We start from the raw sequence: 119,262 nt of genomic DNA, 5'->3' as shown, positions 1-119,262 counted from the left end.
AACGAGAAATCGATGATCGCTTTATAAGACCTGGACCTATTTTTATCGTTGCTCGTTCGCAAAACGTTCGTAAATCGTTTGCATTGAATAAGACATTGTTCGGTCGTTCGCAATAGATACGAACGCAATAGCGAATAAATAGCGAAGAAAAACGATCGCAATTACGATCATAAGTAACGATTATCGTTCCATGGAAATGAGTGAACGTTTTCAGGTCTTTCGCAATAGTGGTCGTTTGAGATCGTTATGGTACTTTTACACGGGACGATTGATCATTCGTTTTTGCACGATAACGGTCAAATTCGAACGATAATCATACGTGTAAACGCAGCGAACGATCAAACGACAAGCAAAAAATCGTTCATTTTGATCTTTCAACAAGTTCACAAATCATCGTTAATCGTTCGCAAAAAATTCGCTGATTGTTCAGTGTAAACATTCTTTCAACGATTTCCCCTATGTGTGAGATAGGCTTAAACGATCGCAAAACTATCGCATAGCGAATTTTCCGTACAATGTATCGTTCCGTCTAAACGCTGATCGTTATAAAAAAAACATCGTTCATTCAAAATCGTTAATCGTGCGATCGGGGGAATTATCACACCGTGTAAAAGTACCATTAATCGTTAACAATTATGCAAACGATAATCGTCCGGTGGAATAGGGCCCTTACTCCCTGCTTGTACTTGGGAGGTCTGAACACTTCAGACCTTCAACCCATCAAAACTTTTGACATGTCTCTGTGACATACAAGAGCAAAAGAGTCCAACAGCATCTAAAGTTCACCAAACACCAAAAGGTTTATTGCATGTCCAGGTACAGAAAGCGACATTTCGACCTGTAAAGGTCTTTATTAAGCATACAAACCTTTACAGGTCGAAAAGTTGCTTTCTGTACCTGGACCTGCAATAAACTTTTGGGTGTTTGCTGAACTTTAGATGCCGTTGGACTTTTTTGCTCTTGTATGTCGTAATGCTGACACTTGGGATTGTCAGCTGTGCATCCACCTTTCTGTACCACCAATGGGCGATCCCCTCTATTTCACTCTACACTGTATTCATTCTGTCGAGCAGCAACAGATTAGTATAAATTAAATAGTGTAAACGGTGTGCGAAAAAGGGCGGATCATAGGAATGGAAAGATAAAATTAAAAATAAGTGTCACGTTTTATGTAACCTTATCCTGCTGTTACATAGCTGTAGAAACAATATATGAATTAGCAGCTATAGTGTCTATATTCTAGCATAGGTGTTAGGACATGATCTCATTATTACTACTCTTCTTTAAATGAGTTTTTTTTACAGACCAGACTGTCAGGGTTAAGGGGTCTTTTGGCCCCTAACATTCTTGTCTGACATGTGGATAAAAGAGTTGACCCCCCTTTCTGCAGGCTGCTCCACCTCACCACCAAGGTCAGTGTCAGCAAATCCCACCCTAAATATAGCTCAGCTTCTAGTAGCAGGTTTTTATGAGTAGCTCATTCAGTCTGGGGTCTACCGAGCACTCAGGTACATGGGGGTCTGAGGGAGGATAGTATGTTGGGCTTATAAAATGGACTATGAGGACTAATCTGATAATGTTGTTTGTTCAGGAGCTGATGTGTATTAGATGGATAGATGATTGTACATAGGTAAGATATTATATAGTGTTGTATATGTTTTGGAGAAGAAGTGGTGGCCACAGAGAAGGTATTTCCTACCTAATGCATGCTCCATACATGTCAATGTTAATCTCTGAATATAGCAATACATTTGTCAGTAACTAAATTGCATGTAGCCAACTGCAGGGTGAATCCTATCAAGATGTGCTTTAGTGTCAGCAAGAAGTGTGGGCTCTTACAGAATGATTAGAGCAATGTACTTCCGCATGTCTGTACAGCGTGGGCAGTGAGATACTTGTCTGTAAGATCACTAAGCCCATATTCATGTGTGGACTACAGCCAACATGAAAAAGACATCTGATTTATGTGTCCTTAACAGATACAAACCTGTCAGCTGCACAGATTCCAAGCTTCTTCCCATGCTCACAGGGCTGGAAGTTTTTTTTTTTTCTTAGAAAAATAAATGAATATCTGTGACTGTATGGGGGAGATTCTTATTTTAGAGGGGATGGGTCTCCTAGATTTTTTTTTTTACTGATTAGAGCCAGATATTGGTTTACTGCCAGCTTGACCTCTATTCAAATCAATAGGAGCCAAAGTTTCAGTGCATCTGCACCGCTGCTACACAGGCAACAGGGCCAACTGCTTTCGACTCCTTACTGTAATGGGGGCGAAAAACAGCTGATCGGCAGGGAATCCAGGCGTCCACACCCAATGATCAACCATTGATAGACGAATGGTAGAAATGAGCGCAACTCGAGCATGTGAGTCTTATCGTTTGAATACCAGTGGCTGAACAACAGTGAATGATAGGACTCGAGCATGCTCAATTTGTGCTTATCTCTAATAGGCAATAAATAGTTTATCCTGGACTACCTCTTTAATGATTGGGCAAAGTGTTTTTATATTGTTCTGCCCAATCATAGAGAGAACTGTGTGGCTGTACAGTTATAAGTGTGTGAAATTTCTAAAATTTGAGGTAGGAGATATATGGAGGTGCAGAATTGTGAAGCAGTAGGAGGTGACATGGGGATCTCTGCTGCCATCAATATTTGTGTCAGGAACTGGAGGGCTGCCCTGGTCCCCACTCTGATCAGGTGGTTCTGCTGACACACTGCTACCGATATAGAGTCCTCTAGTGGCGTAGCTACCATAGAGGCAGGGTGGGCAGTTTCTATGGGGCCCGTGCAGGAGGGGGGCCCGGGGGGGAGAAGGTAAGAGAACGTGTGTCCTTCTGCTTAACCCCTTATGTACTGCAGTGTGTAAGTGACCCAGTGTTTACTTACATGCTGCAACACAAAAAGGGTTAACAAGCAGAAGACAAAGAGATCTCCTCTGATAACCTCTGACCTCTGTTCTCCAGCTGTGCCATCAATTAGAAAAATGTACAGGGCTCCGAGGTTAGGGGTTATCAGGGCACGAGCAGTAAAGCAGATATATCCTTGTCTTCTGAACATTGGGTCACTTACACACTGCAGTACATGAGGGGTTAAGCCTTAACCCAGGGGCGTAACTACCACTATAGCAGCCATAGCGGCTGCTATGGGGCCCGCCGCATCAGGGGGCCCCATGGCCTTCTCCTGCAATACACTGGGCCCCCTGAGCCGTCATCATTTGCAGCACCGGGTGGCCCTGCTGGTCTCCTGGGTTTTGCAAATGTCCCTTTAACTGCAAGCACTCCTGACCAGAGCTAGCAGTTATGTAGTTATGACTTCACTTGACCGTTTAGTGGTCAGTCAGGGGGGGGGGCAATCAAAAGTTTGCTATGGGGCCCAGCCATTTCTAGTTACGCCCCTGCCTTAACCATAAGGGCTCCTACAGTGGACTGTAATAGCAAGCAGCCATTGGCTCTCTGCTCTGCCAGTCACTCTTGTGGCAGCAGCCAGAATTCTGCCTCTGGCCACAAGAGATTTTATTTTTTTGACCACATCACAGAGCATATACGGTATATATATATGAGCAGTGCTTTGTGTTGTGCGTAGGGGAGGGGGGCCCCTTAAAATGTTATTCTATGGGGCCATGTGAAACCTAGCTATGCCAATGGAGCCCTCCAATGGACTGTATATGTGCTGTACTCCCGAAGGTGTTATATCGGAGGGACGGCTGGTCACTTGCTAGGTGTGGTAGTGTGACGCCACTCCTGTGGTGGATGGCTGAGATACAGCTGAATCTTATTATGTTGTCGCGTGACGCCAGTGCCTGGTGGGCCCACAGTTGTGATGGCACGCCTGCTTTTAGTGGGTACCCTTTTCCCCTGTGGTCAGTGAATGTTGGAGGATACAATAGAGTACTTGTAGAAGAAGAACACCTGTGTCTGTGTATTGACCTTTACTTTAGTCTTTACACCACCTTATGCCCACTAGTGTTGGCCGAACTGTACTTATGGGTGGCACAGGCCCCAGACCTTGTTACCTTGGTTCAGCAGAATGCTGAGGGTTCCCTGCTGACACACGCGCTGCGAGATGGAGTTTATAGGCTTACTGCAAATTTCCTCTACCCGGATCAGTTCTTAGCTCTTTGGTTCTATAGTGGATACTGTCCTGCACTGTGACTTCTCCTTGTCCATAGCGTGGGTTGAGGTTATCTTTTGGCTAGTCCTCTCCTGAGAGGTTTAACACTGCATAATGCTTTGTGTGGATACTTGTAAGAAGATTGGTAACAGTGTGCTGTCTTGCGTCCTACCCATGCGGGTACTGGCTAAGACTGACTTTTGGGGACCTGGCAGAGGGCCAGGCCCCAAACAAGACCGCTGGGGAGAGCTATCTAGCTTGCGTCCTTTCTCTCCATCGTCACGAACGAAAAGCTCTTGCTCCTCCCCCACCCATGGGACTAACTTCCTCTACAGGGTGTAAGGTGCGCTGTGATTGGGTGAACAGAGTGCAATAGAAGAACAGAGAGGAGAGGTTTTAGGAAAGAAGACAGCAGAAATCCTACTTGTCTACAGACTCTGCAGCTGTGCAGCTTCCATACACTAATACATAAAGTACAGACTTTTGCGAAGGGTGTAGGCAATAGTAACACCCCCTAGTGGGACACCACATATATTCCTATGCATTAGTATATACAGCACACTAAGGGAGGCTGTCTGTCAGTAGCTCTCTGTCCCCAGCAGCCTGTGCAGGATGACTTTAGCAGAGAAAGCAATGATAGTAATCACCAGTCGCTCTGCAGAGGTTGCTGTGCACATAGCAGTGAATATTGTAATGCATAAGAATATACAGTATGCTCTATATTAGGAGCACTGTTTTGGCAGAAGCGCTTGATCAGTGTGGGGGAGTGGGGACCAGGGCTTGAGCAGCCCTGCAGTTCCCAACATGAATGCCTCTGGCAGTTGAGAGCCCTGTGTAATCTCTTATTGTTGCCACCCAGTAGTAAATAAGTAATAACTTTATTAATGCAACGTTTAAAAGAATTTCTTTGGAGTATCCCTTTAAGTAACCACTAGACATAATGTATGAAAGATCAGCCCTTCCACTGCTTTCCACTAGGGGTCTTAAAGCAGTTGTTCAAATTATTTAGAAATTATTTTTACCTTCACCTCAGGATCGGTCATTAATAACCAGCTGTTTTTGTTGCTAGCAAAGCAACGTTGCCAGCAAAACACATTGAACAGAGCCAGAAAGCACACAGCTCTCTACACAGTGAACTGTCAGGTTCTTGCTCTGTCCTCTGTGTTGTTGGCATTGTGTCTCTAGGAAGCAGTTGATCAGCAGGGCCATCTTTACCGATTTTTATTTTTCTTAGGAAAATAAAGTGGTGGTGAACACTAATCAGTACGTGATTACTGTAAGTTGTACTGCCCACTCTCTTGGGGAATACAGTTCATACCATGTTAGTAGACAAAACATTGACATAGGAGTTGTGTTGTATTTTTTATTATTACTAGTAGCCAGGCTGTTGCTAGACAATTCTTGGTCTTTTCTTGACATAAGGAAATGCTGACACCAGGTAACCAGTGGGATTGGTGTCACCAGGAAATGGCATTAACAGCATACATTAGGTTTCCAGCAAATAAGTACTGTTGTGGGGATTTTTTACTATTTTTTTTTTTACTTTTTTAGTCCAGCCTGGTCACTTAAAAAATGGAAAGAATAATCCCAGAAAACCTGGACTCCTAATATTACCTGCACATACAACCTCAACATGACCATGTACTAACACCATATCAATTCTACATTGGACTCCAGTCTAAGTATAAAAAAAAAATTAAGAGAAATGGGAGGCACACAGTTAAATAAATGGGTCTGAATATGTCCATGGAAAAATTATGTTTTTTTCTTTTTAATAAATTTGCTAAAAGTTCTAAGTTCTAAAAGTACTGGAAAGAAGAAAAGATAGCGCTTGGTGGACGTAGTGTACTACTGCAGAACTAAGTGTACAATAGATCAATGAATTAGTATTGCTCACCTTCGGGGGTCGTGCTACGAGCCCGACACCGCCAGATGCTTCAATTGAGTTTTGGTCGCCCGCTGCCAATCAGAGGATCCGAAGAAGTCGGTTGAGGAATCGGTAAATAGTGTCACTTATCCGAGGCAGGATGCGTGAAATACTCTGGCGCCTGGCGCTGAGCGGCTCTTTCATGAGTCTCTCAATGAAGGATTGGAGTTGGAGTCTTGGATTCTCAATCTACTTTAGTTGGAGAATCCAAGAATACGACTTCCATCCTTCATCGAGAGACTCATGAAAGAGCCGCTCAGCGCCAGGCGCCAGAGTATTTCACGCCATCCTGCCTCGGATAAGTGACACTATTTACCGAAGTTCTTATAGTAAAAATAGTGTTACTCATCTACCTAGATCCTACACAGCTGCTGCTTCTGGTCCCCACTTATCAGCACTGCATCCTGGTTCCAGGAACACTACCACAGAGGGACACTGCTGCAGCCAGTGATTGGCTGAGAGGGTCAATTCCTCCCAGCCAATCTCAGCTCAAGCAGTTAGGGGGAGATCACTTCTTTTTCATTTTCTACTCCACGGTCAGCCGTATATTTAAAGGGAAACTAACAGCAGCTGGGAGGAACTAACCTGTTTCTATAGGGATGCTGAGAAAGAAGGTTGATTTTTTTTTCCTTTTATCTGCAGTGCCATTTCCCTAAAATCTTTTCATTAACATGTAAATTATATGTTTTGGCACCATAGGCGTAGGACTACTGGGCACTAATCTGCCCGCCCCTCCTTATGAATATTCATCCAGTGCTCTGCATTTCTGAGCAGCTGGAGTTATGTCACTGAAGAGCGCTGCTTCAATATTCATTAAGAATTAGGGAGTGGGTGGGAAGTAGTACCGCCCCCAGTGCACCACACGCCCAAAATAATGTGTTAATAAAATAAAAGTAAAACAGCACTGCAGACGTAAGTAATAAAATTGCCTTTTCTCTCAGCCTCTCCAGCCCTATGAAACATAACAGCAGGTCTTTCAACCTGCTGACATGTTTCCATTTAAAAAAAAAAGTATCCCCAGATAACCCCTTTAAAGGAATTATCCTGCTTAGAAATATAGGGCCGCTTTCTTCCAGAAACAGCACAACTCTTCTCCTCAGTTTGTGTGTGTATTTTGCTTCTCACTTGTATTAAAGTTATGCATTTGGGCTGTAGAAATAGTTAGTACAGTTTTATGCTAAATAATAAAACATTGGGTAAAACTACTTCTGAAAAGGACCTGGAGGTATTGGTGGACGGTAAACTCAACTTGAGTGATCAGTGCCAGGCAGCGGCTGCCAAGGCTAATAAAATAATGAGATGCATCAAAAGAGGTATAGATGCTGAAGATGAGAACATAGTTTTGCCTCTTTATAAATCACTAGTCAGACCACATATGGAATACTGTGTACAGTTTTGGGCACCGGTATATAAGAAGGACACAGCTGAACTGGAGCGGGTGCAGAGGAGGACAACAACGGTCATTAAGGGAATGAGTTGGTTACAGTACCAGGACAGGTTATCAAGCTTGGGGTTATTTACGCTGGAAAAAAGACGTCTTAGGGGCGATCTGATCACAATGTACAAATATATGAATGGACAGTACAGAGATCTTTGTAGTGGTCTTTTTACTCCTAGGTCTGTTACCATGACAAGGTTGCATCCTCTACGTCTAGAGGAAAGAAGATTTCACCACCAGCACAGACAGGGATTCTTTACTGTAAGAGCAGTAAGACCATGGAACTATCTGCCACATGATGTTGTCATGGCTAATTCATTAAATAAGTTCAAGGGAGGCCTGGATGCTTTTGTTGAAAAATATAATATTGCAAGTTATGGGCATTAGATTTCCGGTGATACGTTGATCCAGGGATTATTCTGGTTGCCATTGGAGTCTGGAAGGAATTTTCTCCCTGTGATGGAGCAATTGTCTTCTGTCATAGGGGTTTTTGCCTTCTCCTGGATTAACACAGTAGGGTTTCCCTAGGTTAAACCTAATGGACTCTTGTCTTCTTTCAACCTTATTAACTATGTTACTATGTATGAAGTCAGTGAGAAACAGCTGTAATACCACATACAACCCGTAGACAGGTGCAGCACTGTTTTGCAAGAAGATAACTGTACTGTTTTTTTAATCTTGGATAGCCCCTTTAGGCTCTGTTCACGCATGCATTCATTGTGTTACTGCATCACGTAATTGCAGTGATTAATCATTTTACTGCAGGCAAACCATCCTTCTTTACGTTACTGCAATGAAACGCCAACATGTGTGAACATACCCTTTTTGTTATGGCCAATATGTGTAATAAATAGACATATATATATAGAACAGTGAAAAATTCCAATGGAGTACTCATTTAAGAGTCTCCATTGATTGTCCCATACAAAATTTGAATATGCAAAAAGGGGTCCGTGGAGCCTCAGTTACGAGTCTCAAAACACGGGAATAGCCAGATATCCCTCTCTCCAGAGAAGGAAGCCCATGGCCAAGGGGTGCCTCCTAGTGGGGAGAGCACCAAACCACCCTGATACGTAGTCCCTCAGGTCCTCACTCTGTTACGAGCTTTGGGACCTAAATAGGGAAACACCAGGGTGGCCCCTGCAAGTCAAAGTCTAACTCTGTGGCGAGTATAACGACATAAGACAAGGGTTACCAAGGCTAGGCATCCATCCACAGACTGCAGTTTCGGGGTATTTGCCCCTCATCAGTGTGGAGCAGGATTCTGGCTACTGGGGCAATGAGAAATAGACCAACAAAACACAGCTCCACACTGACGAGGGGCAAATACCCTGAAACTGCAGTCTGTGGATGGATGCCTAGCCTTGGTAACCCTTGTCTTATGTCGTTATACTCGCCACAGAGTTAGACTTTGACTAGCAGGGGCCACCCTGGTGTTTCCCTATTTAGGTCCCAAAGCTCGTAACAGAGTGAGGACCTGAGGGACTACGTATCAGGGTGGTTTGGTGCTCTCCCCACTAGGAGGCACCCCTTGACAATGGGCTTCCTTCTCTGGAGAGAGGGATATCTGGCTATTCCCGTGTTTTGAGACTCGTAACTGAGGCTCCATGGACCCCTTTTTGCATATTCAAATTTTTTATGGGACAATCAATGGAGACTCTTAAATGAGTACTCCATTGGAATTTTTCACTGTTCTCCCTGAGTTCCGTGATTGTTGTGTTTTGTTGGTGTATTTGTCATTGCCCCAGTAGCCAGAATCCTGCTTCACACTGACGAGGGGCAAATACCCCGAAACTGCAGTCTGTGGATGGATGCCTAGCCTTGGTAACCCTTGTCTTATGTCGTTATACTCACCACAGAGTTAGACTTTGACTTACAGGGGCCACCCTGGTGTTTCCCTATTTAGGTCCCAAAGCTCGTAACAGAGCGAGGACCTGAGGGACTACGTATCAGGGTGGTTTGGTGCTCTCCCCACTAGGAGGCACCCCTTGGCAATGGGCTTCCTTCTCTGGAGAGAGGAATATCTGGCTATTCCCGTGTTTTGAGACTCGTAACTGAGGCTCCACGGACTCCTTTTTGCATATATTATATATATACACACACACATATTCTTTCCTGTTTGCTCATGAACATTTATTATAGCTATAAAAAGAATTTAATATTGTGTCCTAGAATGGAGCCGCACTTTATTTGCACTTTCTAGCAGGATTATTAATAGTTTTTATTATATCATTTGCTGATTTTTCACACCATTAACATAATGAATGTATTAACATACAACATTACAAGTATTAGTTTACCACCTATTATTAGACGTCTTGTATGGCTTAGAGGCTGGAAGGCTGAATCATTCCAGTTATGACTTATTGTCAGAGTCTTAAGTATGGAGGGTGCTGACCTTGTCACTCAGTGATTTTAAGTGATTCTTTTGTAATACCAAGAAGCCCAGACATTCATTGGACTGCCAACTGCATATAACCATAATTCAGGGAAACAAGCACAATGACAGCTGCTTTCACAGAACCCAAGTCTGATACCTCTTTAGCTTTGGCTGACAATTCATAACAAAAATAGAATTTGAATCAAATGCATAGCTACAGGATATGTCATGTGTATAATGAAAGTGTGGTAGGTAAATCTACAATAACTGAATTTAAACATGCCTGGGATAAGCATATATCTTTCCTAAAGGGACTTTTACACTGGCCGATTATGAGCCTGGAGCATTGATAGAAACACTACTGCGGCCAAAAATTGTGACAGTGATCAGCCAAGGACTGGGCAAACCCCAGCAAGCCTGATCCTTGGTTAATCGTGTCTTTAAAAAACCTACAAAACCTTCTACATCAAGCAGCACATCTCCCCGTATAAACAGGGCTATGTGTGGCTGATAATAAAGGGAAACTGACAGCACAGATATGTTTACAATTGTGCTGTTAGTTTTTAGATCACAAGCAGTATACACTTACCATCAGCGCTGCTTGTGATCTGGATGCTCTCCTGCCCTAATCTGCAAGGCTGTCTCACAAACACAATAGAGAGAGTCATCGCTCCATTTAATAGAAACGCCAGCAGCAGACCACCACTCTCTTCAATTGGCCACCTGGACGTTCTAAGGATTGTCCCGGCAGTCCCTCCCACAGCTCCCCATGCAGTGACCACAAGCAGGGAGCGAGAAGAAAGCGAGAGCTGACCTGAAAGGTCCCACTCGTTTCCTCTACAATATGGTGCCATGTAATACAGCCTTAAACGCCTATCATTCAAAGAAAAAAAAAACTTAACGCTCCAGTGATAATATATTATGAAAGTAAGGCACTTTAGTAGAAGCATACAATAGTGATTTCCTTATCTCAATTTATTCAAACAAAAGCCAACAACAGTGGCGGGTATACTCCCAAAAAAATGTCAATGTGTCAAGTCTCTGAGGTTCTGGGGTACAGAGTTACGAGAGTACACAGCAACTTAGCTGATCCCATAGGTTTTCTAAAGGATTCAGGTCTGGAGAAAAAGGAAGAAAAAGAAAGAGACTGATTGATAGAGGAGATCACCTGTAAATCATTGGCTTTACAGAGTAGCTGTCAGCACTCCTGACCTGTCTGTTATACTAAATTCTTAAGTTTCCAATGAAAAGGAAAGTCTGGAACATCTTTATTTAGAACTCACTGTTGTGACGCTCATTTCTTATTCTTCTTGGGCATGTTTTATATTTCATTCTTCTACTTTTCTCATCATCCAATATGTCCAATAGCCGCAAACAATTCTAAACTTAAAGCTAATACTATTTAACTACATAGTGAATGTCTTTCAGACAATGAAGAGCTAGTGAACACAAATAAACCCTATAAATGTCGGCTAAGGGAACAGTACTGCTGTGGATGATGTCAGGGGTCACACAGCTGAGGACAGAGTGCTTAGTTACATTTGCTAGTAAAGACTGAAATTACACTCCAAAGACCTGCTCAATGCTTCTTTGGTCACTTGACCTGACAGTGAACAGGATCTTTAGCGATCAGCAGAATGAGGCGTGCCGAGGGTATAACTAGTAACACACATGCATGACTAGTGACAGAACTAAGCAACTGTTTAGGAGCTTTAATACTGCACATGGAACAGGAAACTTAACTAGCAATTTATAAGATTGGTTTTCACTTAAAGAAGTCCAGCCCAAAGCTAAATTAAAGTATGTTATTGCAACATAAAAGTTATACAAATTCTAAATAGACACTTATTACGGGAAATGCACATATACAACTGATGCCTTGGATTATGAGCATTATTTGGTCCGGGAATGTGCTTGTAATCCAAATCAAATTTTCCCATAAGAAATAATTGAAATGCAGAAAATATGTATCACACCCCAAAAACATTCAGAAACAGATGAATCTGTCATATTATAAGCTACTGTACAACATGGCAATCAGCATGTGGAGTATAATGTATAGTAAGTGCATAAACCTGAAAAAACAGCAGCAGCTGGTAGATACAGAATGGGACTGTAGATCCCCATAATGCTGTAGTGTAGTACAACAGGCTAAAATAGAGAAGCAGGGCTGCTGTCAGAAGTCTGTGCGGTCACAAGACAGCATTGGGGAAGAGGGGGGTGTTCAGTATGGACCAACCAGGAAGTGAGAATAACAGAGCTGTGCAGGAGGACAATGACAGAAACTATTCTATACAGCAGTGTGAATGGCTGAGTGTAAGTACAGGCACATTATAGCAGCAGTTTGTATAGCTGAGTGTGACTGCGGGCACATTATAGCAACAGTTTGTATAACTGAGTGTAAGTGTAGGCACGTTATAGCAGCAGTGGGTATAGCTGAGTGTGAGTGCAGGCACATTATAGCAGAAATAGATAAATGGATAAAAAATAAAAGGGCTGACAGAGATTGCAGGGAGCAGGGCATATCTGGGCACATACATGCAGCACTCTGACTGGTAGAGAGGGGGTTACAGCTATAATGAGATTACCTCCACAGTCCTGTCTCCTGATGTAAGCCCCAGCCCTAAGTGGATCTGCTATGATTTGGAAGGTGATGGAGACTTCCTGGTTCTAAGTACAGGGCTGTAGACCCTGCTATGCAGGCCATGCCCCTCCCCCACTTGCCCACCCAGTACAGGGAGCTCTTAAACCAAAGAAATGCTCTTAAACAAAGTTACAATTTTGAAAAACTGTGAGCTCTTCTTGCAAAATGCTCTCAATCCAAGTTACTCTTAAACCAAAGTACCACTGTATTTCTTTTTCCCTCCACTTACTTCTGCATTAAGTCTTTAATTCCTTGATAAAATGTGATGTCATGACAGTCGGCGACTGCTGGGGTGTGTGTGATCACAGCAGCCTGCCTAACATTCTGATTTTTGGGGGCCTGTCCCACCTGCACTGTGCAGTCAGCTGAATTTCCCTCCGGTGTTAGTCGGTTTCCTGCGTGTGCGCTCTGCCTCCTCTCCTCCTCCCGCCTGGACCAGAGTGTAGGGTGAGCCACAGCGCCCTCCTGCGGTAATCAGGCTGCTTGGTGGTGTGGGGCTACTCCGGCCGATTCTGTCCTATTTCATCTCCTCACGCCAAAGCTGTCATCCTGTTTGCACCGACACAGCAGCTGCCGCACAGCAGCTGTAACTCCAAGAGGTGCAGGCTGTGTGGGTGCAAACAGGATTATAGCTCCAGCGTAAGGAGATGTTGGGAGACAGTCACTCTAGACCCCAGACTCAGCGAATCAATGTAATTTAAAATGCTTTAAAATAGATCCGTGAAAAAAATGGACACAGATGCAAAACAGAAAGTCCAGAAAAAACACTGAATGTGTGAATGCAGCCTTAGTGGAGGGAGAGGCACTTTATGTGCATTTCCCGTAATAAGTGTCTATTAGAATTAGAATAACTTTTACCCTGCAATAACATACTTAACAAGGACCTGTCACCCCACGTGCCGGGGTGACAGGCTCCCGACCCCCTGTTAGATCCCCTTATACTGACCTCATCTCGCTGAGTCCTGCACCCAGAGCCGGTCCTGGGATGGAGATATCCTGGTCAGAAGCTGGCGCGCGCTGTGGAAATAGGTCCGGCGTCCATCGAGAATGAATGGAGCCGGACTCCATTCATTCTCTATGAACGCCGGACATGTCTCCACAGCGCGCGTGCCGGCTTCTGACCAGGATATCTCCGTCCCAAGACCGGCTCGGGAGCGGGATGAGGTCAGTATAAGGGGATCTAACGGGGGGTGACAGGTCTCCTTTAAATATAGCTTTAGGCCGGACTTGGTGGCACCACTACTTTTAGACCCTGACCATCAATAATTAGTGAGCTGGGGAGAGTAAGGGCCCTGTTGATTATCACGGAGCAATAATCTGCTAAACCAGGCTGATTTGGCAGATTATCGTTCTGTGTAATAAAGACAACGATCATCGGCTGATCGTGTCTTTTTGTCTGGACCTAAAATCATCAGCCACTGACCATGCATCGCCACGTGTAATAGCGATGCGTGGCTGACTGTTCATGAATGTGTAAAGAAAATAATAAACTGTACATTTAGTAAACTGTGTACACCGGCTTACTTTGGTAGGCAGATCTGTGCGGACTGGTACTCTTTAACGATGGACATGCCAAAATTATCACATGGCTTTTTTCAGGCCAAAAACATTGCAGTCAGATATTAGCTGGGAGTCAAAGGCATGGTTGGTATGGCGTTTTTTCAGGGCAGTTTGGTGTTTTTGCAGTTTTGTGAATGAGAACCTGCATTCTGTGTTTTTCCCTGATAGACTTCTATAGGGGTGCAAAAACGCAAAAAGTCTATATGCATATATTTACAAAATCTTCAATAGAAAACCTGGAATCACATGACAAAAAAAAAAAATCACATGAATGAAAAAAGCCAGAGATAAAAATGCCTATACTAACTTACATTAAAATGAGAAAACACCAGAATAATAAATACCAAAAAACAGGAGGAACCCCTGGAAGTTTTTTAGGGTGTTTTTTTCAACCCTAAAAAGCACAGTGCAAAATTTGAGAAGCCTAAAGGGGTTTTTTAGGCAGCTGAAAAGGCCATACCTGTTTTGCTCTCTGCCACTGCACTTTCTCCCTCTGGCTATTTCTCAAGGTATTCTGTATTGCGGGCAATGTTAAATAGCTGCTCAGTGTCGGGGAACATCAGGCAGCTATGGGACATTGCATGTGGGTGAAGTACTCGCAACATGAACCTGCTGCTTCTCTTCTCGGAAGACAGCCAGAGGGAGGAATTGAAATGCCAGAGAGTAGAACAAGTAGGACCCTTTCTATTCTCCAGAAAGCCCCTTTAAGAGCCCATTGTACACTGAACAACTCCACTATATGGAAATTGTAAGTTGCCATTACCCAACCTCCAGAAATAGGACATCTGCAATAAGACTATGTTCTCCCCCAAAACATACATAGGTAGGTTCATTAAGAATTTAGATTGTAACCCCACAGGGACCAATTTTGGTATAAATACAGGAATTATTATCTTTAATTCTGTGCCCTTTTATCCGTATAGAAACAGAAAATGCCAGTTACCCAAGCGAGAATGCCTGCTAGCGATGCTAACCGGAAGAAGACAAATGCATATGCATCAGTGGCTGTGGATCCAGATACGGGATACAGCACTCCTGGGGCTTTTGAGCTAGAGAGACTATTTTGTCATGGAGCAGCCAGATATTCCCACGTTGATGAAGTTTTCCCCAACTTGTATATTGGAGATGAGTGAGTATAGTCATAATGTGTTTATAACTTGTATGTAATCGTAGGAAGAAAGGTGGACTCCATCCCAAATGTGACAAACTTCTGCCATGATGACTCAGATAAAGTTTATGTGTACATAGAGAGTTAGAAGAATTTGGCAATAAATGAGTGATATATTATATATATTATAAATATTATATATATATATATATATATATATATATATATATAATATTATATTAGATCTTGTGGACTGATCACAGTAAAATAACTGGAAGCAGAATAGTTTATAGGGAAATTTCTCATTGATTTCTCTTTTTTTTTTCCTTAAAGAAAAACTGCTCTAGACCGGTATGGTCTGGAGAAAAGTGGCATCACTCATATTCTCAATGCAGCACATGGGCGCTGGAATGTGGACACAGGAGCAGAGTATTATCGTGATATGGACATAGAATATTATGGGGTGGAGGCAGCAGATCTACCCAGTTTTAACCTTGGTCAGTTTTTCTACCCTGCAGCTGAATTCATCCACATGGCAATGAACAAGTCAAACAGTAAGTATAAATGTGTGTAAACATATAAAAATAAAATTGTGCCAAATATGTAAATCTGGGCTTTAAATTAGATTTTTTTATTATTATTATTTGCATATCTGTAGCAGGAAATCCTTAACAGGAAATGCAGCATTTTTACTGCATTTGGCCATACTGTACTCCACTAGTACATAGTAATAAACCTGAACGTATCACACAAATGCTATTCATCTATTGGAAGCAGTTAACTTCTCTGCTTACAGCGAGGACAAGAGGATAACGTTTGCCCTGGGGCATGATCATATAATCCCCCATAATCATGCCTGTAGACCCAGGTTTACACACCCCTGTAAAGATGAACGCGATGTTGGTTGTCTAAAAGGAGTTATAGTGATCTCCATTTGCCGTTCCCAATCTTGACACAAAAAATGCCTGTTTAGTCAGATACAGGCCACAGAGGTATTCGCTTATGTCAAAATGTTACCAGGAAGTAGTGTCCTGTGGGGACCCCAGCACTATTGGAATGGTGGATCAGTGAAGGAAGTACTGTTTGTACAGAATTTCTTATTAATTCCAACCGTAGGCTCCAGCTCATGGAGAATACCGGCCGCGGCTGCAGCAGTAGCTTTACAAAGAGGAAAAAGATTTTTTATTTAACTTCGCGAGGCAGGGAGAAGGGCGGCAACTAGTCATCTGGGCGGGGAGTCGTCCAGGACTAGTCGCGTTCTCTGCCTGTCAGCACGCAGGGCGGAGATGATTGACAAGCAGAAAAACCAGTCAGTGGCCTCTCTGCCTTTCAATCATGCCAGCAGAGTAGGTTCCTTTTATACAGTAGCTGTTGTTGTACAGGGAGTGAACATAGCCCATGGCTGTATGCTGGGGCCCGGGGTTTCGTGATGGTAACAGCAGTGGGCTAGGTGGTGTTTTGGATAGGCACTTGTCACGGTGGCCAGGAGTGGTTATACCCAACTCCAGAAACACTGGCCCTGGGTTTTGTAAAGGGTAGCACAAGTGTGGGTATGGGTGCGGCGTGAAAGAATGAGCACAGCACTTAAAAAGGAGATAACTTTACTTGAGAACTTCAGTGCAATTCAGGTGTATCTTTACTTTGTACAGGTACAGGTGTTGGTAGTGCTTGAGGCAGTTGCTTATAGTAGTAGTAAGAAGTAGAAGAAGTGTTGCTTGACTTAGGATAGGTTCAGGGACTGTCTTGGGCAGTGTCAGACTGGGTTGGACTGGGGTACCTTGGGCCCACCAGGGAATTTAATCCTAGGGGCCCACCCTACATATACCAGATATAACCAGCGCCAAACCTTTCACATTACTATAGTGACTTTGCACAGAGCTGTGTATGTCACCAGTGATGCTAGCTCACTGCTAGTAACTTGTCACTCACTTACATAGCGTGCCACATAAGTATCTTGAAAGGAGAAGTCCTATTAAACTGATAAATCTCAGTAATGCGTGATTCCTAATCATGATCAGGAATGAGATAATTTAATAGCTCGGGAGATTAGGCAAGTGGCGATACCAAATATGTTCATTTATCTTTATTCATAAAATAGAAAAGGGGGGGGGGGGTTTGATTTAAACTTTCATTAGGGGAGGACTTTTTAAAAAAAAAAACAAAAAAAAAAAAAACTTTTTTCCCCTCCTTTCCCATTTGAAGTCTCCCTGGGGGGACAAAAAGCAAGAAGTATTGCAGTAGGAGTCTATGAGAGTCTATGTAGAACAGATGGTATAAAGTGGCGTCCATTATAACTATATGGGAAGGTATCTGTCAGGGACCGAAAAGAGTAAAAACGAGACCTTAATATGGTGCATTTTTTAACTGTCTAGTCTAAGTTTCCAATGTCAAGCTAATTGACTTTTATTTAATTTAAAGAGGTACTCTGGCAAAAACTTTTTTTTCTTCTCAAACCAACTGGTGTCTGAAAGTTATATAGATTTGTAAATTACTTCTATTTAAAAGTTTTCCAGTACTTATTAGCTGCTGTATGTTCTGCATGAAGTGCTTTATTCTTTCCAGGCTGACACGGTGCACAGTCTCTGCTCCCACCTCTGTTTATGGCTATGTGCACACTGAGGAAAAGGCGAGGAATTCAGCTTGAAATTCAGCTTAAAATTCCTCCTGTAAAATATGTACAGAGCAAAGTCCCATTGTGTTCAATGGGTTTTCTGCTCTGTTGTTCACACTGCAGAATTTCCAAGCAGAATTTTCTGCTGTAGATCTGCTAGAGGAATCCTATAGAAGTTAATGGGGGGCTTAAATTCTGCTTGAATTCTGCCTGAAAACTTTCTGCTTCAATTCCTTGAGAATTCCTCAGTGTGCACATACCCTATGACAGGAACTGTCCAGAGCAGCAGCAAATCCCCATAGAAAACCTCTCCTGCTCTGGACAGTTCATGTCATGAACAGAGGTGGCAGCAGAGAGCACTGTGTCAGACTGAAGACACAATCACAGCTCAGCTTTTGTTTCTCAAATTACTCTGGTAAAATAAAAGCTGAACTGTAATTGGTTGCTATGGCCAAGTTAGACTGTCTAAGTTGCACACAGCAACCAATCACAGTTCAGCTTTTATTTTACCAGAGTAATTTGAGAAACAAAATCTGAGCTCTGATCGGTTGCTATGGCAAGTTTGACTGTCTAAGTTGTGCATGACAACCAATCAGAGCTCAGCTGTAATAAAAGACCTTGTTAAGATATGAAAGGTGAGCTGTGATTGGTTGCTATGGGCAAATCAGATTGTGTTTTGTCTCTGACAGGTTGATAAAGCTGCTCCATTGCTGTAAAGTTTATGATGATGACATCAAGCTTTCCCATAATACTTTGCAGTCAGCCCTTCCTCCATACCTCCCAATTTTTTGGACACTTGTGGTTTACAGACATTTCTATACACTACAATTCCCAGCATTTCCGGTCACTCAGTTTAGAATCCACTGGGATACGGTTACATACGGCAGATTTGTTAACATGAAGGAGACAGCTGACAATCTGATGTAATTGTATGTGGAAAGGACTGGCACATAGTATTATAAATAAAGCTGTTGAAATGAATAGAGAAGGAGGGGATCCCTACCTGGAAATCCTCCAGAGTAAAGACAGTATGGGTGGCATGTAAAACTACATTTCCCAGGCTGTCATAGGAAATCAGTGATTACCTGATTAATCAATGAAGAAACTGCATTGACTGTACAAAAGGGGTTGTCAAGCTGTTTAAGAGTACGTTCACACGTACAGTATCAGCAGCAGATTTGATGGTGCAGATTTCATGCTGTGTTTAGTTATTTAGATCAAATCTGCTGCGGATCTGCTGCAGATCCACAGTAGAAAATCCGCTGCGATGCGGTGTGTGAAGCTACCCAAAAAGTAAAATAGTCCACGGTATTAAAGGGGTCCTCCAGAAAAAAAAATTCTTTCAAATAAATTGGTGCTAAAAATTTGTAATTTACTTCTATCAAAAAAATCTCCATTCTTCCAGTATTTATTAGCTGCTGTATGTTCAGCAAGAAGTGGTGTATTCTTTCCAGTCGGACACAGTGATATATGCTGCCACCTCTGTCCATGTCAAAAACTGTCCAAAGTAAGTTTCTGACGTGGACAGAGGTGGCAGCAGAGAGCAATGTGTCAGACTGGAAAGAATAGACCATTTCCTGCAGGACATACAGCAGCTGATAAGTACTGGAATGCTTGATGGTTTTTAGGAGAACTAAAAATCTATATAACTTTCTGACACCAGTTGATTTAAAACAATTTTTTTTAGCTTGATATCCCCTATTCTATGGATTTTAGGGGAAGCACCAGCTGGCCGGTGTTAGACTGGGGTACCTTTGGCCCACCTGGGAATTTGATTCTTGGGGCCCACCCTACTTACACCAGACATAACAAGCACTAAACCTTTCACATTACTATAGCAACTTTGCACAGAGCTGTGTATGTTACCAGTAGAGATGAGCGAACCTCAAGCATGCTCGAGTCCATCCTAACCCAATCGTTTGACATTTGATCAGCGGTGGCTGCTGAAGTTGGATAAAGCTCTAAGGTTGTCTGGAAAACATGGATACAGCCAATGACTATATCCATGATTTCCACATAGCCTTAGGGCTTTATCCAACTTCAGCAGCCACCGCTAATCAAATGCCGAAAGTTCGGGTTCGGATGGACTCAAGCATGCTCGAGGTTCGCTCATCTCTAGTTACCAGCAATGCTAGCTCCTTACTAGTATCTCTTCAGTCACTCTATGCCAGTGCTTCTCAATTCCAGTCCTCACCAACAGGTCATGTTTTGAGGATTTCCTTAGTATTTCACAGGTGATATAATTATACTCAGTGCATCAGGTATTATCACAGGTGTTCTTTGTATGGGAAATCCAGGCCTGAGGACTGGAATTGAGAAACACTGCTCTATGCAAACAGCATGACATTCCACTTCTTGAAAGGGCCATTTCTTGAAAGGGGAAGACCCATGAAACTAACAAATTTCAGGTAGGCAGGGGGGTGCAGGAACATAATTAAAAAAAATATACTTACTAGAGATGAGCGAACCTCGAGCATGCTTGAGTCCATCTGAACCCAATCGTTCAGCATTCAATTAGTGGTGGCTGCTGAAGTTGCGTAAAGCCCTAAGGCTATCTGGAAAACATGGATATAGTCATTGGCTGTATCCATGTTTTCCAGACAACCTTGGAGCTTTATCCAATTTCAGCAGCCACCGCTAATCAAATGCCAAACGAGTGGGTTCGGATGGACTTGAGCATGCTCGAGGTTTGCTCATCTCTAATACTTACCCATCCCTGTGCCCCCGAAGTTCTTCCTTAATGATATCCAGTAGCCACTGACCTCCTACAGCTCCTCCAGCTGCAACATCATATACTTGGCTGATGGATCGCCCATTCAGCCAATCACTGACTGAGGATGGACACCACTGCAGTCATTGACTGGCTGAGCAGGCAATCCATCAGCCAAGTTTGTGACATTGAGCTGGGGCCGTGACATACACAGAACCTGGTCAAAAATGACTTCCAGCAGCTGTAGGAGAGAGAGCGGGGCAGGGGCACGGGGACTGGTGAGTATAGTTTCTTTATTATCTTCCCACACTCCACTGCCTGCCTATCATTTGTTACATGATTTCTGTGAGCTGTAATTCGTGTTTCAAACTATTAGATGCTGTTAGGTGACATGATACTTTAAATATATTTGTCTTTGATTATATAGCATAGAAAATGTTTTTATTCCCTGGTAGAAAGAGTCAGACTGGGAGGACCACCTCCTGCCAGAGGCCCACCAAGGGGTAGGGCCCACTGGGATATTACCCTGGTCCCCTCCTGGGCCAGTCCGAGCCTGGCCTTGGGGACCTTGCCTAATTAGTGCACTACTCTTAAGAAGTGAAGAAGACCACCTTTTGCCAAACAAGTCCAGCAAGTCCCTGGTTTGAACTACTGGGCAAAGCTAACCTCTCAAGGTACCCGGAATATGGAATATAGAATACGTCAGCTTAGGCTCTTTGATCCACTATGGATCAATCTCTGTCTCTGTAGATTGTCCTGATGTTTTAGAAGGATCCCAGGCATAGGCAAGGCTGAACCCAGGTGACAGATATTCCACTTTAAAGGGGTACTCCAGCGAAAAGCTTTTTCCCAGTAATTGAAACACATTACAGAGTTATATAACTTTGTAATATGCTGCAATCACCCATCTTTTTCCCCCTCAACCCCCCACCAGGAAGTGAAGTAAACTCATTCTTACCTAATGACTGTTGACCCCAGTCTTCTCTATGGCAGCCATTTTATGACAATATCATCATCAAGAGGGAGGCTGGTCTAAGCCCTGTTAAGCCAGCCTCCCTTTGTCAGATGACTCAGGTTCATCAGCTCTGATTGGCTGAGCAAGCTGTGAGCCGTCTTACAGTTCTACAAAGTCAGTTAGGCATCACAGGAGACAAAGTGCATCATGGGAAAGCCCAAACCAGGAAGCTGTGCCTATGCAGATGATTATGCAAAAGAGCCCATGGAGCCTCAAAGAGTCTCGAAACACAGGACTAGCCAGATATCCCTCCGGAAAGGACCCAGCCAAGGGGAGACTCCTGTAAGAAAACCACTATATTAAGTGGCCCTATAAATCAATGTAATGACAAGGGAAAAACCAAGGCCAGGTAATCATCCACATACAACTGTTTCGGGGTGTTACCCTTCATCAGTGTGGAGCAGCTTTCTGGCTAGGTGGGAGCAATACCTAGTAGAGCCATAAGAGAAACATCGCTGATCTCAGGGAGACGAGCCAAACGACAACACTGCCGGCTGCTAGTGAAAGCGCTCAATGCAGTGAAGTCCTAGGTGCATTGCCCCTGGGAAACATGAATATGCAAAAGAGCCCATGGAGCCTATGCAGATGATATCATTATCACAAAATGGCTTCCACAGAACAGCCTGAGGGTCAACAATCATTAGGTATCAATGAGTTTACTTCACTTCCTGGTGGGAGGTTAAGGGGGAAAAGATAGGAAAGGGGGGGGGCAGATGATTGAAGCATATTACAAAGTTATAACTTCAATTATAACTTCAATTCCATTTCAATTACTAGGAAAAAGCTTTTCTCTTGAGTATCCCTTTAAGGCTTAGCACTGCATAGTTACTTTCTCAAAGTCTTTCAGAATCTGTAGCTGTGATTTCAGACAAGGGCCCAGATGCAAACTGCAGTAGGATCTCTTTCTCTGTGCCTTGCTAACTCCACCATCCACTAAAGAAGACCCTCCCAACAGGAACTAACTCACTTATGTAGGGGTGACCGGGTCTAACCTCCTATTGGTGGGTGAACATACTGAAAAGCGGAGAAGGAAGAAGTGTAATAGGTTGTCAGGGTATGTGGTACCTGCACCAGTGATTGGACAACAGTGAACATAGAACACATAAATTAACCCTTTTACTTCCTTTAGCTGTACACAAAATAGGGGCGTGTGAGACACCAAGTGGTAATAGTGTGGAAAGGCACCAATCATCCCAGAGTGTAACACCTGACAGTTACCTTTAGACAGGCAACATAAAACTTAGTGGAACATCCGTACTGGGACACTACATGTATCCATAATTTCCAAAAAGCCGTATGGCCGTATTCAATTTCTTTAGCCACTGGAAATCAAAAGCAGGGTGTTTGGGTTCAGACTAAGCTGAGCATGTCTGGGTTCACTCGTTAAGCAGTGTATAAAAAAAAGGGGGGGGGGGGGAGTTTCCAGAGTATCCCTTTAATTTTCATTCTACAAGGGCCCAGACACACATCCGCAGTTTGGAGCTCTCTGGATCATAATCAGTCACAATGCCGGGAGCTCATCTGTAGTATACTGTCCATGCATGGACCGTATATCAGGGATGTGTGAATGCCCCCTAACATTCTACAGTATATAAAAAACACTAAAGTTTCTGGTTTCTTTTTCTGCAGGTAAAGTGTTAGTTCACTGTGCTATGGGCCGAAGCCGCTCAGCCTCCCTTGTTCTGGCTTATCTGATGATCTATGAAAAAATGACAGTAGTTGATGCAGTTGCACAAGTTTTGAAGCATCGCTGTATACTCCCCAATCGGGGTTTCCTGAAGCAGTTACGGGAGTTGGACATTGAACTGGCTTTGGAGAGGCGAGCTGCACGGGATTCTGAAAATGGTTTTGACAAGAGTGAATGACACTGCTGAAGCAGATCCGATAATCCAAGATTAGTTGGTGATGGAAATCTCATAGACTTCAAATTCAGTTTAGTTTCTTTGATCTCATGCTGCATCAATCCTCTTCCATTACACAGGCTGTGACCTTTTGTTCAGTCCTCTACAGAAGATGACCTTGTTCTTATTCTCTTATATCAGTCAAGTTTCCTTTGGGATCAGCTAAGGCACTGTATTCACATTATTTATAAAATTGCATGTTTACTATGTACCTGTATTTTTCCAGATATGGCCTATTCGAACATATTAGGGTTCTGCCTGGGAGCCATACATTCAGCATTAAAAAAAGTAGATGGTATTTCATTCTGAGAATACGTGGTCCCTCAAGTTCCAACAATAGTTGCCAGGATGATCATTGTATGTCCAAAATATTGTATCTTGAGACCAAAACTCTATGGGAAACTGTTAATTTGTTGGCATCCCAAAATGAGGAAAATGAAATTTTAAAGGAAAATAAGCAGATAACTAATATGGATAGAGGAAGTCATTACATTTAACAGTCAGAAAGAGCTACTTGAACCTATCAAATACTTTCTATGTAGAGAACTAGAGATTTCGGAGTCCTATACAGATCACACAGTGTCCCAGAAAACTAAAAGGAAGCCTCCCGCACCTGGTGCCCAAAAGGAGCAGCTCATCCTGGCAGAGGTAAAGAGCAGTACAGGACAAGTAGTATTACAGTGTACTGTAGACAGGAGATACTAGGCAGCCAGTCACTGCATGCACTTAATTTTTATTGGAAACCCCCAGTATCACTGGACATTTTTATTAGCAGATCATATAGTTCAGGAGTGTCTAAACTGTGGCTCTCCAGCTGTTGCCACACTAAAATTACCATAATGCCTGGACAGCTAAATCTTAAAAGCTTTGACTGTCCAGGTATGATGGGAATTGTAGTTTGGCAACAGGGGAAGGGTCACGGGTTTGACACCTGTGATTTACATGTGCCTTAGATCCTGTCTGTAGTATAGTATGTTGAGTCTGGTCTCAAGTTACAATGGTCCAGATAGAACCATTGTAACATATTGTAATCTGAGGCCATTGTGTGAGGGACCATTGTAATGGTAAAACCATCTCCCCCATTTCCATAAAAACTTTGTAAAAGGTATTTATTATTTGAAATTAGGGGACCTGGCATGCTTTTTATGGGGGGAGGGGGTGTCAGTACTTGAAGAATTTTACTTAATTTATGTAACTGTTTATTAATTAGAGATGAGCGAACCGGGTTCGGGGCCATCCGAACGTTCGGCATTTGATTAGCTGGGGCTGCTGAACTTGGATAAAGCTCTAAGGTTGTCTGGAAAACATGGATACAGCCAATGACTATATCCATGATTTCCACATAGCCTTAGGGCTTTATCCAAGTTCAGCAGCCACCGCTAATCAAATGCCGAAAGTTCGGGTTCGGATCGACTCGAGCATGCTCCAGGTTCGCTCATCTCTATTTATAATACTTTAAAAGTAGTGTGAAGCTCCTTCTGTTATTGATGTTTACAATATTTATATAGTACTAATAAAAGTGTTCATTATAATTGGCAATTATAAATAATACATGCATAAGGTTATTTGTAGAGACAAATTAATTTGCAATACAATCAAGTAAATTGATTAGTTAGCTCAGCAATCTGCGTATCAGTCTTAATACGCTTACCCATGTTGTAGTAATCTTAAAGGGGTTATCCAGTGCAACAAAAACATGGCCACTTTCTTCCAGAGACAGCACCACTCTGGTCTCCTATTCAGGTGTGGTTTGCAATAAAGGGGTAGTGCGGCGTTTAACATTTATTCACTAAATAACACACATAAAAACTTAGTAATTTGTGTTATGTAAGTGAATAGCCCCTTTCCCCATGTCCCCCCCACCCCGGAAGTGTGGTGCGGTATATTTACTAAATTAATGCAGTAGTAGAAATGAAATCCCGCACTCACCGGATTTATGAAAGCAGGCAGTCCTTTATTGTATCTTCATACAAACAGCGGGGAGGGGATGGAAGGGGTGCTCGGCGTGCCTCTGGCAGCAACGGCCGTTTCAGGCTACTACAGCCTATCTTCTGGCCTAAGAGTATTTTTTTGTTATAAAATAGAAATCTTTTAAGCTAGTATTGTGTTTAATTTTATGTCATTTGTTTTATTTAAGTCATTACATTAAAGTGACTGTACCACCAGGCCCAGGCTGAAGCACTGGAGGCGGGCCGACCCACCCTTAGTGGGAAGAAACTCCAGCCCCTCCATGACGTGACTCCATTAGAATCAATGGAACCCTATCCTAGAAGAGATAGGGTTTCCTCCCACTAAGGGTCAGTCGGTCTGCCTCCAGTGCTTCAGCCTGGGCCTGGTGGTACAGTCACTTTAAGGGTTGCTCACTTTCCCAATTCCCTTGGTTGCTGTTCCAATGCCTAAAGACCCCACTGACTCCAATTACTGTCTGTCTTGACAGTGGGCCACCTCCCCAGAAATTGGAGAGCATCAGGGACCCACTGAGTATTGAAAGGGTAGTGGATAGATCACGGAGTAAGTTTTTTTTTTTGTTTGTTTTTTAATACCAATCCGCCCCTTTATTAATAGTTCTATTGCTGGACAAACCCTTTAAAGGGGAACCCCAGGTAGCCTTGTAAAAAAAAAAAAAATTCTAAGGCTGGGTTTACATATATCAGTTGGCATCAGTTGCGTTTTTTGCTTAAAAACTGACCACAACTGATGTCACAACTGATGCCAAAAATGCATCAGTTGTCATCAGTTTTTCTATCCGTCTTTTCATTAAAAACCATCAGTTGCCATCAGTTTCCATCAGTTGTCATCAGTTGTCACAAGTTGCGCTCATCAGTTGACATTTTTTTCCCCAGTATGTTTTCCTGTCATTTTCAATGGGATTTGCGGGGGAGCGCACAGGGGGGCTATATACTAACTGGGGGAGCTCACAGGGGGGCTATATACTACAAGGGGAGAGCGAACAGGGGGGCTATATGGGAGGGGGAGAGCGCACAGGGGGGCTATATGGGAGGGGGAGAGCGCACATGGGGGGCTATATACTATTGGGGGAGAGCGCACAGCAATGCTGTATACTAATTGGGGGAGAGCACACAGGGAAGCTAAATATTACTGGGGGGGCAACAGGGGGGCTATATACTACTGGAGGAGAAACAGGGGGGGTGATATACTACTGGGGGACCAAGGGGGGACTATAGGGGAGGGGGAGAGCACACAGGGGGAGATATATGTTTATTTTATGCTACTATTTGACTGAACGCCGGATGCCAGAGCCGAACGGCATGCGTCCTGCCCGGCGAGGCATCCGGCGCTCTATTCGATTGTATTGGTGCGGCGCCGCATCACCGGAGCGGCGGTCCGCCAGGACGCTGCAAGATGCGTTCTAACGCACCGACGGTCCGGCGATGCGGCGGCCACTAGTTCACGCCGCACATTTTGAACGATCCCATTGAAAACAATGGGATCAGTTCAAAGATGCGTTTCCCTCCGGCGCTTTTCTCCTGCGCCGGAGGGAAACGCCGCCGCACCGCCGGACATATGTAAACCCGGCCTAACTGGACGGAAGTTCTTACCTATGTTCCTCCTCTTTCCCTGTACTGCCCCCCCAAGAGGCCATTTACTGATGTCAACTACGAATGCAGCAGGACTGCGCAGATGTGGTAATACAGTACATTATATAAAGAAGTCTATACAACTTTCAATGTATTTTTAATAGAAAATAATTTTCCCTATCCAGAGTGCCCCACCCACTAAAGCGAGTTCTTCTGATCTGTGTTGCTGGTTCTACAGGTGCCTGCTTGAAAAATGTCTCACTCCACCCTGCTTTATCTAGCTCCTGCTTCAAGCCAATGTGTTGTCAGTGAATGTATGTCCCATAGTGTCAGATTGTTTTTCAAAATTGCATACAAATAACCCATATACCGTCTTACTTTAAAAGTCTACCTATCATTAAAAAAAATTATTTTAACAGGTTGTGGAGACAAAAAAGTGTTGGTCAGTTGGGGTTTTCAGATCCCCAATAATCTCTAAAAATTGGGAGATGCGCACCGTTATGCACTTCATTCTCCAGCTTGCTGTCTTTTCTGTCTTACTGCACAAGAGGAGTTCCATAGAGACTTAGATCTAGAACTAGTATCATCCACTGAGCGCAAGGTGTTGGGAAGTGAAGCACAGAACTGCATATCTCTATATCTAGAGCTTGGTGGGGAGCCTTAAAGGGGTACTCCCCCCAAGAGCTAAAAAAATGAAATGCTCCCACACCTAGCTGGTCTTACTCAGCAAGTCCACCTGAGTATTTTGAGCTGTCTCCCATCTTTCTAGCTGCTGCCGTTCCGGAGTTACAAGTTTTTCTAAAAGACGATCTATATCCAAGATAGGAAACTACATTTCCCATCATGCAATGCTTATGCCTGATGATGGTGAAGTAGCAGAGCTGATACAATGAAGGAGATTATGACGGTGTAGCAGAGCTGAGATGGCGGTGTCGGTGTAGCAGAGCTGAGTTGGAAGAGACGTAGAAGAGCTGAGTTGGGGGGACGGTGTAGCAGAGCTGAGTTGGGGATGACGGTGTAGCAGAGCTGAGTTGGGGATGAAAATGTAGCAGAGCTGAGTTGGGGATGACGGTGTAGCAGAGCTGAGTTGGCAGTGACGGTGTAGCAGAGCTGAGTTGGCGGTAACTGTGTAGCGGTGCTGAGATGGCAGTGTAGCAAAGCTGAGTTGGAAGTGACGGTGTAGCAGAGCTGAGTTGGGGGGTGACTGTGTAGCAGAGCTGAGTTGGGGGGTGACGGTGTAGCAGAGCTGAGTTGGGGGGTGACGGTGTAGCAGAGCTGAGTTGGGGGTGACGGTGTAGCAGAGCTGAGTTGGCGGTGTAGCAGAGCTGAGTTGGCGGTGACGGTGTAGCGGTGCTGAGATGGCAGTGTAGCAAAGCTGAGTTGGAAGTGACAGGGTAGCAGAGCTGAGTTGGGGTGTGACGGTGTAGCAGAGCCGAGTTGGGGGTGACTGATCGCCGTGCAGGCGATCGCAGGGGGCGGAGCTTGCCGTGGGCGATCGTGGGGGTGGAGCTTGCTGCGGCCCATGGGGGGCGGAGCTTGCCTCCGGTGACTGAGGGATGCCACGGGTGATGGGGGGGGGCGGTTGGTTGTGGGCCAGGGGGCTGTGTGCTGCGGGTGAGTGCTGCCGGGAGGCTCTGGACACAGGGGGTGAGCTCTGGGCTGGGGGTGACCGGGTGGCTGCTGTTAGAGAGGGATGCAGTCACAGCTGCGCTGATCACTGTCTCCTTCTCTAACAGCAGCCACCCCATCAGTGTTCTCAGTCACTTCACTGTGCTGGGACTAAGGACACGTGATGCCGACACGGAGGGTCGGGGCCAGGAGCATGGAGAGTGTCGGTGTGGACTGAGGTCTGATGATTCAATGCAATCCGTGGAGGTAAATGCAGCTGGATAACAGCAAAACTGTGCAGAATCTATAATAACTTTATATTGGAAAGATGGAAAGCTACGGGTGGGCCACGTATTAATGCAAAAATATATTTTTTTTTTTTGGGGGGGGGGGGGGGGAATACCCCTTTAACACTCTTACTCCTGCAAATCAAACCTTTAGAAATTTCTCTGCAAAACACAAAAAAGTTTTTCCTCCAATAACAGGGACACTTTAGAGGGAATAACCTATTGCTTAAAAGGAGAAGTCCGGCGAAACTTTTTATTACAGTACTGTATTGCCCCCCAAAAAGTTATACAAATAACAAATATAAACTTATTACAGGAAATGCACATAACGTGCTTTTTTCCCTGCACTTACTACTGCATCAAGGCTTCACTCTCTGGATAAAATGGTGATGTCACCACCCGACTCCCAGAGCTGTGCGGACTGTGGCTGCTGGAGAGGATGATGGCAGAGGGATGCTCAGTGTCCCTCAATCCCCCTGCAATCATCCTCTCCAGCAGCCACAACCCGCAGAGCTCTGGGAGTCGGGTCGTGACATCACCATTTTATCCAGGAAGTGAAGCCTTGATGCAGTAGTGAGTGCAGGCAAAAAACGCATTTCCTGTAATAAGTGTATATTGGTGATTTGTATAACTTTTGGGGGCCAATAAAATACTTAAATAAAAAATTTTCGCAAACAAGCACTGACTTATGGGAACTCTAAGGGACCTCTTACACAGCCTGATTTACAGCTATCTACAAAGACAAATAAGCGCCGACTATATATCATATACCTTTTTATCACTATAAAATATTCCATTGGCATCTTTTCTTCAAACTCTGCTTTGAGCTGTAACTTTGTTATCCCTTAACACCATGTTCACAAGAGGTATGGTCAGTTGTCAGTTCATACATTTCCAGGAGGAATCGGCCTATCAGAATGGCACAATGCAGAATTCTAAGGGAAGATGATGTATTTCCACAAACATGTTGGCAGATATCCTAAAAAACACACAAGGAGGTTCCAAGCAAGCGGCTCTTTCAGAATGGTATATAAAATACACAAAAATTTTGGTGATTAACTAAAAAAAAAAAAATTTCAAAAGGCACAAGTACACAATAAAAAGGCTCCTCATAATTTATTTCCATTTAAAATGTACAACTTTGTCTGCTCTGCTTTACTAAAAATGAAATTAAACACAATTTTACTTCTTCTGGAGCAGCTTTTGTCAAAAGCAAAAATAGGGGCAATCAGAATAAGACAAAAATATGCAGACACTTTCTTTTTAAGCTGGGGGTGGGTGCAACAAATTATTATATATATAAAACATGCTATTATCGCCTGGGAAGGTTGTCCAGGTTATGGGTTTTGTACATTCCTTTTCCCCCCCCACTTTTAATTAAAAAATAACTCCAATACATTACAAAGATAGAAAACTCTACAGATGGAATGAAACCCTTGTTTTGCAAAAGGGTCTGAAAGGCAATTTCATAAAATAGCAATTATACATAGAGTATCATTGAACCATACGTGCATTCTAAAATTCCTTGGCAAACTATTTTGCGAATAAATGGCATTTCCAATATCCAGTATGATTTGTCCTATTTTGTTGTGGTAGTTTTTTTTCCTAAAATAAACTTTTTTTTTTTTTTTTTTTTTTTTTTTTTTATGTCCCACAGAGACTAGAGTCACAATTATAGTGAATGTGTGAAAATAAACACTCAAGTGCAAGCCCTTTGGCTGGCCAAAAGGAGCTTAAGAATAACACATTTTAAGATTTTGTACAATTCCATAATTAACAAAAATATATTTATTTTTTTCTTCTTTAACCTTCAAACAAGGCTGGCCAAAATCAGAAAACAAAAATCATAACAAATGGCTTTACAGTTTAGCACAGGACATAGAACACTACTTAGAAAATCCCACGCACCAAGGAGAGAAGCAGCATGCTTAGTAAGGCTTACTTCCAGCAAACAAATGGAACAAAATACAAAGAGGACAATTGAGATGGAAAACAGGTCATTTCTCCATTTTGTTTACGGGAACAAAATCCACTGGATTATTATCAGGGCCAAGTGTGGCTGGTTTACACATCACAGGCTTCAATGGCCAAGTCTGCTGCCTAGAATTGCTCTTGCCAAATGTTTATGTATACGGGGAAGTCAGGAGAAAGAGCTGTCAGCCAATATATATTGGAAATGTGTGGCTATCTTAAAATGTTCATGTGTCCTAAATAGAGGGAGCAAGCGGCTGTGAAATCCCTCTGGTGGCGGCTTATCTCTCAAAGAATCAGAAAGTTCAGACGACAAATGTCTAATGTATAGTGGGCCTTGAAATTACCAGTTCATCAATGCATTTGTGTGCACATACAGTTCTGCCAAATAGCCATAAGATACAGAACACTAGACTTGTGAATCTGATTTTCTGAATCATAAAGGAGCTTATGAAGGAGGCTTGTATGCAAGGAATATAATATATATATATATATATATATATATATATATATATATATATATATATATATATATAGATATATGTATGTTATAGACAATTCTCTGGGAATAAGCTGACTGCAGTATCTAAAGATGTGGAGCATGTTACAAGGATTCTCCTTGGTGTCACCAGAGGTCCGTACTGGGCATAACACAGTATCAGCTTTGCCCCAAGTGTTCCTTTAAAGCCAGTGCAGTATCACATGTAATCATTAATATTAAACAGAACTTAACAGCTCCTTGAAGGCCTATACGTTGCCAGAGTACCTAATAGTTGTGTTGCCCAGAGTCCTGATGCGGTGTCAGCATGTTTTAGCAATGTTACACTATGACTACAATCAAATGTCTAGTTAGTAGTCAGAGGTGGAGCTTAAGCAGCATCTAGTCAAACTGCCTGCGTCCTTGTCCTGCCCACTTAGATTTGACCTACACCTTAAGTACCTCAGGGCACTCAGGGTGTCAAGCAAATCTTAAGGGATGGGAGAAGGGGGTGGGCAGTGCGACCCGATGCTGCTGCTGCCTAGACTTATGCCTTTTTTTACCAGGCACTCAGAGCAACAAATAAAGTTGATTTTATTCAAATTGCAACATTGCTGAAAACATAATGTGGGCAGCATATAGACCAGCATGAAACTGACATGTTCCCTTTAGCATGAACACATTAAAGTTCTAAATATTCCAATAATAACAATAACTTGAAACCTAAACTATATTAGAAGCGATAACGTGACACATTGCACAGTGATCAACCCTCCTCCAAAAGCGAGATGACTCACTATACTGCTCTGAAGTACTGTACTTAAAGGTGGAAATGTCACAGAGACACTTTAAACTTTTTGATCAGTCAGGGTCCAAGTATTCAGAGCCACACTGATCATAAGCTATAGCTGGGAGAAGTGTATGGCCGAGTGCATCTCTCCCAGCAATCTGGGGAGCCAGGGAGCGAAGTGCTTAAAGCGTAACTGTCATTTCAGGGTCATTTTTCTGAAAACATTAAATATCAACAGTACAAGCGATTTTAAGAAACTCTGTAATAGGTTTTATAAACTAAAAGAGTTGCCTTCTGGACTGAAAAAGCAATCTCCCAGCCTCCCCCCTCACATCAAATGAAGCAGGATTTCTGTCTCCATTATGTGGCTATGGAGAGGGGAGGGGCTGTTAGGAGTGACTGAGCACGGAGGATTTCTGCAAAGCACAACACCCTGCAATCTTCTCTCAGTAAGTTCATAGATAAGCACTGACCTTTCTGACACCAGAATCCAGCGTTTTAGGTGCCCAGAGAGTCTACAAACAGCTGACCTTCATGTCACCTCTTCCTGCTCCCTCATCTCCCTCAGCCCCTCCCCCCTTCATAGGCTTACAATGGAGAGAGCAGAACCCGTCTTCACTGGCTTCTCTGTAATGAAGACGTGTCTGCCTGATAATGCACAGATAAGAAGTCAGTGGGGGAGGCTGGGAGATTGCTTCTTGAGTACAGAAGGAGGCTTTTTTGGCTGATGAAACCTATTACAGAGTTTCTTAAAATCGCTTATACTACTGATTTCTGCAATAAAAAAAAACATGACAGTTACACTTTAACCGCAAGCTCCTCCTGGCTATAGCTAGAGATCGTGGGGGTCTGAACAGCAGTCTAATTTTATGACATGTCTCTGCACATGTCAAAAGATTTTTTTAGAACAATAAGTACATAGGTACAATAAATTTTACTATGGCAACTAAATTATTCTGCTTGGACAATGTTTCAAAAATAATTAAATATGAATTTAGAAGGTCACTTAGAGAATGGCAATAGCATTGAGGAAGTGCTCTTGGTCATAATTTGGGGAGAAGACACAGTGATGAAAAGTAAACTTTCTTGAACAAATAGTAATTTTTTAATAAAAGTATATATATTACCAACAACAAAATAAACTCCAGATGGATGGTTGTCCCCTTCAGTGAAAGATAAATGTACTTAGGTGTTAGTAGAACAGACGTAAATTAAGGTGAAAAGATATAAATATTATATTAGTACACAAGTAACGTGAGACCAAATTGGAGAAGGATCATGAGAAAATGTGAGCCGATAACAAGAGAGAGTGTCTGTGTCCCTGTGGCCATTTGAAGTCTGCATTCAATTCCATATTGTAGATTCCATTTTGCAGCTGTTGCACTTAGGGAACAGGGTGTAGGGATGCTGGTATCTGCAAGGGCAACTTACCGCCTCATGTATGATCCATTGAGCGACTGTTTGGGCATTGGCGTATTCATATAACCATGATGCCCAGGGCTGGAGTACATCATGTTGCTGTGAGGGCTTGTCTGCATTGACTGCTGCGCATAAGGCTGGTTACCCATCATGCTCATTTGCATTGGGTACTGAGGGCTCTGGTTCATGTAGCCATGGTTGGTGTGGTACCCACTGTTCATCATCGACTGGGACATCCGATAACCACTCATGGCATTTAATGTATTTACTGGGTTCACATTGTAAGCAGGAGCTGGCATCAGGTTGACCCCCATGTTCATTCCACGCTGCATGGTGAGAGACCGGGAGGGAGGCTGCATGGTCACAGTCTGAGGAGGAGGTGCATGACCATACAGCTGTGAGGGATGGGGCCCAGAGGGAGCCCCTGGAGGCAATGCAGATACTTTGGTCCGCATGGACATGTGAGTTTTGCCCCCCATCTGTGTCTGCAACCTCTGACTGTGTGAAAGTCCCATCTGTCCACTGGACATGGTCCGCTGAAGAAGAGGTGGTGGCAAATTCATTGGTGGTGGTGTGAGGTTTGCAGAAGGGGTCATTGTGGATTGAGATTGTGAAGGAACAGAATGAGGTGGCTGTGTGAGCTGCACCATGTTGCTTAGAGGAGAAGTAAGAGAGGCACCATTTGCATAGGATGTTACAGCCTGTGCATGGCTATAAGGCAGGGAGTGATCCATTAAGGTGTTTGTAAGTTGTTGAAGTTTGGCAAGGCTGAACGTAGCAGAGGGTTGAGGATAGTGGCCAGACCCAAAATCACCTTGTCCTATTCTATCATACAGTCCACCAAGTCCACCGCCTCCTGTTTCAGGAATGTCCGGCAAAGCAAAACCAGTGCCTGCCATTCCACAAGGGGCAAGCTGCTGCTGCTGCTGACCACCACTTGGAGGTCTTTCCACTGCACAGGCTTGTGGGGACTTGACATTGCAAGGTGGCTGGGGAGGTGGAGATCCAATCATACTGCAACTATTGTTCATAGCAGACATCTGTTGTGTTATGGCACAACTACTTTTTGTCAAGTTAGCAGATGTCATACCTCCACTAAATGAACAGCTATTTTGAGAGGGTAAGGTGCCAGTTCCAATACTAGAGTCATAACTGCTCGGGTTATCATAGTTTTCTGTAGTACTCTCAATACTACCCAAGTCACTGAACCCACTATCCACAACCTGCTGTGAATGATCAGACACAGATGATACATCCATCATGGGACTAGTTTCAATGTTCTGTAATGAGGGAACAGAAATGGCTGTCTGCTCCGGGCTGATCTGGGCATAGTTACTTTCCAGAGACTGTGCGCTGGGACTGTTTGCAGATCTGACAGACTGACTAGGATGAGAGTTAACAGAGGACACTGGGCTGCTATGGTCAGACTGATGGCAGTCTTCGGTAGCAACAGCCGATGGACTTTGGGCATAACTCTGAAGATTATGACATGCTTCCTGTGTTTCAGAACAGTTTCTATAGGCCTCCTCATGCTCTTCGCTTTCACGGGTTAGAGACTGAACAGCCTGTGCAGTTTCTGAGTCAATGTCTAATCCATCACCAGCATCGCCGGTTAGCTCTGAAACAAATTCTGCTTGATGTGTTTCACTTGGAACAATGGCTTGCTCTTCTGTTTCAATGAGTTGTTCGTTTGGTGACTCTATAGGTTGCTTTACTTCAATTATTTCATCACAGCCATTACTTAAAATATCGGGCTGAGGCGTATTATTTTCTATACCTAGTTCTAAAAAACTCTCCTGCTTGCCTAGAGTCTCCTGAAATGGTTGTTCAGGAACCTCTTTCTCTGAGGTATCAAGATGGCTCTCATCTTCATCATCCGCATCATGATCTTCATTATGGGACTGCTCTTCTTCATCTTCTTCCTCCTCATCTGGCAGTGAAAGCTCTCCAACTTGTTCAGTCACTGAATTTTTCCCATCTCCCAAATCCTTGTCTGATGTCTCTTCTTGCACATCTTTCTCCTCCTGTATTGAGATGATATCTGTCTCCTCCTTAGGCTCCTGCTTCAGCCCATCTACTTTATCCTTTTCAATTTCTTCAAGTTTTACATCATTATCTTCTTTCTTTTCCTCCTCTTCCTCTGTCTTTTCCAGATTGGTGCTACATGGACTTGGAATTGGTAGCTCTACCACAAAAGTCCCAGTTTCTTCATCATGAGTTTGAATTTCTTCAATGGCCTGCACATCATCCTGATGAAGATCCTTTTCCTCATTGTCATCACCCTTCTCCTCTTCAACTTTAGTTTCTTCAGTCTGAGCCTGATAATCTGGCTCCATGGGAGTCTCTGGTGGTGTGTACAAATTCAGTTTAAACCCCGACTTCCTGTCCACACTACGTCTTCTCTTCGAAGGTCCTCTCTTCAACCCTTTAGGCCAGCCCTGCTTTCTTGGAGCTGGTTCCAGAGTGTGTTCTTGGGTATCATGGTTATCAACCTTCTCTGGAGCAACTTCTCCTTCATGATCTGCACAGACAGACACAAACAAAATTAAGTTAGTAAATAAACTACAGCCAATTGTCAATCAGCATAAGTCAGCTACATCAATATACAACTGTCTAATGTCTAACTTCCTGTCTGTGTAAAACCAGACCAGGGAAAAGTCATGGGTGACTCACTGCACCTTCCTCAGATTTACAACTTACAGCATAATGTAAGAAGCCTAGAGGACTTCTTAAATTACTAATTAAATGCACTATACCTTAGAAAACTCTTGCACACTCTTGCAGCGATTTAATGCTACCGAGACCAGAAAACCTGGGATTCAGCTCAGTAATGCTAAATTTGGGACTACCGCAGAGACTGAGGTAGGTTAGAACACAGCAAGTTAGATCCTTTAACTTCTTATGTTATGGCCTTGTGCTAAACTTGTGCTAAAAAATTACCTTGTGCTAAAAAAACAAATTCAGTCTGCACTGAATACCCCATAACGTTAGACAGCTTTGTTAATTTATTGAAAAGTAAAAACTAAAATATTGCATTGACATAAGTATTCAGAGCCTTTACTCAGTACTTAGCCAAAGAACCTTTGGCAGTGATTCCAGCCTCCAGTCTTCTTGGCTATGATGCCACAATGTTTGCAGAGCTAGATTTGGGGATTTACTGCTATTCTCTGTAGACCCTCTCAAGCTCTGTCAGGCTTACAGCTATTTCAACCTTTGCACTGCAGGAGGTACCAGAATAAAGTTGAATATTCCTTTAATTTAGAGTCTGCATTCGTCTATTTAACTTGGTGAAAACATAAGCCAGTGTTTTTGGATCCTTGTTTTTGCCTGGCAAACATTATACAATGAATGGATATCTTGGTTAGACTATATACACAATGGACATACTTGTGTTAGTTTCTTCTCTCTTGCAGGGTAACTCTGCTGTTCTGCTCGCTGCATGTTCTTCTGAAGTGACTCTTCTGACGTCACTTTTTTGGTCCAGGTCGTTTTCCTGTTGCTCAATGTGGTCAGAATCCTCAAATGGCTCGTTTAAGACTTCAGTGGTCTCAGAGATTGTTTCTGTGGTGACGCTGCTGTTTAGTCTCCTGCGTTTTCGTCCACGCCTTCTCCTTAGTGTAAACACCTTCTGTCAAAAGAAAAAAATACATTTTTAATTTTCAATCATACAACCATTTGTGAATGACCGACATGGTCTTACTGTCCTTACGTGCCAAACTTATGTGCTAGTTATAACAAGTAATCAAAGTGTAGTGGCAATTGCACCTTGTTACCTTGCAGCCACGAGATACTAGGTTCACATCCCACCAGGGACAACATTTGCAAGTTTGTATGTTCTCCCTGCGTGGGTTTCCTTTCACACTCCAAACACATGCAGATAGGTGAATTGGGATTAAGATTAGAGCCATAATGGGAACAGGGACTGATTTAAGCAATAATAAGCTACGTAAAGTGCTGTGGAAAACATTGGTGCCATATAAGTTAAGGAATTGTTATTGGTCGGTACAAGAGCATAAGATTTGCAGAAGTAAACTAATCACTGACAGTAGCATACTATAACCAGCAGAGGTCACTCTTTGAGTATTATTCAATATGTAACACTGGGATGAAACTTCCCATGCGATTAGCAGCATAGAAATTTGCAAACATTTAAATGGTCAAAGAAAGTCTTAGTCAATTAATATTTGGCCTTGAGTATAAATTTAACCTCTAAGAGTCCCTTTTCTCTATGAGACTGGATGGTATACTAACAAACAGGGACAAGAGCTTGGCTAAATTATTCTTTCCCCACCTCATTTTAGGAGACATAGGTCCATATAATGCTGCGTTTACACGTAACGATTATCATACGAATTTGCGCGATAACGATCGAATTCGAACGATAATCGTACGTGTAAACGCAGCGAACGATCATACGACGAACGATACATAGCACATTTTGATCTTTCAACAGGTTATCAAATCGTCGTTTGCAAAAAAAAAAAATCGCAAATCGTTCCGTGTAAACAGTCGTTCACCGATTTAACCAATAATATATCGTACCGTCTAACCGCTAGTCGTTATGAAAAAATAATCGTTACTCCGACATCGTTAATCGTACGATCGGGCCAATTATCGTTACGTGTAAACGCACCATTACATGGACCGATTTTCTATGTAAGAGAGCGTTGACTATCATGCAGCAAAGGCTGCATATATATTGTTAGTGATTTCCATGTAATACTTTACCTCTCCAAGCTCCCTAGCGTCCTTCTGTTCTTTCGGCTTCTCTCTGTCTTCCCTGCAGCCACTGCCGGCACGGCACTTCTGAGATGTAACAAGCCACTCAGCCAATCACTGGACACGACAGGGCTGTAACTGAGGAGACTGCTTCAGAAACCTCAGCTGTGGCTGCAGGGAGCTGGGAGAAGCAGGAAGGGCACCAGGGAGCATGGAGAGGTAAGGTATTGCTAAATAATTTTTTTTCGTGCACTTTTAATCAGCCACTGATCGTGTACCTCCTATTATGCTTAGGGATCCGCAGTCAGCGGCCATTGATTTTTAAACCTTCTTAAAGACAGCGATCAGCTGATGATTGGGTCCTCGGCTGATCGTTGTCTTTATTACACAGAGCCCTGTGTAATAGGACCCCCCTACAGCGGTGAGACTGGGTGAGAAATGTTTGACCATTCTCTTCCATCTCAATTTAGCTATGAAGCCGACTGATTAAAACATTTGACAAGTCTCAATGACTTGTATATAAATAAAAGTAGTTTTTTTTTTTATAAGTGACACTTTAAAACACAATGGGGGAGATTTATCAAACATGGTGTAAAGTGAAATTGGCTCAGTTACCCCTAGCAACCAATCAGATTCCACCTTTCATTTTCCAAATAGTCTGTGAGGAATGTAAAGTGGAATCTGATTGGTTGCTAGGGGCAACTAAGCCAGTTTCACTTTACACCATGTTTGATAAATCTCCCCCAATATGCACACATTTCCCAAGTGTGTGAATTGGTTACCTTTCTCTTCATTGGAAGTGTTTGGGGTTTGGTCAGTATTGGAGGGTTGGATTCAAGATACTGTTCTTCAGCTTCCTCCCCACTGCTTTCTTTACTCTTCTCAGCGAGATGTAAATCAGCTGGTGTTAATGAGGTAGCGCTTGTAAGAACTAGACATGTAGCAGACGCAGCAGCATCATCCTTGGTTGGAGACGGTTTGGGGTCTGTTCGAGAGGAGTTTAAGTGCTGATGTTTGCTCTCTTCACAGTCACCCTGTTCTGCAAGTTCCATCTAAGTTATATATATTAAAATGTCACTATTTAGTGGAAGCTAGATCTCTAGTTGTAAGCAAAAGCTTGTAAAACACATACAGGGAAAAAAAGGTACACTACACAGACAAAAGCCATGGTTATTAAATCCACAAGCAGGATCTTTTCAGGATCTTGGAATTTGTACCTATTTATCCACAAATAAAAAAAATTAAATAAAACAATTTGTGAGGTCAGACCCTAATGCTAGATGAGGGGGCCAGGCTTGCAATCCCTAAAGGTTTTCAATGAGGTTGTGGTCAGGACTCTGTGTAGGCCAGTCAAGTTCTTCCACAACACACTAAGCCAACCATTAACGTCCATTGTGGGGAAACTATTTGAGGGGCTTATAAGGGACTACATCCAGGAATATGTAGTGGCAAATAGTATTATAACTGATAACCAGCATGGTTTTACTAAGGACAGAAGCTGTCAAACCAACCTGATATGTTTCTACGAAGAGGTGAGTAGAAGCCTGGATGGGGGCGCGGCTGTAGATATCGTGTACCTGGATTTTGCTAAAGCGTTTGACACAGTTCCTCATGGACGTCTGATAGGTAAGTTAAAGTCTATCGGTTTGGAAAGTTTAATGTGTAACTGGATTGAAAACTGGCTTAATAATCGTACCCAGAGAGTGGTGGTCAATGATTCCTACTCCGAATGGTCCCCGGTAATAAGTGGTGTACCCCAAGGGTCAGTACTGGGCCCTCTTCTGTTTAACTTGTTTATTAATGATATTGAGAATGGAATTAACAGCAATGTTTCTATCTTTGCAGATGACACCAAGCTTTGTAGTACAGTACAGTCTATGGAGGATGTGCAGATGTTACAGGATGACTTAGACACACTGAGTGTTTGGGCGTCCACTTGGCAAATGAGGTTCAATGTGGATAAATGTAAAGTTATGCACCTGGGTACTAATAACCCACATGCATCATATGTCCTGGGGGGAGTTACACTGGGAGAGTCGCTGATGGAGAAGGATCTGGGTGTACTTGTAGATAATAGACTACAGAACAGTACACAATGTCAGTCAGCTGCTTCTAAGGCCAGCAGGATATTGTCATGCATTAAAACAGGCATGGACTCACGGGACAGGGATATAATATTACCGCTTTATAAAGCCTTGGTGCTGCCTCATCTGGAGTATGCTGTCCAGTTTTGGAACCAGATTCATAAAAAGGATGTTCTAGAGCTGGAGAGGGTACAAAGATGGTCAACTAAACTAATAAGGGGAATGGAACATCTTGGTTATGAGGAGAGATTAAAAGAATTACATTTGTTTAGTCTGGAGAAGAGACGTTTAAGGGGAGATATGATTAATTTATTTAAATATATAAATGGCCCCTACAAGAAATATGGGGAAAAGATGTTCCAGGTTAAACCCCCTCAAAGGACAAGAGGGCACTGCCTCTGCCTGGAGAAAAAAAGGTTCAATCTCCGGAGGCGACAAGCCTTCTTTACCATGAGAACTGTGAATCTGTGGAACAGTCTACCACAGGATCTGGTCACAGCAAAAACAGTAGAGGGCTTCAAAACCGGCCTAGACAAGTTCTTAGACCAAAATAATATAAATGCATATGTATAGAACCTATCACCCCTCCCCCTTCCCTGTATCCATCCCCTCTGTGGTTGAACTTGATGGACATGTGTCTTTTTTCAACCGTATTAACTATGTAACTATGTAACTATGCCTTTATGGACCATACCTGATGAAGGGCCAAGCTCTATAGACCGAAACATACTGCATTGTATTGTAATCTTTTAAAGGGGTTATCCAGCGCTACAAAAACATGGCCACTTTCTTCCAGAGACAGCCCGACTGTAAAAAGGTCTAGGAGGGAATATATTTAATAGGAGACATCCTACTGAATGACCACACTGAGCCCTTTACAATACACATTCTTTGATAAATGTTTGTAAAGTCAGACTGCATTGTTGGGTGACGGATTTCCTATACCTAAATGAATTAAGAGGTGTGCCTCAATACTTTTCTCTGCCAGATGCCGTGTCTATCGAGAAACCATGGTAGGTAGACTAACACTAAGCACACCAGAGGATAAGGGCCAAAGAGCCCCCAAGCAACACATGTGGTTCCCTAAAACTATATACTAAAATATAACTTTTACTGTCTCTCTCTGAAAAAATAAATATATATATGAATTTTCCTTTCTATGCTTAAAAACACACACCACTATTGTCCCTATATCATAGGATACCCACAGTGGTCTAGGTAGCTGCAGGCTCCTGACTCACTGATATGACACTAGGAATGATATTAAAACAAAAACCACATAGCCCCTCAACTAGTTTCACCCAACCATGGGTCTCATCAAGAGGAAGGCTTATGACCCGCCACAATAGTGGAGTCTGTTTTTAACATAGGAAAGAAATTTTTTATATAATATATATATTATAATAGATAGTGCAGCACTCAATGATCAAAAAATGTTCTGGTGCAGTGTGCACCCTTGTGACCATAGGTGCTAAAATATATAGATATACAAGAATCACTCAAAAATGTAGTGAAAAAATAAGTGGTTTATTCGCCCAAAATAAACCACTTATTTTTTCACTACATTTTTGAGTGCCACAGTGATTCTTGTATACTATATATATATCTATAATAATGTGTTCAAAAAGGTTCAGCAGAACCAGGATAATGAAGGCTGGGTGCCCGCTATCAATGCCCGATCAAAGGCGATAGCAATATAAAGTCCAAAAATATAGCGGTACTTCCAATACGGTGACTAAGTGTTTATTTAGCTCAAGGAAAAAAAATGCAGCTGCATTTTTTTTCCTTGAGCTAAATAAACACTTAGTCACCGTATTGGAAGTGCCACTATATTTTTGGACTAATTATATTATATATCATAAAAATCAAAGTCTGTCTGTCTGTCTGTCTGTCCTCTATAGACTTCCAAACGCCTGAACCGTTTGACCCCAAATTTGGCACACAGATACATTGGGTGCCCAGGAAGGTTATTGCAAAGTTCCCGTCCCCGCCAGATGTACAGGAGGGGAGGGGGAGGGGAAAGAGAGGCGCCTCATAGAGATGAATGGGAAAATCTCCTCACTGCAAACACAGGTGATATAATTAGCTGCAGCAGACACGGCAGTTGGAGCCTTAGCAACCAATAGGATTACTGCTTTCATTTTCACAGGGAGCAATGGTTGCTAGGGAAGCTGCCTCACAACATCCACAGTAATAACTGGTAGACCCCCTACTCCATCTATACAGTACATGTATATACAGGACCCCCTACTCCATCTATACAGTACATGTATATACAGGACCCCCTACTCCATCTATACAGTACATGTATATACAGGACACCCTACTCCATCTATACAGTACATGTATATACAGGACCCCCTACTCCATCTATACAGGACATGTATATACAGGGCCCCCTACTCCATCTATACAGTACATGTATATACAGGGCCCCCTACTCCATCTATACAGAACATGTATATACAGGACCCCCTACTCCATCTATACAGTACATATATACACAGGGCCCCCTACTCCATCTATACAGTACATATATATACAGAGCCCCCTACTCCATCTATACAGTACATGTATATACAGGACCCCCTACTCCATCCATACAGTACATGTATATACAGGGCACAACAGATATACCAAACTGTGACTGGGTAACATTGCTACACCAGACCTGACCAATACCGCCATACTGTGACTGGATAACACTGCCAGACCTGACCAATACCGCCATACTGTGACTGGATAACACCGCCACACCAGACCTGACCAATACCGCCATACTGTGACTGGATAACACTGCCACACCAGACCTGACCAATACCGCCATACTGTGACTGGATAACACTGCCACACCAGACCTGACCAATACCGCCATACTGTGACTGGATAACACTGCCACACCAGACCTGACCAATACCGACATACTGTGACTGGATAACACTGCCACACCAGACCTGACCAATACCGCCATACTGTGACTGGATAACACTGCCACACCAGACCTGACCAATACCGACATACTGTGACTGGATAACACTGTCATATAAGACCTGACCAATACCGACATACTGTGACTGGATAACACTGCCATACCAGACCTGACCAATACCGGCAAACTGTGACTGGATAACACCATCATATCAGACCTGACCGATACTGCCATACTGTGACTGGATAACACTGCTATACCAGACCTGACCAATACCACCATACCGTGACTGGATAACACCGCCACACCAGACCTGACCAATACCGCCATACTGTGACTGGATAACACCCCCATACCAGACATGACCAATACCGACACTCTGTGACTGAATAACACTGCCATACGGGTAAATACAACCCTGCAGGTATACAGGACACTACAGGTATACAGGACCCCAAAACTATACACTACAAGTGCACGGGACCTCCACAAAACTATATACTACAGGTATACTGGACCCCAAAACTATATACTACAGGTATACAGGACCTCCACCAACTATATACTTCAGGTATACAGGACCTCCACCAACTATATACTACAGGTATACAGGACCGCAAACTATACACTACAGGTATACAGGACCCCAAAACTATACACTACAGGTATACAGGAACTCCACCAACTATATACTACAGGTATATAGGACCCCAAACTATACACTACAGGTATACAGGACCTCAAAACCATACACTACAGGTATACAGGACCTACACCAACTCTATAATACAGGTATACTACTCTATACTACAAGTATACAGGACCCCAAATATACTATAGGTATACAGGAACTCCACCAGCTATATACTACAGGTATATCGGACCCCAAACTATACACTACAGGTATACAGGACCTCCACCAACTCTATACTATAGTTATACAGGACCCTCAAACTATTTACTACAGGTATACAGGACCCCCGAACTATATACTACAGGTATACAAGACCTCCACCAATTATACACTACAGGTATCCAGGACCCTCAAACTATAAACTACAGGTATACAAGACCTCCACCAACTATACATTACAGGTATACAGCACCAACTATATACTACAGGTATACAGGACCCCCGAACTATACAGTACAGGTATACAGGACCTTCACCAACTGTACACTGCAGGTATACAGGACCTCCCTCAACTATACACTATAGGTATACAGCCCCCCCAACTATGCACTACAGATATGCGAGACCCCTAAAAACTATACATTGTGGGTATACAGAACCCCTCCAACTATGCACTACAGGTATACACTAATTCCACTGATTAACTCAGATGAAACAATACCTTTAGCTTGGCCTCCTGGGCACCTTAGAACAAATCTAATTAACACACTGACACTTTATACCCGGGCAGCGCGGGGTACATTTTCTATATATATATATATATATATATATATATATATATATATATATATATATATATATATATATATATATATATATATATATATATATACACACACACACACACATCCAGTGGTACCTTGGTTCTCAAACTGTATTTTAAAGGAAAGTTTGCTTTGGTTCTCAAACTCTTGCTCGGTTCTCAACCAGTCTTGAAGTACTCTGTATTTGAACATTTTTGCGAGCGTGGATGGTGGGTTGTATGTGGTGAGTTTAGCATGGTTGAGGCTTCATATACAGTAATGTATAAGACTGCTGGAGTGCATATACAGTACAGTAGTAGTACAGGCAGTGCACCACCATCTCCCATCCGTTACAGTGCTGGGATTGGGGGGGGACTCTATACAGTACAGGATGAGTGAGGAGTTTGTGACTACTGTACTATAGATGCTGCCTCTGTTGAATGTTTCTTGTGTATAATGTCCTGGACAGTATAATGCTGTTCTGTAATGTCCTGTACAGTATATAGTGCTGCTCTGTAATGTACTGTACAATATGGTCTTTTACTGTAGAGATTAAACTGGGCACTGTACAATGTAATATATGGGTACTGTAGGTAACTAGATTTGCATTTCCAGGGAAATACATAGTGCTTGAAAAGAGCGCCCCTTTACCAGTGACTTCCTTTTAACTTTAATCCTGGGTGCCGTCCCTTTAAGAGCGACATGGGTCCCTTTGCTCTTAAAAGGGAGCCAGGTCGCTCTTAAAAGGGAGCCAGGTCGCTCTTAAAAGGGACCCAGGTCGCTCTTAAAAGGGACCCAGGTCGCTCTAGCAACATGGGTCTCATACCTTTTGGAGTGACTTGGGTCCCTTTAAGAGCAACATGCATCCCGTCCGTTTAAGCGCAACTTGGGTCCCGTCCATTTAAGAGCGACTTGGATCCCTTTTAAGAGCTACATGGGACCCTTTAAGAGCTACATGGGACCCTTTAAGAGCTACATGGGACCCTTTAAGAGCTACATGGGACCCTTTAAGAGCTACATGGGACCCTTTAAGAGCTACATGGGACCCTTTAAGAGCTACATGGGACCCTTTAAGAGCTACATGGGACCCTTTAAGAGCTACATGGGACCCTTTAAGAGCTACATGGGACCCTTTAAGAGCTACATGGGACCCTTTAAGAGCTACATGGGACCCTTTAAGAGCTACATGGGACCCTTTAAGAGCTACATGGGACCCTTTAAGAGCTACATGGGACCCTTTAAGAGCTACATGGGACCCTTTAAGAGCTACATGGGACCCTTTAAGAGCTACATGGGACCCTTTAAGAGCTACATGGGACCCTTTAAGAGCTACATGGGACCCTTTAAGAGCGAATTGGGTCCCGTCCCTTTAAGAGCGACTTGGGTCCCTTTAAGAACGACTTGGGTCCCTTTAAGAATGACTTGGGTCCCTTTAAGAGCGACATTGCTTTCGTCCCTTTAAGAGCGACTTGCGTTCCTTTAAGGGTGACCTGGGTCCCTTTAAGAGCAATCTGGGTACTTATAATGGTAAAGATCATTGCTCGGTTACCATGACAATCTTACTCATGTCAGTGAGACAAAATTGTTAAGGACCTTCCATGTATTACATCTTCTATTGGCCAATAGTGGACATGTGACTGTGGATGTTGTGATACATGCCTGAAGAGTCCTTAGAGTTCTTTTGGCTGCTATATCTCAGCTATTTGCATATGTGCTGTGATTGGCTGTTAGCGGTTAGAGTGTGGCCATTATTTGCAATGGGCCATTATTTTCTACGGGAAATTTGGGGTCTTTAAACGTAAATTTCTTAAAAATGACAAATCTGATCGAAACGAAAAATAGATAGCACACCACACACCGCCGAAGGCTTCGAAACGGAGTTTGAACGGAGTCTGTGCGTAAAGGGGTTCGGGCTGTATTACGCGCAGAATAGCTGGAAGAAGAAGAAACGGAAGAAGAAAAATACGGATTACAATATAGTGCTTTTCAAGCACTATAATTATTGGTGGGTCCTGGAACCAATTATACACATTTACATTACTTCCTACGGGAAGACACTGCTCGGTTCTCAAACTGACTTCTAGAAACAATTAAGTTAGAGAACTGAGGTACTACTGTAAATGTATATTTTTATATATAATACACACACACACACTAATATATATATATATATATATATATATATATATATATATATATATATATATATATATATATATATATATATAAATACATATATATATATATGTCAGAATGATGGAGCGCTGGACTCTCCCGTCATTCTCTATGAGCGTTGGACTCATCTCTCAGTGTGCGCGCCGGGCTGCAGCGGCTGAGATCTCCGGGACCCGGCCATCTTCAGAAGCGGGACCCGGCGCGATGAGGTGAGTATAGGGGGGTTGGGAGCCTGTCACCCCGGCACGGGGGTCGACAGGTTCCCTTTAAGTTCAAGTTCAGAAGAGTAAGCCTCATTAAAAGGCTAGCCAAGTGAAGCTGAAGTACTGAGTCAGACTGTATATGGTTGTCAAGTTGCAAGTTTCCATGTTGAACGGTTTCAAACTAAGAAAAGAAAGAATCTAAAAGGAGGAGGATGCTGCCGTGGCCTCTGCACACAGTAAGTCCCATTTAACATAACATTAATTTTACATGGTTTAAAATGTTGGCGACCAAATATTCTATTTGGCGCCTAAATTTTTCAGGTTAGGAGCCAATGGCTCCCAGGTAAATTTTTTAGTCTGGAGCCCTGAATAAGATGCCCAAGCATGGTATGGAGGTTGCATGTGACTCCTTCGACATATAAAGTCTCCGCAGAGGACGCTCAGGGATGGTCACATATTCCCCCATGCTTGGTCATCTTATGAAAACGAACGCTCCCACGACAGCACAGCCTTTGAGGAAGGACATTGGATATCAGTGCTACGGGGCACACAGGGAGCAGCTATCTGTAAACACCGAACATTTTTACAATTAAGTGGCCAACCCCTTGATAATGGTAATTTAAACAGCTTTGATATTTGAATACAAAAAATGCAAAAAAAAAAAAAAAAAAAAAAAAGTCCTTAGAAAGAACATTTATTTTTCCTACCCACTGGATGAGGGATACATGTCAGATTTTAACGCAGTGGCCATATGTGAAGCCTTTGTGTCTTTGTTATCAATGGGGTGGCGAGTATGCTGCCACTCTATTCATTGTCTACGGAGCTACTGGTGAATGGAGTGGCAGCAAGTGTGTATTCCAAATACTCAAGTTCCTTTTCTTAATACTGGGTAAGCTCCTAGTGGCCTGACCCACAGAATGGGGAATAGGTGTTCCATCACAGAATACTTATTTAATTATTGTAAATAATACAGACATAAATTTTTAATATTCTGTGTTTAAAAGTGTACCTGACCGGAGAGTGCCACGCCTATGAACCGGAGAGACTGGTTTCATTCTCACTTCTCTTTAAAAAGCTTCAGAAAGTTTAAGTTTATGTTACTTGTTTGTATATTGGTTGGTCATACATATTGTGCACTTGGTTTCTCTCTTCTACTCTATCACAATGCCAGCGGACATTCACCATTTATCTATTCTTACTGGCTAAGCTTTTTGCAATGTGACCAATAGGCACGACCAATGCATTTGGAGCTGGCGGACAAAGTTTTGAAGGACACCTCGAGTATATCACGATACACTCTGATCTGTTAACGTTGTTCGGTGTCTGTATTAGCTAAGTGCTCATGTTGCTGACTGTTGACTACTATCAACCATTGTATTTATGAAAAATTTAATAAAAACATTTAAATATAAAAGTGTACCTGACGTTATAATTTTCTAAATCTAAACAGTAGATATGATATAAAGACAGTTTGCAATTTACTTTCATTATTTTTATTTTTTAGTTATCATGGAAAACACAGCATTCTAACTTTTTTTTTTTCAAAGAGTTTAAACACAGGAAGTCTTGTGTTTCCCAGGTCATCTGAGCGCACATTGAGCCGTAATTCTCTGTACAGGTCAGACTTCACGTGTTTAGTCTCTTTTTTTCAACCAGCACGAGACTAAAAAGCTGCCTTCAGGACACTGCTCTCAGGCAGACTCTATGCACAGATCACTGATAGTACTGATCAATGCTATGCAATGGCATAGCATTGACCAGTATATGCAATCTGAGCATTGCATATATAAGTCCTCTAAAGAGACTTCTAAAATATGTATTAAAAAAGTTTTAAAACATACTTAAAAAAAACCTTATAAAATAAAGCCCAAATATACGTTTAAAGGGAACCTGTCACCCCCCGTGTCGGGGTGACAGGCTCCCGACCCCCCGCTGGAGCACCCTATACTTACATGATCCCGCTTCTGGAGGTGATCGGGTGAGATATGAGCGCCCGAAGCCCGGCGCGTGCGCTCCTCAGATGAGTCCAACACTCAGAGAATGACGGAGCGTCGGACTCGCCTGTCATTCTCTATTAGCGTTGGACCCATCTGAGGAGCGCACGCGCCGGGCTTCAGGCGCTCATATCTCAGTCACCCGACCACCTCCAGAAGCGGGACCTGGCGGATCAGGTGAGTATAGGGTGCTCCAGCGGGGGGTCAGGAGCCTGTCGGAATTTTCCAATCTATTAAAATATAACAATACTGTTCCCAGTTAACAGAGTAAATGAAAAAAAAAAATTATATTATAAAAAGCAATAAAAATTTTCTTTTACACCAAAATGATACCAATAAAAACGAAAGATCATAGAGCAGAAAATGATAGTCCAACCAGCCCTGTAGGTGGAAAAATAAAAGCATTATGGCTATTAGAAGGCGATGAGGAACATTGCTTCAATTTGACCTGGACATCCGTGTACCTTTGGTCATGAAGAGGGTTAAAAGTTATAACAGTGACACTAACTCTGCTTGCAGTCAGTGAGTGGAAAAACACAAAAAGAGGCTGAAACCTCATTCAGAAAAAAAAATGTCAAAGTTTGCAACATCTGCATTTTGTCCTCTGTGAGTTAAAGTTATCTGTAGCACAAAATCTCTCTTGTCTATACAGTTTGCTACAATGATCTATATGTAAAGAAAAGTAACCTGGCAAACTGGATAGAATATTTTTCTACAAATTTGCTTGCAGTTTTCTTTTCCACATAAAAACACACAAGATAACAAGCGAGTTGAGGGAAAGCAGCAATTTTTACTGGAAATCTTGAGCTGCTGTGTTGCCATGGAGCCCTACCCTAAATACTAGTTATCGAGTATGACTAAAAAGAACAGCAATGGAAAATGCTACCTATGAAGTAAAAATAAATAAATAAATCTTACCTCCTTTTCTACCTCCTGCTCTTCTTCAGACACAGCAGCATTTGAGGAGATGACTGGTATCCACCTGAGACAATCTGGATCCACCTCATTTTCCCGAGGTTGAGATTTCACCTTTAACATGTAGGTTTCCATGAGTTTTTCCCGTCGGATAATAACAAAGCTATAAATATATTTGTACTGCATTAGCAAAAGTGATTGAATTTTATTTTTTTATCATAAGCAAAAAGAAAAATATATAAATAAATACAGCTTATGGGCGTTTTTTAACCCGTAAAAAAAGTAAACCCCCCCCTAAAAAATAAAACAAAAAGAAAAAAAAACAGCCTACTACTCTCCTGGTGCATGGCATCCTTGCTCCACATTCTGAAGCCTACTGAATGGGGCAAGGACACTTGGCTCTGAGTACAGGACTCTACAACAAAAAGGGACAGGGTTGGCTACTGTTGCACCTAGTGCAAGTGATGCTTGAGATCGCAAATAAATTTGTTCCTTGTCACTCACCTGTCTCCTCTTTTGTCTATCATGTTGAGATGTTGCAGTGTAGTGGCGATGTCATGAGGGCACATTCCTGTTGCTTGACTTAGACCTTTCACGCTTATCTGCTTCTCGTGATGAGACGACAGATAACCTATGATGACACTCTTCCAGTAAGCCAGATAGGACAAGCGTCCCAAGTCTGATAAGGGTTTCTCTGGAGAGCCTGCTTGCCCCTCACACCGCGATAACAAATAACCTGCAGAAAGATTGAAACATTAGAAGTGCGCAGTCATCACCATATTACACATGTCAATGGCTCTGCTTGGTAACTGGAAAACATTAGTTCAGATATCACAGTTTTAGAGAACCCCTACACCAGCCATGAAAAAATTATTTTAAGATTTCAGCTAGCAAATAGAAAATATAAAATGAAAACAAACCTCTCCAAGCATACTTTATTCATGTAAAAAAAGACTAAATGTAAGTAATAATCCTGGTAAATGGTCTTATCAGAAACAAATGTATATTGTTTACTTTTTTTTCTTTTAGAAATCTGCATGGTTTCTAGCTGCTGTTGACCCCACAAGAGCCCCTCCAATCGATTTCTCATTCTCACTTTATTTCAGGAGGTGGTACCAGAGCTGGGCTGTATATCAGCAATATTCACACCTGGACTTCCTTTCATTTAGTTCTCTGGCCAATCACAACTCCTAGTCCTTCTGCTCATGTCATGGCATAACAGGCAGACACTGTGCTGGGGGATGATGTACACAGTACAATATTACAGATAGCATTTGGGGTGGAGAAGTGAGTTATTGATATACTGTGTTTGCAAGGTGTTATAGGTGCAAAGAGGAAACATACAGCAGAAGCACAGCAAGGAAGGGCTGAACTGATGCCTTTGATAACGATGATGATTATGATAACAACAAGTAGACTAAAAGGATGGGGAGATTAGATTTAGGAAGCAGCACTGTGCACATGCTCTATGGGTGGTCAGAAATGAGAGGAAAGCCTTGATTAACGTTTCATTCGCAGCATGGATCCTCTGAAAGAGATTGCAGATACACAGCCCAGGGTTCTCTCCTGTGTATAACACTAGCTAAAATCTGCTCCCACTTCCAGTATTGTCTTGGTGTCCCTGTTACTAGACATGGACTAAAGGTTGTATTACACAGCCCGATATTAAGGAGGAAGTGAGTGCCGACCTGTCAGGTCAAAGCTCGCTTCCTCCTCATTCCCAGCTCGCTGTCTGTGCCATTACATGCACAGATAGTGAGTGGGGAGGAGCACAGAGCTGCCCGAATGATCCTTAAATTGTCCGGGTGGCCCATTGAAGTCAGCGGCCTGCTGCCACCACACCAGTCAAAATAGAAAAAGATGTGGGAAATGAACAATTTCACTTGTTTCAGCAAGAAGTTATTTACAGTGTATAGTACTGTGAAGATAGATGTGCACCCTTTGGTGCTGCACTGTACCCTAGTACGAATAGTGACACAGCCCGCAGGGCTGGTGTATATATAGTCTTTCACAGTAGAAGGACTACAGGTCCCATAAGGCTCATTCCTAGGCCGATGACAGTATTTACCAGTCCTACGGCCAGTCCAAGACTCTTTACGAGCGTAAGGAGTCTTGGACTGGCCGTAGGACTGGTAATAACTGCTACCGAAGGACTACTGAATCACAGTAAACCCTGCATCATATACCTGTGGGAATCGGACTTACTGTCATCGGCCTAGGAATGAGCCTTATGGGACCTGTAGTCCTTCTACTGTGAGAGAATATATATACACCAGCCCTGCGGGCCGTGTCACTATTCGTACTAGGGTACAGTGCAGCACCAAAGGGTGCACATCTATCTTCACAGTACTATACACTGTAAATAAATTTCACTTGTTTCAGCAAGAAGTTTTCATTTCCCACATTTTTTTTTATTTTTTCTGATGAATTATATGAAAACTGAGTATCTATGATTATATATGAGCCACCACACCAGTCACACAAAGTGATGAGCAGCAAACCGTCGCTGTCACAATCTGCCTGCTTCAATGCGCTGAAAGACGACAATCAGCCGACACTGTGATATATGTTCTACTTTAAGGGTCATATCTGTCAAGGTTCTGCTTTGCATTTTACCTGGGGTTCTGCTCAGGTCACATCTTCGGGGGGTTACAGTACCAGGCACATTAAATGGAATTAATATCTGCTATTTTATATTAACAGATCTAGTAAAAATACAATTTAGGGCTGCCTGGGTTTAAACATGAAACTTGAAGTCTTCAACCATCATACGACTGGCAGTAAAATAATACTGCTCAGCACTTGAACAGCCATTACCATTCACAAGAGAACAGTTCTGCTGCTTACTGCTATATATTTTATGCCACTGCCATTTATACACAATGACAATGAAAGCGACGTCTACATTATTATATACACAACACGGCACAACCTAAGTCACAGCAATCTCTGCACATTATCCATATGCAATAAAGAAATAGGTGCAGCAAGAAAAGGAGCAACAAAAGGTTAAGTCATAGACAAGACTGACAGCGCAAGGCGGGGATGAGAAATGCTGCAGGCTGTCAGTGTTATTAAGAGGCACTTAGGAGGGGACACACAAATACCAGGGGGCAAAGCTATGTGACTTCCTGTAATTACCCTGAGCCACCCTCATTACACACCTTCTCGAGCTCTAATAAACATCCAAATAGCGTCAGAGACAATAACAAATCCAAGAGGCACAAGCCAGTCATCACTGGTGGCAGCAGAGCGGCAATCCAGGCTTATTTTCAATTATGAATTTAACAAAGAACCACATTGCCTCAATATTTTTTGTGTAGTTCTCTCTGAAGCCAAGAATCAGACAGTGCCATGGTTCACAACCTCAGACACACACTCTGCAGACAGACAATAGAGCCACAGCTCATGCACACAGCTGCCAAGACTAGCGAATGCTAAGAGTCCTGACAGCCTGGAGAAGGCAGAACGAGAGGGGAGGTGGGGGAAGAAAGGCCTCCATTCCTAGAGTGAGATTTCACACGCAGTGCAGATTCCTTTCTTACAGTATACAGTCTATTCTGCATCATCTCAGGAGATCAGTGTTATGGTAAGTCATGCCCTATTGAAGACATAAAATATTAATACATAGATCTTAAATCTTACTCTAACCTGAGCTTTTTCACCTATAAATTACTAAAAAAAAAAGGAGGTAGTAAAGTAAACTTAAAAATGTACACACAGACCAAACACTTCCGCTATGGAGTTCACATAACAAGGACGCATATGTTGCCCTTGGGCAACACATTGCTCCTAAAATGTGTGAAGATCATTTCCTGATGCTTATAGTTATATGGCTTCCTCCGTAATTGGCCCCAGAATGTGTGTGAGACAGAAAAATATATCCGGACAGGGACTGTAGTCATTACAACATGTATCCAGGGCTACAGAATAAGCTAGTTTTAGTCTTCCACTTTCCCACTAAGGGTGGATTTATAGTATTACTACAGAGCTGGGTGACCAAGAAAGCAATGCCACAAGAGCAACAGAGGACTAGAAAGGCAAGTACAGGGTTTTTCTTTTTGTTTGTAAACTTGTTGCTCTGTGTCGGGTTCATTGAAATTGGTAGTTTCCTCCTCAAAAACCATGTGGGGCCACGTGAACATACCCTTACAGTGTTACTAGGTAAAGGAACAAAAAAATAGCAGCTCACTTCAATAAAGCTGTCTAAAATAAAAAATAAAATGCGCAAAATACTGCACCCATACCATACCATCCAACCATATGCTGGATAAAAAGGCGGCATCACTGCAATACCAAACAAAGACAACGGATGCAAAGTAACAAAAAAAAAACAAAAAAAAAAAAAGCTGACTATTTCCTAATTATTTTTATATCAAGCACAGTATCAGCAACCCAAAATAATATCCTGAGACAAATATAATCCCTTTATTTACTGAGCTGCAGTAATATATACATAGTATTTCCTGTTCGTGTGCTTACACATTTGATGAAGTAGTCTCAGTGAGTTTGTCACGAAGTTATCCTTGAACAGGTGCCAACAAGGACAAAGCTAAACTATCTCCCTCTTCAAGAATATCTATCACTATGTGACGAAACCCTAATACTTTTCCATGCCTACATTAATAAGCTTACGGGAAGCTTTTATATGGTCAGTATCCATGACAACTCCCTTAGCACACCGGAGTTGTGCAAGACATGACGGATAATAAATGCAGTGTGTTATTCCTTTTGAAGCAGTAATTCTGCACGTTAAGAACATAATTACAAGAGTCTGCCATTTGATCAGTGACCATACAACACATGGTAAACAGGCCATACTCCTCAAGGAGGTCACGACGGTGATGTGCTTAGGCTCTTTAATGCTCATCTTGAAGTATTTATTCTGTTCTACAAGCAGCATATTAAGAGGCTTCATGTCACACACTGATCAGAGGCAACACTTGGATCTCTTCAATAGTACGGCAGAGCTGTAGAAGATACTCCAGGCTAAGCATAATGAAACTTACACAGAATCCAACCACTCCACAATCAGTACAGCTACTTGAAACATGTTCTGCTCTTGTCATGAAATAAGCCCCAGTAACAATGTTTCTAATAGCATCACCTTTGCTTCTCCACAGGGTTTGAAGTGATGAACTTACTAAAGTCAATAAGGAACCTTCCAAATCCCTGCCGCTGGTATTGAGGCAGTATCATAATACATGACACATTGTATTTCTGCTGGCAAAGTTTCTCCTGTCAAGAAAATAAAGCAAAAAAAATATGACAAATTCAATAGTTGAATAGGATTAAGAGAATACTGAAAATATGCTACAAAGCTAAATTAAATACAATTCGTCTTAAAATAGAACCCGTGGTCCGTATTTAAAAAAAGGAAGAGGTTATAGTGGTTTTGTATTTTATAGTTTTTGAAGCCTAGTAAGCTCCGATTCCAGTGCAGCTTTTATCTTGCTGTATGCCTTCCTGCTCCAGATATATAGGGATTTTACTATTTGGCTGACTATTTGTACATTTCACTGAACAGTCAGATGCGAATATGACTTCGGGGGGGGGGGGGGGGGGGGGGGGGACACATCAACATGAGGCCGAGAGGGGCATGAGTCAGCAGTCATACCCTTTTTAGAACCTTCCTTCCCTTCTGACTGTTCAGGACAAGGGTGAAAGGGGTAGTGACTCTCCTTAAAGGGAACCAGTCAGCTGGGATGGCGGTGCCAAGCCCGCCCGACCCCCCAGTGGAACCCCAGATACTTACCCTTTCGTGCAAGTCACGCTCCTGGACCCACTCCCGGGACTGAGATCTCGCCGTCAGGAGCCATGCGCACGCTCAGCAGAGATGAGTCAGACGCCCATAGAGAATGACTGCTCCAGTCACTCTCTATGGGCATCAGACTCATCTCAGGTAATTAGCATACAGCGGCCTTCTGGCGCCGACATCTCCGTCCGGGTACCTGGTCCAGGAGCCATAGAGAATGACTGCTCCTGGAGAATGACTGCTCCAGTCACTCTCTATGGGCATCAGACTCATCTCAGGTAATTAGCATACAGCGGCCTTCTGGCGCCGACATCTCCGTCCGGGTACCTGGTCCAGGAGCCATAGAGAATGACTGCTCCTGGAGAATGACTGCCCCAGTCACTCTCTATGGGCATCAGACTCATCCCAGGTAATTAGCATACAGCGGCCTTCTGGCGCCGACATCTCCGTCCGGGTACCTGGTCCAGGAGCCATAGAGAATGACTGCTCCTGGAGAATGACTGCTCCAGTCACTCTCTATGGGCATCAGACTCATCTTAGGTAATTAGCATACAGCGGCCTTCTGGCGCCGACATCTCCGTCCGGGTACCTGGTCCAGGAGCCATAGAGAATGACTGCTCCTGGAGAATGACTGCCCCAGTCACTCTCTATGGGCATCAGACTCATCCCAGGTAATTAGCATACAGCGGCCTTCTGGCGCCGACATCTCCGTCCGGGTACCTGGTCCAGGAGCCATAGAGAATGACTGCTCCTGGAGAATGACTGCTCCAGTCACTCTCTATGGGCATCAGACTCATCTTAGGTAATTAGCATACAGCGGCCTTCTGGCGCCGACATCTCCGTCCGGGTACTTGGTCCAGGAGCCATAGAGAATGACTGCTCCTGGAGAATGACTGCTCCAGTCACTCTCTATGGGCATCAGACTCATCTTAGGTAATTAGCATACAGCGGCCTTCTGGCGCCGACATCTCCGTCCGGGTACTTGGTCCAGGAGCCATAGAGAATGACTGCTCCTGGAGAATGACTGCTCCAGTCACTCTCTATGGGCATCAGACTCATCTTAGGTAATTAGCATACAGCGGCCTTCTGGCGCCGACATCTCCGTCCGGGTACCTGGTCCAGGAGCCATAGAGAATGACTGCTCCTGGAGAATGACTGCTCCAGTCACTCTCTATGGGCATCAGACTCATCTTAGGTAATTAGCATACAGCGGCCTTCTGGCGCCGACATCTCCGTCCGGGTACCTGGTCCAGGAGCCATAGAGAATGACTGCTCCTGGAGAATGACTGCTCCAGTCACTCTCTATGGGCATCAGACTCATCTCAGGTAATTAGCATACAGCGGCCTTCTGGCGCCGACATCTCCGTCCGGGTACCTGGTCCAGGAGCCATAGAGAATGACTGCTCCTGGAGAATGACTGCTCCAGTCACTCTCTATGGGCATCAGACTCATCTCAGGTAATTAGCATACAGCGGCCTTCTGGCGCCGACATCTCCGTCCGGGTACCTGGTCCAGGAGCGGGACTTGCAGGAAAGGGGAGGTATCCGGGGGGGGGGGGGGGGGGGGGCTTGGCGCCAAGATCCCAGCTAACAGGTTCCCTTTAAGGAGAGCTTGTCAAAGATGTGAGGAGACTTACAGACCATTGCTGCTCCACTAAGAATTCTGGGAAGAAAGGATATGCAAAATAGCGCTCACACCTCATGAGCAAAGAGATGTCCGTTCAAGTCAAGTCTCGCTCAAATCAGGGAGCCTTAAAACATTGACATTTGACATTGACATTGGAATTTTATGCCAAAAGTAAAGATTTCCCATCGGGGTTTTTGCCCCTCATCTGTGCAGAGCAGAGTGTTGGCTGGCTCTGCACTGATGAGGGACAAAAACCCTAAAACAGCTGTCTGCAGAAGGGAAATCTTTCTTTTTGAAGAGATTGTATGGCTCGGCATAAAATCCCCAGTCAATGTTTTAAGGCTCCTTGATTGAGCGAGACTTGACTTGAAGGGACATCTCTTTGCTCAAGAGGTGTGAGAGCTATTTTGCATATGCTTTCTGTTCAGGAAAAAGTGATCGACCGAATAGTAAAATCCCTGGGGGGGGGGGGGGGGGGGGAGGTGATGAAGCAATAAAATCATACTAAGAATAATAAAAGAACACTATCTTCTAATAAGGGCATTACAAAATGACAAAATGATATACAAACTCCATGTTTTTACTGACCACAGAACCTCTGACCCATGATGCTTTTAAAGAATTTAAAGTATTAAAAAAAATGGGAGATCTTGTTTGAAGACTCATTTACAGAAAGAGGGAATTTAGAAAACATAATATCCTATTTGGTGTCCTGCAAGTCCACAGTAGAGCACTATCCCCTCAGCACTAACAAAGTGTCACCACTTGTACCAGTATTCCTACCTTTGAGAAGTATCCAACCAAATGACAGCCCTTCTTGTCATTTTTGGTGAGTACATAGAAAAGGAAAGGTTCAACATCATAGTAGAGCGTTTTGTGGTCCAGGAAGAGCTTAGCTAACAAACACAAATTTTGGCAATAGATTTTACTGATGTTCCCATCCACCTGGGAAAAAAGGAGTGTCTTTGTTGTTAAACAGAAATAGTAAGTAGCTGCTTGCTTTGTTATGTAATGATGCGTTTACACAGCGAGATTTTTCAATGGACTGGACTCTTTAGGATGCAAGGATTAGAGATTTCAATCAATTAAGTTGAATCTTTTCCCATCAAGATATATATAAAACCGCTCAGCTCCTTCTGCTCTATAACATGATGCAGATAGCTTAGGTAGCATTTTCATGATGACAAGTTCCCTTTTAAATAGGCAGTTTGGTGCACTGGGTGAAAGGCTACTACCCTCGGTGCACCAATCTGCCCTGCTGCCTTCTGACGTCACCGATGCACTGAGGTCTTCAGCCCTCGTTCACAGTGCACCAAAAGACCCAGTGAGATAACCTGCTCTCTAAATACATTATTTTTCATTACAAATGAAAATTGTAAAAATGATTTAAAAAAAAAAAAAAAACACAAGCAAAAATATACAATGCAAGAGAATGACTCACTTCAAATACAGACAGGTCATCTTTTCGGTAGATTTCATTGGCAGGAGGGTGGAACCAGCCACACTTCTTTAAATGTCGTAAAAGGATAGTCTTACTTTTCATATACTTCAGACAGAACTCACACAGGTAAAGCTTAGGTAATCTAGTTGATATATATATATAGATAAAAAAAAATAATAAATAAATTTCATATTTGTTTACATAATAAAAACTTCACAATAATCTCACTTATGTTCTTAATCAGAAATTAAAGTATATTAATTGAATATTCTCTCTCTAAATGTTCTGCATTATTAACAATTATGTCACAATTGTCAACATGCTGTTACTAAGTATATGACTACAACCTGGTAGAATTTTGGTTGATTGTTAATAAGAAAAATCTGACAATTTTAAAAGGCTTCAATTATTAAAATCAACATAAAGAAACAATTTACTGTAACCCTTTTCTCTCCTTCACCCTGCAACTTGGTCTTGGTAAAACCAGATTACATGGATTTCATAGGCCCTGTTCACGCCATGTTTTTGCCCCCTGTTGAAAAAAAGATACTTGGGCATATACATAAAAGTATATATATATATTTTTGCATGAAAAAAATGCGCTTTTTAATTGCCCCATGGTTCTGAATTAAGAGCCAACATCCGGCCATCTATACCCGAGTATTAAGCATGCATTTTACAAACACGTTTCATGCCCAAGAATAGATGGATTTTGACACAAAGAGAAATAGATAGTGTGGGGTAAAGGCAGTGGTTATACCATGGATGTGAAATGCCTCCATGCACTCTAAAGTGTCCAGAAACTTTGCTGTTACAATTCAGTTAATGCTCATGACAACGAGTGCATTAAGCCACCATACCATTTAATGTAGTAAGCCGAGTATATTGGATGTGCATGTATGTCCCACCTTGCATATTCCTGTGGGTAAGGCGAAGAGTACCATGTCTGAATTTCATATTTTCCAAATTCAATGACTGATGGATATCGACCAGTATGGTCTCCAGAAGCTTTGCATCCTATTCTCTAACAAAGATGGAACAAAAACATATTAGAATGGGCACAAGAGATTTTTTTGTTATGTTAACATGGCTCAATAAGCCAGAAAAGTTATCCCAATTTAATAAGTAGGAAACACCCACCTCAAAAGACAGCTCGCAAGCCTGCCGGAAAATGTCAACATCTTCCTGGGTGACAAAGTCTGGCCTTTTTGGAATACAAATCATATCCCATATCTCTTGTTTAATGCTCCTCTTCAGGTCAGTATCTGATGTATAAAGGAGAAAGAGCACTGAAAACAAAGTGAAAATCCACTGAAAATTTGATGCAGATCAGGTTACACAGCCTGTAGTGAAATGGCACAAAAACCATTATGGTGCTACAGAAAGTAGAATTCAGAATCATCAGGTATTGATTTTAAAAATATGAAGGCAGGGAGAGTACCGATAAATTTATTAGGGGTACAGATTCAGGCTATGACAACACTGATTTTGGCTATGATCAGCTGATTTTTTTTAAAAACCAAATTAAAAATGCTGAATATTACCTGCTTGTTCTGTGTCTGTAGAGCACTTGCTCAGGTGAGCCACCATCCGGAAAGTATAACCTTTAAATTATGTAATTGACCATCAAATGAGGGGTTTTAACACTGTCATCCTTGGTATAGTAATAGGATATCTACTGGATAGATGGGGGCTGAACCACTGTGGTATACAGCACAACTTTATACTCCCATAAGAATTGCAACTATGCCATACAACAGTCATCAACAACATCAAAATCTAAACCTAGTATCAAAAAGGTTTTCATCCTTACAAAAGAGCTTGCAGAGTAGAAGCAAACACTGCATAATGGCTCTAAAGGTACCCTGTAGTGTCTGGTATTAAAATGTTGCCAGCAGATTCTTTTAAGTGAATCTGTCAGCACCCAGGCCCTACCTGAGGTTCTGACAGTGTGCTGTAGTTGGCAGTCCCCTAGTAAGCATGGTACCTTTTGGTAATCTCTCCGTGGAGTGAATTATGCACAATCTTAGGTCTTCTACTGTAAAGAAGAGTCAAGGAGGAGTTGTGGCTCAGGGTTCATGCCACACTCTGGCATGCTTGACCACTGCTTTTTTCTTCCTCTTCTACATAAATAATCAACGTTGCCCGGCCTCCTGCACACTTGCGCCGTCAGTCTACAGATGACTGATCTGCAATCAGACTCAGATATATTTGAATCTTCCAGCAGAGCTGGGTAGTAGCTGGGGTCTAAAGGTATAACACTTGTCTAGAGACCAACAACAGGTTTTTCTTCTGGGTTTGATTCCCCTGATGGAAATAAAATATAGTTGTTTTACTTTTTTCTTCTCATCATTGTATAAAAACCCCCTGAATTTTAAAACCAATTTAGAATGGGAATTATTTGCACTTTAAATTTTTTTTTTACAACTATAAGAAATATAAAACTACATATCATTTATTTTTGTTCTTTTGTCTTATTACTGTAATATTTTTAAAAAGCGCAAAGAATTCCCATTCCAAGTTAGTTTTAAAATTCAGTTTCTTTTATATAATGATGTGAAGGGAAAAAAAAGTAAAACAACTAAATCTCATTTCCATCAGGGGAATCAACCCCAGGAAAACAAAATTATTGGCTGCTAGACAAGTGATTTACCTCTAGACCACACGTGTCAAACTCAGGCCCTCCAGCTCCAAAACTATAATTCCCATCATTCCTGGACAGCCAAAGCTTAATCTTTGGCTGCCCAGGCATGATGGGAATTGTAGTTTTGCAACAGCTGGAGGGCCTGAGTTTGTAACCCCTGCTCTAGACCATAGGTCCAACACAGGTTTAGAAATTTAAATTAGGCAGTTTCTTTCTGGAATAAACACAGAGATACTGGCTGACAGCTGAGCGAGCAGGAGGCCGGGCAACAGAGAATATTCATGAAGAAGAGGGAGGAGAAGTGAGTGGTGAGATGTGCAGCACAAATGCTGAGCCACAACTCCTCTGACACTTCATTACAGTAGGAGACCCGAGATTGTGCATAATTTACTCCACTGACAAACTAGCAAAAGGTACTGTACTCCCTAGGGGACTGCCAAATACAGCACACTGTCATCAGCTCAGGTAGGGCCTGGGTGCTGACAAATTTCCTTTAAGTCCAGTAAACTTTGAAGTGGGGCCTACATGGGTCGGACTTGTTTTTTCCAGAACATCTCACGGATGATCGATCGGAATGAGATATGGTTAACTTGGAGGTCAAGTCAACACTTCAAACCATTTCTGAATGCACCCCTGTTTAAGTGGCCACTACCATTTGGAAATAGATTTAACATTAAAAGGAGTAGTTTCACTGGTTAGGCAGTAAAGGTAAGAGCTGGCGTCATCTTCAGTCAAAGAAAGACAATGGTGAATCCTCAGGGAAACTCTCCTTTCCCTAACCAATGGTGGTGGTCTCCACTGGACACAACAAGAAGGAAAAACAACAAAACAAAAAAAACAATCTGGTTCAGAGATCCCTACTCCCCACAGAAACGCTCCACAAGGCTGCCCTCCACTGTGCCCAGGACATCAGACCCCACTGCAGACATGACTATGAGCCTACTGCTCCACATGTCTGGGGGAAGCTCTTATTGAGACTGATGCCACTTAGGTAATCCCAAGTCCCTGTGATCGGCATCTGCTATCCTGCTCTCAAGACAGAAAACCAAAATATTGTACTATTGAGAGGGTGGGCTTTTTATGAAAAAAAAAATTGCTGCTGTTTCTTGTCTTAAGAGAAGTGGACACGACAAGAGTGTATGTCAACTCTATTATCTAGCTGGATTTTCATCAAAACAGAATACCATATAAAAAGTCAACAATTTAATATGTATTTTTTTTTTTTAACCAAGTACATGAAGTCATGTGGAATTGTGTGCACAAAAGCTCAACAGTGAGACATGAAACCTGTGCAGTTCTGTTCTGCACATGGTTTATCATCACATAGAAGCAAAGCCTCTACAGGTGAAAAATGCCATAATAAAGCATCTGATGTCGCCATGAACTTGGGTGAGGTGGTCTACAGAGCTACAGCAGTGCTCCATAGAGGCCTATAGATGCTTTATTATGGCTCTAAACAATTTGGAGATTGTAGAAACTTATTGCTACTAAGACAGCAGGACAAACAAAATGACTAACCTACACAAAATAACGTAGTGTACTCACAAAATTAGAGATGGTGTTAAACAGAATATACTACAATGGAGTGTAAAATTGCTAAACAATGGATGCAAGAGATGAAAAGCAGAGCTAGAGGTGGGGGACAAAGTAGTGCTTACACAAATGGACCAGCCACAGAAAGGGATGAAATTGGCTGGACCAGCCATGCCAAAGAGCCAGATGTGGTTAACATATGGAAACTACAAGATAAAAGTTGGGCTAATATTATTAGATATGTAGAAATTGAGAAAATAACCTTGTCAGAGTGTAAGTAACATTTCAAAAAGGGCAAAATGTATGATAAGGGTTGGTTTGTTTTTTTAGCAAGAATTTTAATGGAGCAGAAGGAAAATCAGAATAAATTTTAGCAGGATGATTCTTTGGGACACTACTACTACTACTATTACTCAATCGCACTACAGTGATCATAGGAGATCCAAGCAATTAGTTTACAACAGTCTTACACATGCAAGTGTAGCACACAAACTGTCTTTGCTGAGGGGTTGTCTGGACAGAAAGTTTTATACATATTGACGGGTGCAATGAACAAAATTAGAAGACACATCCCATTTCTCACTCCTGCACCGCTGCCAGTATTACGGAGCATACTCTGGATTGAGGACGTGATGTCACAGGCCCGCTTAGCCAATCATCGGAAGAGCAAGCCAGCAAGGGTCTGCTTATTTTGTGCATTACCCTCCCTGAAAAAATATGTATAAAATGCTCTGCCCAGACAACTCCTTTAAGGACAGAAGTAACGCTATAATCATATCACATTTGGGTCACAAATCTAATGTAGAATTTCCATACCTCAAAAAAAAAGTTTTTTTAGTGTGCAAACCTATACTAAAATGTCCTTCTGGCCCGGTCTGCGCCACAAAAAGAAATTCATTCCAGCAGCCATGAAAAAAATAACTAAACTATAAAATAATAGAAAGGATATACAACTGAACTTTGCTTATGAGCCTAAGGCTGTATTCCCAGCATCACAGCCCACCAGCCTAATGGAAGCACTATGGTGGGTGTGAAGTGGCAATCTGGCTGGCCATCCAATTATCATCCATGCAAACTATTGCTATGGTCCTTAAAGTGACTCTGTATTTACCAACCATAAGTACCATGCATTTGATGAGAGTAAATCCTTACTGATCTTGTCTTTTAAAATGTGCCTGGTGCCTTGGTTACAGCAAAAAACGATCTTTTAAATCTGCAGCACTGTGTCATACTGGTGTGGCCTAGAGTGTCCATGTCCCAGGTCTGCGCTGCCTCTCCTTCCTTTCACCCCACCCTCCTCATTATTAGGAACACCCCTAGGCAGGATTTCTAATCGTCGCTTGTTTAAACTGTACCTGCATTGCTAGAGCCCAGGTGAAGTTAAGACAAGTGATGAATAGGTAAAATGCAGCCAGGGGTGTTCCTAATGATGAGGCAGCGCAGACTTGGGGCATAGACAACAGTATGACACAGCGCTGCAGATTAAAAGATAATTTTTTGCTTTAACCAAGGCACCAGGCGCATTTTAAAAGACACAACCGTTAAGGATTTACGGATGGTACTTGCGGTTTGGTGCGGTGAGTTGGTGGATACAGAGTTGCTTTAAAGCATTACTGTGATTTGTAATAACTCAATGGCTTGTCAAAATTAAGAGGCAAAGTTAGGATTGCACTTGGTCTCCATCCTCAGACCTGCTGTGGTTGTAATTTATAGAAGAGGGAGGCTCAACCTCACTACACTTCACCTTCTGAAATGATTGAGTTGGGCAGGGCAAGAAGCACATGGCCGCATGTTTCCCCTGGCTACAACTCACAACTGCAGAGGGTCTCAGTACAGAGTACAGATGCAATCCAATCTTAACTTTTGACATATTGTTACAAATGACAGAGCTGTTTTAAAGCAGTTTTTTCTATTAGAGGAGACCTTCAAATATACAGAAACCCTATCCATCCTACACATACAGTGGTGGTTAAATGGGCACTGTCATTATACCTTTCAAAATCTAAAAACAGGGGGCGAGAAATAAAGCAAGTTTGCAAATTACATAAATTTTTTTGTCATCATGCTTTAAAACAAAGCTATACCTACTTGTACCCATGTCCAGTCTACTGAAGGCATCTTTTTATTCAAGTGCTGGTTAAAGGGTGGGGGTGGGGCAGTAGGGGGAGAGACCTCATACAGGAAGCATTGATCTGTGATGCTCTGTACTGGCCAGAACTTCCTGCGTCTTTTTTTTTTTTTCAACAGGCACATAACTAAAAAAAGCTGCTTTCAGGAGACTGAATCTGGATAAAAGTAAGAATAGCTTGTTTTAAAGCATGACAACTAAAAAACAAAAAAAATGAATGTAATATACAAACATGCTTAATTTCACATCCACTGTTGATTTAAATTTTATTATAATAATAAAGTTATAATTAGAGATGAGCAAACGGGGTTCGTGTTCGAGTCCATCCGAACCCAAACGTTGGGCATTTGATTAGCGGGGGCTGCTAAACTTGGAAAACATGCATACAGCCAATGACTATATCCATGATTTCCACATAGCCTTAGGGCTTTATCCAACTTCAGCAGCCGCCGCTAATCAAATGCCGAACGTTCGGGTTCGGATGAGCTCGTGAGGTTCGCTCATCTCTAGTTATAATTACAACTAACACCAGGGATTTACATATCAACCTGTTGGTAAGTCTTGTAGTGCTCTTGATCTTGATTCTAACCATAGTTTTGTCTTTCAGATCGGTTGTACCATATTTGTTCAACTCTGTAAAATGAAAACATATAAAATGAGGCAGTTTGGTGCACTGGAGGCATACCATAGACCTGTCCAGTTATGCATACATACTACTTAGAAATTCATGGCTAAAGATCCCACATTTGTGCAGTAATAGCCCCAATCCAGTGTTACAGCGCAGGTGTGGGATCTTTGGTCGGGAGAACAAACATCATTGCATTTTTAAGTACTGTATATGCAAAACCGGACGGCAGTGAGGAGGCTGGCGGGCCTGAAAAGCAGTGCACAGAGACAGAGGTTACATATTTCCATTTTATAAAATTGCACAAAATGGTGGAAAGGATGTGAAACTCAAGACAGAAGAAGATGGGATAGGAATCAAGATCAATTTCACCTAAAACTACATCACATTTCCCATAAGTCCTAAAAGTAGATAAGGAAAATCTGGAAGCAACAAAAATATCTGAACCATTAGGGCTCTTTTACATGGATCAACTACCTGCCAAATCAGGCAGATTTGCCAGCTGCACAGCCGACGGCTGATTAACCCATTCACAACCAAGGTCGAACGGTTCTCATGATTGCATGCAAAATTTATAGCATCATGGAGCTATAACAAAGTGAGACAGGCCAGATTTTAAAAAATGGCACTCTGGACCAGTCCTAAGAGGCTAAAAGGGTACTCTGGAATACAGCAAGATGACACCAGGGGAGCGTAGAGAGGCAGGCATAACTTCTTTACTATTTTCTATATAAAGTAACCCTTTAAAGCAAGGGTTGCGGAGACACTGCTAACAATATTTGTGCAGCCCTGCCTGCACGATTATCGAGTTGTGTAATAGGCTCGGTAAGTATATGCCAATCTAGCAGATTGCAGGTTGGCCCTCAGGATCATAAGGTTATTTGAAGGTGAAAACAGACTTGTTGACAAACTCTTTAACAGTTTGTACTTTACCAATCCACAGTCAAACTGTGTATAAATGGAGGATATCCGAGGATATAGACCCACATAGATGTATAAACAACTTTAAGAGCTTTGTTACATTAGCTAATGTTAATATGTAGCATGTATTTTTACATACTAAGCTATCTGGTTATGAAATTTATATTTTCATACATTTACTTTATCTTAACTGTATTAACAAGATAATTTTAACAAAAATGTGAAAATTGAAAATTACATTTTGAAAAGGGGGGGGGGTAGGAATAAGGAGTTTATGACTGCTCTGTCATCGCATGTTTACACATAGTGACAGTTGTAGTCAACAACGAGATATCCATCATGTTGTAGAAACATGATTAATTAATTAATTAATAAATAATGGTTTAGATACAGTTATTGGGGTCATACCAGATACTTTTGCCACTCACAGATGTGCGATACTGGATCATTTTTATCCTCTTTATTTACCTTTAGGACTTCTAATCTGATGTATTTATAGGACAAATTCATGCAGAAATACAGACTATTCTGGTTATCAAACTCACCACTGTAAACTTCTCCACTCACAGCCATTCAGCAGAGCTGAGACAGTTAACATCACTTTCATGCAGCCCTTAGAGACAGGAAGAGTCCAGTTTCTAAGGAGTCATAAGGGCAGGTCTAATGACCCCTAGAGATAAGCACTTCAAGGGTCTATTTAGGGATAACAATGTACCCAATAACGATAGGATACTACTACATTAACCTAAAAGGACAATGTGTTGGTGACATGTTCGCTTTAATAAATCCCACATAGGAAACCTGCAAGTTGTTTTTATTCTGACAAAGTATACTGGATTTTACAGCAGTTTACAAAAGCTTTGTGGCAAGATCAATAAAAAAAACTTTATCTGCAGAAATACTAAAAATCTTAAAACAAAGACTGAAAGAAAATGGGCTACGGAGATGTTTCTTAAGCCTTTGCTTACCATCATCCTGGGAAGGTTTAGTCTTGCTGTCTGGCAGATTGATCTTTTCTGATGTCATGTCTCTTGCCCCTATGGCTCCTGCTTTATACTTTAACCTGCCTAGCGTCCTGTGCTTTATAAGAAACGATGAACGCTTGAACTGAGCAAATGCTTTTAAAGCTCGACCTCGGGATACAGCCCAGCCAGACTGGTTAGGGTTCGGGAGGAGGAGTCTACTCCTAGTTTCCCTCTTGGCAAAGTAGTGGGTTGAAGGATAGAGTCTGCCTTTGCGGCGAATGCGTTTTGGAGGTGCATAGCTTGGATGGCTTTTTTGGCGTGGCTGGCCCTGGGTGGCATAGATGTGGGACAGTCCATCAAAGAGCCCCTTCAGTTGGCTGTTACTGGGGAGGCTTCTGAGGGAAGGGGCACTAGAGTGGCTTGATGAACTCTGTGGGGAATTAGATGTGGTAGAATTGCTGGATTTCTGTGAGCCTGGGCTGTAGCCTGACATGGAGGTGATATGTGAAAGAGGAGAAGGAGCAGGTTGTGAAGGCTGAGAGGGACAGTTTAGCTTGTGTGTTGCACCAGTGTCATTAAGTTTTTTCCTAGGTCGGTAGTGCACAGAGAAGTCTACAATTCGCCTGCGAAAACTGCGTCCCTCAGGTGATGGAGTGAAAAACTTAGTTAGGCCGTCAATTAGCCCTTTGGTTTTCTTGTTAACTTTGAGAGGGGAGCAAGTGGAGGTGAAGGTGGAGCTGATGGAATGGGGGCCAGGCCGAGTGCGGTCAGTGGCAGCAAGGCTGCAGATGGGGTCCTTCACAGATGCAGCATGACCAGATGGTAGTGTGGTGGTACACATTTTAGTTTTTTGACTCCTACCAGATGGCCCCCTTCCTGGAAAAGAATTCAGAGGAGCCTCTTCATTGGACATACACCTGCAAGAAGCATAAAAAAAAAAGAAAGAAAAAAAAAAGAGCATTTTTATTAAAATCTAGATAAGTGCTTAAAATGAGTAAAGTACAATTATTTGTAAAGCAGATACAAGACCTATAAAAAAACAACTTAGACCCCTATCACACGTGGCCACATAGAAGAGCAAACGTGTGCTGTCAGTGCTCCTTTGCTTCTCATTCCCTGCTCGCTGCCACCACTGTTACACGCGCTGGCAGCGAGTGAGTGATCGCTAGATCGTCCAGGCAGCCCATAGGCGATAGCGGTAGTCTGCTGCCCCAGCTCCTATACCACAGAGTGGCAGCAGCAGATCGCTGCTATCACAGTTGTTTGTCTTTCTACATGTTAAAAGACAAACAACAGCAATGATCAGCCGACATCGTTTATGACGGTGATTGTTGCCTTCTATTACACAGGACGATTATCAGCCGTTATGGACGATAATCGTTCCGTGTAATAGGGCCTTTAGGCTTAGGCTCATTGGCAGTATCTGGTTTATACAAAGGCCAAATATTGATTATTTATGACATACTTAAAATATATATTATATATAAAAAAACAAAACCAAAACAAAACAAAACAAAAAAAAAAGGTCAAAAAACATTACTGCACATAGTCTTGGGCTGCGTTTATATAGGTGCAGCAGCTCTGTGCAGAAAATGTCGATTTTGGACAAAAGGAGGAGTGGATGTCATGGTATCATGAATAAAATGAAGTTTTTATGCAATCAGGGACATTGATGGCATTTGCAGAGTATATGGGTAACTCCCATTGACTTTAACAGGAGTTATGCAAATTGGTAAAAGGGTTTTCCAGGCTTAGAAAATGTTGAGGCTTTTTCGCCAAAAATATCACCAGCTCCTGTCCTCAGTTTGAGTGTGGTTTGCAGTTTAACTGGAGTGAACGGAGCTGCATAGCAATACCCCACACAACCTAGGGATAGACGTGGTGCTGTTTTTGCAAGGTAGTAACTAGTCCTAGAAAATCTCTTCAAAGAGGATATACCACCAGGTACATCCTCTTTAAGCTGAACCGACGGATCAAACGGCGCCGTCACGGGGAAGCTGGTGGCGCGGTCCTTTTTTCGGACCGCGGCCCTGTTCCCGTGCACCGTTCTATGCACCGGAACCGTCCGGTTCCTTAAGCACTGGAGGCTGGCCGGGCAGCCCCCAGTGGGAGGGAATTCCCTCCCCTGTATGACGCAGCTCCCTTAGAATGAATGGAGCAATGTAGCAATGAATGGAGTAATGTATTCTTCTGCCGCTGCATGTATTCGAGTTACATCGATACCGTGTAAGTCGGAATAAGGCGTCGAATAAAGCGTTGTAACCACGAAACGATGTAACTCGAGACCGTTGTAACCCGAGGACCACCAGTACATTGTATAGACACATCTATATAACTTTTAATGTACTTTTAATAGAAAGCAAGTTTTTCTTATCCGGAGTTCCCCTTTAAGGCCCTTTGTAGGAACACTCATTTAGCAGATAATCTGCAAATGTAAAACTGTCAGATCAGCCAAAAAGCGAGCCTGCTCGTCGGCTGATTTGATCTGTTGTGCGGCCATAAAAATCCTTATTATTGGCTGCACATCTTTCTATCTTAACAGTAGATGTGCAGCCGATAGCCATGTATTTAAATAGCTGCAAAAACATACAGAAAGGCAGTACAAGAAACTGATTAGTGCTTGTTTGTGGCCATACTCGCCCGAATATTGTTTTAAGTAAAAGTACCCAAACAACAGCCACAAATAGGACAGAAGAGGCCAGGAGCCAAGTTTTACTGACATGGGAACACCCCTTCAAACATTTACTTAAAAGGAAAGCGATCACTTTCATGCTGCCTGAATCAGTCATCAGGACAGGGCCCAGCAGCTTCTCTGCATCATTATTTGTAACACTACACATTAAAGTAGTTACATAAACTATACATGCTCTACATGAATCTTATGAGCCAGCAGATTATTGACCCATTTCCTGCTGTTGTGAGTATAAAAACATAGACAAATAGGCAGCAATGACAGAGGCACACATTTATCCATATCCATCCAATTCTTTTCTTTGCTTCATTCCAAAACGACACTATTTTATTCATTTAGTTCACAAAAGTCTAGAAAATTCAGGATATGCACTTGACTGAAAGGACTGCTTTATAAAGATGACCAATCCCATATACATTGCGTGACATCCTTGATAACCCAGTACCCAATGAGCCAAAAAGCAGAGCCATTTTTTAACGACTTTCTTCCATTCTTGTGAGTTGATGATCTACCCTTTTCATACATTGGTTTTATCAATTAAGAGAAAAAATATGCAGCTCCACCTTTAAATAATCTCACAATTGGGAAGATTAAGATTTTGTCCCTTTAGGAATAACTGGAAGTAGTTTTTCTGTCAGAGTTCTTCATTATGACTCACTCTACTGTGGAGATGGAACTATCCAGGATGCTAAAAACTATGCTTAAAATGGACATCCCATATGTTACAAAAGAAGTCTGTATATTTTTAGCCATTTACCGTGGAATTACATGGACATTAATAATAAATGGGTTGAGGAGGTGGTTGAAACTTGAAAAGACTTACAACATTCGTTGTTTTAGTTTGTTTTTTGGTCGGCCCATTGGTTTTGCGTATCGTCTCTTGATCTTAGCAGCTTTTTCTTGGAGAATCTTACGCCCCTTTTTTTTTGGCCGGCAAACCTGACAAATCCACATACCTAAAGCAGGAAAAATACAGAATTATATCACTGTGAAGGTCATCATTAGTATCCAAGCGCTTCTTGTTAACACTGTGAATAGGGACTCAAGTCTGTGTCGGACACGTGACTCTCACTTTAAGAATGTACAATAATTATAATATATAATATATATATATATATATATATATATATATATATATATATATATATATATATATATATACATACACACACACACACACACACACACACACACACACGTAAATTGTAGGACAATTGCTCTCAGCTCAGATTATACAGGAATACATTTTAAAAAAGGAAATGACCTGATATCACTTTATAAATCTATCCATCTATCTATCTTTTACCTATCTATCTATCCATCTATTAATGAAGAGAGATACATGTGAAGATATGATGTCTTTATTTTTGTGGTGGTCTTTTTACTGCTTTTATTCATCTACAGCAGGGGTGGGGAACCTTTTTCCTGCTCGAGGGCCATTTGAGCATTTATAAAATCATTCAAGGGCCATACACTACATGGCCGTCCCACTTAATGTTATACTGTGCAAGGCAAAGTGGTGCCCTTGGTAGCTGTAATGACACCCCAACTCTGATGACTGTAGTTAACCCCCCTTCCCAAGTGGTGCACTGGTAGCTGTACTTATCCCCTCCTGTGATGCCCTGATAGCTGTAGTTACCCCCTCCTGTCATGCCCTGGTAGCTGTAATTACCCCCTCCTGTCATGCCCTGGTAGCTGTAGTAACCCCCTCCTGTCATGCCCTGGTAGCTGTAGTTACCCCCTCCTGTCATGCCCTGGTAGCTGTAGTAACCCTCTCCTGTGATGCCCTAGTAGCTGTAGTAACCCCCTCCTGTCATGCCCTGGTAGCTGTGGTAACCCCCTCCTGTCATGCCCTGGTAGCTGTAGTTAACCCCATCTGTCATGCCCTGATAGCTGTATTTACCCCCTCCTGTGATGCCCTGGTATTCAGTGTCAAATAAAAACAAACATTCCACTTACCTTTCCTCGCTCCAGTGCTGGCCGGGTCCTCTGCCATCTCCTACAGTTCATGCCAGAGCAGCGCACGTCTTCTCCAGCAGGTGGTGCGCGATATGACGTCATCACGTGTGGCCCGCAGGAGTTTGACGTGCGCCGCTCAGGCTGAGAGGAGCTGGCAGGCACAGCATCCTCCTCTGTGTCAGGCAGCCGCGGCACTTAGTTATAATGTGCATGACGCTGCCGGACACAGAAGGATGCTGTGCGCAGGGTCCACAAGTCCGCGCACCGCATCCGGAGATCTCGGGGGCCGCAGGTTCCCCACCCCTGATTTACAGGTATCATATGCTACTCAATACGTGGCCTATAACAGATAAGGATTTTGAAGATGTCTGATTAATGCAACTGGCTCAGATTTATCAATCAATCTGCCTGAAGCAAAAATGTATCCACCAAAATTGTATATGCAGTAAAAAAAAAAAAATATATATATATAATGGAAACTACCAATAGCCCCCAATATACAAAACACATGAGCCACCACTCAATTATATTCAAAAATGAAATTTTATTGTAAAGAATTATATTAAAAAAAAAGCTCTCTAAAAATGTCAAGAAAGATCATAATGATGGAGGGAAAACAAGCAGCAGGGGAGGGAGGATTAACATGATACACACAAAGATAAATTAGCAATCAATTATTGGACACTTTAAATCATAGAGAAGTCAGCAGCAAACTAATTGCAAGTATTCAACATATATAGAGAGGTCTGTGATCCTAGTAAACACTAAATGAAGCGGGAAAAGAAGATATCCAAATATGCGTGCATCCCACAAAGAAATATTATGGATGTATAGTGCTAAGTGCATAAATCTCATAGGTCAGCTAAGGTGCAAAACACACATACATGGACAAATATATCACCCCACAGTAACTGGTCAGTAAAGCAAATATGGTCTGGTTTTGCTCACAGCAACCAATCACAGCTTAGCTTTTATTTTATCAAAGTTTATTAAGATATAAAAGCAGAGTTGGCAGCTTTGAGAAAAGCCAGGAGGTTTTGCTGCCAGGCAGATTAATACATGTGGGCCAGATTTCACAGGTATCAATGACATGTCAAAAGATCACTTCTCATGTAACTTTTTGAACTACCTTTCATAGAAGCCCAGTACAGGTATACAATACATACTACCTTTTGGCATTCGTGCAAGCGGTGGGTCACAGCACTCCATGTGGAATCCTCTATCGCATGAATCACAAAAAAGCATATTATCCTGCAAGACAAGACCACCATGAGTTGTCTCTCTTATTCTATATACATAATATATAAAGCACATGCTACCGTTTTTTCACTGCACTGAAGGGTGGGATCAACTTACTGCATTTTTCCCCTGAATCCTACAGGCACTGCAGGTTTTGCATTCAATGCACTGCCACCTCAAAGCCTTTACATTAGATGTGAGCTCCGGGCAAAACTTTAGACATGATGGATGACCTGTAGAACAGAATAATCTTAGTCAGGCTATCCTCACAGTGCGTACTTTGAGGCTCAAAACATAGGTTTGGCATGCAAAAAAAAAAAAAAAGCCTCAAATTTTAAAGCATTCTTTTCACTTTTGGCGTAGTTTATGCACATTTTCATTAAAATGTTTTTCTTCAGACATAGAACCGCCAAAACGTACAACTTAGGGTGGGTACACACCTGTGTTTGTCTCCATACATGACTAGATCAATCAGGTGCACGTACAGGATTTGCAGCAGAGTTGAAGCTGCAGATTCAAAGCAAATCAATTCTGGGCCATTAAATGTGCTGCAAATCCTGTACGTGTGAACGCACCCTCAAAAGAACTATCCCTAAAACCAGCTATCTAAAGGTACAAGTGGTTTGGAGGGGGGTTAGATTGTGGGTACAGAGTTAAGTTTAAGAGCGCCTTCACATGTACAGGATTTGCGGCAGATTTCATACTCCACACTCGGAGTTCCACAGTGATCCTGTGTCCTGTCATTTTCTATGGCTTTACATACTTGCAGCGGATTTTTGATTCCGCAGTGAGAATGTAAAAGCCCCTTCCCACTTAACCCAGCAGCTGCCGGGCGAATACATTGCCTACCCAAGTGCCCATTTGCTTCTCAGGCTCTCAGTTCCCTGGTGTGCCGCTCAGTAAATTAGTTCACTGCCCTGCCGCACCCACTAATTGACTGAAAGGGATGTCAGGGAGTGGGAGCAGGTAACGTATTGGCCTGGTAACTGGAACTCGCAGCATGAAATCTACTACAGATCCTGTATGTTTGAAAGGGCACCCTTTTTAAAAGGGTAAATTTACTTTTACACTATATGGAGCATTTGTTCTGCTTTGTTATACAGTCTTGTGCTTATCTATAATGTCAGTCCAAGAGATCATTGTTCTATTTCCATCATACGCTAAATGGTGTTTCCGATACATAGTAACACCTACCCATGGTTTGAATTAAATAAAAAAAATATATCCTGCAACTGGCAAGAAAAACTGAAATTGGGGTCCTGAAAAGTCTTGGCATTGACTGTAAATACAAGAATATAAGGTATTACAGTGGGGTTAGTGGCAGTGTTAGCTGTCTTAAAGAGGACACTAGGTCTTTCTAGTATCTGATAAGAACCAGGCCTCCTGGGACTTCTCTACAGTGAGCGCTTACAATCTGTGTAAAGTGGAGTAAAGGAGAAAGCTTGTGCAATGTTATCTGAGCCTCAGGAGACACAGCGACATAGAGCGGACATCAGTGCATGCAGTATTTCATAGAGAAGTGTATGATCTCCCATTGGAGCAGATACATAGAGGGTCACGCCTGTTGGATGCCTCCTGTAAAGCGAGCAGTCACATAGAAGTGATTAGTGCCATGATCCCACATGATTAGAAGGAGCGCAGTTACTTATTCTATGCGCAGCACATTACGTGGGACATCGGAGGAGCTAATTAAAGATAATTTGATCTTAATGAGGTAGAGCGAGGATCAGCTGCTAATGTGGAGGGAGGCTGAGCCATGAAAGTCGTGTGGAGTGTTGTCTCTGAATAAAGGGCGGCATAAACACAGGCTGTGGCTCCTACACCCTATAGCTGAACGCCTACAGCTCAAAGTGTGTCTGGATATGCTGAAAATATACTAACACTTTATAGATCGGTATTGACGTGTAACAAGATTTCCATGAAAAGCATTTTACTTTTGGTATAATAGCTACTGTGGAGGGCATCAGGCTGACATAATCTGCATGTAATAAGGCCATATTGGACAACCTGTGCTACACAAAACGAGCACCCATCTCCTAAATCAGCGCATATTTACAGAGCCTATTACACGGCAGCTCGACAACCATGTGGCCAGGACTGCATGAACAAGCACCTGTCGCTGTTAGCTGCACATCTATTATATGGAGAGATCTGCAGCCAACAGCAGATATTTAAGGGTATACTTTCAACTTGCTTGTGCTAGTGAAAGAAGAATGCAGAACTCACCAAAATGTTTTTCTGTTTAACGCAAGGCATTCCATGCAGGAGATCGGCGTTCAGCAACAGCCGTTTTGCGGGTTGGCTTCCGCTACCTCTGGCCAGTTTATTTTTCGACATGTTTGTTCCTGGCTGATTGCTGGCCCTATTATACGGGGAGATATCTACCCAATTTGGCAGATAATCAGACCATATATTAGGACCATTGGACTAAACTCACACCAAGAGAGGAAGAATTGGAAAGCCCTCCATAGTAGCCATTTTACATGCAGGCCTCGGGGGAGGTATGTACTAGTGCTAGATGATCATAGTGTAAATCTAGCCTTACATGGACTGAGATGTGCCAAGATGAAAACAAAGCATTTACAGTGTCTGAATGAGGACCTATGATCAGTCGAAAAAATGTAAATAAAAAACTGAGTCTTTATATATTTTATTGCCTCCGGTACCACAAATCCATCAGTCTTTTTATTTCCTTGTTACAACAGAGCTAAGAAATTAGCTGCCGTGAGGACAAGAGAGCTGCTATGTCTGGAAGAAAGCGCTTAAGTTTTTTAAAATCCTGGATAACCCTTTCAAATGCCATTTTACATGGGCAGATTTTCGGCTGGTAAAACTGCTCATAGCCGATAAATTGTCCCGTGTAAGAGGACCAGCAATGATTGGCTGATCACATCTCATGTGTAGCTAATAAAATCAATGCTAGCTGGCCACACATCTTCCTGGTGTAAACTACAATATAATGAATGGGCCACATAAATTATCCAGCAATCGTTTGTCCGGCTCAGCTGCCAGACGATTGAGTCTTATAAAGAGCGTTGATCTCTTAGAAAGCTTTTAGGGTAAGGAGACACATGGTACTTTACATGTATCTGCTTGTGCTTCCAGAGCACACAAGTTCCTGATGTAGTAAGGGTTGGAATCTCCACTCCCTCTCCCATTCCTACTTGATTGACACCTAGCTTCCAGCTCTTAGCATTGCTTCCAGATCTTGCTCTGTATGCAAGTATGTATGTATTTCAAAGCAGGACTCAACTTACAGCTGGCTGACCATTAAGCAGGAATGGGGTCGACAAAGCGTTAAAGCCCTTAACACTTCAGAGACTTGGGAACACCTTTGACGCTTTGCACCAGAGAAATTATGTTAAGTCTGGAAAAACAGACAGATATAGGAAATGTGTCTCCATATCCTTACAGCTACCCAACAGTGTGAAATATTATATTTGAGCCTTTAATGCTGACTTTACAACGTTTCCACCCAAAGTATACGTTGGGAAACTCACACATAGGGTCCAATGTCAAAATAAATGTATACTGTGCAGTACACTGTGCAGTAGTTCTATGGAATATCATTCAAGTTCTCACTGTTCCACCAACTAAACCCCAAAGGCTAATACTCAAACAAAGGGTAAAATCGCAATCTTTACTTGCTTTTTGTCAGATAATGGGGGTCTATTGAGACAGTTAAGGCATACACTGGGATCTTTCCCCGTGCATATGTACATTGCTGTAAAATCAGCCTTATAAAGCATTCCCAAAGCTGCCCACTTACCGCTGCTACCACAGTCTGCACATGATATAAGCTCTTCTGGCTTTTTTTCTCGATTGGATTCCTTGGTCCCAAGGCAAAAACTACAGATGGGAATGGGATCCGCTCGAGGCTGTTAAGAAACAAGGGCATAGCATTAAAATATTTACCGCAGGAGCTGTCACCGTAATATTCATTTAGAAAAATGTTTCATTTACAATTTATTCTTGCGTACCCAGCAATCTAACCACTAAGACCTAAAAAGCAGCAAAAAGATTTCTACTGCATATGTGTATGGTTGTGTGTGAGTGTGCACACAAATAAGACAAGACCTAAAATACAATCATATATTCCAGTGTATTTAAGTGTTTGCAGCTCACGGCACTGCACGGCTATTTTAGCTGATGTGCCATTTATGAGTTGACTGCAATCTTGAATCTTTCTTCCCCTCTGTCATGGTTCTCCCAATACTGCCCATGTTTTCCATGTCTCTAAACAGTGAGGTTAGGAAAAGTGACACATTGTTGATATCTGATATCTGTGGCTGTCACTATTACATGCTACCCTCTGGTAGGTCAGCTTTAATGTGTAGACACATTCCCTTTGAGGAACTGCTGTCCATTTATTTATGTAAAAGAATGGCGTTATTGTTATTGCTCAAGCCGGAAACACAGGGCTTGGATGGCCTATAGTGACCTAGGTAAAGTTAACTCTGCTAACAGTCACTCTTGTCAAGCCCAATGTAGAGTAGAGTGACCCACTGTGACCCTTGCCACCGACCCACAATGCAGCCAGCCCCAAACCAAGGGCAATATATATTATATATATATTTTTTTTTTAAGCTTTCTCCGTAAGGTACCAAGCCCTTTTACTTAACTGTCTTTTCCTAGAATAACGTCACTACCACACATAACCAGCGAAATAAGGAAAATTCTCTTTAGGAACACCACTACCACTACTGCACCTTTAGTTCTCATGACCTGTGGGAGTCGCAGTGACTGTAAATGTGATTAGTAATGTATAATGTGTCCTGACATGTCAAAAATTTTGATTAGGCGGGGTATGAATGTTCAGAACCCAAGGTTTGCTAGAAAGTGTCAAGAGAGTGCTCAACTTCCTGGCACAATTAGTTTTCATCTTGCTCCACTGAATTGGAGCCTGACTCCTGCAACAAACTGGACCAAGCTGCAATGCTTCCCTTTCATATGTTCAGATAAACGTCTATTTAGCCTGATCGTTCAATGACTGGGTCACTAGAGGCATGACCAACCCATTAAACCTATCGGTTTGCAGTCTGTAGTTACAGGCACTTCTGACAGCTGATGAATTTCATAGTAGCAGTTAACAGGTTAAACTTGCGCTATGACTGGATTATCATTACTGTGAACCATTGAGCAGTAAATCAGGAATAATTAGCCCTCGGAGAATCCTTCAGGTAGGATGAATGCTGTTCTCCTATATTACATAATTAATCCAAAACGTCCCTTTATGTTGGCTCAATAAGCAGCGTCTAAAAGCTTTTATTTGTGTAAGCTGCAAGCAGCCTTCCAGGAAGCATGCCATAAATTGCTGTCTATAAAACTCATTAAGCGTTTGCCATTACTTGGCTCCCAGTACAATGCGGGTAGTGCAGTCACCGCGTGGGGGGGAGGGGTCTGGGCACAAGTGGCATGACCCTAGATCATGGCACTCTTAGGAAACATCTGAAGGGCCGCACCTTAAAAGCACCCAAAATTCTAGGCTCTCTGTACTTTAACATAAAAGTGGTATCACACGCTCCTCCATGTAATCATTCATTGCTTCCATTACACTTGATGATCCTCCGCTGCCAGTTTACAAGTACACACTTCTCCACTTCAAAAACCCTTCACGAGAACGATGCTCAAATTAAACTCCAAGCAAAACAAGAATCTCTGATGTTACTGCTACTTCTACAAGACGAATCAGCAGTATTTATGGAGAATCAAGGGACTTATTTAAGCAAAGGCAAACTTTAGCAAAGGTTTTCCACGTGCCACTAAAAACAGTAAGAAACGGTGTGGACCCACTGTGCTACTGAACCAGTCCAATTCTGGGCCACACCTGGGTGCCCTCTAGGTCTTCACCCTTCATCCCACTCCAGGACACAGATGCTTGCCTTCTGCTAGCTAGAGGACACCAGGTCATTTTACAAGAGCGGTCTCAATTATCAGTAGTAGGCGATAACAGGAACACAATGGGACAACTTCGCAAGGAGTCAGTGACTGGATCTTTGCGGCAGAAGCTTTGTAGAAAAACTAAGGCAGCAGCTTTCTTCTACTTTAGTAATAATTTTCTGCTTCATCTTGCACACACAGTGCACAAGGGCGGAGATGAGTAAAAGGGGTGGCAACAGCTGTTTTGAAAGCAAATTGCCATTTTATGTATCACAGTACTAGCTGAGCAACACTGAACAACACAATATTTTGCCTCCACTATATCATTAAGAGGACATTGTTATTTGCCTAATCAATCAATGTAGCTTTTTTTGGGATGGTGGATATCAGTGGTGGCTCTGCCCCCTCTGACCTTGAGTGCCTAAGGGTATGTATGCATGTACCGTATCACAGTGGCTTTCAAACTGCAAGAGTGACATCCGCTGCAACTATGATCAGCATTAAAACCTTTGACACTCCATACTTGCAGCTGAGTTTGATTCCACTGTGAGAATGGAGTGCCACAGCGTTGTAAGATACTGTGCTGCCGCTATAGTAAAAAACTATAAAGCGGCCATTCTTACCTGTTTGCGCTCCCCCAATGCCCTCCAGTCCGTAAGTGAGTGGGGACCATAGACTGTGCTGGAAGGCACTATGGAAGCACAGACAGGTAAGAGCGACTGCTTTATCGTTCTTTACTATAAAGATCATCAATAGCAAATCCGCTATCACTATAGAGGTTTACTATGGGGATTTGCTATTGATCTTAACAGTTCCCAAAATGTACAAAGGAGGCAGCAGAGAGGACTGTGTCAGATTGGAAAGAATACACCACTTCCTGAAGGTCATACAGCAGCTGATAAGAACTCGAAGACTTGAGATTTTTAAATAGATGTAATTTACAAAGTTTTATACATTTTCTGTCACCAGTTGATTTGAAAAATTATTATAATTTTTTTCCACCAGACTTCCCCCTTAAGAATATCATTGCAATCTGGTTTATTAGGCGACACCAAGACTTTGGGCTTCACAGAATATAAAAATAATTGCCACATATAGTATCGGTACCATATAAAAGCTTCACCTTCACAATATCAAAAGCACAATCTCCTTCCCTGTTCTTTATTGCTCTTTTCCAAGCCATTAAACCTTTGGATGGTTGTGTGCTAGAGAACATCACCCAGCGTGGGCATCATTTGTATCATTATGTACAGGGGAATTAGGCGTCAGCCTCTCAGACGCGTTTATTAGCCAACAAGCTCTTTGGTCCTTACGGTTTAGTCTGGTATTTATAAACCATAAAAAATACAATAGATGTCGGAGAAAAACAAGTTATTTCATACTTCACTGCAACACAGAGTGAATACAGTATTACAATATTATGCTTGAAAACATAATGGAACCTTCCTGTCACGTCTCAAGGTGGTGCTGCAGTCACTGTGGATGCTGTCATTGTGCCAGGCCAAGACAATGCAGAAACAGAGACCCGGGGACACTGACTCACAGCAGGATTGGAGACCTTCTATATACTAAATTGCTTGTTATGTTTCCAATGAAAAAATCCCAGTACGTATCCAAACTACAGAGACATCAATGAAATTCCTCAGCATCAATGGTTTGATCTGTTTGTATTGCTTTCTTGAGCTTCAAAACCTTTGGCGTGTCTCTAGGATGTGTCAAAAAAGAAAACCAGCTTAAAAAGTGCAAAAGCATGTCTCCAGCACAGGGGACTTTAATTTAGACGCTTAGTTTAAATTTTACTGTCCAAATCTCCCCAATAGTAAGGGTTTATGGGTTTAAATAGTAGGAGAGTAATATCAACCCCACCCCCCACCCCCACGGCAACCCAGCTGTCCCAGACAATAACTGTATATAGACTGTCAAGACTAAGCAAATATGACATCGTAGTATGACATCGTAGTATTTATCCATACAAGAAGAGGTATGTGTTACACCTCCATGTGTGTATAAACAAACTCAGTACAGTGGTGCCTTGGAATAAGAACATAATTTGTTCCAGGACCATGCTTGTAATTCAAATCCACTCTTAAACCAAAGCAAAACTTCCCTTAAGAAATCACTAATATTCCGACAATTGGTTCGAACACCCCAAAAATAATGATTATTCTGAATAACATTTAAAACAGATGAAAAAAAACATTTAGAAACAGCTGACTATGTGATATAAGTTACTGTACAATAATGGAGAGGATGGGAAACACAAGGGCGGACAGAGACTGCAGGAAGCATGAAGGAATGAGCAGGGTATAGGGTGAGCACAGTATAGCAGCACTATCTGTCCGGGGACAGAGGGGTTACAGCTATGAAGAGATTACCCCCACAGTCCTGTCCCCTGATGTAAGCCCCAGCCTGAAATGGATCTGCTATGACTTGGAAGGTGAGGGAGACTTATGGTGCATTTCATTTAAATAACTGAACACAGCATCAAATCTGCTGCAGATCTGCTGCAGATCCTGTAGGTGTGAACACACCCTTACTGGGTCAGAGTACAGTGCTGTACACCTGCTATGCAGACCATGCCTCTCCTCCACTCCCCCTCCCACACAGTACAGGAAGCTCTTACACCAAAGCAATGCTCTTGAACCAAGTCACAATTTTGAAAAACTGTGAGCTCTTAAACCAAAACGCTCTCAATCCAAGTTATTCTTAAACCAAGGTACCACTTCATTGATATATTAGTATACAGTGGTCCCTCAAGATACAATGGCTCCAGCTTAGAATATTTTCAACATACAATAGTCTTTTCTGCACCACTGTAACTTGAAACCATACTGAACATACAAAGCTACAAATGGTCTGGATCCATGGTATGTGTCCAAGGCTGGAATAGCTGACTGATCAGATTTGCCATTTCACCAATTCGACTTTAGTAACACATTAGTCCTACCATTATCTGGTAATGTCTTTCTCCAGAACACGTCCTGTACAGATCTTTACCCGTGCTAGGATACTATGGACACCAGTTGATGGAGGCTCAATGTTCTTTCTGGTACTCTTTGAGGGATCACTTCATAATGTATCTGGCAGTCCTATGTTCATGCTTGGTTCCTCTTCCTCATCTATGTCTGGCATTTACGATAATCAGACAAGTTTAAAGCATACATACTGTAGGGGCAGGAACTGTCAGCGTCCTGCTCCTTCAATCAATCCTATGGGCTGACGGCACCTCATGCCTGCAGCCTATGGGACACGTTCTTTCCAGCAGGCATGGTGTCATCACGCCTGCCAAAGGATCTGTCCCTGCGGAGCACAGGCTGGAGCCAGAAGAGAAAGAAGAGCTGCTCTCTGCATCCGCACAGCCCAGATAAGGGGAGTATTATGTTCTTTGTTGGTTTTTTTTCTTTAATTGGAGCACAACGGCTGGGGGGCTTAGTATTGACATAACATGGGGGACTTTACTACTAAGAGGGGAAGAGTTTGGTGAGCATTATTACTATGGAGGCCACATCAGGAGGGCATTATTACTGAGCGAGACAGCATGGGTGGCATTATTACTATGGAGGGCACAGTAGGGGGTACATTACTACTATGGAGGGCACAACAGTGGCCATTTTATTATGAGGGGCACAACAGGTGCATTATTACTATATAAGGGCCACATCAGGAGGCATAATTCCTATATGATGGGCACAGCAGGAGGCATTATTACTATATTGAGGGCACAGCAGGAGGCATTATTACTATATAGGGACACAGTAATAATGCCCTCTGCTGTGTCCCCATATAGTAATAATGCCTCCTGCTGTGCTCTCAATATAGGAATAATGCCCCTGATGTGCCCCATAAACTAATGCCCCCTCATGTATACCCCATGCAATAATAATGCCTCCTGCTGTGTCCCCATATAGTAATAATGCCCCCTGCTCTATGGGGACACAGCAGGAGGCATTATTCCTATATCAAGGGCACATCAGGAGACATTACTACTATAGAGGGTATATCAGGAGACATTTTTACTATGGGGGACACAACAGGAGTCATTAAGAGTCAGTATGAGGCATGAGGCATTATTAGTATTTGTAGGAACAGCAGGGGGATTTTACATATGGGGGCAACGCACACACCTACTCACTTTACTGCACATAACACAAGACAGCGCAATTACTACAGCTTGGGAGCCTATAGAAGGGAGAAAGGAAATAAAGTTACTAGAAAGGTGCAGAGCCTAAGATGTTTGTGTGGCAGGTTCTGAAGAGATGAATTATGGCTGCAAGAAATTGTCCTGGTTGTCTGGGCCAGATGGAGAGGAAAGGAAAAAGTGACTTCTCAGATCAAAGAAGACGTCACCTTTAAGTCGTTTTTTGCATTTTGTAGAACATTATTATTTGGTATGAGTGTCCTGAGCTAAAGTTTTTTTCCAAGGGGTGCCTCAAGGTGGGAAAGGTTGGGACGCACTGGCATATATAGAGGCATGTGTCAGGATATAGGTATATGACGTATACATATAGAAATCCTTCTAGTGTAAATCTCCAACTTAAAGTGACACTGTCACCCCCTTTGTGCATTCTGACATCTTTACACAGGTGTAAAGGGTAAATTTTGCGTTTTCCATACCTTATTTTATATCATACGTCATGGTGCTTGTTCAAGTAAAAAGTGGCCTTGCGGCATTAGCGCCACTTAGCCCCGCCCACAACTGTGATGTTGGCCCCACCCCCTTGACGCCCATTGGTTGGCTGACGTAAAGGGGGTGGGGTCTAGACCTTTCGGTCAGCCTGTTCCAATGGCGAGGGGGTGGGACCAACAGTGGTGTTGTGGGCGGGGCTAAGTGGGGCTAATGCCACGAGGCCACGCCCACTTAATACAATCTGCAGTTGATAAAAGGACACTTTACTTGAACAAACACCATGACATATGATATGAAATAAGGTATGAAAAACGCTAAATTTACCCTTTACACCTGTGTAGAGATTTCAGAATGCACAAAGGAGGTGACCGTGTCACTTTAAAGGCTCAAACATGGTGTGATCAGGGGCAAAAAAAAAAAAAAAAAAAAAAAAAAAAAAGGATCTGAAAGAGATAACCTTTGTCCTCCCTTTCACCTTTCCATGAGGAAATTACACACATTATATATGTGTATGACACACGTTACCAAGGGAACCCGGATTAGACAAGAGACACAGCCTGTGCCAGAGGCGGACTGTGAATTATTCACCTGGGATCAAGCCACTGCCAACAAACACCAGGACTGCACCTTGCATTTGGCAGAAGGTGTTGGACTAGTAAAGAAATAATGTAATGTAAATGTAAATGTAATGTAATGTAAACTCCATGCCAACAGAAAAACATATACCTAATAAATAATAGCATCTGTAATTATAAGAGATGAGAACTCCATGTATTTGGTGGTGGTGGAGTAACATATGAAATATTAAAAAAAGAGCAGTTTCTATGATTGTACACATGGGTTAGGATAAGTTAACAATAAGTTATACTGCAACCTGGATCATATGAAAACAATACATCAAAAACCAGTATGGTGTTCCCCGTTCACCTGCAGCATTATAACAATAAAACAATAAAAGATGCCTCTAATGTTTATATCTGTCCTATACCGGCACCATGCCCTGACTAGTCCTTTATAGCCACACCATAGTGAATATGGCCGAGTGCTGGGGAGGATAAAAGTAGTAACATGCTCTTACCTCGCCGGCTCCAGCACTGGTGCCGGTATCCCACAGCTCTGGTCCCTGGGTCCCCAACGCTTCTGAGCATGAGTGGGGACTTGGAATGTGACGTGTTAGGCCTGCTCAGTCAGTCAGTGGTCAAAACATATACAGTAGTGCCTTGAACTACAAGCATAATTCATTCCAGGACCGTGCTTGTAATCCAAATCACACTTAAAAGGACAAGTGCCATGAAAAACTTTTTCCCCGTAATTGAAGCACATTACAAAGTTATATAACTGTGTAATATGCTTCAATCACCTATCTGCCTCCTTTCCCTGCCTTTTCCCCCTCCACCCCCCACCAGGAAGTGTCCTGACTCACACAGACCTGATTACTGTCGTCACCGTCACCAAGCTCTTCTCTCAGCTCCTTCTCCTGTTACACTAGCCTCCCCCCTCCTCTGCCTTGTCAGGTGACTCAGCTTGCTCACCTCCGATTGGCTGAACAACTGCAAGCCATCACTTGTCACATGTCACTTGCTTATCTTCCCTCAGACTGACTCCGGCACATAGGCAGCTCCCCCCTCCCCTCATACCCTCTCTCCTGCTGCCGAGGACTCAGTGAAGGAGTCATGTCACTAGAGAAGATAAGCTGACGAAGCAGAGTCACCTGACAAGGAGGGGAGGGGGAGGCTGGTGTAACAGGACCTAGAGCAGCCCTCCTGCTGATGCCTCATCCTCACAAGAAGGAGCTGCCTGGTGACGGTGACGACAGTAATCAGGTCTGTGTGAGTCAGGACACTTCCTGGTGGGGGGTGGAGGGGGGAAAAGACAGTGAAGGGAGGCAGATAGGTGATTGAAGCACATTACAGAGTTATATAACTTTGTAATGTGCTTCAATTACTGGGAAAAAGTTTTTCATGGCACTTGTCCTTTAAGCCAATGCAAATTTTCCCATAAGGAATCATTGATATGCAGACAATTGGTTCCACACCCCCAACATTTTTTTATTCAGAATAACATGTAAAACAAATGTTTAGAAAGCTGGATATGTCATATTATAAGTTACTGTAGAGTATAGCCAAGCAGCATGTGGAGTAAAAATATAGTAAGTGCATAAACCTGAAAAACCAGCAGCTGTTTGTAGATACAGAATGGAACTGCAGATCCCATAATGCAGTAGTGTAGTACAACAGGCTAGAATACAGAAGCAGGGCTGCTCCTCCCAGAGGTCTGTGTGGTTACATGATAACAATAGGGAAGGGTGTGTGTTCAGCATGGACCAATCAGGAAGTGAGAATCACATAGCTGTGCAGGAGGACAGAAATAGAAACCTTTCTATACAGCAGCGTGTATGGCTGAGTGTAAGTGCAGTCAGATTATAGCAGCAGTGTGTATAGCAGAGTGTGAGTGTAGGCACATTATAGCAGCAGTGTGTATAGCTAAGTGTAAGTGCAGGCATATTACAGCAGGAATGGAGAGGATGAGAAACACAAAAACTGACAGACTGCAGGGAGCATAAAGGAATGAGTAGGACATATGCAAGTACATACATGCAGCACTCTGACCGGGGAGAGAGGGGTTACAGCTACAAAGAGATTACCTCCACAGTCCTGTCCCCTGATGCAAGCCCCAGCCTGAAGTAGACCTGATATGATTTGGAAGGTGAGGGAGACTTCCTGGGTCAGAGAACAGTGCTGTAGACCCAGCTATGAAAACCATACCCCTCCCCTACAGTACAGGGAGCTCTTAAACCAAACTCTTACAATTTTGAAAAACTGTGAGCTCTTCTTGCAAAACGCTCTCAAACAAAGTTACTCTTAAACCAAGGTACCACTGTATTTATAAATGTTTCCTGAAATGTCAGTAGTAAAGTACTGAGCACACGTGTATTAGCTTTTCATTGGTGACAGAAACTTCTCTTTTGAAGTTTTTTTAGAGGGTTAACAACAGTCCCCGCCAAGCAAAATTTATAAAACCTGTGTTTGGTGGGGCTTATATTCAGCCCAGTCGGCAGCAGTTAAACAGGAAATCCTTGGTCCGCCTTGCCAGGAGCAGCCTGTCGCTTCAGTCTACAGATTATCACATAACTGCCTGTTTAGAGGCTGGATCAATACCTCTCACTTCACCAAGTAACACAATCAATACTGACAAGGGTGCTGTGCTACCACGAGACTACACAGGCTTTTCAACAGCGGTCTCAGTGTGTGAACTACATCTGGGTAAAGGAGTTCCCTATTACATGCAATGGAAACATTACAGTCCCACAGTATCCAAAAGAAAACCTGCAGCAATTATTATAACTGTCTGAGCACTCCACAACTAGACTTACTAGCTGGATTCCCTTTAAGATTGGGGAACCTAACACTGCCTACAAAAGATAGTTATATACTCATGTATAAAGGATGCACACAATATTCTTTATTAGGCACAAATAATACATAGGGTTAAAAATGCAAAGCATCCCAAGGCTCCACCTTCCCTAAGTAGGAGTTCAGATATACAGTGGTGCCTTGGATTACGAGCATAATTCGTTCCGGGGTTGTGCTTGTAATCCAGATCCACTCTTAAACCAAAGCAAAATTTTCCCATAAGAAATCACTGATATGCAGACAATTGGTTCCACACCCCAAAAATAATGATTTATTATTCTGAATAACATGTAAAACAGATGAAACAAACATTCAGAAACAGCTGAATATGTGATATTAAAAGTTACTGTACAGTATTGGGAAACACAAGGGCGGACAGAGACGGCAGGGAGCATGAAAGAATGAGCAGAGCAGATGTGGGCACTGTATAGCAGCACTCTCTGTCCGGGGAGAGAAGGGTTACAGCTATGGAGAAATTACCTCCACAGTCCTGTCCCCTGATGTAAGCCCCAGCCTGAAGTGGATCTACCATGATTTGGAAGGTGAGGTAAGACTTCCTGGGTCAGAGTACAGGGCTGTAGACCCCGCTATGCAGACAATGCCCCTCCTCCACTCGCGCTCCAACCCAGTACCAAAGCAATGCTCTTAAACCAAGTCACAATTTTGAAGAACTGTGAGCTCTTAAACCAAAACGCTCTTAAACCAAGTTACTCTTAAACCAAGGTACCACTGTAATCCATGGTCATGTGCAAAAAAAATATGAGAAGAAAAAAAAAAAAACTGAGAAGAAAACACTAGGCTTATAAGCTTTCACATAGTACAAGCTGCAAGTATGACCAAGTAATGGAACAAAAGTAAAGTGCTAGATAAAATAGGTTAAAGGTCAACTATGCTGTCAGTGCAAACTGATTGGGAGGGGGAGTCCCCGAAACTAAAACGCGTTCCATCAAACACAGTGACTTCTTCACCCCCGACTACCACTTATAATTATGCACACACTCTCTCCAAACCCGGCTGCCACATCTTTGGGCAAATGTGCTGCAGGATCCCAACATATACCAAACCATAGCTCATCGTGTATCAAGACTAGAGGCGTCCAACAGGGCTACAGTTTTCCCTAATAACCTCTCTTTTCGCTGTAATACTGTTAACACTTCCATACATTATCATTACATTAACACATGCATCCTTGAAGACATTGCATTTCATGAATTGACAACCACTTATGTGCTAGGCAATACTGAAATTTCCATATGCAGCTTTTTTTTTGCATTGGAGCGCTGTATACACAGTATAAACGTATACATGTATGCACCTGCCAGCATTTTGTGACTGATAATAAATATACTTATAATCTCATCTGAGTAAGACGTGGAAGATATTCCAGTAACAATGTGTAATGACATGTAGATCTGTGCGCTCAGGATGTATGAAATGCATTCACCAGATGAAAGATAATTTCATGGTAGAGCTAGGTGGGGGTCCAGACATTAAACCTCGCTGCCTGCCTGTTTTCTTCTTCATCCTCTTGGCTGTTGCTATGGGATACGTGTCCCTGATGTGCAGTCAATGAACACATGTCCGCAGGCTGCCAGTTGTCCTACAGGAGGCTGTCTGGGCTGCCTCGCAGATGGCAGGGAGAGCCCCGGACGGAGATTGTGAATGATGGTGAAACCTTTGTCATCCTTGTGGCGACTTCACAGCTGCTCCCTCTTTACTTCTGTGTTTACAAGAGATTCAGCTTTTCGCCAACACCAGGCCTGAGAACCCTCCTTTGTTCATCGCTGGAGAGAGTCTGTGATTCACAAGACAAATGTGGTGGAGTAACCGGCATACAGTGCAGGCGCTCAGCCGACCATTGTAACTTGTCTTCAGGATACTACGGCGGTAAACGCTTTCTGATTAACAGAAGCAAGATGCGAGAGGACGACCACGACAGCATTCAATAGCCTCTAATAAGGATTAACAATGGCGCTGCCTTACAAAAAACTCTAAGCTGCCAAAGTATCTGCAGAATTATGTGAAAGCGCCAGAGCACTGTTCCAACAACTATACCTAGAACAAGTAGGTAACAAATAAGTGACACAATGGACCACAAGTCTGTCACTAAAAGGACACAAAAGCCCCACAAATGCACCAAAAATTTGCTGTTTTTTCTTCTCACCTGCAAAAACTGAGAGGTGACAAGAATAGGAGGACTGGAGAAATAAGGGATACTAGCCCTGGTAATTTTTCACAGGTTCACACATTTTTTTTTATTTTTATTAAAAACCAACACACTAAATACATAGTCCGCCATGAAAGCAAAACTGCAAATGACCTGAAATACTCCAAAATGCCCTGAAATATTAACAAACCCAAAGGCGACGTCATGAGGGTATAGTTTAACACTTTCCCATTGGCTTTTAGCTAACATTTGGCAATGTTGAAAAGTCAACCCTGAGGAGGCTGCAGTCACATACAGCACTTTTTTTTAGCCAAAGCCAAAAGTAGATTAAAGGGTAGCTTCACACGTACCGGATCCGCAGCGGATTTTCCGCTGCGTCTATGGGACCCGGCCCCTTTAACCCCCGGCCGCAGCCCCGAGCACACATTACCTGCTCGGCGCCGCGGCTCTGTGCGACGCTCCCGGCTCCCCTCGCTCCTTATCAGCCATTTAAGGAGCCAGGAGCGTCACACACAGCCGCGGCGCTGAGCAGGTAATGTATGCTCGGGCTCGGGCTGCAGGCGGGCGGCACCATTCAGCTTCACATTACAGGATCCGCAGCGGATTTAGCTGCAAACTCGCAGTGTGAAATCTGCAGTGGATCCGGTACGTGTGAAGCTACCCTAAAAAAAAAAGGTACAGGAAATATAAATGAAAGACTGACTTAAGGCCCTATTCCACGGAACGATTCGATTATCGTCCGTATTCGGCCGATATGGACGATAATCGTCCCGTGGAATAGAGTGCAACGATCAGCCGACATCGTTCATGTCGGCTGATCGTTGCAGTCGCTTGTTTTTCAACATGTTATAGCAGCGATATAGCAGCGATCTGCTGCCGTAGCTCCGTTGAATAGGAGCATCGGCAGCAGACGCTGCTGTATCCTATGGGCTGCCCGGACGATCAGCGATCACCCCTGCCGCCCCTCCCGCTCGCTGCTGCCGCGTTGAATAGCGGCGGCAGCGAGCGGGGAACGAGGAGCAAACGAGCGCTGAGATCGCTCGTTTGCTCCTCTAGACAGCCCGTGGAATAGGGCCTTTACACTTCTTTGTCCTGCTGGATCCACTTCTGAGTTTTGCTAAAATAACAGATATTAGCTGAGAGTCAAAGAAATTAAGCACAATACCCACATGACTTGTTTTTTTTGTTTTTTTTCAGAGAAGATTGTCATTGTCATGCTCGTTGGCAGATTTGCAAAATCACAGCAAGTTATGTGTTGGGAAATTTGCTTTCAAGAAATAGTTACAATTATCCTCCCATAGACTTCTACCAGGGGGACAAGAACTCCCTTTAGGCTGCGTTCACACGATTTTATTTTAGTGCTTATCATGTGTTTTTGCTGTAATAAGTCAAAAGCATGATAATAGTTTATCTTTTTTTTGCACCTAGATTCCTTAAAAAGGATGGAGGAAAAAAAAACACACAAACACAACATTGGTTTCCAACTTTATAATGAAAAAACAAACAAATGATACTGTTCTACGGCACTGGCATAACTAAAACTTCCTTCCAGGCAATGACCCTGCATACAGCCGCCCAAATCTTAACTTCATGAACATCCAAAATAGGACTTGGAAATGAGAACAGTAATTAACTTTTTCTTCATTCTCCCATCAGTTTTCTAGCGCAAATCCTTCAATGTATTCATCGAGTTCTGGAAAGCTGCACCTGTTCTACTGAGATTACAGTAATGGCTCGCTCCATGAGAGTGCGGAGGTCTTCTTGCATGGTTCACATTCTGAGGGGTAAATACAGTGGCGGAGATCACCCAATAATAAAGTGCTGACTAAGGGCCCTATTCCACCGGACGATTATCGTTCAGATTATCGTTAAATCGTTCGAATCTAAACGATAATCGTTCGGTTGAAGTGCAGTTAACGATTAACGACCGAACAAGAAATCGTTGATCGCTTTATAAGACCTGGACCTATTCTTATCGTTGCTCGTTTGCAAATCGTTCGCATTGAATAAGACATCGTTCAGTCGTTCGCAGTAGATACGAACGCAATAGCGAAGAAAAAACTATCGCAAATACGATCATAAGTAACGATTATCGTTCCATGGAAATGAGTGAACGTTTTCAGGTCTTTCGCAATAGTGGTCGTTTGAGATCGTTAACAATTATGCAAACGATAATTGTCTGGTGGAATAGGGGCCTAAGGCTATTTGCACACTGCATTAAAATCTAATCCCTGTATGTAGCGTATATGCTGAGAAAAACTCTAGCTGTATAAGTTAAAGTGTATTCCCACAACAAAAGCCATGCCCACATGGAAAAATGTGGAAACAGTCATGTGGATTTCCACAGCAGAAATTCAGGGCAGACTCTTGGACTTGCGCTGTTTTGTCAAGAAACGTCAATAGGATATGAACTTCACATGGATTCCGATGTAAAATCTGGGTGAAAAATCTGTCCGGTAAACATGACCTTACTCCACTCAGGCGGTTTCCATATATGCATTCAGAAATGAGCGGAGAGCAGGGGCGTGCAAGGCATCCCATACTGAGGCAAGTGGGATTCCGCAGTGTGGACTCGCGGAGTTCCGCCTGTTTCACTCAGTGTGAAGATACCACAGTGCTGTAGAACCACTTCTCCCCCAATAGCCAAGTGACATAGCCAGCATTATTAAGGGGGACATGGGATGTGGCTTCTAGGGCATTCAAATACATTCCAAACATTTGTGGAAACTCTGGCTGTCAAAACACACCAATACAATATGGATTTGCAGCTTCATTAAAAGATCATATACAGAAGTCCATAGAAGTCCAAAGAGAAAGGAAGGGGGAGGAAGCAGAAGACTAGTTACTAAGATGTCGGCCACAGAAAAGACCCGTGTGTGTCATTCTGCAGTAGCTCCCTTGTCTGCCTCAATTCTATTAAGCAGGCGGAATCTATACTACGTTTTGGAAAGCGTAAACCTCAAAACCTGGAAGAAACCGACACAAACATGGAGAGAACATACAAACTCCTCGCAGACGTTGTCTTTGGTGAAATGAGCAACAAATCTTAGGGAGAAATCGAAAAAAAAATCCAATGGAGTACTCACTCAAAAGTCTCCATTGATACACTGCCCCCTAATCCTGCTTTACACGGATGAGGGCCAATACCCTGAAACAGCTGTCTGTGGATGGATTCCTGGCTTTTTCCCTTGTCATGTTGACTGAATTAGACTTTGACCCAAAAGGGGCCACCCTGGTATTTCCCTGTTTGTGTCCTAATACTCGCAACCGAGTGGGACTTAAAAGAGTCAGTTTTTTTTTTTGTTTTTTTTTTTTGCAGAAATCAATAGTCCAGGCGATTTTAAGAAACTTTGTAATTGGGTTTATTAGCCAAATATGCCATTATCTGCATGTAAAAAGCCTTTTCCCAGGTCCCCCCCTCCTTCCTCTTTTTCATCCACTGCAAAAAATCTGAAAATTGTGACTTGTTGCAGGAGTCGTACCCTGTCTGCTCTAGGGAGAGGGGAGGGGGGAGGAGGAAGGAGGGAGTTAGCTGGCAGCAGAAAGCAGATAACAGAGGATTACAGGCACAGAGCTGGGTGACAGCTGTAATCAGAGCTCAGACAGGTCAGTGGTGACTGTCCCAGGAGATAAGGGGTGAGGGATTTGTAAAATAACTCTTTGTTGTCCTGTTTTGGTCTTTTCTTTAGCTCTCTCCATAGGAGAACAATGAAGACAGGGGGGAGAGCTTCAAACTGCTTTTTCATGATAAAAATGCATTTTTTGGCTAATAAACCTAATTACAAAGTTTCTTAAAATCGCCTGGACTATTGATTTCTGCAAAAAAAATAAAAAATTCACAACAGTGACACTTTAACCTCTTAAGGACCCATGACGTACCGGCACGTCATGGATCACTGTCACTTAAGGACCCATGACGTACCGGTACGTCCGCCCTTTAAACGGGCGCCGCGGCCGGCCGGGTCCCGATCGGGGGAGATAGCCTGCTATAATACATAGCAGGCCATCTCTCCCTGTCGGCATGGAGGGTTGTTAACCCCCCCCATGCCGACGATCGCCGCTATTGGCTGATAAGCCCATAGCGGCGATCGGAACCTTTCCGGGCCATCGGTGGCCCGATGACCCGGAAAAAAATGGCGGTCGGTGCTGTCCGAGGACGGCACCGACCGCCATTACTGTAAAAAGTAATGGTGGTCACGGTACCACCGTCCCGATCGCCGTGAACGGCCAGCCAGCCGGCCGGCCGTTCACGGCGATCAAAGTCCCCACAAGTAATAAATACCTGCTCCGGACCCCTCAGCTACCTAGCTGAGGGGTCCAGAGCAGGTATTTGTACATTACTCACCTGTCCCGGGGTCCTGATCGGCGTCTTCCGGGTTCCCGGCGTCCTCTTCATCTTGTCGGGACTTCGGCTTCTTCCGTGAGTCCCGATCGGCTTTTTCCGGCTCCAGCGTCGTCTTTTTTCGTATTTTTCCGGCTCCAGCGTCGTCTATTTTCGGATCTTGCGCTCTGCTGCCCCCTAGCGGCTGATAAGTGTAATACACGTATCAGCCACTACAGGGATGTTCAGAATGTAGTAAAAAAAAAAAAAAATTTCCCAATTTTTTTTTTTTCTATTTTCCGCACCCTATCGCCGCTGAGTGTTGATCAGCATCGCACGAAAGTGCGCTGCTAATCAGCAACTCCTCCTTTTTGGCGTAGGGTGTTTTTTTTCTATATTCTACTGCCACGGTCTGCTGATAAGTGCCGAACATAAGTGCGGCATTTATCAGCAACACCATTTTTGGCTTAGGTTTTTTTTGTATACTTACTGTAAAAAACACGTAAAAAAACACTACATTACACCACACTACATTGAATAAAGTTTTACACTACACCACTACATACCCCATATACCAATCCCCGTATAAAGATGGCCCCCAGGGTGTTTTCGGTATCGGACGCATACGTTATTATTGCCTCCGACACCGAAACAGCCAGTGAGGATGAATGGGGGGGTCCTTTGTTCCTCCATTCATCCTCATCCTCCTCATCATCCAGTGACGTGTCTGGGGGTAGCGTAGCGTACGCTGCCCCCCAGACACGTCTTTTCTGCCAGTACCGTCCCAATAAGAGATCACGGTATGGTGTGAAATTCTACAAACTCTGTGAGAGTACCTCAGGGTACACTTACAGATTTAGGGTACGTGCACACTGCGGAATGGCGAAGGATAACCCTTCGTGCATTCCGCAGCTGGCACCCGCCGGCGGACTAATGCAGGGGCGCGTCTCCGCCCGTGTCATAGACTCTATCCTATGCACGGGCGGATTCCATCATCCGTCATTCCATCAACACGTTGGACGCAGAGCGGAATCCGCCCGTGCATAGAATGGAGTCTACGACACGGACGGAGACGTGCGCCTGCATCAGTCCGCCGGCGGGTGCCAACTGCGGAATGCACAAAGGGTTATCCTTCGCGATTCCGCAGTGTGCACGTACCCTTAGAGTGTATGAAGGAAGGGACACTCGAATCCAGCCCCCAGATGCCCACTCCCCCCCCCATCCTCGGAGTTAGTGGGGACATCGTCCGGGAACTGATCTTCCCACTGCTGGATAAAGGTCACCACCACCTGTACGGGGATAACTTTTATACCAGCACCCCCTCTTCTGGTCCCTCGCTGCCTGAGCTACTGTAGCTTGCGGCACGATCCGAACATATCAGAAGCAGTAATAGAGCCCTAATATTTAGCAGCCATGGAGCGGACCCAGCGCTTCTGGATATGAAGGACCCCGTATCGCACCAGGACAACATTTTCCAGGTGACGTCCCCCACACTGGAGAAAGGGAGACCCCAGAAGAAGTGCAGAGTGTGGGGTAACAGGGGATCAGGAAGGACACCATTTTCCAGTGTGACACCTGTCCTGATCCCCCCAGCCTCTGCATACTGGATCGCTCCAAGGCGTACCACACGTCATTGGGGTTCTACATTATCTAAATTCTGTCCCTTATTCCTATTTCAGGGGTCATGTTGATCCAGGGATTATTCTGATCGCCATTATGGAGTAGGGAAGGAATTTTTCCCCTGTGATGAGGCTACTGTCGTCTGCCTCACGAGGGTTTTTTGCCTTCCTCTGGATCAACACAGGTTGAATTTGATGGACACCTGTCATTTCCAACCTTATAAACTAATAATTGGCCTAATACCCCCAAATAAATTAGAATTGTCCCTTTTCCCCAGCTAAGTAGGTATGGCCGCCATTCCCATTAGAGGATGCCATGATGCAATTACAAAGCCTCTGTGCGGCCAGGACAGTAGAAAGTGACCCCATTCTGGAAACTACACCCCATAAGGAATCTAACAAGTGGGGCAGCGGGTATATGGCCCCCTGGTGACGGCCACATTTGGGACGTGAAAATGAAAAAAATGGTATTTTTTATTTTCACGGCACATGTTCTACACATGTGCCCATCACTAGTGGGGTCCATATGCTCACTGCACCCCTTGTTAGATTCCTTACGGGGTGTAGTTTCCAGAATTGGGTCACTTGTGGGGGGTTTCTACTGTTCTGGCAGCACAGGAGCTTTGTAATTGCGACATGGCCTCCATCCCCCATTCCAGCCTCTAAATGGCGCTCTGTCCTTTTGGTGACTTGCCCTGTGCCCATATGGCAAATTATGTCCACATGTGGGGTATTTTCGTACTCAGGGGAAACTACCCTACACGTTTTGTGTTCATTTTCTTTTTTAACCCCTTGTGGAAATGGAAAAAAATCAAGGCTAGACCAACATTTAGTGTAATTTTTTTTTTTATTTTTACTCTAAATCATTGATCTTGTCTTGATTTTTTGATTTTCACAAGGGGTTAAAAGATAAAAAAAAAAACAATGTGTAGAGCAATTTCCCCTGAGTACGGAAATACCCCACATGTGGACATAAAGCGCCATACGGGTGCAGGGTAAGCCTCCAAAGGGAAGGTGCGCCATTTGGTTTTTGAAGGCTGGATTTGGATGGAATGGATTTCGAGGGGCCATGTTGCATTCAAAAGGCCCCTGTGTTGCCAAGACAGTTAAACCCCCCACAAGTGACCCTATTATGGAAACTACACCCCTCAAGGAATGTAACAAGGGGTGTAGTCAGCATATGGACCCCACTGGTGACGGGCACAAATGTGGAACAATGTGGCGTGAAAATGAAATATTAAATTTTTTACACTATAATGTTGGTCTAGCCTTGAATTTATCATTTTCACAAGGGGTTAAAAGAGAAAAAAAAAAACACAAAATGTGTAGAGCAATTTCCCCCGAGTCCGTAAATACCCCACATGTGGACATAAAGCGCCATGTGGGCGCAGGGCAAGCCTCTGAAGGGAAGGAGCGCCATTTGGATTTTAGAGGTTGGATTTGGCTAGAATGGATGATGAACGCCATGTTGCATTTACAGAGCCCTTGTGCTGCCAAAACACTGTAAACCCCCCACAAGTGACCCCATTCTGGAAACTACACCCCTCAAGGAATCTAACAAGGGGTGCAGTGAGGATATGGACCCCTGGATGACGGGCACATTTGTGCCATGAAAGTGAAAAAATGAAAATTTTCACTTTCACGTCACATTTTTCCACATTTGTGCCCGTCACCAGTGGGGTCCATATGCTCACTGCACCCCTTGTTAGATTCCTTGAGGGGTGTAGTTTCCAGAATGGGGTCACTTGTGGGGGGTTTCCAGTGTTTTGGCAGCACGAGGGCTCTGTAAATGCGACATGGCCCTTGAAATCCATTCCAGTGAAATCCAGCTTCCAAAAGCCAATTGGCGCTCCTTCCCTTTGGAGGCTCGTCCTGCGCCCGCTTGGCACTTTATGTCCACATGTGGGGTATTTCCGTACTCGGGAGAAACTGCGCTACATGTTTTGTGTTTTTTTTTTTCCTTTTATCCCTTTGTGAAAATGAAAAATTGAAGGCTAGAACAACATTTTAGTGTAAAAAATACTTTAGTCTTTTTTCAAGCCATATTGTTTGGAAAATCTGTGAAGCACCTGTGGGGTCCAGATGCTCACCGCACCCCTTGTTACATTCCTTGAGGGGTGTAGTTTTCTAAATGGTGTCCCTTTAGGGGTGTTTTTTAGGTTTTGGCACCCCAGAGCCTCTGCCAACCTGAAGTGGTACAGTCAAAAATGACCAAAAATGACGGAGCCATTGAAATTCACTAGGCGCTCCCTTATATCTGAGGCTTGTGGTTGCGTCAAATAGCGCAATAGGGCCACATATGGGGTATTTCTATAAACTGCAGAAACGGGGCAATCAATATTGGGGTGCATTTCTCTGGTAATAGGTTTATAATTATGAAAAATATTGGATTACAATAAAATCTCTGCACAGAAAATTAAAATTTTCAAATTTCTTACACACTTAGCTTTTATTTCTGTGACTCCCCTAAAGGGTTAAAAAACTTTCTGGATGTGCTTTTGCAGAGTTTAGGGGGTGCAGTTTCTGAAATGGGGTGCTTCGTGGGGCTTTCTAACACACAGTCCCCTCAAATACACTTTAAGGCTGGGTTCACACTACGTATATTTCAGTCAGTATTGTGGACCTCATATTGCTACCAAAACCAGGAGTGGATTGAAAACACAGAAAGGCTCTGTTCACACAATGATGAAATTGAGTGGATGGCCGTCATTTAATGGCAAATATTTTCTGTTATTTTAGAACAACGGCTGTTATATTGAAATAATGGACGTTATTTACTGTTATATGGCGGCCATCCACTCAGTTTCAACAGTGTGTGAACAGATCCTTTCTGTGTTTTCAATCCACTCCTGGTTTTGGTTGCTATGAGGACCTGACATGAGGACCAAATACTGCCTGAAATATACGTAGTGTGAACCCAGCCTAAACCTGAACAGTTCCCTAAAAATATCTGATTTTGAAATTTTACAGAAAATTTGGAAATTTGCTGCTAATGTTTTAAGCTTCCTATTGTCTAAAAAAAATGAAATATAGTTTAATAAATGCCGCCAGCATAAAGTAAACATGTTGCTAATGCTATTTAATATATAATTTATGTGGTATAACCACTTTCTGTATAAGCAGAAAAGTTTTAAAGTTGGAAAAATGCATTTTTTCACAATTTTTCACGCTATTTTGGGTTTTTTCATAAAGATTCGTTATAAGTATCGACTCCAATTTACAAGAAATGTGAAGTACAATATGTCACGAGAAAACAATCTCAGAATCAGCTGGATAGGTAAAAGCATCCCGAAGTTATTAATGAATAAAGTGACACTGGTCAAATTCATAAAATTTGCTCCGGTCCTTAAGGCCATTTCAGGCCCGGTCCTTAAGGGGTTAAGTAGAGGATGGTTAGCAAAAAGTTGACAGTCACTAAGTGTGTGTGTGTGTGTGTTGGGGGAAATGAGGATGAGGAGAAGAAGCCATAAAGTAGTGTAGGAGTAAACTGTGTCCTCAATGTGATGTTCTCTCTCTGGAGGAAGATTGTGCGTTTGTTTTTCTTCAGTGTGCCATGGCTGCAGCAGCCTGTGTGATTTTCTTCAGTGTGCCATGGCTGCAGCAGCCTGTGTGTTTTTCTTCAGTGTGCTATGGCTGCAGCAGGCTGTGTGTGTGTGTTTGAGAGAGAGGCAGAATTTAAAGGGTTATTCTGGGCAACAGTAAAAAAAAAAATCCAGGTGGAACAGGGGGTGGTGGGATCATAATAAAAGTCCTGTTTACCCATCCCCGTGCCCTGGCAGTGCAGTGTCACGGCTCATGGTTCCCTGCCGGGCTCCCGATCCTGTGATGTCACAGCCCTGCTCAGCCAATCGGTGAGGTGGGGACACAGCTGCAGTCACTGACTGGCTGAGCGGGTAATTCCTTTGGGACAGCGACGATTCAGGAGAGCGGATGCTGACAGGGAGCTGATAAATCTGGGCCTATGTCTGACCTGCATATCACAGGGATCTGGCATTGTTAGCTGTTTTTCTTTGTGTATGCTGAATGTTTAATTAGAAACATAGAAGATTGTCAGCAGGAAAAGACCACCTGCTCCATCTAGTCTAGTTGTGAGTTCTTCAGGACATGGAGGCTGGAGACTGGCTGCATCCACAGCATACACAGAGAGGAGAATCTGCGTTATGCATTTGCCTTATTCACTCAGAAGTTGTCCCAGGATCATGTACGACATTACACTGAAGCTACTGAGCCAGTTCTACGTTACACCAGTTTGATAAACAACTTCCTTGGTGTCTGACTGGCCATTTACAAAAGAGCCAAAGTCAGGAGTTGGAGCTGCGGCTTACCAACTGCACAGCCCTGTTGAAAATGTAGTTTTAGTCCGTGCCTTGCTGTATGCAAATAAGAGGTAACTAGTCAAGTGGGTGGCATATCTCCCTTTACTAGCCACGGCACCTGGACTGTAATCACTCCCCCCCGACACACTCTCTAACCCCACATGCTACATCATAAAAGAGGTGGGATTACAGCATGAAGGGGAGTCATTACAGCCCAGGAGCCGTGACTACATCCTGGGAACAGTGTCTAATTGAGGAAGATATGCTGCCCCCCCATGACTAGTTACCGCCGATTTGCATCCAGCTTGGGAAGGAATAAAATTGCATTTTCAGCAAGATGGAGGCAACAGCAAACAAGCAGCTGATATGGTAGGAAACGCAACATGCTGCAAAACGTTATTATTGTAGATCGGAGGTCTAAATCCACATGATTGGTTCCCTTTAAAACACAATACAGGGACTAATTAATATGCATTGAATTTAAAGAAAAAAAAATATTATGAATAGAAACTGCAATAATAAAAACGGACATACAGGCTACATATTACATAAATGTGGAGGATTAAGAATTAAAAAAAAAAAAAAAAAAAAAAGTTTTATTTTTTCCCACACACCAATCTATGCCACAACCTATTCTTCTGAGCATGTCCCAAGAATGAATTTTTGTCAAAGTGCTTATACAACCATGTTACAAAAAAAAAAAAAAAAAAAAAAAAAAAAAACATGCATTATTTTCTGGTCATGCTGCTGGAGGCATCTGCCAACTTTTTGTTTTACATCATTATAATACTATTAATAACAGTATACTGTTATACTAGTCATGACTTTTTTCTCCGATTATTATTTTAAACAGTTTCAAATACAATTATTGGCAAAATTGTTCAAACACAGAAAACCTAAACCCATGTTAGAAAAACATGACTGCTTACTTCCAGAAACAGCACTTCTACTGTCCTTAGTTTGTGTGCAGTATTAGAGTTCATTTCAATTGAAGTGAATGGAGCAGAATTGTAATACCGCAAACAACCTGGAGACAGGGGTGGTAAGGACATTCAATGTGATTTTATAATCCTGGATAACCCCTTTAACTGTTCCTGCTAATTTAATGAGACTATAGATACAGTGAAGTAGAGGGCCTATTGAGTCAGTTACTACACTCAGAATCACTTCATAAGAGGCCTGGTGCACAGAGCACAGCTCTGGGGAATTAATGATGGAACTAACTACAGCTTCACAGAGAACAAATCGATATTGATGTGACACAACAAGGAGATCAGTCCAGCAGCATCTTACACCTCACAGCACCAATGACTTTTTACACACAGAATGAGCAGTAATAATGCTGAGAAGCTCATGGAGAAGTTCAATCAGATCAAAGATCTCCATCACTGCTCCTTTAAGTGAATAGGCTGCAGTCACCTTGCACATACAGGTTGCCAGGCATGCTGTTGTGCTGGGAGGAGAAAAAACAAACAAACAGGGAAAGGATTGCAGCCCTGACTCTCTGTCTAAGTCACTTCATTGTCAGGATTTGGGCCCTTGCACACTGAGGAAATCATGCAAATAACTTGCCGCGAGATCCGTGCACGATCCTGCTTGAATATCCACCCGTCCCATAGACTCCATTCTATGGTCGGGCTGATTTCGCCATCTGCCGAAAGAATTGACAAGTCACTTCTTTGGGCGGACAACAGAATCCGCCAGCCCACAGAATGGAGCCTACGGGACTGGTGGAACGTCAAGCGAGAGGCCGGGTGTGGGGTGGGGGGGTTGGTGAACAACAGAATACGCGGCAAGTTATCAGCGTGATTTCCTCAGTTTCTAAGGGCTCTAAGTGAGGAGTGGACAACACAGGGACAGGGGGTACTGGGGTAGATGAGTATAATATTTATTTATTTTTTTTATATATTAGCCTAAGTGCCCTTACACAGATTGTATGAAGCCGGACAACCCCTAAAACACAGCTGTATGCTCAATCACCGACAGCACTTCTGTATAGAAATGTGCTCCTTCACACAGACTCTACCTGAAATTATAAGCACACAATCCAGACACAAGACGCCTACCTCCTTCCAAGAAATAAAAGGCTGTATGGCTCAACCAATGCCAAACTATAAAGGCAACCATTATTGCAGCATAATAACAACAACTGCTCCAGAAAACATAAGTTAGATGTAATAAAAAAAAGTAAGGTTAGGACCATGCAACTACATTGATTGTAAGGTCCCTATGCAGTACCATAAAGTAATGCTTGAGGTGACAGCCATTGCAGAAAGTGCAGGTCTCCAGACAGACTCCGGGAAAGACTGTAGGCAACTAATTTGTACGGTTGTTTACTCATCTTTTGTCTGAATCAGGGTGCCCTCACACTTTTTTTGGTGGCATTTTTCTGCCCTCCGAAAAAAACGCCAATGTAGCACATGGCGTTTACATTTTTTTTCTGGCATTTTGGACTTTATGGGGGAGATTTATCAAGGGGTGTAAAATTTAGACTGGTGCTAACTACCCACAGCAACCAATCACAGCTGAGCTTTAGGCAGTGCTGAAAGGAAAGAGGAGCTGTGATTGGTTGCTGTGGGCAGTTTGCACCAGTCTAAATTTTACACCCTTTGATAAATCTTTTTTCGTGGTTCAGGCATTTTCGTGTGCACCAAGATGGCTAAACTTTCTTTCCTTTGCCATCAAGTGACATAGTTGCTGGACCAAAATTATACAAAAACTGCAGAAACAAAAACAAAATGCCATACACACCAATGGCATTTTTGAGATGGCCAGAACATTCCCATTGAAATCTATGGGAGAAAAACACCACAGTTTGTTAAAACAGAAACACCACACCCTCAGCATACTAAATTTTGGAAAAGGAAGGAGAGAAAAATGTCAACCCCAAAAAAACACTATTGGGGAAATTTTTTAAATGGGTGTAAAGTAGAACGGGCTCAGTTGCCCCTACCAACCAATCAGATTCCTCTTTTCATTCTTCAGATTCCTTGGAAAATGAAAGGTGGAATCTGGTTGCTAGGGGCAATTGAGAAACTTCTACTTTACACCAGTTTCATAAATCTCCCCATGTGTGTAAGATCATAAACTTCCGTTGACTTACAGCTAAGCAGGGCTGTGGATCGGTAAGGCGCAGCTCCGACTCTAACTCCGACTCCTGAATTTTATCAGGACCGACTCTGACTTCGATTCCTGCTCCTTCATAAATGGCCGGTCATATACCAGGGGAGTTATTTATCATACTGGCTCAAGCAGCTTCTCCCTAATGTCCTACATGATCCTGGGGCAATATCTGAGGGAATGAGGAAAGATATAAAGCAGCTTCTCCTGTGTGTGCAGTGGATGCATCCAGTCTCCAGCCTCCATGTCCTGAACTACTCACAACTAGACTAGATGGAGCAGGTGGTCTTTTCCTGCTGACAATCTCATATGTTTCTAACTAAATATTCACCATACACACAGAAACACTGCTAACAATGTCAGATACATGTAATATAGAGGTCAGCCATATGGATATAGAGGGGTCAATGTGGGGGCACACCATAACACACACAGCCTGCTGCAGCCATAGCACGCACACACACACAGCCTGCTGCAGCCATAGCACATACACAACCTGCTGCAGCCCTAGCATACACACACACACACACACACACACACACAGCCTGCTGCAGCCATAGCACATACACAACCTGCTGCAGCCCTAGCATACACATACACACACACACAGAGCTGCAGCCATAGAACACTGAAGAAACCCACCACATTGAAGACAGAGGTTACTGCTACACTACTTGTGTCTTCTCCTCCTCCTCTATATTACACAGGATATCTTCATATTACACTGCTGCTCATATACAGTCATCCAGCATCCAGCAAGAGAACAGCACATATGTCCCCTGCACAATGGACTCATCCAGCTCAGAAACAAACTGCCAAATAGTGACTAACAACTTTTCCTAGACCCCCCTTATCTAATAGGGCCAGTGTCCTATTAGAATGTTGCTCATAATTATAGTGCTTGAAAAGGACTATATTGTAATCCGTATTCTTCTTCTTCTTCCGTTTCTTCTTCTTCTTCCAGCTATTTTTCTACGCGTAATACAGCCCGAACCGCTTTACGCACAGACTCCATTCAAACTGCGTTTTGAAGCCCTCGGCGGTGTGAGGTGTGCTATCTATTTTTCGTTTCGATCAGATTTGTCGTTTAAGAAATTTACGTTTAAAGACCCCAAATTTCCCATAGAAAATAATGGCCCATTGCAAATAATGGCCACACTCTAACCGCTAACAGCCAATCACAGCACATATGCAAATAGCTGAGATATAGCAGCCAATAGGAACTCTAAGGTCTCGTCAGGCATGTATCACAACATCCACAGTCACATGTCCACTATTGGCCAATAGAAGATGTAATATATGGAAGGCCCTTAACGATTCTGTCTCACTGACATGAGTAAGATTGTCATGGTAACCGAGCAATGATCTCTACCATTATAAGTACCCAGATCGCTCTTAAAGGGACGGGACCCAAGTCGCTCTTAAAAGGGACGGGACCCAAGTCGCTCTTAAAGGGACGGGACCCAAGTCGCTCTTAAAGGGACGGGACCCAAGTCGCTCTTAAAGGGACGGGACCCAAGTCGCTCTTAAAGGGACGGGACCCAAGTCGCTCTTAAAAGGTCCCATGTAGCTCTTAAAAGGGATCCAAGTCACTCTTAAAGGGACGGGACCCATGTTGCTCTTAAAGGGACCCAAGTCACTCCAAAAGGTATGGGACCCATGTCGCTCTTAAAGAGACCCATGTTGCTAGAGCGACCTGGGTCCCTTTAAGAGCGACCTAGGTCCTTTTAAGAGCGAAATAGGTCCCTTTAAGAGCGACATATGTCCGTTTAAGAGCAAAATGGGTCCTTTTAAGAGCGACCTGGGTCCCTTTAACAGAGAAATGGGTCCCTTTAAGAACGAAATGGGTCCCTTTAAGAGCAAAATGGGTCCCTTTAAGAGCAAAATGGGTCCCTTTAAGAGCAAAATGGGTCCCTTTAAGAGCAAAATGGGTCCCTTTAAGAGCAAAATGGGTCCCTTTAAGAGCAAAATGGGTCCCTTTAAGAGCAAAATGGGTCCCTTTAAGAGATAAATTGGTCCCTTTAACCCCTTCGTGCTGCAGCTAGTTTGGGCCTTAATGACCAGGCTAATTTTTCAAAATCTGACCTGTCTCACTTTATGCTCTTATAGCTCAGTGATGCTTTAACGTATGCTAGCGATTCTGAGAATGTTTTTTTGTCACATATGGCACTTTATGTTAGTGGCAAAATTTGGTCACTACTTTGTGTGTTTTTTGTGAAAAACATCAAAATATCATGAAAAATTTAAAAAATTAGCATTTTATGAACTCTGAAATTCTCTGCTTCTAAAAAAAGAACGTCGTAGCACATAAATTAGTTACTAAGTCACATTACCAAATTATACCAGAATAAAGAAGACATATTGGTAAACATATTTTACTTTTTTAGGGTGTTATGGGGCTTAGAAATTTATCAGCAAATTATCACATTTTCGTGAAAGTTTCCAAAACTGATTTTTTTTAGGGACCAGTTCTTTTTTTAAATGAATTTAGAAGTCTGGTATACTGAAAACCCCCATAAGTGACCCCATTTTGGAAACTAAATACCTTAAAGAATTAATCTAGGGGTATAATGAGCATTTTAACCCTACAGGGGCTGGAGGAAAGTGTTCACAATTCGGCAGTAAAAAAATGGAAAATTAAAATTTTCCAATAATATATACGTTTAGATTAAAGTTTCTCATTTTCAAAAGGAACATGAGAGAAAAAGCACCCCAAAATTTGTAACGCAGGTTCTCTTGAGTACAACGGTACCCCATATGTGGGCGTAAACCACTGTATGGGCACACAGCCGGGCTCAGAAGGAAGGGAGCGCCAATTAGCTTTTCCAATGCAGATTTTGCTGAAGAAGTTTCTGAGCGCCAGGTGCGTTTGCAGTGCCCCTGTAGTGTCAGCAGAGAGGAAACCCCACATAAGTCACCCATTTTGGAAAGTGCACCCCTCAAAGAATTTATCTTGGTGTGTGGTGACCATTTTTACCCCACAGGTATTACAGGAAAGTATTCAAAAGACAGTAAAAATGAAAAACTCGAATTCTTCCAATAATATGTTCGTTTAGTTTGAAATTTCTCAATTTCAAGAGGAACAAGAGGAAAAGAGTACCCCAAAATTTGTAACGCAGGTTCTCCTGAGTACAATGGTACCCCATATGTGGGAGTAAACCACTGTATGGGCACACAGGAGGGCTCAAAAGGGAAGGAGCGCCAATTAGCTTTTTCAATGCAGATTTTGCTGCAGAAGTTTCTGAGCGCCAGGTGCGTTTGCAGTGCCCGCAGAGTAAAATCTCCCAATAAGTCACTCCATTTTGGAAAGTACACCCCTCAAAGAATTCATTTTGGGGTGTGGTGAGCATTTTGACCCCACAGGTATTAGAGGAAAGTATTCAAAAGTAGACAGTAAAAATTAAAAACTCGAATTTTTCCAATAATATGTTGGTTTAGATTGAAATTTCTCAATTTCAAGAGGAACAAGAGGAAAAGAGTACCCCTTGTTCCTTTAAGAGCGACCTGGGTCCCTTTAAGAGCGACCTGGGTCCCTTTAAGAGCGACCTGGGTCCCTTTAAGAGCGACCTGGGTCCCTTTAAGAGCGACCTGGGTCCCTTTAAGAGCGACCTGGGTCCCTTTAAGAGCGACCTGGGTCCCTTTAAGAGCGACCTGGGTCCCTTTAAGAGCGACCTGGGTCCCTTTAAGAGCGACCTGGGTCCCTTTAAGAGCGACCTGGGTCCCTTTAAGAGCGACCTGGGTCCCTTTAAGAGCGACCTGGGTCCCTTTAAGAGCGACCTGGGTCCCTTTAAGAGCGACCTGGGTCCCTTTAAGAGCGACCTGGGTCCCTTTAAGAGCGACCTGGGTCCCTTTAAGAGCGACCTGGGTCCCTTTAAGAGCGACCTGGGTCCCTTTAAGAGCGACCTGGGTCCCTTTAAGAGCGACCTGGGTCCCTTTAAGAGCGACCTGGGTCCCTTTAAGAGGGACCTGGGTCCCTTTAAGAGCAAAATATATCCCTTTAAGCGTGAAATGGGTCCCTTTAAGAGCGAAATGGGTCTCTTTAAGAGCCACCTGCGTCCCATTAAGAGCGAAGGGACCCAGGTCGCTCCTAAAGGGACGGGAGCCAAGTTGTTTTTAAAGGGACGGCACCCAGGATTCTCTAAGTTTCTCTTAAAAGAAAGTCACTGGTAAAGGGGCGCTCTTTTCAAGCACTATGTATTTCCCTGGAAATACAAATCTAGTATATATTGATAAGCAAAAATTCATATCAAAACTCAATTTTAAATTGTTCTACGATTTTTTTTTTAAAGCTGAGTCGGTACATTTTTTCCCGACTCCAACCAAAACCAACTCAGACTCCTGGGGTCTGTTCAGCAGGTGATGCTGTTATTGTCCTAAAAAACAACTTTTAAACTTGCATCCCTGGATAGGCGTGGCCTAGAGTGTCAGATTGTGGGTACAGAGTCGCGTTGAAGAGTTAACCAGCCCTACAAAAACATGTCCACTTTCTACCAGAGACAACACCACTCTTGTCTCCTGTTCAGATGTAGTTTGCTCCATTGACTTGAACGGAACGGAGTTACAAAACCTGACCGAACCTGGAGACAAGAGTGATGCTGTCTCAGGAAGAAAGTGGCCATGTTTCTGTAGTGCTGAATAACCCCTTTAAAATAGTTATCTGCAGAGCAGAAAAGGTCCTAACCTTTCTGTTCTCCGGCACTCCACTTTCTCCCTCTGCCCATCTGTGCTGATACTTCTGTGGACAAGAGGAGTGGGAGTAAGTTGTGGGCAACGACCAATAGCTTCCCAATAATACAGATGTAATGGAGACAGTGGGCAGCTATTGGACATTGTGTGCAGGCGTGGTTTCCACCGCATGCAATGCCTGCAGTTCCCAGAACATGCTACCGCTCCTCTCGTCTGCAAAAGTTATGAGCACGGATGGGCAGACGGGGGAGGTGAAGAACTGGGGAGTAGAAGAGGTAGGTAGTTTTTCGTGATATAAATATAACAATCATCATCATAATAAATTAGCAATCCTGGTTTGTTAGTTTTTAGCCCTTTTTGTTTACGCTGTTTACCATGCGGGAACACTTATTTTATATTTTAATAAAAATCTGACAATTATGCATGCTTTGATACCAAATAGGTTTATTTATTTTTGCATAAATGTTTTGTGTATAACGGGAAACGGGGCGATTTAAGCTTTTATTTAGGGGGTCATTTTTTATACACACTTTGAAAGTTCACCTAGGGCTGTGCTCTTCTCATAGTCTGCCTAAGGCAGCTCTATGAGTAGATTGCCCATCGGACCACATGGGAATAGTGTGATCTGTCACTGCAATAGTGATTTGCCATGTCAAATACACACCAGCATTTTGACTAAATAGGGTGCTGCAATGAGGGGAAGAAAAAAAAAAAAAAAAGTATACTTGAAACATACTCAATCTGAGGAAGGCAAATATAAATCCCAAAACACATTATTGTTTTACTTGTTTTTTTTTTTTATTTGCTTTTGGTTTTATTACAATAAAGCCACTATATTAATTTTAACTTGTGTAATTTGGAAACATTGTGTGGCAGCACCAGGACATTGCTCCAGCTTCTTTGCACCCTTCATTGCATACCTCTCAATGGGCCTCCAGTGTGATAACATCCAGTCTTACCTGGACTGAACGTCTGGCAACCCTCTCCATGATGACTGACTACCCCTCCAATATCGGGACATTGCGCACTAAGCCCAAGGGGCTACAAGGTGAGAATCCATCTACACCATTACTCTTTTGCATTGTACATGGGGTGCTGACAGACACATGTACTGGCACAGGCCCCATTAACTCCAATAGGCTGGACACAGTCAACTTATGACTATGTTTGGGTAATTTCCAGCACATATGTGTATTACATGGGTGGTGTTCTGTGCTTTAAATCCCACAAACAAAACATATACATGTAAGAAATTACATATGTACTCATTAGTTGACATTTGGACCATTAAAGAGATATTCTGCTAAAACATAACTTTTCATATGTTGCTGCTTATGGTGAGACTTATTATCTATTTAGTCTCCTTCACCAGTTCCTGCCAGCCTCCGTATTATACTGGCAGTCTATGGGAGGGCTTGCGCGCCTCCTCACTCTGCGAGGAAGAATTGACATGTCAATTCTTCCGAGCGGAGAGGCACAGAGAGAGAAGGCGTGCAAGTCCCCCATAGACTGCCAGTATGACACGGAGGCATCAGCCTTAACCAATGTTCGTTTACAAGCAATATTTGTACCAAGGGTGAAAATGTTTACTGCATGTGAAAATTTGCATATAAAAAAAAAAAAAAAGAAAAATCGCAACTGCATTCGTGTGTGTGTTTACATTGGACTTGACCATAGATTAACCCTTCCAGCATTACAAAGAAACTACAAAGTTGCAGATAAATCCTGCCAGGGACTTGTTAACATCAGCTGTCTGGGAAGGGGGTAAGACGGAAAGACCAGCTCACATAGTTTTTTGAGTCTTCAGCTCAGAAATGAGGGGGAGGAGACTGAATAGATCATAAGCTTGGAAGAAGTCTCACCAAGGGCAGCAACATATGAACAGTTATGTTTGAGTGGAATACCCCTTTAATGTTGATGGGGGCTGAAAACCAAATATCAAGAAGAGAACACTAGCTATACTTATTGGAGGAAGCCACAGGCAAACCAAACACCAGGGCGTGAGGCACAACAATGATGACTGAGAGACCCAACGAATGTATATACATAGATACAAACAGGAATTCTACCAAACCACTTACCTGGTCCTTTTCATGAGGGAGAAGGCCCACTGGCGGGAGTAAGGAGGCAGAAGAACTGCAATATCTAGATGAACCCTTTCCTTCCAATCCTCCATAGTTAATCCTATACTGAGGACCATCTTTCAGCAGCCTTCCATTGTTAACAGCCCTCTTAGCTGCAAGACGCAGGCGTCTTTGGAAAATAGGGTTCGCAACAACTCCAGTCAGATCACTCTGGCTACGTAAAAACTTCTCAATACTCTTCAGCGATGAGCCACTGGACTCCTGCAGTCCTTCGACCGCCCTACGAAGGAGTTTATTCCAATCCACACTTCGCAGGTCAGCACTGACTGGCCTTTGCCCCTTGACTGGTTTAGGTTGAGGGCTAGGTATGGTGCTTGTAAGACGGCCAGGGTTTTCTGGGTCCTTGTATGAGGCCACACCTTTATTAAGAACTTTGAGGACTGACCCATCCTGTACACTGAGATCCAGTTGCTCGAGTACAAGTCTTTTATCAAGCCCATGAGAAACGCACACAGCGTGACAAATCCGTTCCTCTGATGGACGTTGCTTTTGCCTCTTTACCTTTTGTATGGCTTCCAAAATCCACTCCGTGTACAGAGGGTTCGCAAGTTTTACCATGGTTAAAAAACTGGATCCAAAAGCCAAGTGCTGCCCATAGAGGTCATCCGTGCACCGCCATACACATCCGGCCAATAACCCAACGTATCCTAGGTTGTATTCGGCAACAGCTCAATCACATCCATCTTCAGAGCAGAAACCAGTCACAAGGACTCACATCAAAAGGAACAGCTGGAACACAGTAAATCCACGTCATAAAACAAAATCTAGGGAAAAAGAGGAAACAGACTTCATTGAAATGATCAAAGAAAGGGATATATTAATGAATGACAGGGGAGCCACAACTATAAGATTCAAGTAGAAAAATATCAGTTTTCAAAGATAATCAATCTTAACCCAGAAAGGACAGTGAATGGCACCATCACATCAACAGTATAACATAGCCACAGATGGGTCACCATAATGGTCAGGCATTATTTTGGAGTAGTGAGGAGAATTGAAGTATTGAGCAGCATAGACTGTACACCATTGGCAGGGTAGAGGCAGGGGGGTACAATAGGAGAGTACCAACCGAGAGATTGGGGTTTTACGAAGTCTTATTTACATGTCAGCATGCTCTATTCTACTACGATCCAGATTCACATAAGCATCACTATGGCTGTATCCGCGTTTTACAGGACTCGCTAGGGCGGCATCCATCTTCTCCAGCTGCTGAGAATCAAATGCCAGACCTGAACAGTTCGGCAAGTCCGCTCAACACTAGCAACGAGTAATAAGTTCCCCAAATGTTTTTGTCAAAGAAAAAAAATCACCCAAAGTGAGAACCTGGTAGAAGGGCAGCATGCAACCTTAAAATAGTTCCTCCCCCCCCCCCCCCCCCTTTGAGTTTGTTTTGTTCTGTTATTACAGTAGATCTCTATCTAACCAAAGTCAACTCCCTCTTGGGTCACTTAGGTATTTCTATACATTAGCACATGTACACCTACAGAAGCAGCTGAAGAACATGGGAAGAAAAATCATTGTGTGCCAAGGCATACATCAGGAAAAAGGCACAGGTTTTCATGCAAACCAGGGCTGTGGAGTCGGTTAGCCGCAGCTCCAACCCCAACTCCTGTATTTTATCAGGACCGACTCCAACTCCTTCATAAATGGCCAGCATTATACCAGTGGAGTTATTTATCACACTGGCTCAGCGGATTCTCCCTAATGTCCTACATAATCCTGGGGCAACTTCTGAGGGAATAAGGATTCATATAAAGCAGATTCTCCTGTGTGTGCAGTGGATGCAGCCAGTCTCCAGTCTCCATGTCCTGAACAACTCAAAACTAGACTAGATGGAGCAGATGGTCTTTTCCTGCTGACATCTTCTATGTTTCTAACTAAATATTCATTATACACACAGAAACACTGCCAGATACCTGTGATATAGAGGTCATCCATAGTGATAGAGAGGGGGTCATCCACAGTGATAGAGTGGGGTCATGGGGACAGGTAAATAGGACTTCTTTATTATGATCCCACCAGCCCCTGTCCCCCCCTGAATTTTTCAGTTGCCCAGAAAACCCCTTTAATTTATGCCTCTCTCTCTCTCACAGACAGCCTGCTGCAGCCATTGCACACACACAGCCTGCTGCAGCAGTAGACCCCCAAAGATCTCCCCCACACAACAGACTCTTGCAGCTCAGAAACAAGCTGCCAAATAGTGACCGACAACATTTCCCCGACCTCCCTTATCTAATAGGGCCAGTGTCCTATTAGAATGTTGCTCATAAAATATATTTATGAGCAAAACTGATCGTCCAGGCAGCCCATAGGATACAGCAGCGTCTGCTGCCGATGCTCCTATTCACCTTAGCGCCGGCAGCAGATCGTTGCTGTATCAGTCGCTTGTTTTTCAACATGTTGAAAAACAAGCGACTGCAACGATCAGCCGACATCGGCTGATCGTTGCACTCTATTCCACGGGACGATTATCGTCCGTAGCGGCCGATATCGGCCGAATACGGACGATAATCATTCCGTGGAATAGGGCCTTTAGTAATGTCCTTGTTTGCACCAGGTGGGGGGGAAAGGAGACGTTGGTTGACTGTGCAGGAGCCAGGATCAAGAGGAAGGCGAGTGCAGGATTTTTTACCGGAAGAAAACTGCCTACAGAGTATAGACTACCTAGAAGGGGGGGGGGGGGCCTATCTACAGGGTGAAATTAGCTACAGGTGGGACCTGCCTACAAATACCTACTTAATACATACCTACTACAGAAACCTGTCTACCAACTGGAGCAACCAACCTACATCTCTCCAACCCACTTACATAACCACTCTGCTGTTTGGGACTTCAAGGGGGCATTATTATTGTTACTGTTTGCACTCTACAGGTTCTGGAAAAGTGCCCAAGATGTTTATCTAACAGGGTTCATAGTCATAGCTCAAAAGAAATCCACATAGAAGTCTGGGCCAGATTTAGATAGTAATGGTTTTCCTGCATAGATGCCGACCTCTTACCATTAGGTATGCCTGTATTTGCATTACCACAGATTTTAAACTTCTCCTTGGCTTAAAAAATACTCCCCAAAAATCCTTTGAGCAGTATTATTACTCTGCTAGAAAAAAAAACAAAGCACAACCTCTATACACCGCTATCAATGAGAATAATGGGCAGGTTCATTATTGTAATGGATTTAGAACATGGAAACGCCATGGATTACCACCACTCAATTACCGTAAGGCTAATCATTAGGCAGATCTGCAGCTACAATCCAAGCGTCAGACGTGAATCTTCCAGTAGAATACATGTCACAACGGTCACAGTCATAGCTCAAAATGTTAACTCTGCCTTAAAGAGTACCTGCCGTGAAAACTAACTTTTAACATATTATCAGACATGTCAAAAGTTATTGATCACAGCGCTGAAAAAGATATAGCTAGGGGAAAGATCGCAATGCAATCCCTGTCCAGCAATGCAATCTGTCAAAATTCCCCATAGAAGTCTATGAGAAATGTTGACGTTTTGAGGGTATCATGCTGCCGTGATCTTTCCCCAGCTATCTCTTTTGATCAGAGCAGGTGTCAGCGGTGAGACTCAAATTCTGACATTAGTTTGTTTTCATGACCGTGCCCTTTTAAAAGGATTATTCAGGAAATTATAGATAGACAGCGTTTGTGTCCAATGTTGTTCACATTGTAAGGGACATTTATCAAAATGCATGCCTCATTCAGTTATTCTAGATTTACCTACTACATCTGCTGGAAGTTTCTTCCAAGCATCTACTACTCTTTTAGTAAAATAATATTTTCTCACATTGCTTCAGATCTTTTCCCCAAAATAAACTCTCACTATGTCCTCTTGAACCTTATTTAGTCCTTTGACATATTTAAAAGTTTTCGATCATGTCTCCTCATCTCTTCTTTTCTCCAGACTATACAGATACAAATCCTTAAAGCAAATCTGTACCCACAATCTGCCCCCCCCCCCTCAAATTGCTTGTACCGTCGAATAGCGACTTTTAATCCAAGATATGTTGTGTTGTCCGTTCGGCAGGTGATGGGATTATTGTCCTGAACAACAACTTTAATTCTAGCATTGCCGTGTCAAAGTGACGTGGTTTGGAGCACCCATGCCCTAGGCCTGCACCACCTCTCTGTTCCGCCTGCACACCCTCCTCGTCATTAGGAACACCCCAGGTTGGATTCCTCTTCCTTGTCCTGTCAGTTCTGCAGCTCGCTAAACCGCATGCGCAGGAGTTTGATAACTCTGAAAAGGAAAAATCCCGCCTGGGGGCATTCCTAATGATGAGGAGAAAGAGAGGGATAGGGCACGGGTGCTTAAGGTCACGCCACCAACACAGCTCTGCTAGATTAGCTATCTGATGTTACAAGCGGTTTGGGTGGGGGGGCAGATTCGCTTTAAGTCTTTCCTGACATGTTTTAGCCATCTTCGGATGTTTTCTATTTTATCAATATCCTTTTTAAGGTGAGGTCTCCAGAGCTGAACACATTATTCCAGATGTGGTCTCACTAGACCTCTATACAGTGGGATCACAATCTCCCTCTTCCTACTGGTTATACCTCTAACTATACAGCCCAGCATTAGATTTGCTTTCCCCACCGCCTGATTGTACTGGTGACTCATTTTAAGGCTGTCAGAAATTACTACCCCTAAATCCTTCTTTTCTGAAGTCTTTGCCAACACAGAACTGCCGATATATGATACTTGAATAGAGGATTCCTCCTTCCCAAATGCATTACTTTACATTTGGAAACATTGAACTGCAGTCTCCATTGTTTGGACCACTTATCTAGTAAAGCTAAATCATTTTCCATATTAAAGACACAAATCCACTGACCTATCCAGGGATTAAATCCAAGTTTCTGGAATTTCAGCTTTCTATGGAGAACTGTATCAAAGGCTTTGCTGAAGTCTAGATTGGCGATATCCACAGCACCACCTTCATCCAGCACTTTTGTGACATAATCAAAGAAATCAATGAGATTGGTCTGACATGATCGGCCCGCAGTAAAGTCATGCTGGTTTGGATCCATCAAACTGTTGGTTCTTAGGTGATTCATTATCTTTTTGTTTTTTTAGAAGAATCTCCATAATTTTTACTACTTCAGATGTTAAGCTAACTGGCCTGTATTTACTGGGCTCTTCTTCACTACCCTTCTTATGGATGAGTATAACACTGGCCATTCTACGTGGCTCAAGAATCGTGTAGGTGGGCTGCACAGGCATCATTAGTAATGTCCCTGCAGCCACCATTGCTGTGATTAGTTGTTGGCCGCCCACCTCCTATTACACTGACAGCAATCAGATGATGATACGCTCCTCGGCTGAGCACGGTCTCTATTACACAAGGAGATATCTGACTGATTTGGCAATAACCACTCAGTACAATAGGGCATTTCCCATCCATGCCCTTATGGTGACACCAGTATATAGATAACAGAGGTACACACTATAGCTGCTGCTCACAACTCTTCAGTGGAATGATGCCAGAGATGTAAGTGTGCTTCATATTAAGTATAGAGGTTTATCTTCTTGCAGCATTTTCTATAAGGAATAGTGTAAATAGAGTCATTGTAGTAGCGACAGGGAACCTTCAGCCTTTCAGCTTTTGCAAAACTACAATTCCCATCATGCCATGATGGGAATTGTAGTTTTGCAACAGCTGAAGGGCTGAAGATTCCCGTTCCCTGCATTATAGTGTAGTACAGGTGGTTTTATTTGCATTTTGTCACATAATGTTATCATAAGAAAAGCTAAACCCAAAAACGTCCATGTATTTCACATTTTCCCACTGACTCTCGGCAAGGTCATCACAGCCGCCCATATACATGCAATGTGGCTTCAAAACTGTATGAAGAAACCTGACTGTGGGAACACAAGCTTGTGCCGTTCCGTACATAAAATGCAACTTTAACATTTCGAGTCAAAGTTTTTAAAGGGGTATTCCAGGCTTTACCTAACTCCCAGGAGGTAAGAACAGGAGGGAAAACGTAAAGAACTGTACTGCCGTCTCCATGCACCACCGCCGCTAGATTCCCTGATGGAGGCGCTCCAATGCTATCCCCATACACTCAGCATGGGACATTGCAGCCAATCACTGGCCTCAGTGTTCACATGCTGGTTCTAACACACAAACATGGAGTCCAGAGATTGGCTGCAGGGTCCTGTGCTGGTGGTACTGGGACGTCATCGGAGCATTTCCGATGGGAACGGTGATGGCACTGGGAAGGGAGCAAAGTGCCTCAGATAGTAATAACATCCTGCAGGTCCAGCCTGGTCCATGTACAATGTCTTGTAGCAGCAGTAACATGGTGCAATGTTACTATAGGGGACACCTCAGTAACATGATGGTGCAATGTTACTATAGGGGACACCTCAGTAACATGATGGTGCAATGTTACTATAGGGGACACCTCAGTAACATGATGGTGCAATGTTACTATAGGGGACACCTCAGTAACATGATGGTGCAATGTTACTATAGGGGACACCTCAGTAACATGGTGCAATGTTACTATAGGGGACGCCTCAGTAACATGGTGCAATGTTACTATAGGGGACGCCTCAGTAACATGGTGCAATGTTACTATAGGGGACGCCTCAGTAACATGGTGCAATGTTACTATAGGGGACGCCTCAGTAACATGGTGCAATGTTACTATAGGGGACGCCTCAGTAACATGGTGCAATGTTACTATAGGGGACACCTCAGTAACATGGTGCAATGTTACTATAGGGGACACCTCAGTAACATGGTGCAATGTTACTATAGGGGACACCTCAGTAACATGGTGCAATGTTACTATAGGGGACACCTCAGTAACATGGTGCAATGTTACTATAGGGGACACCTCAGTAACATGGTGCAATGTTACTATAGGGGACGCCTCAGTAACATGGTGCAATGTTACTATAGGGGACGCCTCAGTAACATGGTGCAATGTTACTATAGGGGACACCTCAGTAACATGGTGGCTACAACAGGGTCATGGATTGCTGTGAAGCCCTCTGGAACCCAGACAGGTCAGGCAGCGGGTGGGAAATCCCTTCTGTGCAACACTAGAGGGCTGCAAGGCTCCAAGAGGCAGAGATTCCCTCACATTGCTGGAGCAGAGGAGCCCACAGATGATAGGTGCCATCCCCATAGACTTTGCACACATGCCTCCTCTGTGCTGAGGGTTTGTTACTCTGTGTCAGTGCAGGGATAGCACAGTCTCTGGATACAAGCGCGGCGGCTCCGTTCACTGCGGGACAGCAGAGATCCTGACAGCAGGGGAGATTGTATGTGTCCAGCTGCCAGGACGTCACGTGCTCCCCTCCTGTGTGCAGGAACGTGCGTCCCTCACAGAGAGCGGCCAGTGAGGGGTTAACCAGGGCTCAGTGTTTACTACATGCTCCTGACACCACGCAGCGGTATTCAAAGACATGTGGCGCCCCCCAGAGGCGGTGCCGGAGAACAGCTCCTCGGGATGTTGGGCTGATGTCATAGCGGACAGGTGTAATGGAGCCGCAGAGTGACACAATGACACCTGAGCAGAGCCCGCACCGGCACCGCACAGGACGGGGACAAGGACACAATAACGCACTGTGGACAACGTGCACACAGCACAGGGAAAGCCGCACACCACACACTGCACCACAGCCCGTACATGCACAGACGCTAAACCAATCACCCGATGACGTCATAGCCGCATGACCCACTCATGACGTCATGGGCGCCAGGCATGACGTCACTCACATCACAGCCACCCCCCCATCCACACAGACAGCCGGCAAACTGACTCCTACTCACAGTCAGGTGCTCTCCAGCACTCACCCAGGTTGGAAAACATGGTTAAGAATCCACCGCCATTTTGTTGCGCCGTGTTCGGGTCCGACATGACACTGATTACACCGAGCCTCATTACACCTCACCTACCTCGCCGGGCACGCCCCTTGCTATGCTAATTGGCTCAAGTGCCTGTCAGTTATATATTTCCATAAATCCTTTGCCGGTATAGGCAGTAAGGGGCGGGGCTGGTACGCTAATGATTTGTACCAGTTGTTACCGCCTTCCCTGGACGCTTGTTATGGAATCGCTGGGCTGTGATTGGATGAGGCGCTCGGCGGGGGGCGGGGCCGCGCCGGGGACTATGATTAGTTGGGAGTGCGGTTATTTGTGTTGTTTGTGGCTCGCGCTGGCTTGTGTGTTTCTGTCAGGTGCGCGTGACGGGCGGGAAACCCGGTGTGTGTGGTGATGGACTGCTGTCCCGACGCGTGTCACCGGGCGGTGAGGGTACCGGCTGTGACCGAAACACAGGCTGTGCAGCGGCAGTAAATCTGACAGACATGTACATTCTAATGCTTTATGCATGACACTTCCATACCGTTAGATGGGGACAGCCCACAGGATAGGCACAGGCACTTACTGTCCTCCTAGTGATTCCGAACATCTGTAAATCACTTCATTTGCCAGAAATGACTTTTTTTATTACAGGAAAGGAAACACTTCACAGTCTTGGCCACTAGATGTCTCGCTTTTCTCTCAGTTGTTATCTACTGCTTGTTGTTAGAGGAAACCTGTCCTTAGTAACCGCTAGTAACCTTTCTTCAAGTGCAGCAACATATGGAAGTTTGGCGTTGGGGGTTAATCAGTCTTATTGTCAATGCTTGCAGATGTAATAGAGAGTGGGATGGTAATGGGTCTGTATGTGTGTGGTGCTGTTACATGTAGTAACAGCTAGATCAGGATGTAACACAGAAATTGGGGGCAGGGCTTATGTGTACTAGAGATAATGAGAAAGTAGTCTGCTAAGCCAAACTGCCTGCTGAAGATGATGCACACTGTTCTTTGACTGGCTTGACCATTTACTAATACAGTACCCTGAGTAATTTCATTATTAAAGGACAACTCTGGGCTGGAGTGAGTGGCTGAGGGGAGGGGTTAAAGGAGTTACATGCTCTCACCTCCCCCACCCCAGCACTGTCAGTATATCGCAGCTCCAGATGCTTCTGGGTCTGAGAGGGGGCCTGGGACATGAAATGTTAGGCCCACTCACACAGTCAGCGGCCAAGGGGGGACCCTGCTACAGCTGTTGACTGGCTAAGCAGCCCTGGCACGTCATGTCCCAGGTCCCCACTCAGACCAGAAGTGGATATGAATGGGATTGCAGTTAGTTGGCTGTGCGAATGTACCATCAGGCCCAGGCTGAAGCACTGGAGGCGGGACGACCCACCCCCCCCCAGTGGGAGGAAACCCCAGCCCCTATATGACGCAGCTCCATTAGGCATCATAGAGGGGCGGGGGTTTCCTCCCACTGTGGGTGGGTCGGCCCGCCTCCAGTGCTTCAGCCTGGGCCTGATGGTACATTCACTTTAAGGTCACTGTCATTAGAAGGTGAGCCTTCAGCCTGGTCTAAGGTCCAGAGCATGCTGGATCATTGAGAATATCGCTATACTTTCCCCTAACCCTGATCAGTCTCTCTGACCCAGCAACTGATTAACACC

General features: G+C 43.2%; 2 protein-coding genes across 9 annotated transcripts; one reads left to right on the top strand and one right to left on the bottom strand.

Moving 5' to 3' along the window:
* The first annotated feature begins 1,320 nt into the window (after positions 1-1,320).
* On the top strand, positions 1,321-25,522 carry DUSP29 (dual specificity phosphatase 29). Of its 3 annotated transcripts, none has more exons than XM_069980852.1 (4): positions 1,321-1,412; positions 14,983-15,188; positions 15,501-15,721; positions 23,133-25,522. In XM_069980852.1, exons 2-4 carry the CDS (start codon positions 14,992-14,994, stop codon positions 23,366-23,368), a joined length of 654 nt encoding a protein of 217 aa, XP_069836953.1. In that variant the 5' UTR covers positions 1,321-1,412; positions 14,983-14,991; the 3' UTR covers positions 23,369-25,522. The 3 variants fall into 3 exon arrangements, with proteins under 3 accessions (XP_069836953.1, XP_069836952.1, XP_069836954.1); XM_069980851.1 differs by lacking the exon at positions 1,321-1,412 and adding an exon at positions 1,485-1,508; XM_069980853.1 differs by lacking the exon at positions 1,321-1,412 and adding an exon at positions 1,554-1,630.
* A 7,637-nt stretch (positions 25,523-33,159) lies between these two features.
* On the bottom strand, positions 33,160-117,914 carry KAT6B (lysine acetyltransferase 6B). Of its 6 annotated transcripts, none has more exons than XM_069980845.1 (17): positions 117,569-117,914; positions 109,711-110,537; positions 77,250-77,358; positions 73,598-73,713; positions 73,411-73,492; positions 71,106-71,238; positions 67,594-68,507; positions 59,915-60,039; positions 59,683-59,798; positions 58,775-58,916; positions 58,117-58,278; positions 55,097-55,190; positions 50,457-50,688; positions 49,956-50,115; positions 38,998-39,267; positions 36,884-37,124; positions 33,160-36,017 (listed from the first exon to the last, which is right to left on the bottom strand). In XM_069980845.1, exons 2-17 carry the CDS (start codon positions 110,329-110,331, stop codon positions 33,505-33,507), a joined length of 6,030 nt encoding a protein of 2,009 aa, XP_069836946.1. In that variant the 5' UTR covers positions 110,332-110,537; positions 117,569-117,914; the 3' UTR covers positions 33,160-33,504. The 6 variants fall into 6 exon arrangements, with proteins under 6 accessions (XP_069836946.1, XP_069836945.1, XP_069836947.1 ...); XM_069980844.1 differs by having other exon boundaries at positions 117,593-117,914; XM_069980846.1 differs by having other exon boundaries at positions 117,691-117,914.
* Positions 117,915-119,262: the final 1,348 nt, after the last annotated feature.

Source organism: Dendropsophus ebraccatus, chromosome 8, assembly GCF_027789765.1.
Source record: "Dendropsophus ebraccatus isolate aDenEbr1 chromosome 8, aDenEbr1.pat, whole genome shotgun sequence".
In the NCBI taxonomy this organism is placed as follows: domain Eukaryota; kingdom Metazoa; phylum Chordata; class Amphibia; order Anura; family Hylidae; genus Dendropsophus; species Dendropsophus ebraccatus.
This window is presented reverse-complemented; position numbering and strand designations above follow the sequence as displayed.

Bases quoted from the DNA above. Each gene is read 5' to 3' on its own strand.
- DUSP29 (XM_069980852.1), top strand. From the start codon at position 14,992: ATGCCAGTTACCCAAGCGAGAATGCCTGCTAGCGATGCTAACCGGAAG. The intron at 15,189-15,500 runs GTGAGTATAGTC...TTTTCCTTAAAG, and splicing joins AACTTGTATATTGGAGATGA to AAAAACTGCTCTAGACCGGT. The intron at 15,722-23,132 runs GTAAGTATAAAT...CTTTTTCTGCAG, and splicing joins GGCAATGAACAAGTCAAACA to GTAAAGTGTTAGTTCACTGT.
- KAT6B (XM_069980845.1), bottom strand. From the start codon at position 110,331: ATGGTAAAACTTGCGAACCCTCTGTACACGGAGTGGATTTTGGAAGCC. The intron at 77,359-109,710 runs GTAAGTGGTTTG...GTTTCTTAACAG, and splicing joins TCCCTCATGAAAAGGACCAG to CCTCGAGCGGATCCCATTCC. The intron at 39,268-49,955 runs GTAAGATTTATT...TATATAACTTAG, and splicing joins AGCAGGAGGTAGAAAAGGAG to ATGGAACTTGCAGAACAGGG.